Source organism: Mustela putorius, unplaced genomic scaffold (genome assembly GCF_011764305.1).
Source record: "Mustela putorius furo isolate JIRA1106 unplaced genomic scaffold, ASM1176430v1.1 tig00003834_pilon_pilon_pilon, whole genome shotgun sequence".
Classification (NCBI taxonomy): Eukaryota; Metazoa; Chordata; class Mammalia; order Carnivora; family Mustelidae; genus Mustela; species Mustela putorius.
In genome coordinates this window covers 82,163,362-82,307,540 of record NW_025421987.1, presented here as the reverse complement: position 1 = coordinate 82,307,540, position 144,179 = coordinate 82,163,362, and the positions used below count along the sequence as shown (strand labels likewise).

Sequence of the window (144,179 nt, the reverse complement as noted above, 5' to 3'; positions counted from 1 at the left end):
TCGTGGTGGGTAAGCTAAGGAAGTTGACTATGCAGTAATCAAGGACATCACACTCCATATATCATGGCATTTTTGCAATGGCCTCTCTTCAAGGACTCTAAAGATAAGAGTAAAGATGATTTTCCACAGTAGAGCACTATAGTAATGATATTTTTATAACAATTAGCCAGAAACAAATCTCATGCTTCATTCTGGTCAAAAAATAACTTACGATGGCAACATGTATTCTCCTAACTTTACCCTGGGTCAAACTGAAACTCCCAAATGGGTGCCTAAAGACACCTTGCTTTATTACATCTTGTCTCCTCCATCATCTACCTCCCTGAAAATGTGATTTACAATGGGACTTCAGACAGACTCTCCAGTGTAGCTTTGTTTCACATGACACTATGTTATTAATGCATGACACTATGTTATTAATAATATTCACCAACAAGTCTAGACCCACTATTTCACCCTCATTTAGTGGCAATCTCCTGCAATCAAATAATTGTGCTTGTCTGTCTGGACCCAGCACAAGATGCACTTACACAGACTGTTCTGTTGGTCAGTTCCATTTTCTGACAGCTCAGCAGGGAGGGCTTGATTTATTCAATGCATAAAGCTGCTACATACAAGGGGAACCCTAGCTAGGGAAGGAGGGAAAAGAACTGAGAAATACAACAGAAAAAGACATGCAAAGATGGAATGAAATGGAGGATTGACTGGAAAATCTCCATTTGCAAAAAGGCACTGAGGCTACCCCAATTTCCAGGTCCGCTGAAATCCTGAGTGACTCAATTTTCCTTCCTCACAGACTGAAAGCAGAACTTTTATTCACAAGTACATGCCTCCTAAACGCTGTCACTCTGGCCAAACATATTTCAGGTCTTTGACTGGCCCTCTATTCCTACTGCAGACTAAATAAGGACAATAATTCTTGTAATTAAAAAGCAAAGAAGGAGGGGGAGGAATCAAGATGGTGGAGGAGTAGCAGGGTAAGATGACATCAGGTCGCAGGAGTTCAGTTAGTTATCAAACCAGTCTAAACACCTACAGATCGAACAGGAGATTGAAGAGAAGAAGAACAGAAATTCTAAAAACAGAAAATTGAATTCTTTCTGAAAGGTAGGATGTGCAGGGAAGTAAATCTGAAGCAACGGGAAGATAGACTGTGGAGGGAGGAGCCAGCTCCGATCAAGTAGCAGAGCAACGGAGCACAAAATCAGAACTTTTAAAAGTCTGCTCCACTGAGGGACATTGCTCCAGAGGCTAAGCGAGGCCAGAGTCCCTGCGGGGATAGTGTGGTCTCAGGTCCCAAGGGGTCACATAAAGATCAGGGGTGTATGAGTGTAGCAGAGCTCACAGGTATCAAAGCAGGGAAGCCAGCTACAGAGATGGAGCCAAGGAATGAGCTCTCAGCTCCAGGTTACCTTAAACAATGATTCGAGCCACAGTCAGGCCACTGCTCTTTGAGCAGGGACCCCACAAGTGGCAGATCTGGGGAGACTGACCTTCATCTGCCAGAAGAGCAGAGTGGCAGATCTGCTGGGTTTGGAGACTCCAAATGGCGCTGTGTGCCAGAGACAGAAATGCTCAGCCACAGGCCAGGTGAGCTCAGAGCAGCCAGAAACCAGGGAGACGGAAGTGACTGAGCATTTTTCTCCAAGGGCGCACTAAGGAGTGGAGCCCCGAGCTCTCGGATCCTCCAGGCCAGAGATTGGGAGGCCACCATTTTCATTCCTGTTCTCCAGAGCTCTACGGTAAGCATTCAGGGAACAAAAACTCCTGAGAGTGAACCGGAGCAGATTACTTAGCCTAGACCCTGGCAGTGGCACAGCACAATTCTACCTCCAGTGAAGACACTTGAGAATCACTACAACAGGCCCCTCCCCCAGAAGATCAGCAAGAACATTCAGACTAGACCAAACTCACTGATCAAGGAGAACAGAGGATTTCCAGCAGAGGGGAAAGCAAAGCATGGAATGCATGGCTTTCTCCCCATGATTCCTCAGTCTTGCAAAGTTAATTAAATTTTCTTAATTTTTTTTCTTATTCTAATTTTTTAAACTTTTACTCTTTCCTCTTTTAACATGTTTTTAACTAGTTCATCTTAATAATACCGTTCTTAAAGATTTTTTTTAAGAACATGTTTTTAACTAGTTCATCTTAATAATACCATTCTTAAAAAAAATCTTATTTTAGTCATTATTATAGTCATATTTTATCCTTCATTGTATCTAACTTTATTTTTTGTACACATATGGGGTTTTTTCTTTTAAAAATTTTTGGAATACAACTTCTTTTATTAAATCAAAATATACCCTAAATCTAGCAGAGAGCTTTGCTCTAGTCTCCAGCCTGAGCAAATTCTCTCCACTTTCTTCTCCTTTCTTTTCCCAACTGACTTATCTTATCAAATCCTTTTTTATTTTTTTTTAAGATTTTATTTATTTATTTGACAGAAAGAGATCACAAGTAGGCAAAGAGACAGGCAGAGAGAGAGGAAGAAGCAGGCTCCCTGCTGAGCAGAGAGCCCGATGTGGGGCTCAATCCCAGGACTCTGGGATCATGACCTAAGCCTAAGGCAGAGGCTTTAACCAACTGAGCCACCCAGGTACCCCTCAACTCCTTTTTTAGAATTTTTTTTTTAATTATCATCTTTACACTCATATTCCATCCCTTCATTGTGTTTACCCTTATTTTTGTGTATATACATAAGTATTTCTTTCTTTAAAATTTTGGGAGGTAGTTTCTTCTTCTTCTTTTTTTTTTTTAAGATTTTATTTATTTATTTGACAGACAGAGATCACAAGTAGGCAGAGAGAGGGGGGAAGCAGACTGCCTGCTGAGCAGAGGGACTGATGCAGGGCTGGATCCCAGGACCCTGAGATCATGACCTGAGCCAAAGGCAGAGGCCTAACCCACTGAGCCACCCAGGTGCCCCATGGGAGGTAGTTTCTTCTAAGAGACCAAAATACAACCAAAATCAAGTGGGTGGCTCTGTTTTATTCACCAGTCTAATATATATAAATATATATATATATATATATATTTTTTTTTTTTAACTTCTTTTTATCCCCTATCTTCCCCCGTTTTGGGGTATCTTCTGATTTGGTTAACACATATTTTTCTGGGGTCTTTGCCATGCTTTTAGTATTTTATTCTCTCATTCATATATTCTTATCTGGATAAAATGACAAGGCAGAAAAACTCACCACAAAAAAAAGAACAAGAGGCAGTACCAAAGGCTAGGGACCTAATCAAAACAGACATTGGTAATATGTCAGATCTAGAGTTCAGAATGATGATTCTCAAGGTGCTAGCTGGGCTTGAAGAAAGCATAGGAGATGCTAGAGAAACTCTGTCTGGAGAAATAAAAGCCCTTTCTGGAGAAATAAAGGAACTAAAATCTAACAAAGCTGAAGTCAAAAAAGCTATAATGAGGTGCAATAAAAAATGGAGGTTCTTACTGCCAGGATAAATGAGGCAGAAGAGAGAATAAATGATATAGAAGACCAAATGATGGAAAATTAAAAAAGCTAAGCAAAAGACAGCTAAACAACTACTGGATCACAAGGGAAGAATTCAAGAGATAAGTGATACCACAAGATGAAACAATATTAGAATAATTGGGATTCCAGAAGAAGAAGAAAGGTGGGGGGCAGAAGGTATATTGGAGAGAATTACTGTAGAGAATCTCCCTAAAATGGCAAAGGGAACAAGCATCAAAATCCAGGAGACACAGAGAATCCCCCTCAAAATCAGTAAGATTTGGTCTATACTCTATTATCTAATAGTAAAACTTACAGGGCTTAGTGACAAAGAGAAAATCCTGAAAGCAGCCCAGGACAAGAAGTCTGTAACATATAATGGTAAAAATACTACACTGGCAGCAGTCTTATCCACAGAGACCTGGCAGGCCAGAAAGAACTGGCATGATATAGTCAGAGCACTAAATAAGAAAAATATGCAGCCAAGAATACTATATCCAGCGAGGCTATCATTGAAAATAGAAGGAGAGAGTTACCGGAGGCGGCGAGGCAGCAACAGGGGTAAGCGGGTCCAAGAAAAGTGGCCTAGAAAAATCCTGCAAAAATGTCTCTGTACCCATCTCTTGAAAACGTGAAGGTAGACAAAGTTATTCAGGCTCAAAATGCCTTTTCTGCAAACCCTGGCAACCCAGCAATTTTGTCTGAAGCTTCTGCTCCCATCTCTCAAGATGGAAATCTATACCCTAAATTGTATCCGGAGCTCTCCCAGTACATGGACTTGAGTTTAAATGAAGAAGAAATCCATGCAAATATGGCTGTGGTCCCTGGAGCACCAGTTCAGGGACACTTCAATATGAACTATATGGTGGCTCCTGTAACTGGTAATGATGTTGGAATTCGTAGAGCAGAAATTAAGCGAAGGATTCGTGAAGTCACTTTTTGAAAGGATCAAGATGGAAAAATTGGGCTCAGGCTTAAATCAATAGATAATGATATATTTGCTCAGCTGGTCCAGGAAAATTCTCTAGCCTCATTGGTTGGTCTGAGATTTGGGGACCAAGTACTCCAGATCAATGGGGAAAACTGTGCAGGCTGGAGCTCTGATAAAGCACAAAAGGTGCTCAAACAGGCTTTTGGAGAGAAGATTACTATGACTGTTTGTGACAGCCCTTTGAACAGACAGTTACCATGCACAAGGACAGTACTGGACATGTTGGCTTTATCTTTAAAAATGGAAAGATAACATCCATACGGAAAGATAGTCCTGCAGCCAGAAATGGTCTTCTCACAGAACATAACATCTGTGAAGTAAATGGGCAGTATGTCATTGGGCTGAAGGATTCTCCAACTGCAGACATACTGTCAATATCTGAGACTGCAGTTACTATTACAATCATGCCTGCTTTTATCTTTGAACATATTATTAAATGGATGGCACCAAGCATTATGAAAAGCCTCATGGACCATATCATTCCTGAGGTTTAGAAGTCATGGCACAATGGAAACTTCACTGAACTCCAGTTTACTTCTTGGGGAACTTAACTTTATATTACGCTTTCCAGAAGCCAGAAAGCATATGCTGCATGAAGACCTTTCTATCTTACATATGGCTGGGAGTCTTACATTTTTGATTGGATATATTGTTCACACTTCAAGATTGTTATAGCCTTAAACTGGTTTTACAGATGTGAAACTTTGGACAAATTTACTGATTTTCACAGGGTAGTTTCTCTACTGGATAAACCTGATGCTTTTACAAGCCATTATGATTACGACTGATACAGGCTTAGCTCTGTGTTAGAACCAATCACCTTTATCTTACATATCTAATAGTGCTGTTCATATTACTTTAGTTCTATGGTATAATTGTATTTTTAATGTGTAACCATAGTACATGTAGAATGATTGCTTTTGATGGTTTTTTTAAGGGCTCTGTGTGTGTGCATGCGCACGTGTGCATGTAAAACACCAATTAAGTATACTGGTTTCATTCCGTGTAAGCATTATACGTGTATGTAGGTTGCTAGAGATTGTGTTGATCATCATTTAATTATAACTAACTTTATTTAATATGCTTCAACTGTCACCTTAACTGTGTCAAGCATCTAGAATAAAAGCTAAAATATAACTATTACTGCCTTTCTAAAACTCAAAATGCAGTTCTGTGTTAAACTGAAATAAATGTACACTATCCCAGAAAAATGTAATGATACATACTGAACTATAGCATAGCTGCTTAGTTGCATTTGAGATTTTCTAGTCAATTGTGTAATGGAAATTTCTTTCTTCTAAAAGAAATTTCTGGTATTGCTTTCTGAGAAATGCTTCACTACATATTAAATGTAAAAATTCTTATACCAAATAGGATAAACTTTTGACTCCCTTTATTCATTTACAGATTAAGTGGAATAATACCTAATTTTGTCTTTAACATTCTGTAACCTCACTACTTTGGGATGGTCTTAGGATGTTTCCCAGATAATTTGTTCCATTTCCTAACCCCTCCCTACAAAATGGAAGTGACACTTTATCCTGATTTTTTTCTTTATGGTTTATGCCTATTTCATCTTAATTAAATGTGTATAAATAAAGTAGAAAAAAAAGAAAATAGAAGGAAAGATAAAAAGCTTCTAGGACAAACAAAAACTAAAAGAATTTGCAAACACCAAACCAGCCCTACAGGAAATACTGAAAGAGAGAGCAAAGAGAGCAAAGAGAGAGCCTAAAAGTAGTAGACCAGAAAGGAGCAGACACAATATACAGTAACAATCGCCTTATAGGCAATACAATGGCACTAAATTCATATCTCTCAATTGTTACCCTGAATGTAAATGGGCTAAATGCCCCAATCAAAAGACACAGGTAACAGAATGGATAAAAAAACAAAACCCATCAATATGCTGTCTACAAGAAACTCATTTTAGACCCAAAGACACCTCCGGATTTAAAGTAAGGGGGTGGAAAACAATTTACCATGCTAATGGACATCAAAAGAAAGCTGGGGTGGCAATCCTTATTTCAGATAAATTATATTTTAAGCCAAAGACGATAATAAGAGATGAGGAAGGACACTATATCATACTCAAAGGGTCTGTCCAACAAGATTAAATATTCATAGGTATTTAATTATCTATGCCCCTAACATGGGAGCAGCCAACTATATAAACCAATTAATAACAAAATCAAAGTAACACATCAACAATAATATAATAATAGTAGCAGACTTTAATACCCCCCCTCACTGAAATGGACAGATCACCAAGCAAATGATCAACAAGGAAATAAAGGCCTTAAATGACACACTGGACCAGATAGACATCACAGATATATTCAGAACTTTTCACTCCAAAGCAACAGAATATACATCCTTCTCTAGTGTACATGGAACATTCTCCAGAATAGAACACATCCTGGGTCACAAATCAGGTCTCAACTGGTACCAAAAGATTGGGATCATTCCCTGCATATTTTCCGACTACAAAGCTCTGAAGCTAGAACACAATCACATGAGGAAATTTGGAAAGAACCCAAATACATGGAGGCTAAAGAGCATCCTTCTAAGGAATGAATGGGTCAACCAGTAAATTAAAGAAGAACTGAAAAAAATTCATGGAAACAAATGATAATGAAAACACAACTGTTCAAAATCTGTGAGACACTGCAAAGGCAGTCCTGAGAGAAAAACATATAGCAATACAATCCTTTCTCAAGAGACAAGAAATGTCTCAAGTCCACAACCTAGCCCTACACCTAAAGGAGCTGGAAAAAGAACAGCAAAAAAAGACTAAACCCAGCATAAGAAGAGAAATCATAAAGACCAGAGCAGAAATCAATGATATAGAAACCAAAAAAACCAGTAGAACAAATCAACGAAACTAGGAGCTGGTTCTTGGAAAGAATTAATAAGATTGATAAACTCCTGGCCAGACTATCAAAAAGAAAAGAGAAAGGACCCAAATTAACAAAATCAGGAATGAAAGAGGAGACATCACAACCAACACCAAAAAAATACAAACAATTATAAGAACATAATATAAGCAACTATACACCAGCAAATTTGACAATCTGGAAGAAATGGTGCATTTCTAGAGATGGATAAACTACCAAAACTGAACCACAAAGAAATAGAAAACTTAAAGAGACCAATAACTAATAAGGAAATTTAAGCAGTCATCAAAAATCTCCCAACAAACAAGAGCTCAAGGCCAGATGGTTTCCCAGGGGAATTCTACCAAGAATTTAAAAAAAAAATAATTCCTATTCTCCTGAAACTGTTCCAAAAAATAGAAATGGGAGGAAAACTTCCAAACTCATTTCATGAGGCCAGCATTACCTTGATCCCAAAACCAGACAAAGACCCTACTGAAAAGGAGAATTACAGACCAATATCCTTGCTGAACACAGGTGCAAAAATTTTCACCAAAAAACTAGCCAATAGGATCCAACAGTACATTAAAAGGATTATTCACCATGACTAAGTCAGATTTACTCCTGGGCTGAAAGGCTGGTTCAACATCTGCAAATCAATTAATGTGATACAATACTTTAATAAAAGAAAGAACAAGAACTATATGATACTCTCAATAGATGCTGAAAAAGCATTTGACAAGATACAGCATCCTTTCTTGATCAAAACTCTTCAAAGTGTAGGGATAGAGGGCACATACCTCAATATCATCAAAGCCATCTGTGAAAAAACCCACCGCAAATATCATTCTCAATGGAGAAAAACTGAAAGCTTTTCCACTAAGTTCAGGAACACGGCAAGGATGTCCACTATCACCACTGCTATTCAACATAGTACTAGACGTCCTAGCCTCAGCAATCAGACAACAAAAATAAATTAAAGGCATCCAAATCGGCAAAGAAGAAGTCAAACTCTCACTCTTTGCAGATGATATGATACTATATGTGGAAAACCCAAAAGACTCCACTCCAAAACTGTTAAAACTCATACAGGAATTCAGTAAAGTGTTAGGATATAAAATCAAGGCATGGAAATGAGTTGCATTTCTATACACCAACAGCAACACAGAAGAAAAGAAATTAAGGAGTCAATCCCATTTACAAGTACACCAAAAACTGTAAGATACCTAGGAATAAACCTAACCAAGGAGGCAAAGAATCTGTACTCAGAAAACTATAAAGTACTCATGAAAGAAATTGAGGAAGACACAAAGAAATGGAAAAACGTTCCATGCTCATGGATTGGAAGAAAGAAACATTATGAAAATGGCTATGCTACCTAAAGCAATCTACACATTTAATGCAATCCCTATCAAAATACCATCCTTTTTTTATTTTCAAAGAAATGGAACAAATACTCCTAAAATTTACATGGAACCAGAAAAGACCTCAAATAGTGAGAGGAATGTTGAAAATGAAAGCCAAAGTAAGTGGCATCACAATTCCAGACTTCAAGCTCTATTACATATCTATAATCATCATGACAGTATGGTACTAGCACAAAAACAGATACATAGATCAATGAACAGGAGAGTGAGTCCAGAAATCGACCCTCAACTCTATGGTCAACTAATCTTAGACCAAGCAAGAAAGAATGTCCAATGGAAAAAGACAGTCTCTTCAACAAATGGTGATGGGAAAATTGGATAGCCACATGCAAAAGAACTAAATGAACCATTACCTTACACCATACATAAAAATGGACTCAAAATGGATGAAGGACCTCAATGTGAGACAAGGATCCATCAAAATCTTTGAGCAGACCACAGGTAGCAACCTCTTCAACCTCAGCCACAGCAACTTCTTCCTCAAAACACCACCAAAGGCAAGGGAAGCAAGGGCAAAAATGAACTATTAGGGCTTCATCAAGATCAAAATATTTTGCACAGCAAAGGAAACAGTCAACAAAACCAAAAGACAACTGACAGAATGGGAGATATCAGATAAAGGGCTAGTATCCAAAATCTATAAAGAACTTATCAAACTGAACACCTAAAGAACAAATGATCCAGTCAAGAAATAGGCAGAAGACATGAACAGACATTTCAGCAAAGAAGACATCTAAATGGCCAACAGACATATGAAAAAGTGTTCCACATCACACAGCATCAGGGAAATACAAATCAAAACCACAATGAGATACCACCTCACACCAGTCAGAAAGGCTAAAATTAATAAGTCAGGAAATGACAGGTGCTGGCGAGGATGCGGAGAAAGGGGAACCCTCCTACACTATTGGTAGGAATGCAAGCTGGTGCAACTACTCTGGAAAACAGCATGGAGGTTCCTCAAAAAGTTGAAAATAGAGCTACCCTATGACCCAGGAATCACACTACTGGGTATCTACCCTAGGATACAAATGTAGTGATCCAAAGGAGTATGTGCACCTGAATGTTTATAGCAGCAAAGTCCACAAAGGTCAAACTATGGAACGAACCTACAAGTCCATCAACAGATGAATGGATAAAGAAGATGTGGTACACACACACACACACACACACACACACACACACACACACACAAAATGGAATACTATGCAGCCATCAAAAGAAACGAAATCTTGTTATTTGTGACATGGATAGAACTAGAGGGTATTGTGCTGAGCGAAATAAGTCAATCAGAGAAAGATAATTATCATATGATCTCTCTTATATGAGGAATCTGAGAGGCAGGGCAGGAGTTGTGGGGGTAGGGAATGAAAAAAATGAAACAAGATGTGATCAGGAGGAAGACAAACCATAAGAGACTCTTAATCTCAGGAAACAAAACTAAGGGTTGCTGGGGATGGAGGGGTAGGGAAAGGATGGCTGGGTTATGGACATTAGGGAGGATATGTGCTATGGTGAGTGCTGTGAAATGTGTAAGACTGATGATTCACAGACCTGTACCCCTGGGACAAATAATACATTATATGCCAATTAAGAAAAAAAAAAGAAAATGGTAAGAAATTTCTACTTTATATCCTAAGAGAAATTATGGTGGAAAATCAAATTGAGAAAAGGAAGAAACATATTAAAAGCTAAAAGGACCCCAACTTAAGATTCAGTGGTGGGGGAAAAAAAAAGAATGGAACTATACAAGAGTAAACCTGATGATGACTATGAAGATCCCAAAGATGCTGAAGCCATCAAAGAGACCCAGTGTATATGAAAGACTTCAATCTGAAGACAGCCTGAGACTATAAGATACCTCACCATATGAGAATAAATGTCACTAAGAAGAAAGAGAAACGGGGACAGCTAGATCCCCTGGTCCTCAAAGGGAATGCACATGAACAGGTGAATCCTCTCTCTCCAAGACCTCACAGTGGCTGTCATCAAGGAAACACAGTGCCTGGTACAAGAACTGAAGAGCACTCAGTCGATTCTTCTCCTATCCAAGCATATCTCTATTCCCCAAATCCCCCAGATATACCCAGGAAAAAGTCTAGAAAAGAGATTTCAGTATGATGATGAAATTCTCCTAGTTTTAAGGAATAGCAGATGAAGTGTCAGGATGAAAAGGCAGTGTCTTGCAGGCTCAAATGGAGGATTCCTCAGACTCTCTTCTGGAAAGGACAGTGCTCTGATGACATGAGATTCATTGCCTAGATCCTCAAAGGCATCAACACTCAGCCTAGATACTACAAAGTTAATGGAATTTGAAAAAGCAAATCCAACTGATATGAAGCTGGAGACTGTGAAAAGGGATGCGATTCAACACTTGTACATGCAATAGTATTTGACCAACAGGATCAAGGAACTGTTGCTTTTGATGCAGAACTCTATCTACCAAGACATCAGAAACTAAAACTAGATATTCAGATGAAATGGTCTGACCTGTACCATATCACATTATTTCAAGAAATGTTTCTCCTCAAGAATTTTGAGAAAAAAAAATGTACTTCAAGAGCACATTAATTCATTAGACAGAGAGGAACCAGATATGCAATGGAAAATAAATGAAATTCTTAACAAGATGGAAGAGAAAAAGAATGAAATTTCCAAGCTCCAGGACCAAGAAAAGGTACTCTATACCGGTGTCCAAGCTCCCATTGGAGAAAACAATAAATTTTCTAATTTCCTCATTAAGGTCTTAAAGAGTACTAAGTGGATGAAGAAAAAGAAGGTTGAAGGAGATGCTGATGATGTTGATGACAGTAATGAATCAAGTGAATAAGAATCCACCTGGGAAAGTGATGAGGATGAATATGAATCTCATGATGACGTTTTTAATGATTCTATTTTCCCAACAAATTGTGATATGGGTCTTTTTGACCTGGCCCTTCAACTCTAAGAGAAAGGCTGGACATTAAGGAGGTCTTAGCTGAAGAAAAGAAAATTATCAATAACATCAAAAAGGAATATGACATAATCCAAAAAAGTAAAAATTGTGGCAAGTAACCTGAATGTAGTGAAGAAGGCCCTAGAGGTTTACCAATGAGAGATGCAGAAGTACCTGAATGAACTGCCAGTTGTGATTCCACTCAAGCTCTACTGGATTGAGCATGCGGTATTTGGAGAAATACCTAATGATCCTTCTGGAACCTTGGTCTTTTCTAACCATTCCTTGGGATGGTCATAAGAACAAATTGTACAACTCCATGAGGAAAATTCCAAGCAACGAAAACTTAACAAAGAATGTTGGAAGAGGTGTAAACAGCTTATCTAAGAAGAGAGAGAGACAATGAAAAGGATAAGCAAAATGGAAGAAACAGTTCATCAAATAATGACCAACAAGTTTGGCTGTGGGATACACCCAGAAACCCCTCAGACAGTTTCTGTGAATATAACACTTGAAAAGCTAAAGATCAAGAAACTCTGAAAGGAATTATTGAATGCAAGGGAAGACATGGTAGGAAAAACTTGCTCATGTACAATGGGCATTGATGACAAAGACAAAGGAATATACCAAAAGCATCATCAGATGAATGATCAATATATCAAAAAGAGAAACATAATTCTTGGTTGAATAAACTCCAAAACCAGAAGAGTAATGGCTTCCAGGCCCAAGGAAAGCAGATATTGTGGCAAGGGAGAAGGTCACAGAACGGCTCCAAGTCTAGACAGAAAAGAGGAAGAGGTTGTTCTTTTGCATCAGATAGGTGGTCTTACCCTCTCACCCATACAGCCTCTACAAGAGAATAAGAAGAAGCCATGCATGGGCCTTTAAGTTTGCCTTTTTTCTCAAATCCATCCAAGATTTCTGACACATAGCTTATCAGAAGTTTTGTTTCATTGCCAGATGCAACAATCCTATTATTTTAAGCGAACTTACCAAAAAGTCTAAGACCAGATCTAGTCATAAAATTTTAATAATTTTTCTCCAGTTTGGTTATCTTAGAAAAGACTATAGGGGTACCTGGGTTGCTCAGTCATTAAGTGTCTGCCTTCGGCTCAGGTCATAATCCCAGGGTCCTGGGAGTGAGGCCCATACCAGGCTCCCAGCTCAGCAGGAAGCCTGCTTCTCCCTCTCCCAATCTCACTGCTGTGTTCCCTCTCTGGCTGTTTCTCTCTGTGTCAAATAAATAAAATATTAAAAAAAAAGAAGAAGAACTGACTATTGTACCCAACATCTACTTCCAACTGAACTGAACCATTTTAGATCATTTTGGAACCCACTGGATTGAATATGGAGTCTTGGAAGGCTGTATTTCAAAACTGCAAGAAAGCATCTGTAACATATCATGTTTTAAGAAATTTGTCTCTTGGTTAGCTCAAGGCTTAGCCATTGGCAAGACAAACTATCACTTAACAATCTGTGAGAAAACTTGGCTTTTTTAACCTTGAAAAATAAACTCTGATGTTAAGTATTTTTTGAGAGGACAAAAAAGAAAAGCACAATTCCAAGGGAGAAGAAGTGAATGAAAACTTGGACAAAGTAGCCAACAAAAGAAAAAGGGTCAAATCAGGCATGCAGGCCAAGCAGCCCTAATTCCTTAGAGTTGGTAATTTGTGACTGAAGATAGATTCAGGGCCATCAGAAAAACAAAACAATGCAGCAGAACTCATGTTTGTGAGAAATACGACACAGAGGAATATATTTCCTTTTTTTTTTAAATTTAAGGATTTTATTTGTTTATTTGACAGAGGCAGAGAGCACAAGCAAGGGGAGCGGCAGGCAGAGGGAGAGGAGGAAGCTGGCTCCCCATCAGGCCCCTGGGATCATGACTTGAGCCAAAGGCAGATGCTTAACTGACTGAGCCACCCAGGTGCCTAGAGGAATATATTTCCCTGGTATCCATTGGGTTAAGAGAATAACCTCATCTCATTGGAGCCTAAAACTGAAAGAATAATGAGACTCTCTAGAATTGTGGCACCAAGTTAGAGAACTTTGACCCAAGCTGGGAAGAGCTAAATTAGAGAATACAGGTTGAGGAGAAAAGCTGAAGTAAAAATAGTATGCTCTCTGGGTGCCTGGGTGGCTCAGTGGGTTAAGGCCTCTGCTTTTGGCTCAGGTCATGATCCCAGGGTCCTGGGATCAAGCCCCACATCGGGCTCTCTGCTCAGCAGGGAGCCTGCTTCCCCCTCTCTCTCTGCCTGCCTCTCTGCCTACTTGTCATCTCTCTCTGTCAAAAAAATAAATAAAATCTTTTTTTTTAAAAAAAGTATGCTCTCCGAGCAGTTATGTTATTTAGATACTATATTCTTTACACATATTATCTAACTTCATTCTTAAAACAATACAATGAAGTACTAGTATTACTTTGACTTTACAGAGGGGGAAACAAATTATGTAACTATTCTTCTATTGAACATTTATTCCATTTTTTCTATGTTGAATTAAACATTCATTTCATATTCTTAAAAAGAAAGGAAAATTACAAACTATTTGCCAACAATATCTTAGAACAAGAAACGCAAATCAGAATTCTGACATTGTTAACTTCACAGAGCAGTTATTTGAGGGCTCAGAATGCAAGACATGCAGACAGAGCAGTTTGCTTTGGACTTGCAGAAAGCAGGAGACTACCTAGTTTCCTGAATCACCTCTGGTTTCAGCAAACTCATCAGCTCTGAATGGATCAGAGCAGTATGTTTTAACAAAATGGAGGAAGCTTTTATCTAGAGGAGGCTTTTCTCTAAAGACATTTGCAGCTCTACTAATATTCTAAGTAGTCCCATAAATGACTTATGTCATTTTCTTCCATGTTCTATTCAAGTCATTCACTGTTTATTTTTTTACTTATTTATTAAAGAATCTTTATTTATTTGACAGCAAGTGAGCACAAGTACGGGGCGTGGCAGAGGGCAAAGGAGAAGCAGGGACTCCCTGCTGGGAATCTGCCGAGGGGCTGGATCCCAGGATCCCAGGACTCTGGGATCATGACCTGAGTCCAAGGCAGGCCCTTAACTGACTGAGCCACCCAGGTGCCCCTCATTTGCTTTTTTAAATACAGGTCTAAAAGTAATGATAGGTTAGGGACACCTGGGTGGCTCAGTGGGTTAAACGGCTGCCTTTAGCTGAGGTCATGATCCCAGAGTCCTCAGATGGGAGTCCCGCACGGGGCTCCTTGCTCAGCCAAGAGTCTGCTTCTCCCTCTTCCTCTGACTGCCACTCTGCCTGCCTGTGTGCACGCTCGCTCTCTCTCGCTCATTCTCTCTGATAAATAAATAAATAAAATACTTTTAAAAATAAATAAAAGTAGTGATAGGTTAAATCACTCTGAGAGATCATCTCTAACAATCACTTTTGATTGTGCATAACAATTTAAACTAATTTGAGAGTGTCGTTTTCATTTCAGGCTAAGTGGTCGTGGGAATTCATGGCTATACCCACCTAAGAATGATCTCACTGATATTTGGATTCCTATTAGTGATAGAACATAGCACTTAAGATTCAGAGCTCTATGGATACATATTAATGAGCTACTCCACTGAGCTGTCCCAGAATATAAATTGATTACCAAGAAAGAAAGGTGAAGAAGGCAATATAGCATCAATGCAGAAAGTGACTTAGCAATGTCAAGTCCTCCTAACCTGACAAGGCTGCTGTTCTGTCCCCGAAATTATATAGGATTTGTTTCCTTTCGAAGATTCTTTCATATTCCTATTTAAGAGGTCTGAATAGATTGTACCTATTACTATAAATATTTGGTGTAGTTGCTTCTCTATTGAAGAATCTTTGTCCCTTTCTCACTGTACACCCTAAACTATGTTTGCCTTTCAAGCACATTAAAAAAATGTGCTAGTCATAAAAAAGTAACAATAAACAAATAAATACACATTAAATTCAATGTGTATTTGTGTGTTTCTGTGTGTATATGTGAGTGTGTGTGTATGTCCAAGTATGTATTTGTCCTCTGGGTCACAATATAAAATATATTTCTTACTAAGAGTCATGGTCAAAAAGTATTTGAAGGGCACAATCAAGAATACTTCTCTGTACTCTCACCTCTCATTTATTCCTCCCCAAGAAGTTATTTACCTGACTGGCAAATTTGGGAGAAGAAATTGAGCCAAGTCCTTTCTCATTCTCTTATCCCACAAGTTCTCTCTTTTGTCTTTTCCTACTCTCTGTAGTAGGCTAAATAAAAGCCACCCAAAAGATCAGGTCCTAAAATCAGGAATCTGTAAATTATATCTCTCTTTTTTTAAAAAAGATTTTATTTATTTGACAGAGATCACAAGTAGGCAGAGAGGCAGGCAGAGAGAGGAGGAAGCAGGCTCCCCGCTGAGGAGAGCACCCGATGTGGGGCTCGATCCCAGGACCCTGGGATCATGACCTGAGCCGAAGGCAGAGGCTTTAACCCACTGAGCCACCCAGGTACCCCTATAAATGATATCTTATATGGCAAAGTCTTTGCAGCTATGATTAAGTTAAGGATTTTGAGTTGTGGAGATTATCCAGGATTATAGTCTTGTACCTTAAATCTAATTATATGTATCCTTTAAAAGGAGGAAGGGGAGAATCTACACACAAGAAAGCCAATATGAAGACAGAGTAGAGAGTGATTTCACGATACTGACCTTCCTTGAAGATTGAAGTGATGCGTCACAAGTCAAGGAATGCTGGCAGTCATCAGAAGCTAGAAGAAGCAAGGAATGATTATCCATTCATCAGTTTGTGGAAATTTCAAAAGATTACTTTTATAGCTTCTTTCCAAGTCCTTAGTGGGAAGGGAGAAGATTATCAGACTTACAACCATGAGTGAGGTATGAGAATTGGAAGGGCCTCTGCACACCAATTTGTACTTCAACATGCCTCATAATAATAATGGCCAACACACTAAGCAATAATGACATGCAGAGTACATAATTCTCTATCCTCACAAAAATTTGGTGAGGTAGTTATCATTACTCTTGTTTTACACATGAGAAAACTCAGAGTCAGAAATAACTTATCCAAAGTCATACAACACTAGTGAAAGAACTAGGTTGTACATCTATTTTGACTTGCCCCCACAAACAGCCCTGTCCATTTCAAGTGTCTCCCTACATTGCCTATCCTTGGTTTCCTAAGACTGGGCTTCTGTATGTTAACCTGTTCCTCAGGCAAGCTATGTGCTGTAGTTTGTACATACCAAAAATATACATAATAAAAATTCTTTACATAAGAAATTTTGGTTGACAAAATAAATTACATTAACAAATTGCAGGGCTAGAATTCTTAAAGACCCAAATGCAGAATCTTTTTACAGATGAGTACAACAAAGCCAGCAAATTTGCATATGTGTCTAATATGCAGTCAGCTCATCAAAGCAGAATTTCATTGCAGTGTAAACCGATTGCTAATACTTTGTAAGTTCTAAGTGGAAAGCAACTCCAAACTTATTTGATCATCCAAACATTGTTAAACTTCCATTAATGTCTCCATAACTTTCCTCTTCTCAAGCATTTATGCAGGGATATATGAAACTGATGCCCTGTAATGGCAACACCAAACCCTAGTTTTTGAGGAGAGGAAGAGAAATTTTAAACAGCATTTTTCAGTTGTGGGGGATTTGGGAATCCCATGATCATGATATTAACTGACTTTGAAGTGATAATTCCATTCTACAAAACCCTAAATATTTAAACAAAGTTCTGACAAGTCACAAATTAAAATAAAATTCTTTCAAGAGAATGCTACCGAGCACCGCTGAAACACATTTTGGTTTGTCGTTTTGGTTTTCTGGGACATATTTTCGTCTGCCATACTGGCCTGCCACATATTTATTTCGCTTCACGGTGTAACTGTTACGGTATTTTTAAGGATATCCATTACCCCTGTCAGTTATAAACAAAATAAAAGGCGAATGCAAGTGTTGAAAAGTGAGGGGGGGGATGGGGATTCGGAACGCGTTCTGAGTAAGGCTACACAGTATTTGTTTTCGCCCTTCTGCACCAGTACCTTTCCCCACAGGAATTCCCGAACACCTTCGTGCCGGTAGCAAAGGGCAAAACTTACAGAAGCCCCAGCTGGGAGCCCAAATAAGGAGGCGATCCGCCCACCCACCAACCAATCCGAAGTTGTTTTCTGCACCTGCCCACTGCTTGAACGCCCTTTCCCCTCTGGCCCGCGGCGGCCCCGTTTTACGACAGTTTTCCGACCTTTTTGCGGCCTCTACCGCCGTAATTGCCGGGGCTCCTGTGTCTGGGTGGTTTGTATCTGTTCGGGGTGGCCGCGTTGCTGTCTGTTGGAGGAGTGGGAATTGGTGGCCGCGGCCTTGGGGCTGGGATGAACCGCACTCTCGGTGGAGGCCGGGGAGCCAAGCCAGAGCCATGGTGAGTCGCCCTTCTGGTCTCCTTAGCAATCCCAGGCCCAGGACTCAATCTCAAGTCGCGACCTCGGAGGAAGGGAGCCGAGGTTGTGTCCCCACTGCGACTGTGGGCTGCAGATGTAGGGCCCCAGAGAGCCGCACCCCTCCAGGACACAATCCTTGAGGGCCTTTATGGTCTTAACATGGCTCCAGTCCCTGGTTCGTCGTCCACGCGGTTTAGTGATTAGTGGAAACGCATTGGATTATACTTGCCCTTCCCCTGACACAGCTCACAGTACCTTCTCTGCTTCGCTCTTTCTCCTTGGCCCTTGCCGACACATCTTTTCTCTATTCCTGAATACATTTGGGCCTCCGTACAGTGAGGGTGAGACGACACAGTGCCAAAGGCGCTGTGAAAAGCTAGTCTTCTAGGTAAGCCCACGTGTAACGTTGAAACATGTCAAAATTCTGCAGTGTCTAAATAGTTCTCTAGCGGAAACTTTATTTCCGTTGTTCTTGATCGAACATTAATGTAGCTTCATCTGCCCTGAGGTGCAAGAGGTTTTCAAAGGGATGGTAATCGTCATCTTCGCTGTTGTAAATTAAACAAATCCTCTCGCTGTTATCTTTCACAGTGAAAATCCCATACTTTACAATGAGTTGGAGATAAAAGTTGCAGTCCTTTTAAAGGATGATGGGCAGACTATTTTCTCCCTATAGGTTGTTTCTCCCTTTGAAATAAAACTTAAAAGAGTTTGGGATGGGACAACGGGTATGATAGGGAGGGGTGAGAATTCCAGAAGTCAATTACTTACTCTGCTTCCCCTTACCAGGCAAGTACAGTGGTAGCAGTTGGACTGACCATTGCTGCTGCAGGATTTGCAGGTTTGTTTATGATTTGGGAGTGGAAATGAAGTAGGGGAGGTTGGAGATTTTTTAATTATTTTGCTTTTGTTTTTAGGCCGTTACGTTTTGCAAGCCATGAAACATATGGAGCCTCAAGTAAAACAAGTTTTTCAGAGTTTACCAAAATCTGTAAGACTTACTAAACATTTTTGCTAATTCTTTGCTACCTGTGTTTGAAGCCTAGAGTCACACTTGAAGAGGGTAAATTTCCAAACATCCATGAAGTTTTAAGAGATTGCTTTGGGTCCCTTCTCTTGCTTCCCACAAAGAAGGTTTAGACGTTCTGAGCTTTGCAATGTAATCCTCAAAAATCAAATGTTTTATATGACAGACTTGGGGCTGAGGTATTAACAATTCCAGTATCATGAAAGTTACTATTAGTTTATTTAGATACTATTAACCTCATCATTTGTCCAAATACTTGCCTTATCTGCTCTGCATGACAAACATGGAGTGATCTAGGGATCTGAAGTGATCCATCTTAACTGTGTGGCCCTGGCACTACCTAATTCTTGGGTAGCTGGAGTTAAGTAGGCTATAAAGTACCTACTGCTGGAGTTAAGTAGGCTATAGAGTATGAGTGGATGTAATGTTTGGCTCTAACAGCTTGTTCAGTACTTTTTATTTTTGTGACTGAATGTGACAGAATAGGGTGATGGTAGATTTTACCAATATGATTTCTGATGTAACAAGGTCAGCAGAGCTGGTAGCCTGATTTTCTCAATACATATCTTAAAAGTCTTGTTTTAGTAGTTAACCTTTACCCTCAAAATACCCTTGAACCACTCACCTGAAAAGATCTCCAAATCCAAAGCACTTGTTTTTCTAACATATAGTCATATTCTTAGGTTTTTTTTTTTAAAAAACACAGAAAGATTGAGCACAAGCAGGTGGAATAGCAGGCAGAAGGAGAAGCAGGCTCCCCACTGAGCAGGAGCCCAATGTGGGACTTGATCCCAGGATCCTGGGATCACAACCTGAGCCAAAGGCCATCCTTAACCAACTGAGCCACTCAGGCGCCCCTCAGATCAAATGTTTTAAATGATATTTTAAAGACTTTATTTAAGAGAGAGAGCACAAAAGAAGGGAGGGTCAGAGGGAGAAGCGGACTCCTCGCTAAGTAGAGAGCCTGATGCTGACCTCCATCCTGGTACTCTGGGCTCATGACCTCAGCTGAAGGCAGATGCTTAACCAACTAAGCCTCCAGGTGCCCCTCTTAAATATTTTTTTTTTTTTTTAAGATTTTTGTTCATTTATTTATTTGACAGAGGGAGAGAGAGAGAGAGGAAGGGAAGCAGGCTCCCTGCTGAGCAGAGAGCCCGATGCGGGCCTCGATCCCAGGATCCTGAGATCATGACCTGAGCCGAAGGCAGAGGCTTAACCCACTGAGCCAGCCAGGCGCCCCCAGATGCCCCACTTAGCTGTGTTATCTAATAACACAGCTAACTTTATTCCCAGAAGAACTGGCTTTGAAGCACACAGTTCTTTTGTCTTAAATTTTTAAGATCGTTTCTGGGGGAAGAAAAATGGATGTTCATTAAAATACTTGTTGCTATTTATAAAACTAAAATGCTGCTGCAAGAGTTGTAGTTAAGGTTCTCTGAAATGTCTAAATTTTTCTGCTAAGAACATTTTCAACACTTAGCAATTTTATTCTAATCTATTTTTATGAATGCATTTCCTCTTTCAGGCCTTCAGTGGTGGCTATTATAGAGGTGGGTTTGAACCCAAAATGACAAAACGGGAAGCAGCATTAATACTAGGCATAAGGTAATTTCTAATATTTGTAACATTTTTCTACAACTCTAGAACTATGAGCAAATATAAAAAGACCTTTTATTAAGTCATAAAAGTGTTACACACATTTTAAGATCTAAACACTCCCTACAAAAGTCCAATGAGCAGGCACACTGGCACATAAGCACTTTTTAATTCACTGAAAGATAGGCTTTTAAACCAATAATAGCAGTGCACAATGTTGTTATAACTTTTTTTTATAGTGAAAATCTCCATTTCCAGATACTTAAACAAGCTTTCCTTTTAAAAAATCCCAACTAAATTTTTAGTATTTTATTTGAGAGAGAGAACGCACGAGAGCGCTCGCGCCATGAGGGTGGGGAGGAGCAGAGGGAGAAGTAGCAGACTCCGTGCTAAGCTCAGAGATCAGGGCGGTGCTCTACCCCAGAACACCAAGATCATGACCTGAACCAAAGTCGTTAAGCCAGAAACTTAACCGACTGAGCCTCCCAGGTGCCCCTTAACTAATTTTTTAAGAATGCCCTATTTGGGGCACCTGGGTGGCTTAGTCAAGATTAACTGTCTGCCTTGGCTCAGGTCATGATCAAGCCCCAGGTCCTAGGATTAAGCTCCAGGTCCTAGGATTAAGCCCCAGTTAGGGCTCCCTGCCCCCTTCAGGAGTCTGCTTCTCCCTCTTCTTTGCTCCTTCCCTTTATCCCTCTTATGCGCTTTTGCTCTCAAATAAAATCTATTAAAAAAAAAAAAAAAAGAAAGAAAAGCCTTTTTCCTAAGAAACTATTTAGTGCCCTCATTCAGAAGATTCATCATCCTTATAGGTTAGGAAGAGGCTCCTAAACCACTTTTCATAGTGTTGTGTCGACGTTGACTCGTTTCACAGTCACTTTAATTAGCCTTTGTGTATAATTTTTTGATAGGATTCAGAAGTAAACTCTATCCTTTTCTTTTTAAATTAGTCCTACTGCCAATAAAGGAAAAATAAGAGATGCTCATCGACGAATTATGCTTTTAAATCACCCAGACAAGGGTAAGTAGTCATTAAATTCCTGTACATGTTTTTAAGTCACTGTTAACTAGTGGAAGAACTTAATTCTTGGCTATTCCAAAGGAAATGCCTAAGTCTCTGTGAGCGCTGTTGCCTAGGCTGGATCCATCCATTTTCCAGTGTCTTAAAAAGAATAAATCCTGAGTGAGAAATTCATGAATAATAAGCTTACCTAGTAACCACTGTAATTTTAAAGTAGTGATAAGCATTACTATTTTCAGATCTGCAACAGTGATAAAATATGACTACTAGTTTAAATACTATCAATACTGCAGTTTTTGGTTGGGGGGGGTCTATATTAAAGGAAATGCTAAGTTTCAGTTAAGGAAACTAAAAACTTAGTTTTCTGTCCATTTAGAACTTTGAACTAGAGGTTACCTGTTTAGAAACCTGTAAGATTTGTTTCTGATACATTTCTAAGCAGACTTGGCTGTGTTGAAAGCAAAATATTACTAGGAATACAAAACTACAGACCTAAAATCCATGTTCCATTGCTCAAAAAAGGATAGGCCCTTCATTAAGAATGTTTGGCATTTAAACATGGCTGTGATTGTTTGGTATCAGACTGCATTAGCCTTTACAAAATTTAGCTTCTGTTGGAGGGCTTCTGATTTACATTTAGTGTGGAGCCTATAAAGGTCTATTTTCTTATTGGGATGTTGACGCTTGCTGCTCTGAGAACTACATCTTGAGAATCAGTGCTCCAGCAGAGTAGTAGGAAAGCACCCATAGGTATCATGAAGGCACAACAGGAACAGAGAAAATCTGTGAAGGACAGAAATAGAGTGGGGTCTTTCCAACAAAGCTCAGAAACCTCTGAGAACCATGTTTTCAAAGTAACGTGGTACAATAAACTCATGTTCATTTATGACTTCTAATCCTCATAAATAGTAACTTCTATTTCAAGGTCACATATGTGGGTTCTTTTTAAAATTGTTTCTATCAGTTAAGTTTTTAAAAGTGCCGTTTATGTGGAAATCTTCATGTGAATTCATTTCCCATTTGCCAAATATATTACAGTTTGGTCCGTGGTTGCTGTGTCATGGTTATTTTAAAAAGTCAAAATACCATGTCTGCTAATTCCACCTTGAAAGGTGGGATAAGCAGTAGGGATCCTTGAAACAATAGGTTTTCACCAAGCAGAAATTGAGAAGCCATATTAAAACTATTCCTTTTTCTCTTTCTTCCTATAGGAGGATCTCCTTATATAGCAGCCAAAATCAATGAAGCTAAAGATTTACTAGAAGGTCAAGCTAAAAAATGAAGTAAATGTGTGATGAATTTTAAGTTCTTGTTAGTTTATGTATATGAGTGTTAGCTTTTTATAATAAAATGCCTCAAAGCTACAAATTTTAAAAATGATTTAGTACAAACTAAACCAAAGGACTGGTAGAAGTTTTTTCTCTGAATGTGAGAATTTTAAATCACATATAAAATATCTGGATTTAACATTCAGTTATTATAAAAACCATTTGAATAGAAATAGACCTTCTCTGGCTTTGAAGGAGCCCCCAATCTAATGATACACTGAAAAATTGGTAATTAAAATACAGTGATCCTATGAAGGAATGTACAGAGGTTGTTATAGGAGGGATTCATCTTATTGGGAGAAACGGCTGCTCAAAGTTCAGAAAATCAACCCCACTGCTCTGGAACCTTAAATTTAAGAGTGAGTTTAGCCACAGCTTTGACGTTAAGAAATATAACTATATCCCTAATATAATTGACAGAACTTAGATTTAATACAGTAAAAACTGTTAACAGTGTAAGATTAGACAGCAGAGGCCTTGTTTCTAATCAATAAGTATTTACATTGAACTAGCCACTTAAACTGAAAGTTTATAAATTATTGAGGGTTTTTTAATGTAAGTTGTTGCATTTGTTATCAAGCTTAAACATAATTAGCAAAACTAAAAACTGATATGCTCTCATTTATGGTAAACATTCAGCATGGACTATTGAATTTATTAAGTCATAAATGTTACTTAAATAACATTATGGTAAGTGGCTGAGACTATTGGTCTAACATAAAATATAGAAGGATCTGAACCAGAGGACATGTGAAGACATCTGAAGTAGAAGTCTGTGGCCTGTAGCAGGAATATTATCATTAGCTCTAAGATGGTAAATCATACTACCTATCATCTGAACTTTAGCATCTTAAGAGTTCTTAGTAATGGAAAATCCAGGACTCTCAAGGTCAGTTTAGATTAGTTTGGTGTTGGAATGTGTTTACTGGCACTTCAGATTTGGGCACTTCAGATCTGTTCTTTAGTTTTCCACCATTTCCTTAAAATCTGACTAAGTCTACTTGTTATGATTTAGAGCAGGAGAAAGCACCAGCTTAACACAGCCATGGCTTTTATGTAGAATAGATCTTTCTAGTTATTTCTAGGGATAAGGGATATGAAGGTACACTATTATTCAAAATAGTAATGTCTTATGAAGTTAACTGAGAACACTGAAATGAGCAAATACTGAACCATGTGTTCATAGGGGAAATAAAGGTTACTCTGAATCTCTGGGTCATGTTTTTATCAGCCAGTCAATATTTAACCTTGTCTGTCTTTACTTAGAAAGACACCTCATGTTGATTCATTAACATTAAACTTAGAGCCAGCACTAACTCCTGTCATTACATCACAGCCTTCTTGTGTTTAGGAAGATTAGGCAACATTTCACTAAGCTTGAAGGCCATCTTAAATAGGAAAATCACTAATAAGCACAAAAATGTGAAAAAAACAGCGTTAACTGGACCACAGAAGGGATGTTTATCTACAGTATGGTAAAATAAGGCAAGCATAACTATGGGCATTGGGGGATTTAAAATTTTCACCACTCTGCATGTCCACAAATGAGCAGGAAAGTACCTTGAGTACTGATTTTGGGATTACAAATTTTAGCAAACAGATGAATTTGCAAGTAAGATTATCTGCTAATGATGAGGCTCTATTTTGTCTTACTAACTTTTGTTTCAGTCTTTTGGACTAAACAAATTTCTTTAAGAAGAGATATTAAAAGTTAAAAGCAAATTTCTTAAGGACAATAGAACTATGGGCTAATATACCCAGAGGCAATGAAGCATTAACCCTAAAAGGGAAAACATCATGTAGTGGGTATATTTTCAGGTGTTTAGTGCAAATAGCACACCTGTTTTAAAGCAACTATTAAAACAATGAAAAATATTTCAAAATAACACTAATAACACAAAATAACACAATAGAGCACATTTTTCTGTCATAGTAAAGTTTTATTTCTTCGAGGCTTACCTTTAAGTAGAAGAATCCACAGTTCATTGTAGATTATGAGCCAGACCTACCATTTTTCTTGGGAAAAAAGTCACCTGTGTGAAGGGTCTAGAACATAGTGGGTAACTGGTTCAAGTATGACCTGTGTGAAAGAGCCTTCATCTTTTAATGTTTTTTTTTTTTTAAACAAAATACTTGATTTGTAATGTTATTGACTACTTACAGTATACTAGCATTGTGCTATAAGCAAACATTTAATTATGTTTTACAAGTAAGGAAACAATATTGTGAAGTTAAGTAATGCTGATCTTTCTCAAACCTAAAGTCCACGTGTTGTTAACCTGCACTGTGATACCTGTCACAAACTTGGTAACCAGGAATGTATCCCTTGGTGGTAATGAAATTTGAGTCTGAGAGCTGTCATTACACCTTTGGCTTGTGGCCTTTTTATCAGTATATTTTTTCTTCTTCAAGGGGGAGGTAGGTATGCACACAGCACTAACAGATAAGAGGTGCAGTTTCAAGTCAAACTTAGTAGTAGCCAGGCTTTGAGTATACTACCTACATGCTTAGGCCTCTGCCCTCCCATCGGTTAATGGCCACCTTAAAAAGTGAGGGTTCCTCCACATTTTATGGGCAGGGAACCAAAAATAACAAATTATTTCAGAGGTTACTCTGAAATAATGAAACTATAAGCAAGCCCAGGGGTCTTCTCCAATTTACTGTGTTCATTTGTAACACGGTTCTCCCTATATTAGTCTCGAATATGTAGGTTTTAAGAAATTCCTACCCACAGCCTTAATGTTAGATCTCACAGAGATTTAGTTCCCCTTCTTTGTCCATTCCATTTTACCTTCCCTGCTTCCGCGTTGACATTACTATAGGAGTGGTCCTGGAAGTTAAATCTTTTCCCACTCTTAGAATTTTAGGAAAATTACCTTGCCTTCAAGATTTCCAAATGATGGGAATACCTACTGAAGCATTAAAAAAAAAAAAGTATAGTTATATAAATCAGTATCCCAGAACACCCAAACCATTTAAGAAACAGTTGAGAACTTGTATGAAAACAGGTGGAGAGGTGCCTAGTGGCTCAGTTGTTAAACCTCTGCCTTTAGCTCAGGTCATGATCCCAGGGGTCCTGGGATTAGGCCCCATATTGGGCTCCCTGCTCAGCAAGAAGCCTGCTTCTCCCTTTCCCACTCGCCCTGCTTGTGTTCCCTCTCTCACTGTCAAATACATAAATAAAAAATCTTTAAAAAGGGCAGGTGGAATACTCATATATTCTAATTTTAGAAGCTTGATTAAAGGTTTTCTCCACAAACCTTAATTTATAACGAAAGCAAAAAGGGTAGCAAGAAAAAGGCAGCTAGAAAACCACTAATGGAAAGGTATTAGATTAACATCTTACTAACACAAGAGCAAAACCCTAAGCATGTTGAACTATGCCACACTAAGAAGCTGTACTCAGTATATTGAAAATGTACGCCCTACCTTAAAACCCTGCATCAGAAATAATTCTTTAAAAAATTCAGTCAGGCATAATGGATTTAGAATTAGAAAGTTAGGTTTTAAGTTTCCACGGTTCTGGCTAGAATACAGAATTCTGTTCAAATGGGAGAAGAGTAGGATAGAAAAAAATTAAATTTGAGGTAAAGTACAAAAACACTATTTAAAATGTTAGAGTGGGTTTTGGTTATAGATGGAATCCTGAACTGAGAATAACACTGAGTACCAGGAAACTTCAATGACCTAAGCTCTGCTTTTTTTATTTTGGCACTGTTGTTCAGGGTCACTGTGTCTGCTTACAGCTAACTGTTGTGTTAGAAACAGGGTATAGGAAGAGCTTCTATACAGGGGCACCTGAGTGGCTCAAGACATCCAACCCTTGGTTTCAGCTCAAGTCATGATCTCATGGGTTAAGGGATCAAAGCAGAGTCTGCTTTAAAATTCTCTCCTTCTGTCTCTCCCCACACTCTTTCATTACCAAATAAATCTTAGACCAAAAAAAAGAGGAGCTTCTTATCCAATGTTATCAGTTAGTCCAATTACTATGGACAAAGCCCATAGTATTTAGTGTTTAGGTATAATCTGGATTATGTTAACTTGCTGTTACTTCATTCAGTACAGTTACAGTTAATGGAATTTCAAACGTAACATTCAGATTCTTTCTTTACAATCTGATAATGACAGGTCAAAAAATGAAATTCAACCAGGCTGAGGCAAAAGCTCCAGACAACAAGAGAAATTCGTTTATCTACAAAAAAAACTATTCTCTGTAATACTTTTAAAAAAAAAAATACTTTTGACAGTCCAAGTAAAAGAGGTACAAGGTATTTGGAAAATCTCTCTGTAATTTCACTCCAAGAAAAACATACCAATCACGGAAACACAAATTTAAGAAGCTATTCACTAGTATACTTAATAGTGAAGGCTTTAAGACTGGTAATGTCAGTGAAAAATATTCTTGCCCTTGCTTTTTTTCTGTCTTTAAGATTGCCTACAACATTGGGAATGTCTGGGGTTAGGTACACAGAAGCTCCCAATTCTGTACACCTATATCTACAATCTTCAGATTATCAAAGGAAGAAAGAGGCAAGCCAAATGGACTGGTAGACATTCTCTAACAAAGATTATAGCTTATACCTTATTTGAGTACTTGAAGTAGTAATATGGAAGGTACAGATGATTCTTAATCTAAAGCAATCCACTGATAAACCCTTCTTACAAAATATATTTCCTTAAAGAATGTACATCCCTCATCAAGAAATAAGGGATTTATTTTCTGGATGATTAGGCTCTTGCTTGGATTTCTAGAGTAAATGATCATACTTAAAAATGTATTTAGGTTGAGCCATAGGAAATTGCCACTTTTTGTGGGTCAAAAATGGTCCATTACTGGCAATTTCCTATGGCTTAACATAACTGACTTATTTTCAGTCAACAGTTGAGTGCAACTTCAAATTACTACCACTTGGCAAAGTTTAACTATTATAGACTGTGATTATTACTTTATTGCAAATCCTGAAATAAAACCCCAATATTATCAAAGGTTGTAACTACTATCCATTCAAGAATACTTCCTAATAACTAAAAATTGTGAAAAGGAATCACCAAATTCACTATACCAGATATCCTTTTAAAAGGTATTGGGGATCCAAACCGTTAAATAGCAGATAAAGGAAACTAAGTGAGGCTTCACACCAAATATCTTTTGCCTTTTGGAATTTTGTCAAACACACAAATCTGGTTCAAATTCAAGTTCCTTGAGGCCTTCTAGAAAATCCAAGTGTAAAAGTCTGCTTTACCCTCATCCCAACAGTCATCCAACACAGGACTTACTTCATTATAGCTAGTTGTCCATTCATCTGTCCTTATAAACTAAGCTCACTGTAGGCATAGCCTATGAGAAAACTAGGTTGGTTTCAACCTCAAAAAAGGGCGTATCTGTGGGAAGACAAGTGGTACAATTTCCCAATCTAACTGCAACATTTAGTTTAGATGCCAACTCTGCAGAGATCTTTCTCAAGTTACACATTCAACTCACAGAAAACAATACCTACAAACACTTGTGACTTAGCATGAAGATGATGGATCCCAGCAACAAAAGAATGGCTGACATGGAGACCTGGAATACAAAAAAATACCAGCTACTTTGCCTCTTCCTCACTAGCTTATTGTCATCTGTTCTTAGATTACTTACATATACCTGTATTTTTTTTTTTTTTTTTTTTGGGCGCAAAATCATTCAAGTGACCTCCCTCAGCCTGGTTCTAAGTAATGCCTGTTGGGTTTTCATGAACTCACCAGTTTGATGTGCTGCTTCTCAACTCCACATTAAAATACACAACTACTTAAAAACTGGTGTACTCCTACTATAATTTTACCAACAGTGACTGAGCTATCAACAAAACCCATTTACACCATTTTGCAAAAGTCTTAAGCCCACTTGAAGCTTTAAAAAGGTGATTCCAGGGCACCTGGCTATCTCAGTTGGGAGGGTATGTGACTCACTCTCAGGGTTGAGAGTCACACACTGGGTAATGCCAAACAAAAATACTAGCCTTCCCAAGGTTTCAGGAAAAGATTTTTGCCCCCATGTAATCTTAATAAACTTGTGTGACTTCACATAAGTATAATGAACGTGAGGGCTGCACAAGACCTTTACTTTTGATTTTTTGGGGGTATCTTTTAGCATGTCCTAACTTACCAGTAAGTTTTCCAATAGCAACATCTTACCTACTGGTGTAGTAGTAGCCAAAAAAGATACACCCCTCAAAATAATTGGAAGACTACCTGATTCAAAAATGGTTCCTACCTTCAGGGAGTGGGCCTTTTCACTTCTAAATCAAAGTATTTACCCCATGAAAAGCCTATTATGGGGAGTGTCTGGTGCTCACAGTCAGTTAAGCATCCATCTCAACTTCGGCTCAAGATATGACCTCAAAGTTATGAGCTCAAAGCATCAGGCTCTGTGCTGGCCCTGTGAAGCCTGCTTAAGATTCTCATCCTCTCTGCTCCCCGCTCTTAGGTAAAAAAGGCAAGCCTATTATGGTTCTACAGTACACAAGCCATGAGGTTTAGTCACTTGTAAATAATGAAATCTTGATACTTCTTTCCTAGAATATGGTTACTCTTCTGAAGAACTGCTTGCAACTATGCCCATTTTCTGAGATGGTTTTACATTACTTTCTCAATGAAATAATCTTTATGAAAGGATATTAGTAAAATCTATTCTACATGAAAGAAAACGAGAAATCATTTTTTATTTATACCGTATTTACCAATTTGGAAATTAATTCTCATACCTTATAATTTATCTATAACCCTGTTACTGAAGAGAAGAAAAAAAGGCTAACAACTGTACTTCTAACCTTTAATGATTTAAAAAAGGTGTCTGTGGGTTAAGTTTTTAAAAATCAGGGTATGAATTATTTGATACTGTTACTCAAAATTCAAGAACTGCCCTATTCATACCACATCTTACTTATAAATTCTGTTACTAGGGTTTAGGAAAAAGCATGTTAATACCATCACATCTTAACTTCAGTGATAATAAATTTGAGGTCAGAGTTATATGGACACTGCCCTGGCAAATACATTTTTAGCAGTACCTTGAAATGTCTTTCAGTCATTATAAATTAACTAAAATCACTCAACAGTTTTATGTATATAACAAAGATTATGCACATAAAAAACACTTTTCAAATACCAAATGAGAGAAAGGACTGTCTTTCTTGCTCAGTGGTCTATGTATTTCTATTGCGGGGGGGACCCTCCACTGTAAATCCAAATGTAGATTTACTTTACCCTCCAGTAAATCCACATTTGATATGACCTCACATACATCTGCATAATTATTTTATCATTGTTACTCTGAACACACTTTATGTGAAGTCTTTATCGTCCTAAAATTAAGCCATGTGGCTAAAATACATACAAAAAATACAATCATTAACAATGACACCCTTCAAAATTACTTGAGAATCAGAAACCAAGTTAATGGTCTACTATTTAAAAACTGCTCACCATAATTATTTTATAAAAATAACTTTTAATAAATTATCAAAGGCCAAAACAAAATTCTGGATTTACCCCACTGCCTTCCAAAAGTTGCCTTTGATAAGATTATAAAGACTTTACTAGTATCAAATGTATGATCAATTCCCTAAGCCAATCTAGTCTCACAAAGTTTTAAGTGCTAAGATTTCAAAGGATGCATTACAAACTGATTAACCAATTAATATGTTACTACTATTTATGAGCAAGTGTAAATGCTTTTTAAAAAGCAATCTACTATTCTAGACTATTACTAGCTCCAACTACTTTGCTACATTTGGTATAAAAAGTAGAAAGTTAAAAATCAGCAAATGGAAGATCAAAGTTTATTTACTACCTGCATACAAAAACATATTGCACATCAAACAACCAAAATCAAAAAAAAAAAAAGAGAGAGAGAGAGAGAGTAAAGAAAAAGAGAAAAAAGGAAAAGATACTCTACTGAAGACTAACATGTACTTCTATACAGAATAAACCTCCTGGAAATTGATCTTTTCAGTAGTTCAGGTTATGTCTGAAATGGACATGACTAATTCAGCTTAGTGTTTTAACTAAAGCTATGTTTGATTTTTAAATACTGTACACTTTAATAAATAAACCAAACAAAGCCTCAATGTAGAACAGTCACTGCCAATATCACCCAGTGTCCCTGCAGATGAGAATTTAACAAATGTATTCCAGTGGTCTGCAGATTTTCCTCCACATACAGCATTTAAAAAACACATTAAAACAGACCAGTTTCCAGACTAAACTAATGGAGAAATTACAATTCAGTGCAAAATATTTTAGACTGCATTTCATTCTAGTTTTCCTCAGGTGAAGAAGTGGTTGCATATTATTAAAAATGTAACAAAAGCAGCTAATGCTTTCATAAAGAATATTACGTTAGGGATCCCATCCCTCCCACCTCCCCCCATCTCTGCCATATTTGGAAAACAAAATAACATTTCCTATAGCCAGCAACTTTTTTTTAATGTTACATATACTATTCTCAAGGCACATCTGATGATATATTTTATAACACAGTAGGTGTCAAAGTATGTTTAACATATGATATCTTCAGGATCCCTCCCCTTTCTGAATTCCAAATGGAGGAACTGAAAGTGCGATGTAAAGACTGGCGATCCATATTCTATCTTTGGCAAGCTTGTACAAGCACTATTGTAAAATGTAATGTAAAAGAACTGTAAACTAGGAACTTCTTCAGTTTATGAAACACCATTCAGGACTGCTGCTTCTTGAGTGTTTTCTTCTTTTAAGGTATTAATCTTTTCTTCTCCTGGAGTACGCTGTAGCTTAGAAATTTCATCGCCAGAAGCACTAGTTGGGCCATTTATTGCCTTTTCTGAAGGACCATGCTCTTCAATCACATCTTTTGCCTGCCAAAGGGAGACAACTTTTTCAACTTCTTTATAAATGAAATCTACAGCTGAGGAGGAAAACAGCTATATAAACATTAATTAGCTAATAAATTATTTTAGTTTCATAACCACATTGGATCAAAGAATTAAAATGTTAAATTTTCAAAACATATACCAATGTATTCCACCTCTTTGGTCTTTCAACTTCTCTCTAGTACCCGGCAGTGCTAAATTACAGAATAATCTATTTGTTTACTGAAAATTGAACCTAATTTTAACCACTGGAAAGCTCACCATGTAAAAGACATAAAGTTAATACACCCCAAGCAAATAAACACCTATTTTACTCACCTTTTTTTTTTGAAACTCATTTACATTTCAAATCCCTTAAAGCATTTAAAGAATTGAAACTTAAAAGGTCTACATCCATCACTGAGAAGAGGTATATATAGCCTACTGCTCCCCAAATTAAGCCAACAGTCTCCATGCCCAATATCTTTGGGTAAACTGAATTTTACAAAAGCTATTTGGAATTTTAAATGAAAAGTATTCCAGGCTCAAGCATGCATATCTTCAGTTACCTGGCGCCAAGAACAAAATCAAGAGTAGTCTTTAAAGTATTATTTGTCCAAAAAAAATAAATAAATAAATAAATAAAATATTATTTGTCTAGTTGGGGAAACAAGTGATCGATCACACAATCAGTTAAAAAGTAAAAATAAAGCTAAACCATACCAAAACAAAACAAAACAAAAAAACCCAAAAAGCAAAAACCTACAGGTTAAATTCTCCTTACCATTTCTTTCTTGTTTTTAGCCAAAGTTTCCCTTGGGAGGTTTCTTTGTCTGCTCTGAGACTCAGCTCTAGAAATATAATCTGCAACTGTGACTGTTGAAGATGAGAAAAAAATTACAGGTGTTGAAAAATATTTCTAAAGTTTATTTATGGATAAAGAGTAATTTTACTTTTAAGATAAACTGATGGTGGGTAACCCAATTTCAAAATTTTAAGCTGGGTACCACCTCCAACCAAAAACAAAACTTGAAAAATATGTGTGATTTAGTGCTGACAACAGAAAATTCCAAGCTGGAGATCCAAAGCAGCCTAGATTTAAGTCTACTTTCACAGAAATCCAGCCATTGCTTCTGACTGACTCTACAGTTGTGGGATAAAGTTTGATACAGAAATCCACAACCAGGAATAGGAAATGCAGCATTCTAAGCCCAGTGTTTGCAATTCTCAGTGGGGGAAAAAAAAAGGGACATATCTGGTGCAAATCATGGTGTGCTATATATATATACTTCGATTTGAAATTTTCATCAGATCTGATTTACTCAAATATATTGTTTTTGTTTTTTGTTTTAAAGCCTAAGTAAGCTATCCAAGTGTGGGATTTCATGGTTCCTTTTTCACATTCCACAGTAGAAACCCTTCTGAATGATCCAAAACAAAAAGCTACAAGCCAACTGAAGATGGCAGACCACCACCCTAAAAATGTGGACAATGATCCTGGTGGGAAAAGTGCCACCATTAATTCAGTAACCACCTCTTCCCTGCTTTGACAATCTTTCAGGGGACTGACTGAAGTGTTATGTGTGTTTGCAAGGACATAGATGGCAATAGTGAGACTAAGCAAGCTAACACTCTTCTGTCAACCCAAGTGCAACATCTCTGTTCTACAGTACTCTGGCCTCACTTTACACCTCAATCTTTTCCCTTTAGGACTTAAAATTTAGAATTCATAATTTGGAGAAAAATCAAAATAATCGCTCTCTTTCAAAGAATTCTACCAGAGACTGGAGGAAAATCTCTCATTATATGAAATATCATTTATTTTAATTTATGGGATGAGAGCAAGTTAATGTAAAGAATGAAAACTCAAGTAAATTTTAAAGTATTTATTAAAAGTCACTAGGGGAGAAATGGTCCATCAGGTTCAAATTATATGAAAATAAATAATTTTGATAAAGAAGCAGGATGGTATTTACAATTCATTTTTTGTGACCACGAATTAACATACTGCTTTTATAAGATCCAAAATTTTCTGAGACTAAATGAATCTTAAATTTCAAAGAAACCACTTAATTCAGAATACAAATCATTTATAAGAAATAGCACCAAATAAAGATGTATCCTGTCTAAAACTGCCTCTTTTCTTCCAAATTGTAATTTAGAGCTTTAAAATAAAAATCTTCACATAAATCCAGTTAATTCACAAATACATTTAGTAATAGTTTCCAAAACTGGGAAGAGGAATACTATCAAATCCATTTCATTATTATGTCTACATACATGGTAGCAAAATCATCCTAGAAATGATTTCTAGTTTGGGGAGCACCTTAATGAATTAATTGTTTCTATACTTCAGCCCTCAGTGACACCTGAAGAACTCAGCTACTTGGAAACCATGCTGCACAAATTTATTGCTAAATTTGAGTATGTGACAATTCTTAGAACCCTTCATCCACTATGTACATGCACAGCATAATATACTTTGACATGGTTATCAACTAAATTAAGAGGCACTTAGCTGGCAAGGTAAAAAATTACAGCACCCCTCTGCCATGAAGGGAGGTACAACCAGAAACAAACTAAGGTGACTCAAAGCCTGTTTACAGCCAGTCCTTATAATAACAAGCCACTTGAAAGGGCATTAAAGATTAATATAATACAATTCCTAGGAAAAAAATACAGTAATCTGTGCAGCAAAATTTGGACTACTGAATTTCCTAAGGGGCCCAACTAAATTAACTGGACACAAGTGTATATAGTCACTTTCTAAGTATAATAAAGAATATTCACTGCTTAATTTACACTAAAGTCAACAAAAAATTTTGAGCAAATGAGAACAAATGAAATGATTGTGTATATAAGGGAATGTTCATATTTTTAGATGAGGCTACTTTTCTAGAAGTACTGACAGCAGCAAGGAGAAAATAATGCACCTGTTCCATCAATGCTATCTTAGGGGGCTTTTAGGGGAAGGACAGGGAAGGCAGGCAAGAAGACAAGGATTTCTGAACAGGAGAAGCAACAATTCCAAAAACAGAGTAGAACAGGAATAAATTTAAGTATGGAACAAATCATCAAATTATTGGATACTCCAAATTACTCAAGTTTCACTTAATATCACACAGAAATCTCTCTGCCTCTTCTTTAACACCACTATGTTTTTTATGTCCATTGACTTGGTAATAAACCACCATCCACCTAGTTAACAAAATTATGTTGTTCTTTACCCTATGTTAAGCCCCAAACGATAGTCTGAACTTTCTTATTTATAAAGTTCAGCAGTATTCACTGCCATGCCAACTTTAAACAGTGTAAATATGACCTCTTGATCCAAAGATATTTCTAACACTATAGAGAGAGGGAAGAGAAGGGAAAACAGTAAGAAACATTTTCTGGAAACTTGCTATTTTTGACAGTATTTAATTCCTTTTAAATTTACAACTATCTTTAAAACATGAAGTTTTCTTCAAGAATGGGAACACCTTTAAACCCATTTCCCAAATGTCTCTACAACCACTAAACTTAAAATATTAAAGATACTTGAATTTACATTCTTTATTTGGGGAAAACACATTCAAGAATTTGCTTTGGAAAGAATGCAGAAATTGATTAGTTTAAAAGGGGTTTATTTTTGGTGCACACAATTTCTTCATTGTGAATATACACGTGATTCTCTGTATACAGGAAATGGAATAATGTTCAAAATAATATAGACACAGCAAACAAAGTTTCTTTGAAGTTACGAAAAATTATGACTACTTAAACATTCTAAAACTAATAAATAAGTACTATTAATTTGAATAGTTAGTAGGTGTAAGGGAAAAGGCATCACACTACAATAAACAAACAAAACATAACATGCATTCCTCTTATTAGAAAAAAGACACTTTCAAGTATTTTTCTCATTTATACTTTTTTTCAAACTGTGGGTATTACAATGCCCACAAAAATGAGGTGCTGAATTCAGATATACTAAGCGGCACCATGCAAAAGTTGCCCCGTTTTGCCAATCAACCTCAATCACAATCTACAAGAAAGTCCCTGGGATGGCAGCCCCAAACTCAAGTATGCAGAATCTGCCAAGTGGACAAAATAATGGTCTTCGCAACAGTATTTCCATGTAAAAAAAAAATTAAGACACAACATTAGTTCAATTAGGTTACTAAAACATTTACGGAGTGAAGGAAGAATGCATTTTCTTAAGAGAAGTAGTCTTATTAGTTGAGTAAAACAATTTATGCAATGCACATCTTGAATGTATATGCACACATGTGTACATGTTAAGTGTAATATATTTAGAAAGCAGACACATGACATTTTTTTCATGCTTGTGACCTGGTGTTGTCAACAGGTCCACTCAAGTTACCTGGCTGTCTATCTTCTGCCTGACCCCTGAAACGACGCCTGCGGCTACGATTGCGTCGCTGGGGTTTTTTTTCACTATCATCTGTAATTGCAAAGTTTACCATGAACTATTCTGACAAAAACAAAAGCAAAACAAACAAACAAAAAAAAACTTCTTCCCTTCAAACATTTAAGAATGGGGAAAGAGAACTTTCTAATTAAACAGGGAAGATAAAACATGCATTACTGACAGGAAGATAATTTTGTAGTTTTAAGCATTTCAAATAGATTAAAAATGGAACTATCATCTGGAAATTAAGAGGGTTTTAAACTCTTAATTGAACAAAGTCAACAATTACCATCATTCAGGAATAAAGTCTTCCTTTCCAATACAATTCAGGTTTTTTTGGTTTTTTTTTTTTTTTTTTTTAGCAAAATTAACATTTTAGCCCTTTGGAAGTTAATGTCTACTCATTATACATACCTTCACTAGTGTCATTTATAATAAATTTTAAAGAGGCAAGCTGAAAGCCCAATTTTGGTTTAGGAATAATAAGAGTATTAAGTGCCTTGCAGTTTGAATATCCATACTTAGTTAATAGCATCAAAGGGCACTTTAATAAACCCTTCTGATTTCCAATTTAGCTATACAAATCTAAGAACTAGACACTTCAGACAGACACAAAGCTATCTATCTTTGTTGAAGTAAATACTAAGAAAAATTCAATATGCGAATTGCATTACGTTTTTTTTTTTTTTGAAAAAAGCATCATACATTGATATTATACAATAATGTATCTTTTCCCTAAGTGCTTACATACCTAGCCCATTTTCATTAACTGAAGCTGTATCAGATTCAGTCATCCCATCCATGAGAACAGCATCTTCATCAGTCCTTCGTCTACGAGACCGCCTACGACGGTTAGTACTGTGATGAGATTCGCTGGCATCAGTGTCTGCAGTCTGATCAGATTCTGTATTATCAAGTAAGCTGTATGGATTGCTGTCTGGATCTTTGAGCACTATATGCATGTCAGAGGCAAGAAATATTTGTTTAAGAGAGCTGCAGTCATTAGCAATGTTTTGATCTATATTGAACAATATCTATTAATGATAAAGAAACTTTAATTCTCCCCCTATATTCTGTATTCAAATAAATGTTTTCTGTATCACTATTTTCCCTGGAAAATAACAAATATGAAGAACTTTAATGGCAATGAAAATTAAAGCAGAAGATGAACAAATACCCTCAGCTTCCTACCATTTCTTGGACTTGTTTTGAAAATGTATTAGGAAATACGTGTATTATTATATGCTACTTTTGATATTCGCATTCTTAGGTAATCCTGCCCAGAGGCTAGAGAAATGAAAGTGAAGAGAAATATTGAACTTTGTCTCCTTTATGGAGTTCAACGTGTCGCTGCTTGTTATGTTATGTTCAATGTTAATGAACCGAAGCAATCAAAACAAGTCTACACAAAAAAGCAAACTTTAAAAAAAAAAAAAAAAAAAAGGTTCAAATTCTAACTGATAAGAAAATAGAGAAATGAATGTCGACCAGTACTCCCATCTCCAGAAACAAAAGAGTGAAGGTGGGGTAAGGTGGGGTGAGGGTGGAAAAGGGGAAGTTTTAAGATATAATTCATAAGAAAAAAAATACCCATCTTACCTATGTGCATTTATTGCCTCCACCAATCAAATTACAGAAGAAATTCACCTAATCACGATTTTTCCTTTCTAAGTTTCCTTTGGTAACAGCTAGCAAGCTAGCATCTTTGCAAAAGACACTAAGTTTATCCATTAATCATAAGCACTAGGTAAAGTACATTTATTGTGAAATTCAGCATACTACAATTTTATAAACCCCGGAAATAGCAATGTAATGTAGTAAAATATAGAAAGTATTTCCCTAAATGCCTACCAACTAAACTTAGGGCTTAAAGAATATCACTGGAACTAGAGTACCTTTTTAAAAGCCCCTAAGTTTTTGTGATTTGTTCCAAGTTTTTTGTAGTTTGTACACAAGTCTGGTGTACATTTAATTATATATATGTATGTTCTACAACATTTAAAATACTATATAAACTTTAATAGGGCATACGTGATAACATTAAGAGTGGTTTCCCTTAAAGTGGTATATAAAAAAAATATGTAAAGGTTGTATCTGATATAATCTATTGCACATATTGCTGACAATTCTTCCCTCTAAACCATTATACTAAGAAAAACATTCTCTCAACTCCTGTAAAAGTTGCTTATGCACCTCAGTTTTCAGTCTTCTAAACAGCCTTCTAGACAGCTCAATTCCTCAAATAGTTAAAAAAAATTTTTAATTTCACAATTTTTCCTGTTCCCAAAATAGTACATAGTAAAGCAAAAATTCCTCTAAGTTAATTTTCAATATTAAGTATGTAAAGTTACTTAGATCTTTCTGTGCATTAGAATTTTCTGGGTTGGTCTGGCAAACAAATATATAACCCAAATACTCTAGGGAAGAAACACACTCTAATTACATAAGCCCCCCAAAATTAGAGAAAGAAATCTTAGACTATTCAAAAGAGAGAATCAACCAAAATTTCTCTGACCTGAATATTCTAGCTAAACCTTCACTAAGAAACACCCTAGTTTCTCCTTTCTTGCCATATGCTCCATGACTTTCCTCAACGAGAAGACACTTCCCAAAATGGGTGGCCTTGGGAAATGAATTAGCTTGCATAAAGTTATACTGTTTACAAAGTAAGGATGCTGACATAGTATATAAAAAACTACCAGAACTGATGGAGGATTTGCCACCACGTGGTCCACCACGACCTCGACCCCCTGAAACACTTCTCCCTCTTCCTCCTGGGCGTCTCCTGCTGTCACGCTGATGTCGGCTCTCCCGATCATCTTCTCCTGCCAATGACCAATCACTCAGCTCATCTTTACGCTCAGATTCTGTTTCAGAGGGGTTAGACAGCTCAGAGTTTGTACCTTGGGAAAGAGAACATAGGCCAATTAGATTCCAATTTTTTTTAAAGGGAAAAAGAGGAGTGACATTTTCTAAAATTATTTCCTACAAATCATTATTTTAATAACCATAATTGGCTGATTCAAAGAAAGCTAAATAAAAATTGAGTCTGAAATTTACTAAGAAACAATTACATGTTAATACTGCATTAGTAATACAGAATCTACTAGTGGAAAATTAAAAATTGGTTTGGATGTGCAGAAACAGAGCCAATACAGTATTACAGAAAACACACAAAACTTTACATATATAATATGCAAATGCAGTTAGTATGGGAAAACAGTAAAACAAATTTGGCCAATTTACTGTTTTAAAAACAAATTAGTATAACAATACTGCTACCCAATATTTAAAAGCAGATTTAATCGTATTTAGAAAAAACAACAGTTTAATTGTACTATGCTCCCCCATTATTTCAGTGATTCTAGGAAGCACATTTTTCACACTCTTAACATCTCTCAAATCACAATGTTTCTTATAACTGATGGTCTCTTATAAACTTAGAGTGTATTTTTAGTGGCTGTACATAAAATAATTGTTTTACGAGCAACTGTGGCTTAAATTAGAATACACTATGTGAAATTACAAATTTTAAGAATGCTGAGAACACAACTTTAACCTGACAAAAGAAAAATTCATCATGACTCTAAAGGTTGACAGAGTATTTCTAAGGTTTCAATAACCGATTTTAATACTGACCTTTTAAAAATTTAAACAACGCAAATATTCTGTAAAAGCCTGCAACATCATTACTAGTATATCACAATTAAAGTGCCAGATTTAGATAACTCAATCACTGCAATACTCACTCCTACATCTAATATTTAATTCTGGGATGCCACTTCCACCCCTTCTTATCGTGTATGTCCAAATCCTTCTCCTTCACAGCCCAGTTCAATTCCTAGTTTAAGACCAATTTAACTGAAAACAGACCTCTTCCCTCCTTTTCTTAAAAGCAATATGTGTCTATCATGCAATGTTGTCATGTGTTGTCTTCCATTTTTTTCCCCCTTTGGATTTACAACCCACTTGGATTTACAAGCCACTTGGTCTGTATTTAAAACAACAGTGGACCTCTAAGTGCCTCCAGACACCTAACAATGTGCATAACATTTCTCTCTTGAGAGAAATGAATCTGCTGCATGATTTTGAAGTTCCTTTGTTTATCTCCCAAATAAAAGTAATTCCATGTTAAACTATAAGTTCCCTACATTTAAACTCCTACCACTTGATGATGAAAGTAAAACGTAAGAACTCTTCCAATGTACTTAAGTAGTATTAAGGTACCCAAAATAAAATTTAAATTTAACAAATGAAGGAGCCTAACAACTTCCTTTCTCCTTTACAGGTAATTCTTTTTTAAAAAATATGGGTGCAACCACTCAACTATATAAAAATGATTAATACACTGGAACTATATTTTAGGGAAAAAATATAGCAAGTTTCTAGTATTCCCAAGTGTCTGGGGCTGAGGATCTCACAAAAGAAAATGAATCTCCCAAACATTTCTCTCTCCAAATGACAAAAAATTTACTAAATGACGTCATGATTTGTTAGAATAATGGCAATTTATCATTTCAAGAGTCATGAAAACACCTTTTGGAATGTGTAAGAAATTTCTCAATTTACTGACAAGTAAATGATAACATTACCAAAATGTGAAGATATTTCATTTTTAAGATTTTTACAAATGTCCCTATTTTATTTTCTCCAGAAATAGAGCATAATATTTAACTCATTATCACAAGCAAGGAAATTTTTGCTAAACTTTAACCTTAATCTATTATTCTAAATACTTAGGGGGGGTGGTCTAAAACATATAGATTTCGACAGATAAGACAGATACTAGGGGCGCCTGGGTGGCTCAGTGGGTTGGGCCTCTGACTTCAGCTCGGGTCATGATCCCAGGGGCCTGGGATCGAGTCCTGCATTGGGCTCTCTGCTCAGCAGGGAGCCTGCTTCTCCTCATCTCTCTCTCTGTCTCTCTGCCTATTTGTGATCTCTCTCTCTGTCAAATAAATAAATAAAATCTTAAAAAAAAAAAAAAAGACAGATACTAAAGTCAAAAACAAAAAGGGCTAATCAACTGGCTAATGTTCTTGTTTTAGCCGTATTTTAAAAAGCTTAAATGTTTCTGGAATGGCAAAACGACTTGGCATATGTGATAAGGTTAAGGATACTGAAGTAGGGGAATTATGGATTATTCAGGTGAGGCCAAACTAACCATATGAATCTCAGATGCAGAGAACCAAAGAAAGAGCAGAACTCTGCAGACACTGGCTTTACAAGACAAGAGGGAGGGCATCACATGCAAAAGGAATGAAGGTTGTCTCTAGGATCAAATTCTATCCTAGAACCTCAAAGAAAGACACACAGCCCTGCTGACCATTTTAGACGACTGAGGGTGCCTGGGTGGCTCTCAACTGGTTAAGTGATTGCCTTCTCTCCGATGATGATCCCATAGTCACAGGATCAAATTCCACATCCTGCTCCCTGCTCAGCAAAGAGTCTGGTTCCCCCCTGACCCTCTCCCACTCTCTCTCAAATAAATAAAATCTTTAAAAATCAAAAATTTAGCCCACTGAGACTTATGTTTGACTTCTGACCTAGAAAACTGTAAGACAAAAAAATTTATGTTAAGCTTTTAAGTTTGAGATTTGTTAAAGCATCAAAACACTGATGAAATCACTACAACCATCTCTTAATTTTATAAAATATTAAGTCCATGAACCCCAAATTTTTTTAAAATAGAGCTCTAAAATGAAAAAAGAAAACAGCTCTAAAATGATTCACGAACCTAATCCAATTTTTAATGACTCTAACAAATAAAAGCTGTTTTTAACAGAATTGTATATCAGATTTTCCCCTCTCTGAAACTTCTAAAATCACTTCTTAAGACATCCTTTTTCAACGTTCACATACATTAAACTTAATAGCTAAGTACTATATTTTATCAACTTCAACATGTCATCCATTTATTTTAAGACTTATTTTGTGTCTTAAAATGTTGCCCATTAGCTTTAAAGCATCACCCACTCTAAGGGAAAATACCAACTTCAGAGCACTATGAACAAATTTTTTTTTTAAAGATTTTATTTATTTATTTGACAGAGAGAGATCACAAGTAGGCAGAGACGCAGGTAGAGAGAGAGAGAGGAGGAAGCAGGCTCCCTGCTGAGCAGAGAGCCCGATGCGGGACTCGATCCCAGGACCCTGAGATCATGACCTGAGCCGAAGGCAGCGGCTTAACCCACTGAGCCACCCAGGCGCCCAATTTCGTTTATTTGATAGACAATCATCACAAGTAGGCAGAGAGGAGGAAGCAGGCTCCCTGCTGAGCAGAAAGCCCAACCCTGGGCTGGATCGCAGGACCCTGGGATCATGACCTGAGCCAAAGGCAGAGGCTTTAACCCACCTGAGCCACCCAGGCACCCCTGAACAAATGTTTCTTACACAATTTACATATTATCACCTAAATATCCTGATATTAAGTAGGTAAGAGATGATTTATAACCAAGTTCAAATCGTTTTTCTCTCAAGCTCACTTAAATTCAATAGCCATTTCAAGAAATATAACACTATGACCAGTCTGCAAAGTTTCAGAGGTAAGAGTGCCATCTACTGAACAACTTGCATAACCTTCTTCAATCCAGAGGTTATTCCTCTACCACTCATTACAACGTACTAACTCATAAAAATTTTATCTACTGTCAACAAAGGCATTTTGCAAAAAGACTGGCCTCATCAGTAAGCTGACTTCCCACAGAGACTTATAGAAGTCTTCAATGAATTCATCATCCTATCATCGAAAAAGCCAAGTATGATTATCTGTACTAGTAATTTGTACTTCCAGAATCATTCACTATAATTTCTCTTTAATTACCAATTAATTGTCAGGGCGCCTGGGTGGTTCAGTCATTAAGCATCTGTCTTAGGCTCAGGTCATGATGATCCCAGGGTTCTGGGATCGAGCCCTGTGTCAGACACCCTGCTCAGTGGGAAGCCTGCTTCTCCCTTTCCCACTCCCCCTGCTTGTATTCCCTCTCTCACTTGTGTCTGACAAGAAATAAATAAAATCCTTAAAAGAAATTACTGGTTAATTGTCTTTTATAGTAAACGTATTTTCAGGAAATACAGTAGTACTTCACAATTTTCTGCCCTTCAAATGCTAATAAGCACTTACTTTACTAGAATGTTGTTTTCAAGTTTCAATAGTTAACTTTAAATAATAAAAACTATCAAGAAATGAGAACACGGCAATATATGAAAGGGAAGGTATAATTAACCCTTCAGCTACACAACAATGAAAGGCAAATTTAATATAGTTCTGGAATCACTAGATGATCCTTAAAACATGAAATCTGGGTGTGCAATCTGCATACTGTAAGCTTTGTTTATCCATTTTTCCCTAAATGCCTTCTATTTTGGAAAACACTTATGAATTATTTTTTTCTAAAGCAGTTATCATGAGCACAGAGGAACGGAGAAAAGAGAAGGAAAGAGAAAGGGAAGGTAACAAGGGAAGACAAAAATCAGGTCACTGCTAAGATCCAACTCCAAATGCAGAAAAATGGAACAACTCCAAAGCTGAAGAAGAATAAGTGAAAATTCAGGATTAGAGAATTGTTGACCACCACCATCCACTGGCCCCTTCCTACACAGGCTAGGGCCCCATCCTCATACTGAAATACATTTTAAAAAAATATTCATTTATAAAATGCTAATTTGGTTCTGGCTTTTTAAAAAGCCATTTTAATGAAGTGTTATTTCATAAAATAATTCCAGATGTGAGATATTTATATTCAAAACTGCTAAGTGAGCCAATAAAGTGTATTTTATAAAGCTAGTACAGATGTACTAATAACATTGGCCCACTGATTAGCATTATTTTTCATTATTACTTTCCTAGAGAGTAGGCAAAAGATGATTCCTAGCAGCATCATCACAATTACTAGGTTTTGATATGTATACATTTTTGTATACAGAAATGCCACCTAGATTTACTCTAAATACTCAGAATAAAAATGATCACGAACTGCCAACTTAACAAAATGTCAATGTTTGATCTCATTACAAAGTGGCTTGGAACATCATATACCTTTTACTATCATTAACATAAACTATGCCTTCACTACCATAGATGTATCTCAAAACTATCTCCTGCCCCCAAAGCCAAGACAGAACAACAAACTAAGTAACACTGAGCAAAAAGTTTTGAAGTGTCTAAACTAAAACAACTAACAAAAAAAAAACTTTTTTTTACCATAACCGGATGTGTAATTAGGGCCCCGACGACCTCTGCCTCTTCCACTATAAGACCTAGAACCTTGTACAGAAGAGACGGTACTTTCATCAGTGGCATATCCTTTTTCTTTTTCAGGCCCTCTGGTGGAAGAAGGTCTGAAACCCATACCAATCTGTCGTAGCTGTTCATCAATCTGTAGGCGTTCCATTCTTAGCTGTTCTACTTCCTATAATAAGCAAAACAAAAAAGGGTAAATATTCTTTGTCATACCATTTTCACCTTCTTAAAATCTACAGTTAAAACTACACCCCCTACCAATGAAAGAAGCTGTGATCTGGGTCAATTATTTGGTAAAATACAACTGTGTACCTAATAAATACAATTCACAAGGTGATCTGCTGACTCAATTCACTGAATATTTACTGAATACCTTAATAAGCACCGAATATGCTAAGTGCTACAAAGCATACAATATAGAGAAAAATGACTCTCCACCTTCAAGGGTTATGTTTAACAGACAAACCTAAAAGAAACTATCTTTTGGTGCTTACAGAGAAGAATAAATGTTTTTTATGCTAGAGCAATATTCACAGTTCGAGTTTTAGTTCTGGCACAATGAATGAACAGACGAATGTTTTATTAATTAGCAAATAATTACATGATATTACCAGACTCAGCCCTCAAGAAATTAAAACTCTGATAAGTGAAATACAGGTGCCATGTATGAGAGGGACTATTAACCTACTTTTCCATCAAAACGGAGACACCTGAGTTGTGGCCTAGATGAATTAGGAGACTTGGTCATTCAGAAACCGAGGTCACACAGAATATGAAGGTAAGATGATGAGACCAAAGCTCCTGGCTAAGAAGTAGTAGAGTACTGGAAGATAAAGCATGGGCTTTAAAATGCCAAACTGAATGGAGATTATAAACATGAGTTTTAAAAGAATGACATCATCATGTGTGCTTTTAAAATATTAACATAGCAGCAATGACAGAGTGACTAAAAGGAAAACCTACTAGAGACAGAGGTGCTGAGGGTATCAGGAAAGAAACCTAGTAATAAAAGTAGAAAATGACAATTCCAACTTTTATTAATTTATGGGCCATTTTTTTTTATTATAATCTTTGCTCTTTAGCAACTCAAACAGATTATCTTAAAAACAATGGTTACGAATTATCAAATGATGGCTATGGGGTACCACCTCTGATCAAATACCAGTTATAAAGAAAGCCCATCTTACTCCCTGACCTATTTGCATTTAAAACATCAAGCTAAAAACAAAATGGGTTTCAGTATAACACACATATTTACGTAAGGTGATGACAGTCAAACTACAGGAACACAAGTGAGACCATTTCTTAAACAGTAAGGAAAGAATGTAAAAGTTCAGAGAAAAAGAGAAACAATGTGCAAAAGACCAGTAATTTTATTATGGCAACAGACCTTTTATTCCTAAATTCTCATATAAGAGAACAGGGTAAATCTGAAGCTGAACTAAAAAAATATTTGATGATCTGAAATTTAATACAAAATTTAATACAAAATACAAAAAATTGATGTAATTTAAACATATAAAGCAACAGTGATATGTGAACAGTATACAAACCTTCAAATAAGCAATATGATACTCTAAAAGAACTTGCACATTTCCGATGCTTTCTTTAGTGCCAACAAATACAAATGGAACCATACCCTGTAAGAAAACACAACATCCTCAGTATTTCATACTTTAACGAAGTTCTAGCCTGAATTTCACATATGAATAAATAATTTGGAAAACTTTTCTAATACAAGGGATTTATAATTAAATACTAAAATTCAAGATGTAAAAATAAACTAAGGGAAAAAAATCAATAGAATTTAAAATAGGTTTTCAATAACATATTGTATTTGCCCTACAACTTAAGCATGCTGAAAATTTAAATTACTTTTAAAATACCAGTTAACATCAGATTTTCTAATTTCTAATTCAGTCCTTCTCCATATATAAAACCACCTTTTAAAGAAATTTTCCTTAAACTGGTATAAATGTATAGACCAGACAGATCACCTGGTAGTGATGGTTTTAAAAAGGTAAAGCACGTTAGACAGGTTATCCTTAATATGTGCTCACATAACAAAACTGTCAATTATTATGTGCTGGAAGTAGTGCTTCCTGACCATTAACAGAAGTGCCACAAACAAACATTTACACAGTGTAAAATAAAGGAATTACTGATATGGGCCAATATTTAGTCACCAATATTAAAGCAAATCAAAGGATTAACTTCGCTCAATTTACAAAAAAATACACTTCTAGCTTCCTAATGGCTAAGGAAAAATGAGTAAAGCCTAAATAAACTCCCCTAGTTCCAGTGTTTCTCGTTTTCTTAATTCTACATAGGAGTTCCTAACAGCTATTTTAACAGATTGGCTTAAGAGGGCATGAAAAAAAAACTCTAAGTTAAGCTTAGGAAGAAGTCTTGACCCTGTCTTCAGTAAGTCATAGGCAGATAAGAAAGAATGCAAACTGAATAAAAAATGAAGGAGGGGTTTAAAAAAATAAAAAGATCTAAAAAATGTTTTAAGCAGATACCATATTAATAGGAGTATATTATTATTCTACACCTGTATCTAATTTAATAGTCATCAAAAAGTAACTTTAAGAAACACTCCAATTTAAAAAAATACTGAATTATGCATAGCATTAGTGGTATCAATGAAAAACACAGGAATATTAAATAGAATTTGGACTATGCCACCCCAGATGTGGAAACTTAAGGGGAACTCCTAAGAATATCATTAAAGTAAATGTTAAATAGAATTTTACCAAGTAGGAAAATCATTCCAGACAGATTATCTGCAAGGAATAAGAGAAATACAATGCACCTTGACCCCGAATTTGAGATGCTATCACCAACAGTTCCCTCCAGAGAAAAGCACAGGTAAGAACATAACCTTAAAGACACAGTTTACAAAATATTTTAATGGTTACTATTGAGCCATAATAAAAAAATTTAAAGAGTGATTAATACTGAATATACAAATTTGTGTCTAAAAGTTATTTCAGTGAAATTTCTAGATTTTTAAAAAGATACTAATAACTGATTACTTATATTTAATAGATTGCACTGACATTACCAACTAGCACTTCAGAAAAATAAAGCAGGATCCCTGGTTTCTAATATCTTACACCCCCCCCCCAAATTCCCATCGGGAGTTAATAATTGACACACTTTTAAAAAACCCGGAGAATGAAATATAAATGGATCTCTAAATGATCTATATGTAGGAAATATCTTGCCAAGCAGGACAAAATGCAGAAAATCTTAAGTCATACAGCAAAAATCTAAAAACAACCAACAAACCAAACAAAAAAATTTTTAAAAATTTATATTGGGGGAAATAAAGAAGTAGTATTTGTTACAAATAAAAAAAGACTAGCTTCCTTAAAATGCAAAACTTCTAACAACTTAGTAATAAAGACAAAAAATATGCAAGAGAAGCTGCTTAACAAAACAATTCAAATGTCTTAAGCACACAGAGAGATAACATATACACCTTTCTGGAATGGTACTAATTAAAACTCTCTATTGGCAAGTATGTGGAAAATAGACCCATTTCTGACACTGGTAGAAAGAATGTGTGGGAAAACTAAGGTCTAAAAATTTAAATGCCTTTTACCCTTTGATCTTTTAAAAAACCCACTTCTAGGAATTTACTCTCCAGTGAAGGGATATTTGCTGCAGCCCTATTTTTAGCAGCAAAATAAAGACATGAAAAGGCAACCAACAACAGTCTAAATTCTATCAGACACAATGGAAACAGGAGAGATACATATACAGGACATAGATACATATTTACATTTGTATCAATACAAATTTACATTTACATAGATACACATATACTATACCCTAACTTTTACATAAGCATATTTCTTTTAATGAAAAACTCAAATCCAATCTTAAAAACAGATTGAAAATATTGAGCAACTGTACATACACGTCATTGGGCCAGAGAAAAAGAGAGTATGGGAATTCAGACTTTATTTCTTGGTCTCAGAATTCATAATGTGGTTTGCTAAGATAACAAAAAATTTAAGGTTGAGAGAAAATCATTAAATACGTAATAATATAGACAATAACTGCTATAATACCTAGGTGGGCAAGGTCATCTCAGGCTAAAGGTGGTCACCAAAAACTTCAGTGTAAACAAGCTATCAACAGTCTGTCGGGGGACTTTAACAGCTTAAATTATGAAATGGTGGCCCCAAATAAGTGAATAACAACCTTCAAATTTGTTTTAATATGCAATGTTGTGGAAATTTTTAAATTTTGTATATTAAGTTTCCAGCTTCTCTTAATATCGAAAGATACAGCAACCAGATTAAAGCTAAGCAGCATCTGCTTCTTTTATAGAAAGAGACCATGTATCTTCTTATCCCTGTATCTTGCTTTGTATAGTCCAACCTGCTTCATCATTTAATAATCAGCTTGGTTTCTGTAAGCATTTAAGTTTCTTAACCCTAGCACAGAAATGTGGGTAACAATAACCAAAACTAAAAATATTAAAGTACACGAAAGTTCCTATTTATGAAAAAAGACTTCAAAGAATTAGCTCTGCAACAAGTGTTAAATACTGGAAAGCAACTAGGGATACATCAATCTAAGAAAAGAGCAGTTACTCGTATTAAACTAAGAAATTTTTAGTTGACTCATATAAGGCCCTGACCAATAAACATTTGATATCCAAGCCAATTTTATGGAGTAGTTGTATGCCAAATGGATCACCATTCTTTTATACATTAAAATTAGGGGGTATTAGAAGGGAAAAGTCTGAATTTTAATGACACCTCAATTTTTTTTTTTAAAGATTTTATTTATTTATTTGACAGAGAAATCACAAGTAGACAGAGAGGCAGGCGTTGGGAGGTGGGGGGGGGGGGAGATGCTCTCTGCAGAGCAGAGAGCCTGATGCGGAACTCAATCCCAGGACCCTGGGATCATAACCCAAGCTGAAGGCAGCGGCTTAACCCACTGAGACACCCAGGCGTCCCTATACCTCAATTTTAATACTCCACTCAAAGGCAAGAGGAGGGAGGGTTGCTTTAAGAGTAAAGGTTACTTGCGATTTATGGCAATTTTGGAAGCAGTATAGGATGAAACCAACCTCAGCTGCAAGTACTCACTTCTGTAATACTAAGTCATGTGTTTCTCTTCATTTGTTTTTTTTTCCTCTACATTCCAATTAAAAGGAATAAAGGAAGTGGCTCCTTAATAGGCATCTTTACAACATCCAATGCTTGATATGAGTTTATCTGGGCTAGATTTCTGAACAGTTTTCATTCTCCTAGGGAAGATGCATTCTTTCCAACAGGCTAACGAGCTCTCCAAGCAATAATCCATTGTGCAAAACTGAAGCTACTTCCTGAGAGATCATTTGGGAGAAAATCCTTGCCTTATATTCATTCACAGGCATACAAAGTTTAAGCTACTGGAGATACCGAAGTTAAGATATCCTTAAAGTTATGTTTGAGGAGTAAAGAACAGCATTGGAACATGTGAAAAGAGACAGGAAAGGAAATTTCAGAAAGTTGCTGTCACAATTAATAGCAACATAAAAGGTTACAGATTTCAATTAAGAAATGATCGGTGTTTTCAGATTCTAAAAAAGGTTTAAGTACATGGTTATTTACTAAGAATTCCTTTATAACAAACTGTTTTGTTAAGTACAAAACTTAAAATTCTCAAACTGAAACCACTTTATCAAAAACTGGCTTTTTACTGAAGTACTGAGAAACCAACCAAGATCTCACAGCTCACAACTGAAAGAAGACTTGTTTTCTTGAGCATGGAAAGCAGTATTATAAGGAACAAAATTTTTTAAAAAAGAAAAAAAACAACAACACTGCATCAGAGACTAGATATAACTCCCCAAAATATAAAATAACATTATTAGGTCAGCCAGGAATAGAACAGTTTACCAAAAAAAAATGAAAGAAAAAAAAAAGCAAGCAATACAAATTAAATTAGACATAATACTTACATCTTCTCTAGGTAGTTTATTTTCATTGTCTCCTTCAATTCTCACCCGAACCACACCAGATTTGTCCACTATTTCCTGAATAACTTTGCCATTTTTTCCAATTACTTTTCCTTTAATAAGAGAAAAAAACATAACAAGAAGTTAAAACCAGTACTGGTAATCCTTCCAATACCAGCCCCAATAATTTGACTTGCTATCAAATTTAAAAAACAAAACAAAGCTTCATCTTTTTACTCTCAATATATTCACGGTTTATCCTTGATCTGAAACTTCCTTCTCTTCAGAATGCTTAAGGCTATTATTAACGAGGACTAACAATGCTGCTCACACAAGTCATTTTCCAAGTCTAAAACATTTTTTTTAATGTGCTCTACATCATTTCTGTATTTTTAAAATATCAATGCAACCCATTCCAAAACTTGGACATTATTTAAAGGCAAACGAAACACTTATTTTGGCATTAATCATACCAATTTGTTTATGTATTTTTATGTTAACAAATTCAATCTTGCTTTCATATTCAAGTTGCTACTCATCCACAACACATCTATAACGTAAAGACACTTTTAAAATGAATACTCCTCAACAAAATAAAATGTCTGCATTTAACATTCTTCACAGTTTTTAAGTACTTCACAGCTATACAAATACATATAGTATATATATGGTATGCGGTCTTCCTAAATATGAAATATGATAGTGACATAAAATCCAAATTATTTACCTTCTCCACACTTAACATTTAAGTGTGTCAAAGAGCAGTTATTAAGTATCTTCTAACTAAAAGAGAAACTAAAAGGAGGGTAGAAAATTCTCTTCCCCTTAGGAACTTAATTCTTACAAAGGTAGCAAACTTGTAAAAATAGCAAAGCAGTACTAGACAGTGTTACCAGGTAACAGAAGTAAATATTCAGGTAACCTTCCCTGTATGAAATAGATGTATCCCTTATAAAGGTTATTAAGTTCAAGTCCCTCATTCTTCTTTAACTAAATCAGCAGTCTATTTCCGGAGTAAATTAATTTTGGTTGAAAGAGGTTAAAATGGAAGTTACTCCTATCACATTCTTGAGAACATAGTTTCCATTAAAGAATAAGGGAACAACAATAGTAAGAGCAAATGGGTCAATACAGCAAAGACACCATTACAGGGTTTTCTATCCCTATTCTCAAAACTCCTTCCCCATTAATAACCCTAAGTTTAAAAGCAGCAGCAATTGAAGAGGTACAAAGAAAAAATAGAGTAGGACAGGGAATTCACATGATGTAGGTCTTCTCTGAGCAGCCCTAGCAGCAGTATATAAAAGCAACCTTCATTGTTAACACAGTGAAGCTCAAGCAGCAACTCCATCCTTGACCCTGCTAAAAATAAGCAAATGTCTTTTCGGAAAAAACAGTAATCAGACTGATGTATCATAATCCCTCCCCCAGAATCTTTGCCCCTTCCTTCTATGAACTATACCAGTGGTGAGTGCACATCCATCACCCTTCTGGGGTCTGTGGCAGGGACCTACCTGCAAGTTTTATTTAGTCCCACCAGAGACCGTCAATATTTTAACTGATCATTTCCATTAAATTCCAAAGCATATTGACAAACTGAAGCACACCTGTAGTATAAATTGAGCACTGAGCATAAATGCTGAAGGGACAGAGTAAAGAAGTGATTAAGGAAGGCTTCCAGGAGGTGAAAAGTTTCAATTTATTTTTAAATTAATGTTCACATAATATTTTTTATCTGACTTAGGAGGGGTGGGAATGGTCAGGGTCTAAAACTCGTAGAACCTGAATGTGTAAGAGAATTCTCTTGAACTTACCCACCAAGCAGTCCTCATTCCCTTTTACTCCTCAGTCCACTTTTTCTTTTTCACTTGGACTAAAAATGTACTATTTTTCAAAAGAGTGCTTCACCCATAAAACATTTTGGAGGGAAATGTAGTATTATTATATACAACAACCAAGAAATTGTTAGGCTACCTTTGAGTTTTTCACCAACATATACTAGTTGCTGCTAATATCTATTTTCTGAAGAGTCCCAAACAACCCAACTCACCAAAGCAAACCAAGACAGAGTAGAGGAAAAAAAGAGATATGACAAGTACTCACATCATTGCACAGATAAATGAATAAAGAGAAAAATCAGAGAACTACAAAAATAACCAATTTCCTTATATCTGAAATATCGGGAATTTTTACTCAAAATTAGCACTACCAAAAACTCTTTTAAGACCAAGGCTATCTTCTATAGAACTGCTGCACTGGAAAGAACCCCAATTTCCTTTCACACCCTCATCGCCAAAACAGTTTTACAGGCGAAAAAACCTAAGTTAAATTATGCTCTGTAAAGCAGAAACCACAATGTTAGTACCAACAGGTGTCAATAATTGTGACTTAAAGAAAATAGGGGACTCGTTTTCAAAAGCAGCCTGTCAAAAGTGATTTCATTTGACAATGATAAACATTTGATAATACTCTGTATCTATAATCATTTGTTAGAATTATACAGAAATACTTCAAGCTTACACTCAATTTTAACATCTCATCTCCCCAGCAGTTCAATCTACAGTGAACAAGAACCAATAACATGGAGCTTACTTATCTGGCAGTATGTCACACCTATACAAATGCTTGGGAAAAGTAAGAGGTAAACAGCTGAATACCAAGAAACTGTCCAAATTCTTGTCCCACAGTATTGTTATTGTCCCAGAGTATACTAAGTTGTTAACTGGGCAAAACAAACATCTTTTTAAAGTGGAAGTTCTGGGGGGTATTCTGTAATTTTTTTTTAAATAGGGTTAGACCAATAGAACACATATAGCAAAAAATCATTTCCAAAAGGCAAAACAGGCCGAATTATATATAAATGGAGTCCAAAAGGCCCTCTTTCACTGAGGTCAAGAAACTCATGAGACACAGCAGTGGGCAAAAACTCAAGCCCCTCCTAGTAAATGTCTCTGCTTTATGTTAATGCTTACTTTTTTATTAAAGGTTTAGGATAATCACTGAGTATTTACTTAATATATGACCAAAATTTTTCCATTTGTCTCAAACAGCATTTAAATGGACAGATAACACTGATATAGAGAATATTAATAACAAAGCAATTAAACAACTCATCCCAAGCGGTAACGGTCCTTTAACTACAGCTTCACACTCAAAATACTGTCATTTAACTTATAGCCCATGGGTAAATAATATCCATTAATGGTGTCAGAAACTTAAAAGTGAAACCTCCCCTCCTATCATCATCACCATTCTTCTCTCCTACCCATGACTTCTTACCTTATTCTATGCCTTTGCAACAACCAATTATTATTTATTCAGGGCCTACTGTGTAGAAGTTTATTACCCTATTGTTACTCCACTCTTACTTTTTCTTCTGCACTAAACAAAAGAAAAAAAATATCACAAACACCTTCTCAGAAATACTATGACAATTCTGATGGACATATGAGTGATAAAAACACATTAAGTGAAAAAGAAGAGCAAGCCCAAGGGGTGAAATGGCTTTTAAAAAACATAATGATGAACTGTTACAAAAATCATGGGTCTTATTAGCGAGTCACCCTGTACAGAAAGAAATATCTTTACTTTATCATATGATAATAATGAGAAACAAGTCACATACTACTTTACTAAAAATAGAAAACAAGTAAGGCTATCAAATGCTCCATGTAACCATAAATAAAATACAGTATCAGACAAGATTAAATTTCAATTAAATTGCTATATTAGTAATAACATTTAACTTATTTAACATTAAGTAGAAATACCTACCAACAAGATTCCTAGGAACCTGAATAAAATCCTCAACAAATTCCAAGAAACCTCTAGCCTTTTTTACAGCATCAGCACTCTGCAGGAGAAAATAAACATAAAATATAACCCTGAAGAAAACCCCAATTCAAACACACACACACACACGAAATGAGAAACTGTGAATTACTATGTTCTAGTACAAGATTCTGTTCAGCCCACTAAAGTGACATTCCAGCTCAAATAACTCATGAAGTACTTTAAAAAGAAAAAAAAATTATTAAGAGGCTAGGAAAAAAAGCATACTATTAGAACATCTTTAAGGGAAGGGGAAAAAAAAACCTAAGTTGAGAAAACAGAATTTAACTTACTTGTGTTAGCCAAATTTTAACCCAATCCTAAATATATTAGGTCCATACTCCCATGTTAAGTTTCTCTAGGTGAATGTTAAATACAAATTAATTATATTGTCACTGTCTACACTGCCACACTTTTTCTTTTCATTTTCAACATAAATTATTTTAAAAGCTATTTTTGTGGAGATACTTTTTAAAAAGTACCTACAAATAAGATTAAAATTCCTTACTTCTAACTGGTATAATTTTAAAAGACTGGAAGACTGGAAAAGGGACCCTCTATACAATCTATAGTTCTTGGGAAGTTACCTTCCACTTTTACTGTGTTCTTTAAAAGCCCATAGATGAAGTATATCATGCACCCATCATGTCATATAACACACAAAAATTTTAAAGCATTTTTAATCCTCACAAGCTGCAATGTAAGCACAACTATTTTCATTTTGAAATTAGGAAAATTATGCAGAGAAGTTAAGTAACTTTCTCCAAGTTCACTCACTTGGTAGAGACAATTCCAATCAGGTAGTTAGTATGGCTCCAAAGGTTTCAGAAATAAAATTTAAAAATCAGGCCTCTACTAATTCACTTTATGACCCAACTTTTCATGAGAAGAACTATGCATGAAAAGTCAAGATGTGAAGGACGCCTCAGAGACTCAAATGGTTAAGTGTCTACCTTAGGCTCAGATCATGATCCCAAGTTGCTAGGATGGACTGGGCTCTCTGCACAGTAAGGAGTTGGCTGGTCTCTGTCTGCCCCTCCCCCTTCACTTGTGCTCTTTAACTCAGATGCACACACTCTCATAAATACCTTTTTTTTTTTTTTAAGATTTTAAAAAATTTATTTAATAGAGATAGGGGGAGACAGAGGGATAAGTGAGGTAGAAGACTCACCACGGAGCAGAGAGCCCAACATAGGCCTTGATCCCAGGACCCCGAGACCATGACCCAAGCCAAAGGCAAATGCCCAACAACTGAGCCACCCAAGCACCCCTCTAATAAATATCTTAATTAAAAAAAAAAAAAAGTTAAGACTTGAAATCATCACCCTAAAAACCTCATCCACTTTTTTTAATGTGAGACATGGTCTTAAAGAAAGTCTGAATTATTTCTCAGGTTTGTTATTTTCCAATTCACACAAATGTCATAATTAACCAGAGACAAAAAATATTATCCAAACTCAAGTTCTTCAAAAGCTCCTCTATTATATGCTATTCACAGCTGCCAGTGTCTGGCACAGTAAGCACTCAAAAAAAGCAAATTATTTGTAATGCACATAAAACTGAGTTAAAATCAGAAGCAATTGCTTAAACTTCTGAGAACAGTATGTATAAATACTCTATAAATCTTTTATTGACCCATATAATACAACAGTTCTTCAATCTACCTGCATACACATAATGGTTACTGGGGCTGACTGATTTTTAAAACTATTTCACTGGGAAACTGAAATTCCAAATATATAATCAAGCAAGTTATAATAAAGTTACTAACAAAAAAATTCTTTAAATAAAGTTACTGAGATGGGGGACAGACATTAGCTTACCTCTCCATAGATTCTAAATGTTCCAGTATCTTCATCTAGCTCAATAGCTGTAACTCCAGGAACCTTCCTAGCTTGCTGTATGTTACTACCATGTGTTCCTATTGCCAGGCCCATCAAATCTTCTCTCACAACAAATTCCTCATGAAAAGCTGCTGCAAGTTGTTTTGTGCACTATAAAAGAGGTATATTAAAATTTTTATTACAAAAGTTCAAAAACAAATGGCTTTTCATATGCCCACGTTTGTAGTAGTCATAATCATCAAGAAGCAGAAGCAAACCAAATGTGCACTAAACAGATAAACAAAATGAGATACATGCATACAAAATTATTTAGCCTTCAAAAGGAAATTTTGACACATGCTACAATGTGGACTGAGGACACTGTACTTAGTGAAGTAACAACAAAAAAAAAAGAATACTCTTACGATTCCATCTACATGACATTTCTAAAGTAGTCAAATTTATAGAAACAAAAAGTAGAATGGTGGTTGCCTGAGGGGATGGAGGGGTGAATATGGGAAGTTGCTGTCTAGTGGCTTTAGTTTCAGTTTTACAAAATGAAAAGTTCTGGAAACTGGTTAATTAACAACATGAACAGACCTAACACAACTGAACTCTACACTTTAAAATGGTTAGGTGGTAAATCTTATATTGTAATTTACCATAATGTTTAAAAAAACAAAAAGAACTAAGAAAAAATTAAAGAATACTCCTTTGGGATCATATAACAGAAGGGGAAAAAACAGTTTGGTAAGTCTGTTTAATCATGATTACAAAAAATAGTTCATTCTAAAACAATTTTCTAGAATTACTGATATAAGAAGTTCTCCAATAGTGTGGCAATGAAGAATAGGAGAAAACAAAGTAGTACCTTAGGATGGGATAGAAAAGCAGTAATAGGCTCTTTTTTAAAACCTACATGCTATGTGTCCTCCTCTCGTCTTATCTAACAGTTATTATAGTGCACTAGTTAACTAATGGAAGTGTGTTATGAATAACAGCTGACAGAGTAGTAAAAAAAAAAGTTAAGGACAGAGTAAAGAAAAACTAGTAATATAGTTCTACTGGATATCCCTAATGAGTTTCTAAGTTCTTTGGCACCTGTTATCTATAGCCTAACAAAAAACTCAATAGTATTTAGCAAACAAAAGCTATTTGGGGAAAGTAACAAAAAAATAATTGCTCTAAGGGCACAATGATGCCTGGAATCAACCACAAAACAGGTCCCAAGGTACCTTTTAATAGTCAAGTAGTTTAAGCCAAGAAACTTGATTAATATACTTATGAAACTAAATGGGACACACAAAAAAACTCTGATAAACCCACTTACTTCTAAATGCTTAGTGGCCTCTTCATTTCTGGACATAAGCATCAACTTCGTACGAATACTTCGCAAATGCATGTCACTTAAAATATTTACTCTCTTCACAGTTGCTTCGCTGGCAGACTATAAACAAACAAGTTAATCATTCAAAATAATCTTATTTTTCAAGACAATACAAACAAGAACCTTCCACATAAAACCTTCCTTGATCCTCATCTACTATACTTCTCTCCCCACCATTTCCCCCTCCCAAAGGTAATCCTATTCCCCAATTCCCTTTCTGAATTCCATTATTTAGTTCTGCTATTCAAATTATGATTGGGGTTAGGAGGGCAGGGGAGGATCCAGGATCCCACACATTCATAATATCATGTTGTTCAGAATGCCTTATTAAGATTTTTTTCTTCCACAAAAGATAGAAATTAACATTTTATAGCTGTGAAAAAATTTTCTTCCGTATGTATTAACAAACTTACTGCACACCAAGTTCATTTTATCTTTTCAAATATTTAATTATAAAACCTGTGCAACATCCACTGGCTACCTTAAAACATGTAGTTATCTTACCAATATCATTAGCTGTGTGGTTTCTGGGTGGTAAAAAATTCTGCATGCTCCTACTGCTTTCTTAAAATCTTTATGTGCATTTTCATTAGCACACCTAGGGAGAAATTGATTCATATTTAAGACCTAAATAACAGATTAAACCAGAAGGCAATTATAATGCAAACTAAGTATTTTATTTTGACACTACCCATTAAAACTTTGTTTACTAAAAAGATTTTCTATCATAAGTTTTTGGGTGTTTGGGAAAAAGATTTTTGTAGCACTCTTCTTAATTCACAAAGCAATTCAACAGTAAACAAAATTACTCACGCCTCTCTCAAATCCTCAGGAACATCCACTGTGCATTTAAAGAAGGTATTTTTTTTGACAGTTTTATTTTGATTGACAGGCCGAAGTCGTTCAAATGTGACTATTTCATTGTAAGTGGCATCACAAGCAGCATATTCAATGACATAAAACTAAAAGACATCAAAATACTTTAAAAATCCCATCTGAACAAAAATAATGAGCTTTAAATGAAGTTCTAATTGCCTTGCTCAGCTTACCAGCAGACCCTCCCCCTTGTGGCACAAATACTAAGCACAGCTTAGTTACGTCAATCTGATTTGCCTAAACTAGATTATAGGCTCTTACAAGCATGAACCTTGGTGGTCCTCACATGCCTGAAGTGTATCCCTGAAGAGAAGCTTTGAGGTTTGTAAACTCAGAAAACAAATAAAAATAAACGGTCTAATGAATTTTTAAAATTTATGATCAACTATTTCCAAATTAGGAGTTCAGAAACAAAACTAAGAACTTAAGTAACGTTTACAGAAACCAGGAGTTGAGGTATTTCTTTGGAAACTAGTCACAAAGCAAGTGTAAACATCACTTACTTCTCCTTTCATCATTCGAACTTTAGCCAACCACCATCCACAGGGTTCTTGGTCATTTGCTCTTGAATATACCTGAGGAGAGGGGAAAAAAAGGCCCTTATCCATTCATCCTGGAAGATTTCAACATCACAATGACTTTTATGATAAATGCCAAATCCCATCAAATTCTAGAATCAAAAATGTCACTGCCCTAAAATTAGTTAACCATAACTTAATAAAAGAGTTATGTCTGTTTAAACTTTACTACTGAAAAACAAACTGAACCCTTTTGAGGCAATTTGGCTCTTTGGAAATCTAATTCCAAATTCAGGAGATTTTCCAAACATAAATATTATTTTAAAGAATGCTCTTCACAAGGCAGTTTAACATAGTGTAAAACAGAGTTCTTTCACAGTTTATGTCAATCCTGTTCACTCTTAAGCACTGCACTCTGATGATTCAAGTATCAGACACAAGGATAAGCTAGAAATTACTAAAGACATTTTAAATATCACAACAATATTTCTAAGATGCTGAAATCAACGGTTTTCTTAAAGAAACCCAATTTTAAAACCTTCAAGGATATGATATTTAGAATTTAGATTCCTTCCTGAAGAGCCTAAATCAAAAGCACTAAAATTGTTTAGCTGACCAATAAAAATTTAAATTATACACATTTAGTACGTGTAGCACGGTTCATAAGAATCTTACAAACCTCTTCTGTAAAAAAAAAATTATCTTATATCCTCTGTATTTGTCATTACCAGGTATTTTGTAACATAACACATTAGAGAAGTTTCCCTTAGGGATTAGAGATATTTCTAATGGTACAGCATCTTGATATATCTTCAGTATGTGGAAAACTGGGGGGGAGGGGTATTGGAAGAGACAACCAAGAAGAACCACATTAAAATCTTTATTATATTAAGAGTACAGAGAAATCTATCAATATATGTTAACACCTATCTTTGGGTTAAATGTAAACAACCTGATAATAAGCAAAGAGTTTGGAGAGAAAGCGAAAGACTCAGTGAGGTGATCTGAGAGTAATCATGAAAGTGGGGGAATACTGGAAATGTAACTGAATAAGCCAAAATCTCACATCAACTTCACTGTGCATGATGATCAGAAAAAAAACCTACATACCAATCAGGCTCCAGTGGACTCAATTTTAGCTTTACAATTCTTTATGAGCAAATCTATCTTGTAACTTTTATCTTTTTGGTCTCCAAAAAACAATAAATTTTACTTTTCTTAAGAATAAAACAAAATTCATTCTATCTTGCAAATTATTTTACGTATCCATGGAACCTCTTATAAATCTAGAGGGAAATCTAATGATCTTAGTTTTTTTTCTATATCTTGAAACACTTCACTATTTCATCATCATTCATCAATTATTCCCAACTGTGCTTTAAAAAAGGCTATAAAAAGAAAAACAAGAGAGAGAAGAATGATGGTATCACCTGGAAGAACACAACAGTGAAATATAGCATTACTATTGCATCATCCTGGTTTCTTTACTGCACAGTCTTTCAAGAAAGTATAAAAAGACTGGAGACACCATTCTTGCAGTCTACTTCTGGTTTTCACTGAACAGTTAAGAATTCAGAATTTTTAATTTTCCACCCATAACTGCAAAGACAAAATTTACAGAGGAAGGGCTTGCACAATTATTAGAGGAATCTGGACTGATGCAGAGACAGACAACAGCACTCTAGATTCTAATGATGAATGTGAAATTACAAGCAGAATCTCCCACCATGAAGCCTTTAGATGATGAATAGTCCCAAACATTATACTTCTAAGAAGAAAAAGGAAATTTAATATCCTCACCCAGTTAATCATTCAAACTGTGACTTCATCATACAAAATCATGCAACAAGACTCGGGACCATTCTGTTTTTCTAAAAGGACATGTGATCATATTCTTTCATCTTTTATGACTGTACACCAAAATGTACCCCCATATAGCTCACAAGTGGGCAAATGCAAAAGGTAGCTGTGTATACAAAGATGACTAGAAAGAAACAAATGATCAAGACATGCAAAAAATGCAATGAGTTAGTCAGTGCAACTGGTTAAGTATGAAAATGATAAATCATAGCACAAAGGTAAAATTAGAAGCCACTAAGAGTTCCAAAATATTCTTAAAGAACTGCATTTCTGTTAACCCAAGTGTAAGATGAACCAGAATGAAATGATAAACTAGAACTTACTAGATGTGTTTTAAATTTGATTATAAGTATTTGTGAGAATTTAATCTGCGTTTATGCATGACAGCTGATGAGCAGTAAGTAGTATTTAGAGACCTGTATTCATATATATATATATATATATGTATATATATATATATAAAACCAAAACCAGGAAAATATGGCATAAAAAGTTGTATTTGCTATTTTTTTTTTTTAAAGATTTATTCAGGGTTGGGGAGGCATTAGAAGGAGAAACTCAAGCAGACTCTGCTCTGAGCATGGAGCCCAACACAGGACTCTACCTCACCACTGTGAGACCACAACCTAAGCAAAAACCAAGAGTCAGATGCTTAACTGACTAAGCCACCGAGGCACCCTCGTATTTACTATGTTTAAATGCTCATTAAGATACTTAATGTTGACCTTCAGCATCCTTTTATTCTTAACTTCAGTGAAATTATCTGTAAACAGACTTAATTTTTTTCAGAAATGGCCCACCAGGACCAAATGATAAGTGCTGATGACCTTCTCCCTCAGTATGCCTCAGATTAAAAGAAACCCTTAAGAACAGGAGGGAATTGCCCATTCCAAGTACTATCTCAGAAAGGCAAGTTCAGCTAAACAGACTGGAATATCTGTTGGTACCTAGTGAATGGGTGTCTTAAAAGTTTCGGGGGAGGAGGGAGAATGGGTCTTTAAACTACCTAAATCCCTTTGCTCTAATTCTACTTTCACCAAAATAAAATTTTCTAGGAATGTGACTTCCTTTGTGAGCTTACCACCAAATAAAGAGAATAAATCATTCTGGACTGCCTTGAAGCTTTATCTCTCACTGAACATTAAAATTCTGGATTTCATTTTATACTTACATCTATCTCTGTAAGCTTCATTAAAAATTTTACCACTGAAAGACAAAGTCATTCTCATAAAGCCAACTAAATCCAAGTTCATGAGCTTAAATCAAACACTATGAACTTGGCTCCACTTGAGTGCAGTGGGTCAAATCACTTTCTTTCCAAAATGAACAGTTTATCTTACACGATAAAAAAATCACTTTAATGACTCATTAAAACTGTGCCATAGTATACTGTGTCCCTGATGTTGCTCACTGTATTTATGACTCCATCACTGGAGTAGGAGCACCTCAAAGAAATTACCTTTATTCAGACTTTAAATTTCAAAACTATTCCCAAGGAGCAAATTACACTCTAAAGCAACAGCCCTCACTCATTGTTTTAACATTCTAAGTTTCTACAAATCCAAGGAAGAGCTTGAAGAAAACCAAAGAGGACCCGTGAGAGACCTAAAAGCACAACAGTACTCAGGCTGAAGAAGTCCAATTTCATGGAGTGGATAATGGAACATGAAAAATCAAATTCCAGAATTCTATTTCTGGGTTCTTTCCACCAAATAACTCCAAGTCAAGCTCTACTACAAAACGGGCTCTAAATTCTAACACACAAAGTACAGTTACTTAAATGAATTATAGTCATGTTATTAACCTTTCAATCAAGTTAATAATGTTTTTAACTATGCTTTTCAAAGTCACAACCAAATATGAACACCAAAAATAGACGGTTTTTAACCAGTTTTCACCAAATTAACTGAAAAGAGTATTTCTAAATAATGTTAACCATTAAACTGAATAATCTTAACAGCCAGTTTTATAATTGTTCCTTTATATTCACTATATCCTCTCATTACAATTATAACCTATCATAAAGAAATGGAAAGTGTACATTAGGAAAGCAACTTTAACACCTAGAACACACTGAGGCGTTTTATCTACCTATACATAGTATTTTCTCATTCAACTATGTCGCTGATACTTTTAACAAATGGGTTTAAAGTCTTGGAAAATAGCCATTTCCCATGTAACAACAATCAAGAATGTTTACCTCTTCTTTAAACATATGCAAATTTCCCATGCCCTAAGACTAACTGTAAACTTGGCATTATAAGAAAGACTAATTACAGATAGATAAAATTTTCAGACTGGTTGCAAGAATCAAATTGAGACATTTTTTAAAGGTAGAACAGAGGAGCACCTGGATGGCCCAGTAGGTTAAGCATCCTTCAGCTCAGGTTATGATCCCAACTCCTGGGATCAATCCCCGACCCGCATAGGTGCTCTCTGCTCAGGGGGGAGCCTGCTTCTCCTTCTCCCTGCCATTCCACCTTCTTATGCTGTCAAATAAATAAAGTCTTTTAAAAAATAATTAACAAAGGCAAAATGGAAACTACATGTATCTTCATGTTTTGTATAAAAAAATACTGAATTTTAAAAATTTTAAGGTAAGGGTGGGCACCTGGGTGGTTTAGCTGGTTAAGCATCCAACACTTTTTTTTTTAAGATTTTTTTTTTATTATTATTAGACAGAGCGTGCTCAAGTGTGCATGCCAGCATAAGCAAGGGAAACAGCAGGGAGAGGGAGAAACAGCTTCCCCACTAAGGAGGGAGCCCAATGAGGGGCTTGATCCAAGGACCTTGGGATCATGACCTGAACAGAAGGCAGATGCTTAACTGACTGAGCCACCCAGGCACCCCTAAACATCCAACTCTTGATTTCAGCTCAGGTCATGATCTCAAGATCCTGAGAATAAGCCCGCCATTGGGACCCTCGGCATGGAATCTGAGAATCTCTCTCTCCATCTGCCTATGTCCCTCTCCCATCTCACATAGGCTTACAGGTCCTACCCCCGCCCCTCCCTCTCTCAGTAAATAAAAAAAAGTTTTTCTTAAATTTTCAGATATGGGAGTCTCTTATCTCAAATTGTTCTTATTACTCGTTTCTCTCAAGGCATCTATCCCAACATTATAATTGAAATATAAAGACATAGGAACATAACATCTGACAAGTCACCATTTAAAAAAAAAAAAAAGTTTATGCCACAAGAACAGAAACTTGACAATTCTTATCTCAACCAGAAAGCACCACAATTTAAAAAAAAAAAAAGTTTTTTTAATCAAATATGTTAAACCCAAGAGAAAAACCTTGTAGAATTATATACTGGCTTCAGTGTTAGCCTTCCTACGGAATGTGTTTGTGTGAGCTCATGTACTAACCTCCTGAACAAAGCAGGTATCTATAATTAAAAAACAAAACAATTCACATGTGAAATCACTCAGGAAAAAAAATTCTCGATTGCACTTCCAGTATCCCAGAATACTATATTATATATCCAGCTTAAGAAAATTTAAAGAAATCATTTTCCCATGATTTCCAATTTCATAAGGTGAGCATTTTCTTAGCAATCTTTTTTTTTTTAAAGATTTTATTTATTTGACACAGAGAGAAAGAGAAAGAGAACACAAGCAGAGGGAGTGGGATAGAGAGAAGCAGGCTTCCCACTGAGCACAGAGCCTGATGCGGGGTTCGATCCCAGGATCATGACCTAAGCAGAGGGCAACACTTAACAACTGAGCCACTCAGGCACCCCTTTCTTAGCAATCTTAAGTTAGCAAAGTCAGCAAAGCAAGCACTTACTGAAAAATTTTTCTTCTATCAAATGTTAAAGATCTTAAAACACATGCCACTTTTTAAAAAAGTCAAAGAAAAAGCCACTAAGAGGTTTAAAAATAAGGCTTTGGATTTTAAACCTTTGTTTCAAAACCTTCTTTCTCTTATAAATCATATAGTGCTTCCTTAAGGACATTAGACCATGACACTAATTTATGTTCTATAATTCCATGTAAGCCCTCATATATTGACTGGAAAGATGAACCTCAAGTAGCCAAACATTTTTACAGTAGTAAAATTTTAGGATAAACCATATGAAATTGTCAAAATTCAACCATTCCTGACTTACAAGAAAGAAACTGTCATACTGAACTTTAAATGACTGAAGAGACTCAATAAAAATCTCCCTCCTGTATCTTTTTGTTCTAAATCCATTAGTGATGACCAAATCAAAGTCGCCTTTCCCTTCTTAAAAGAAGAAGGGTTCTTAGAGGTACAAAAGAACAAGAGTTGTGAGTCTGGCACAAAACTAACAACACTCTATGAATATAGTGTAACGAACGTATCAGAGAATAACATTCAAGTCAAAAACTGGAACTGGTCTCGGTTTCCCAACCTTCAGCCTTTGTGACCTTGGAAAGCTTAGTAAGTATTGCTTAGAAGACGCCCTCAAGAAACTGTTATGTCAAACTCAGATAATCTTTTTAAAAAGCCAGTTGGGGGTGCTAGGTGGCTCATTCAGTTAAGCATCTGCCTTCAGCTCAGGTCATGATCCAGGAGTCCTCTGACTGAGCACTGGGTAGGGCTCCCTGCTTGGCAGGGGTGGGGGGGTGGGGGGTGATGGTGGTGGTGTCTGTCCCTTCCCCTCTGCCTCTACCCACCTCAACCCACTTGATCACCCCCACCTCTGGCTCCTGCACATGTAAGTGCCCACTCTCTCTCTCAAATAAATAAAATCTTAAAATTTTAAAAAGCCAGTTATAGCTTATACATGTTAGTGCTATACAAGCGTCAACTGTTACTTAATGCTATATGGTATGTGACTGACAGAAACAGTGGCTGATGACTTAAGTTAATATACTAAAACATACTGTGCAATGAATTCGTCTAGAGAAAAGTATCAAGTTAGATTAAAAACCTAAATACTCCTGGGGAGCCTGAGTGGCTCAGTTGGTTAAGTGGTTCTTGATTTCAGCTCAGGTCATGATCTCAGTGTGGTGGGATGGAGCCCCATACATGGGGCCACATGCTCAGCAGGGAGTTGGGTTGGGATTCTCTGTCCCACTCTTCATCTGCCCCTCCCTAACATGCACACCACTCACCATCTCTAAAATAAATAAAGCTTAAAAAAGCAAAACAACAACAAAAAAATACTCCTTAAAACAACAAAGACCATACCTGTAGAAATACTGAAAAAAGTATCCTGAATGCCACACCAAAAACTTAGCACACTAGAATAAAATAAACTTCATGGGAAAAGCCATTAAATATACTTTTTAACTGTCCAGGAGAAAGCACCACAGATAAAAAATTACCCATAAAATACAAAGATTTCCTACATCAAAATCCACATAAACAAAAACACACAAAATTCATATTGGCTTACAGCCAATAAACTAAAAGATGCTCCATATCACTAGTGATAAATATTAACACTGAACACATCAGCTTTCCTGTTACCAGTTTTATAAAACTTTACAACTTAATAATAACCCAGCCAGTCAATCTATGAGGAAACAAACACCTTCGTGTATTAGCACTTTTGGAGGACAAAATTGTATGTTCTGGTACCATCAATATTTTAAATATATACGCCTCCAATTTAGCAAGTGAACCACTTAAGATTCCATACAATCAGAAGAGCGGTTTACTTAAGGACATTACTCTGTGTTTATTTTTTGGCAATAGCAAAAAAATCTGTCAGTAATTTTAATTTCTAATTATGATACGTCTGTACTAAAAAATATTATGGGGTGGTCATAAAGAATCAAGTAAATCTGTTATGTGCAGCATGAAAATGTCCATTATATCCCAACTGACTGAATACAGAAATCACAAATATATAACATATTCCCAATTTAACTTTAAACTCTTTTAAAATGCCAAGAAAAATACAATTCTCGTAAATGAGATTTAAGCGAGAGTGTACAAACAAGCATATCTACACTAAGAGGAAGTTTGTTTTTTTATTTTATATAGTACTGTATCATTTCATTTTTTACATTAAACTTTAGTACAATTTAAAGGCGGAGGAGATTAAAAAGAGAACTACCCTAAATACTCAGTAATCACACCACTGGGTATTTACGCAAAGAATACAAAAACACTAATTCAAAAGGATATATGCACCTCAATGTTACTGCAGGATTATTTACAATAGCCAAACTATAGAAGCAGCCCTAGTGCGGATCAACTGATGAATGGACAAAGATAGGGAGGGGGTGTATACACAAAGATACACACACAACAGAATATTACCTGAGCCATTAAAAAGAATAGATGGAGCTAGAGAGAACAATGTTCAGCAAAATAAGCAAAGTTAAAGAAAGGCAAATGCTGTATGAGTTCACTCATATGTGGAATTTAAGAAATAAAGCAAAGGGGAAAGAAAAAAAAAGACAAACCAAAGCACAAACTTGTAAGTATAGAGAACAGAAGGTTACCAGAGGGGAAATGGGTAGGGGAATGGGTGAAAGAGGTGAAGGAGATTTTGAGTACACTTACCTTGATAAGCCCTGAGTTAACACATATAAACCTACACAATCACGATATTGTATACCTAAAACTAATCAAACACTGTATATTAACTACACTAGAATTACAATTTTTAAAAATTTTTAAAAAGAGTAAGTAGTTTCAAAAATTTGGAATCTATGGGTGGCAAGATTGATTTTAAAATTCTTTATGCAAATTTTCAAATTTTTCAAAAGTGGAAAAAAATGACATCTTAATTTCAGATAATGATTCTCGTAATTTAAGGAGCAAACTTCACCAAAATGGAACCATAAAAGACAATGTGAAAGAAAACACTCTGCAATCATCAATTTCCAAATCGTTCCATCTCTTACACCAATATTTTGTATACAGCTGGGGAGGCAGGCTAAAAAGATGGTCCAGGAACAACTTAGTCTGAGACAGGGGAAAGCACAATATAACACCACCACAAGCACACCACCAAGTTTTTCCTTTAATCTGAGCCTTGACGCGATCATTATCTGAAAAATTTAAAAACTATGAAAAGCACTAGTCTCACAACTAACCACCACACATTTCTAATTCCAGAACATTTCCAAAACGAAGTCATTCCTTGCCTGCCCCGACTCATCACAAGAATTCCAGAGGAAAAAACTTCTGAAACAGATATAAATTTTTACCCCTCCCTACAAAAAGATGTTGATTAGAAAAGGATTCATTGCTGAGAAAAACATTTTCACTGGAGTCTAAAGTCCAAGTGAACAAGTACAGTAGTAATCAGCAGCATCGCCGCTACAATTCACAGTACCCACCAGTAGCCTATTTCATATTTCACACTCCTTAATTTACTGCAAACACTTCACCACTTTGTTTCCCTGTGTCTTCCCATACCATCTATGATACTTCCCTAAAAGACACAAATACATATCACACCCAGACTACAGTTACAAGACTCCTTAGAAAGAAGTCCTTAGTTTCCCCTTTTGGTGGATATGAACTATAAAAGAGAAAGTACAATTAAGCCGTAACAAAATTGATTTAGCAAAAGCAAAAGGGTTCCTAGTGAATTTAGAGCAAGTAATTAAAATCTAGGCCAAATTTCAGAATGGAAAGGAATTTAGGCTACCAGGAATTAAAAGTGCCACCATTCTTTGGGTTCCTAGCGCATTAACATCTACGATTAATAGGAACTCGAAATTTACCAATAGAATTTACAAAAAGTAAAAAACATACCTAAATGAGTTCATATGCCAAGACTCAGAACACTGTCTGGCACAGAATACATACTGCTAAGTGCTTATAAAAACATTTAAGACAGATTATTTCATCTGTTTAAGTGTTCCTATACCTCCAGATACCCCCAACCCGACCCTACATAAACTAGAAAAACATATTTAGCATACTAGAGCACCTCAAAGGAATTACATCAATTTCTTGAAAATCACAAGTTTCCTATTTCCAACAGACTCACAACACCTCCATTTGACAACTACTTCCATGTTTCATTTCACATAACATCAGGCATATTTAACAACATTAACATACTGAAAATAGACATCCAAACTCCAGTAGTGTGAAAAAAGCAACGTACAAAGAAGTAGCACTATATGATCCCACTTTCATTTTTAAAAATAGGGGACAGCCTGTGACTGACAAATACAGTGAATGGTGGTTTTTTTCTTCTCATGTAATTCCTATTTAGTCCTTTTTGGTTTTCTGTACTTTTAAAATCTTCTGGACATTTCTAAAGTATTCAACAAGACAGTATGTGTATACAATATTTCACATTTTTATGTATCAACTATATTAATGATCACAATAAAGGACTATTAATATATTATAAAGATACTAAGAGAAAAAGTAAAAGAAAAGTTTTAAAGTAATTAGCAAAAAGGAAAACAGCAACCAACACCACACAGCTCTCTGTGCCATATTCTATACAAACCAATTCAAATACACTATCATTCTTAACTCCAAAATTATTATTTTCATGGTAAGGAAACTTGAGCAAGGACACAAAGCTAAAAATGTTAAAGCTAAGACATGAATCCCAACTGACTCCAAAACTCAAGCCCTGCTATATATATTACACAGCCAATTAACAACAGAAAGACCAGCGAAACTATCAGCTAAACAGATTTTCCTAAAAGTGTATTTATTTAAAACAAAGTCACACACACAAAAAACCTTAAAATACATACCTCTACTTCATCTCCTTCACTGATTTCTTTTTTTATGTCAGGTGGTGGTGGTAATCTAACTTCATTAAATGGAACCTGGCGTTCTGGCTGCCAGCTGAAACATCAGGAAAGGAATTAATAATTTTGAAACAGATTATTCGAAAAGCCCCTAATATTTAAGCGCAGTCTACGCTTACTGTTGTATATCTGAATTAATCATTTAGCTTTCCCTAATGAAAAGCAAGCTTCATTCATATTATTCTTTTTTTTTCATTCATATTACATTCTTCCAAGTAATTAGTCTGTTAAAATTTTTGCATGACTCTTGATGAAGTTCATAAATTAACATCATAAATACTAATTATGTGTAACTGTCCAAATTACTCATCCTAAAGTAACAGTACATACAGTTTTCTAAAAATGAAATAGGCTAAGTTTATAGTAATAAATCAGACTTGAAATAATGTCACATCTACATTGTCAATAAACAGTGCAACCAACTTATTTCAAATAATCTTACAAGTATATGACTTCTCAAAGGAACAGAATTTCAGAGCTTACAGAATATTAACTTCATAATTCATGTGCACATGTACACAGAAATGCAGAAAATTACTGCTATTTTACATAACTGAATTTCAAGATTTAATTTTCTTACACAGAATTTACATTTTCTGCAATAAATATACATGTTAATATCAAAACTTGGGAAAAGCGGACTTCTATCTTTATAGCAAATATGACCAAATTAAAACAAACTTCACTACTGCTTAACTAACATTTTTCGTGTCATACTGTATAAACTGGATTGATAAAATTAAAAATTCCTCCCTATTCTAATAATATTCATATGCTTGGGAGGTACACTAGCACATAAAATATCAAATAAATTCCTATGGCTTCCAACTGAAGATGCTATGCAAAACATCAGGAAACAAGACTTTTGAGTGCTTTCTTTTCACCATTACTATTTAAATGGCAGCTGCGCAAAGACAGGAATCACCCCAACACATGTTTCTACACGCAAAGCTGCTGGGCAGATCTCTCTTCAGGCCATTCCAGAATCAGTTTGAAAGTTAAAGTTGAAGACATCTTTTGACCTTCAATTATACAGTGCTCCTTTACAACTCTTCCAAACCAAGCCCAACATACTTTCACATTTACTTGGGAAGAGAGGATTAGGAGCAGGGGAATGGGCAGGATCCCCGCTGAGTAGGGACACCCCCCCCCCCAAAGTGGACTCAAACCTAGGATTCCAGGGTCATGATCTGAGCCAAAAGCAGCCGCTTATCCGAAAGAGCTTAAGCGAATGAGCCACCAGGGTGCCCATCTTTCACATTTTTTATACAAGGCCTAGGCCCTACAACTATAAAACTGATTCTCCTAATTAATACCAAGTTTAAATTAAAGGCAGCCCAATGCAAACCAGCAGCCATTTGGAAAGCCTTCGACAACATCATTTCAACATTCTGGGATTTTAAGAATTATGCATAGTATAATCCCATTTGTGCCATCTGATTTTTGCAAAAAAATACTAATTCATGTTCATATTATGTTTTTACAAAAAAAAGTCATGCAAAAAGTAACAAGTATACTGTGGAAAGAAAAAGAGATGAAAAGTCATCAAAACTAGAACTACCTGAACTTTTAAGATCATCAAACAACCGAAGACTCCCACCCAAAAGCAAAAATCATTTTCCACTGGCAATCAGAACACCCAGAAGCAAACACGAATTTAGCACAACCAATCTTTAAGATCTCTATTGATCAAAAAATGACTTACTTGTTCTCAAAAACAACTGTGAGGGAGTCTTCATGAACATCTTTGATAAATCCCTGCAAAAAACAAAAACATTATCAAAAGCATGTCAATATCCAGTTAAACATTACATTAGGGGTACCTCATTGGCCTGGTCAGTAGAACATGCAACTTTTGATCCCAAGGTTGTAAGTTCAAGCCCCACTTTAGAGAGAGCACTTAAAAAAAGTTACATTAATTGCAAAAGCCTATATTACACATACAAACATGGAACACTGAAAAGAACCCAAAGCTTGGAATTAGGCATAATGAGCTACACATCCTCAGAAGTTACTTAGCCTCTTTAAATCTGTTTCTACATAGTGTCACCTACCCTGGAATTGGGAAAAAAAATCAATGTACATCCCTGAAACATCATAGGTATTAGTCTATACTCAAAGTGAGCAAGGCTGTCTTTAGTACTGTGACTAGGAGTTCATGCTCTTAATCAGGCTGCCAAGGTTCATATCCCAAGTTCTAGCATTTACACATTTTCCGGCATAATTTTAACTTAATGGTTCATTACAGCATCATACCTTATGGAATTACGAAAATTGTGAGATTTAATGTTCACCATACTACTTGGTGAAATTACAAATATAAATACTACACTCCGCCATTAGTAAAAAGCATTATTACATTTTGAATACTAAACTTCCATTAATTTAATTTTTCCTACCAAGTTCCCTTCCACCTTCACTTAAAAACAAAAAACAAAACAAAACAAAAAAACTACAATAAGTACATTGCCTCAAAGCCATTTTGGAATGAATGTAAAGATTTGTAATAAAAATCAGTGATGATTTTATATTCTTAAAATTAATTTTGAAACCAGTATTTTTAATCTATCTTCATTTGATACAGCTGAAACAAGCTGTTAAGATCTGACATTCAAGAAAAGAGCAAAGGACCTGAGTGTAGAGTAACTTCAAATACCTGCTCTGCCACTGTGTAACCTTGGGAGTGCAGTCCATGTAGTACTTGTATGATTACAGCTGACATTAAGTGACCCTTTATATACTGTCAAGAAGACAACCTTAGTCAAATCCTACATACTTTGAGCCACAAGGTATTCACAATAAATAATCTTCCAAGACATCTTTATCACACGAGACTCCATAATATCACTAAGAACTAGCTAAATAAACACACTTGCAGTACCTGGTTAAAACGAGGCAGAGATGAACACTTCCAGTTTACCTCATCTTCCTGTCCAAAAGTCACTTTAGTAATACTAAAGGAACTTTGATAAACCAACAATAATGACAATAAAGAGAAAAGAAAAAACTGCAACAAAACTTCAGAAATTCAGGAAACAGAAATATCAGTAATTTAAAAAACAAAGCAACAATTATTAATATTGAAATACTTACTCTATGTCAGACATTATTCTAAGCAAACAGCAAACCAAAAACTGAAACAAACACGCAGCGAAAAGAGCTGAAAAGTAAACAGATCACTACTACTACCCCAGAAAATTTAAACATAGAAACTCTTGAAAAGGAGAGGGTAATAGATGTGGCTAAATATAAAATCATTTTCCTTCATAATATAGATTCACCAATCACAAAACGTAGGTAACTAATAAAACTAAAGTCATTGCATTCTTCTCACATTTGCTACTCAATTGCATGATTTTGTATTTGGCCCTGATCTCACTTCAGCTTCAAACGTCTATCACCTGCTTTAGTTGTATGCTATGGGACATTTCAATGCAAATATCCTCATGTGAGGCTAAACACGGGATACAATCCTTCCAATAGTGCTATAGCAGTTCCTGCATGCAATTTCAGAGACAATTTTTATTCCTCTTTCTTCCCCAAAGGTAAAAATTAAGAGCTGCTATTCCAGTTCTGATTATCTGACCATGTTATAATAATGAGAGCCTGACGAATTTCTCTATTCCTAGTAGGTTCAACCACAACCACTTTCTGCAATGATTTTGATCAGCACTTTAACAGTTATGCTACCAGCAAATCTATCTCTATTAATACCCTTAACATTTGTAAGGAATATTTCAGAAACAGAATTTCCAAGTTCATGAATATGAAGTAAAACATACCTTACCATCAGAGGTTAGTCCTCTTCAGCTTTCATTAAAATTTTCTACTCCTTCACAAACAACTTTCAGAGTCTAGAATGTTTCACCAAGAAATCTTTGCCATTTCTGTATAATTTACAAAATGAGTTCCTTCAAATCAGAGCTCTAAGCCACTGGGAAATTCTACATTCTTCATTATAACAGAAACCTGTTTTTCTACCTAAATGTCAACATTTATTCAACTCTTTCCAACCCATCCCCACTTTACTTCCACCAGCAGCATCAGCTTTGTTTGGGTGCACATTTTCCAAAAACTTTAAGAAAAAATACAACTCCAGACACATACTCAAATTACTAATATCCTTCAAGCGTAAGATTAAATAGATTAGGAATGAACTCTTAGCAAAAATGCTCTAATCCCCAAACCCTAGATTCTAGGGATAATGTGCTTCTAATGGCCAGATCTCTATGAAATTGTGTCCATCTGACGCAAGACTCAGATATCACTTCTCACGGTTCTTTCTGTATGCTCGAAGTCACCAAAATGATGATACTAGGTCCCTATACACTCAAGCCCAAAAAGAGCAGGGTAAGGCACTTCCAAAATCTTTTGAATCAGGGGACAGTAAATAACAATGGTCATATTTATCTGCACAAGACAATAGCAGGGCCTTATGATTTTATGTCCCCACAACTTCTGTACCTCCTTGTGTTTTAATCCAACCTTTGGGGATTCTGTCTCTTCACAGTCACCATTCATCTTGCCCAGGACCTGTATTTCTCAGAACAAAATCTTTTACATTTCTTTTTCCTCTTCCCACATATATGCAAACATGCAAATTCCAAAACATCATTATAAGATGGTCCTTTGTATGTTTATGTGTGAAACTCTTAACTACAAAGTATCATCAATAAGAAACAGGCAATATAACACATCAAAAATGTGATCAAAATATCTTTAGAATGTTGTCCATAACAAAGCAACAAACAGAACATTACATACTAAAAACCTAGAAATGTCACAAACTGTGTGAAATGAAGGTAAGGGATGAAATAAAGAGAACAGCGAAAATCCCTAAGCTGAGTAAGTACTATTTGAAGAACTGATTTTTTTCAAAATACAGCCTTAAAAACAGTTTACTTTAACTTAATAACTCAAGGTAGCAAGTTGTGTTCTTTTGTTGTTGGTGGTGGTTTTTTGATGACAGAGAACACTACAGCTGAGAAACAGGTTTTCAGCTTGATGAGGGCAGTTTTAGAAGGAAAAAATCCTATTGGTTAAGCAGAAAGAAACATGGTATGAATTATTTCAGGAATTGAAAGACCAAGATTATAAATACAGCAATAAATAAGGACAATAACCAGGGACCCGGTCTACAGGAAAGTTACCAGATTCTAAAAATAAAATTTCTATGGGGCACATGGCTGGTTCAATCAGTAGAGCATGGGATTCTTGAACCTCAGGACTGTGAGTTCAAGCCCCACACGGGGCATAAAGCTTACTTTAAAAAATAAAAAAATTTTTTTTTAAATTCATTTACAGACCTTCCAGAGCCCTCATTTTAGTGAAAGGAAAGCTAAAACCACATGTATCTACATAACCCCCAAATTCACCACCTAGGAGGCTATAAATGCGGATTTAAACACTCATCTCTCTGGAGCTCTTCTCAGTAACTCTTTTTCAATCAGATGATAAAGTGCTTTTCCTGATTTGTACTTTTAAATTCCAAAAGGCTAATTTTAGTAGCAATACTAATTTGAAGAAATAAAAGCATCTTTCCTAAAAACCCTTTTTAAAACAAAGTTCTTGGTGGGGGGGGGGGTGCTCAATATACACTTCACGACTGGAAAGGCAAGATATTACCCAAAAGACGCTCAAAATAAAACAAAATTTTAGTGTTTAAAACCAATTTATCAAAAGCCCTTGCTTTGAACTGTGATTTACAAATCCAAGAAGATGCATGAATCCTTTCTTTAAGAGAACTTTCCCACTAAATCACTAAGAACACACCTTAATCCAGAAAAATTCCTTTGACTGCAAGGTAACTGTCCTTTCAAATAAATCCAGCCATTTCTTTAAATTTCTCAAAAACCCACTAGTAATGGCAACTCATTACATCACAAAATTTACATTCCTTATCAAAAGGAAAACAAACTCAAACACCTTAATACTCAGCACACCACCCAGAACCAGACAACTTGAATCCTTGATTTAAACTAAGGTTTTAGACTGGAAACCCAGATCCAAAACCTAAGATTTAGGCCCTGAAAATTCTTTTTTTTCCCCAAAGATTTTATTTCTTTGGAGAGGGAGAGAGGGAAGGGGACAGGAAGAAGGAAACTCCCTGCGGAGCAGGGAGCCTGAGGCGGGACTCCAACCTAGGTCGGTGGGATCATGACCTGAGTCCAAAGCAGATGCTTAACCTACTGAGCCACCTCAAAATTCTTCTCAGAAGAGTTTACTGAGACGCCAGACTCAAGTAGTAAAAGCAAAAGGATCCATCAAAAGTCTCTAGTTCACACTTATTCTCATAAGCAAAAGGTAAAAAGTTCTCACACAGCACTCCTCTTTCAAAATATTCTTATATAAGATTCACTCTACCTTTAATATTTCTATCAAAGTTTTTCTCTCTGAAGTCTTTCTAAAACTTTCATGAAATTTTAAAATTTCATTTGATGACTTAATTACTGAGGCAAACTTGACAAAAATACTGTAGTTCTAAAAATATGCGGACTAAATAAATTCTCCATAAAGACACTGGGCTCAGTTTGTTAAACTCTGTTTCCTCTAAATGGGCTACCTCTCCGTTTTCCCCAGCTGTATCAGTTACCGTTGTGAATAAAAATTATTATGAAAACCCAAAGGGCACCTGGGTGGCACAGTTGGTTAAGCAACTGCTTCGGCTCAGGTCATGATCCTGAAGTCCTGGGATCAAATGCCACAATGGGCTCCCAGCTCCGTGGGGAGTCTGCTTCTCCCTCTGACCACCTTCTTTCTCTCATGAGCTCTCTTACTCTCAAATAAATAAATAAATAAATCTATCTTTAAAAAGAAAGACAGGAAGGAAGGAAGGGAGCGAGGAAGGAAAACAACCCAAGAGAAAAGAAAAGTTACTAGCATAATTTATGCAAAATTCACCTCAGGTCCTTCCATGCACCCCTCCTTCCTCCTCCCAAGAACTGCCACTGGAGATCTCATTATCACTTGTTATCCTTTGATCAAGTATCCATTTTATTTACTGATTTCATCCGTTGGCCCCAGCCTACCTTCCCAGCCCAATTTGTTAGATACTAAATTTAGTAATTTAGCATTCCTGAAATCAAGATACTTCTTACAAACTGATAGCAAATCTTAGAGAACACCAGATAACCACATAGCAATCAGGGTATAAATGTCACTGTTCAAGCCTGTTCAAACTTGGTTTGCTTGCAATTTTCTGTAGCACTTGACTGCAACCTCCTGACACTTCATTCAGCAAACCAATGAAGGCCAATTTTAGGAAGGATTAAGGTTTCTTACCAGAAGGTTGTTCTGTTGACACCTTCTGATAAAACCAAGAAAGCACCAGCACCAAAACTTGCAGAGTGGATGAAAATTCTTGCAAGAAAATCCTGGAGATAATAGAGAGCTCTTTTAAAGTATGCTTACAATATCAATGCTCTCCATGACACTGAGGAATATACTGTAAGAAGAAACACTATCACCTGAATGTGAAGATGTTTTCTCCAATTTATTTTGTTTATATCTTCTATTTTATTCATGCAAGCATTTATAAGACATCTTTCAGGGAATCCTGGAAGGATGGCTCAGTTGGTGGAGCATGCGGCTCTTATCTCAGGGTCCTATTTCTGAGCCCAGCTGACTGTAGAGATTACTTAGAAGATCTTAAAAATAACGGTATCTTTTGATAAGTATGAAATACCACTCAGATTAACTGACAACACTTCTTAGTGTCTCTCAGAACTAATACCACTTTAGATGAAACTATACAAGATCTTCCACTAACTTCCCAAATCTGTATAGAAAACTAACCTATTCCTTAGACTCTAAACCGCAATTTAAACTGTAGAGACACCTCTGTCATTGGCTCACTTTCATACCTCAAATCAAACATGTCAAAAATCAGAATCGTCTTTTGTCCTGCTTTGCACTCTACAGGTTACGATCCACTTGACAAGAGTAAAAATAAAATAAAATTGAATACAGCACAGTATATTTTAACCAGGCTTCTAAGAGAATACAGCCCAATCACTAAGGCATTCACAATGGGTAACGAACTAACTTCTCTTCCATGGATCTAGAATGGTACTAGCTAAATGAACTATTGAGGAAATAATGCTTCTGTGTAATAATTTGAATGAGACACCCTATTATGCTAAGAAATTTAGAGGTTCCTAGCACAGATGATTGTCATTGTCCAAGTAATTTTGTACATGTCTCAATTTGCAAAAGGAATCAAAGCTTCTTAAACTAATGTATACCAAGACACTCAAGTGCCAAAAGTACTTAAAGCTACTCCTCTCCCCAAAAATACCATGAGAAATCTTCTTCCTGGTGCTCTTATATCAAGCAATGTAAATAATTTACAATTAAACATTTTATGTTATGTTCCTGGACTGTGTATTCAAGTAACAGATACATTAAGAACTCATTAGGGAAGGGGAAAAAAAAATCTCACTAAGGTACAATAGTTTCACTGTTAAGATTGGGTCTCAGATCCACTACTTAGTATGTGATAGGTAAAACAAGAGGGCTAAAGGCAGTTAAGGTAAGGATAATAAAACTCCTAACTGGCTGTATTCTTGCCACAAAGCAAGTCACAATGTCCTCCTTCAAGGAATCTCTACATTCTTTCCGGAGCACTCCAGAGACTTTCTGGAGCAATTCTCAGGAGGCTCTATCAACCCTGAATGAGACTGAGCTTTCCTGGATGCTGGGCATCCTCCTCCTAATTCCCTCACGTGCAAAAACAAAACAAACCCGAAAACAATTTTTTTTAAATACACATTAGTAGCACATTTGCCTAAATATTAAAAAATAATTCGTATAGTGAAGATAAAATAAATAAAAACACAAGAAAATTTAAGAAATTCTATGTATAAAGATGACACATGCTGCATTTAACCAGGACTGGAAACCCTGGAGCCCTGATAGGAAAAAAGAACAGTTCACTATGTAAAAAATAAAACTTCTCTATGACCAGAGATACCAAAAAGTCGACAGGTATTAAATGAGAAAGGGCACTCAAATGAGTCCTAAGAGGTCTCAAAAAGTGACAAAAGACATTCAATAGGAAAACAGGCAAACAATTTATGGAAAAGCAAATCAAAATGCCCAACATACATTAAAATTCACAAGAGGGAATCTAAAATCTGCAAATGAAAGTTCCACTGAGAAAATCATTTATATCCAACCGAACAGCCAAAATTAAAGATTACAGAACCCATTTTCTGGCAAAGATGTACAGAACAGCTTTTATATTTATTGACAGAGAAAACAGGAAGGGTTAAGCCTTTTGGGAAGTAATGTGCACGCTCTCAAATAAGTAAATTAGAATCTTAAAAAGTTTAATTTAAAAAATATAAATAAATTACACTTCAAGGGGAAACAGCCAAAACACAATCCTATTTTATAGGGCAGTGATGGAAAAAAACCTTCATGTGTATATGAATATGTACCTATGTACCATACAATTGAATGCAGAGAAAAATCTAGTAGGGTGTATACCTGGCTATAAACCCTATCTGAAATGGAGTGGGAATGAGAGAAGAGTACGTGGCAAAGGGGAACAAGGAAAAAAAGGGGAAAACTTTACAACAAAGCAACTTCATGAACACTTAATGCCTACATGTTAAAATTACACAAGTGCCTACGTATGCATATTCTTTAAAAGAACTGAGATATATCCTAAAGCATTCTATCAACCAGCACCACACATATACAGCACCACTTTGTTATCTTTTTTAATTTTTCCATCTCTAGGGATCTCAAATCTACATTCTAATTAACAAACTGGTTTGTTTGATGCCTACACCACCTACAAGATTTGAATTGAAATTTGATTCCAATAACAAGCACAAATATTTAAGACTAATACTACAATCAAATTTCTTAACTTCAAGCAGTACTTTTTTTGAAGACCTACACAAATCAATCTACAAGTGGAAGTCATTGCAAATCAATGGACAAATGTTCTCCAAGTAAAGTCCAGAAATTTACTGATTACGTTAGAAAAGTTACTGCATTATGGAGTAAGTTCTAACATGGGAAAAAATTCCAAGTCCACCTTCAGCATTCACTAATATTGAACATTTAACTATTCTGAGCTTTAAAAAATGACAATGAAGATATGAAGATTTCATAAGAATGCGTAAGTAGCTACTAACACTTGTACATCAATGTTCTTGGCTTGTTAATTTCACATATCCAGCAGTTCTTGAAATGGAATTACGTAATGGTTCCACATAGCCACCTGAAACTATTATGACTTTCCAGTTGCAAAGGGCTGAAGTTACCCATAGTTCTATGTATCTGTAAAGTTCTGTGACAACACCAAAACTCGACAGGGTCCATATATTAATAGCTAAAAAGAATTTTTCAACTGCGTAAATTAGAATCAAAAATGAAGTTAATTTTGAATGTATGCCATTATATTACCTAAAATTAAAAACAAATCAGTGTGTCCCAAAGCCAAGAATGAGATATTCAGCTGTTCATTCAACGAACATGTACAGAAGCCCTACTATACACTAAAGACACATAACAAGCCACTGGAAAATTTAAGACTTGAAAAACATCCTATAATCTGAAAACTTTCATATAAAAGCAAAAAGTTACAAAATGGAAAGAAAGGTTTTACTATTGATTAATAAGCCCTGTAAGAAATGCAGAGATACAGAAAGCCTGAGTCTTGATCCTGAAGAAATCAACAGCGCATGCATGCCATGTTCATCTGCCAAAAATAACTATAAACTTCATCAATTAATACTGGAAGGGACCTCTACTCATTCTCCCAAAAAAGCTTGGCAAAAAATGCTGAGGCTAAAGTAAAGGAAACAAGTTAAAACAACTGATATTTAACTAAGATTCAATGCTGTCTCAGTTTTGCCACTGCTATCAGCATCTTTTAATGTAAGACAAACTATAAAGTTGTATGTATAAATAATATATATTTGAATCAACAAAGCAATCCTTTGTATTCATTTTGTTCTGCTTTATGAAGACTTGATATTAGAAAATTTAACAGATCAAAGTCTCTTACTACTAATAAACATCTGCCAGATAATATTCTAAAGCCTTTAAATACGCAATACTATGTGGCAAGATTACCCAGAGGTGCCTCATCATAAGAATATTTGAAAAAGGGGCGCTTGGGTGCCTCAGTGGGTTAAACCCTCTGCCTTCGGCTCTGGTCATGATCTCAGGGGCCTGGGATTGAGCCCCGCATCGCATCAGGCTCTCTGCTCAGCGGGGAGCCTGCTTCCCTTCTTCTCTGCCTGCTTCTCTGCCTACTTGTGATCTGTCAAATAAATAAATAAAATCTTAAAAAAAAAAGTATTTGAAAGTTCCATATACAATGACCCTGGAACAACACAGGAGATAGGGGTACCCACCCCAACACAACTAAAAATCCACATTTAACATCTGGGCCCCCCAAAACGTAATACTAATAGCCTACTGATGACCAGAAGCATTACCAATTACATAAACAACCTATCAACACATATATATAGTATTCTTCCAGTAAAGCCAGGAAAAAATGGTAAAATCATTGACAAAAATACATTTATACATATAAGCAGATTCATGTAGTTTAAACCTACATGTTGTTAAATGGTCAAAATGCATATGCATACACAAGAGCATTTCAAGTATTTCCCAAAATACTTTCCAGAGCAAGCAATATGAGGCTAGCAACTGAGAATAGCATTTTTTAAAAACTGTCTAGGGGCACCTGGGGGACTCAATCTTAAGCGTCTGCCTTTGGCTCAGGTCATGATCCCAGAATCCTGGGACTGAGCCCAAAGTCAGGCTCCTTGCTCAGCCTGCTTCTCCCTCTCCCACTCCCCCTGCTGGTGTCCCCTCTCTCACTCTGTCAAAAAAAATAAATAAATCATTTAAAAGAAGGCAAAATCATTACATTGTTAATAAATAAATGCCTAGCATAAATTATAATTTGAAGGGGCGCCTGGGTGGCTCAGTGGGTTAAGCCTCTGCCTTCAGCTCAGGTCATAATCCCAGGGTCTTGGGCTAGAGCCCCGCATCAGGCTCCCTGCTCAGCCTGCTTCTCTCTCTCTCTCTCTCTCTCTGCCTGCCTCTCTGCCTACTTGTGATCTGTCAAATAAATAAATAAAATCTTTAAAAAAAAAATTAATCTGAAGCATATACCTAGTTTTAAGCATATACCATATTCAAATAAGAAAAAAAAAGATTAAATTCAATAATAATTTTGTTTAATCCAACATATTCAAAATACTTTAACAGGTAATCCCATTTTAAAATTGTTTTACGTTCTTTTTTTCCATACTAACTCTTTGAAATCCAGTATAGGTTTTACAATTAAAGCACATCTCAATTCACACTAGCACATTTCACTCGCGGCTAGTGGCTACCACATTGAAAAGAACAGATTTTTATCAAGTGAAGACACAGATCAAATCACTTCTCCAAGAATCCTCCCAATCAGTTCTCTTTATTCCAACTGTATTAACACCTTATTAGGAATAGTATGTAATTAATAACTTCAGAAGCCATACATTTAAACTTAAAAAAGAAAATCACTTGGAAGGAGGAAAAAAGGGCCCTGGCAGGCCGAAAGGCTCAAAGGATGAGGAAGATAATAATGATAAGGAAGATGAACAGCTATCTTGTAATGTGAGGAATGTGTACGTATATTTAGAAAATTGTTCTGCTAAGAATGTGTATTGAAGTGCAGCTCAGTATTAGCTTCAGTATACAACTGTTCAGATTTTTGTACGGCTGACAGGACTCTTTTTAGAGAAAATATATATATTTTTTAAACCCAGGTTGTTGGGGCACCTGGATGGTACAGTCATCATGCATCTGACTCTTGGTTTCAGCTTAGGTCATGATCTCAGGATCCTGGGATCTAGCCCCCCCATCCGGCTCAGCAAGGAATCCACTTGAGATTCTCTCTTCTCCCTCTGCCCCTCCCACTCATGCATAGCTTGCTCCCTCTTAAAATAAGTAAATCTTCAAAAAATAAAAAATAAAAATGGAGATTGCAAATTTAGAAGGGCTCCTATAGTTAAGATTTTAAAGCTTCTGATGTTGAATGTTTCTAAATATTTAGCAGTTTTCTTAATTTCTTGACTTGTGTACTGCAGCACAGCAAACTTGTAGGATTACCATCAATAGTAAATTTTCAGTTTTTTAGAATGTTGCATTTGGGGTTTTTTTTTAACATATGTATTTTAAAAAGTCATATTTTACTGAAGTCTGAAAAACCAATCTGAACCTTGAATCAGTCTATTAATTTTATGGATCTAGATTCACTTGGCCTCAGTTTCCTCAATTGCTGTTAACATCACCTCTCCTTCACTGTGATTCTGAAAACTAAATGAGATAAATTCATATAAAGTACTTGCACAGTCTAATACGTACCTGAGTGCTCAATAAGTAATAGCTTTCTTAGAACTAGACAGGACCTTAAGCAACAGAACCTAGCAGATACTACCACTAGATAAATTGTTAAAAGCAATCAAACTGCCTAATACTGCAGATGAAAGAAAAAAAGGGTCTTATGACCCCCTAGTTCAAGAATTAGGATCACTCATGGAACACGTATCACCCTTTTGACTATTAAAAAAAAAAAAAAAATGGGTGGCTCAATCGGTTAAGCCTATTAAATGACTTCATGACTTTGGCTCAACTCATGACCCCAGGGTCCTGGGATGGGGATCCTACTTCTCCCTCTCCCCATCTCTGCTTGTGTTCTCTCACATTACCTCTCTCTTTAAAAAATGAATAAAATCCTAAAACAAAACAAAAGGCACGCTAGTTTGGGGTACCAGGCTGGCTCAGTCAGAAGAACCCGCAAGTCTTGATCTCAGGGTCAAGAGTCTGAGTCCCATGATGGGTGCAGAGATAACTAAAAATAAATGAATAAAACTTACGAAAATAAAAATAAAAACCTAGTGTGTTACATCCTTAACATTGTGGTAGAGAACATGCTTCTTGAATTATCAAGTGTTTGCTTTATCTTTTTTTTTTTTTAAGATTTTATTTATTTGAGAGAGAGAACAAGCAGCAAGGAGGAACAGAGAGGGAGGAGGAGAAGCAGGCTCCCTGCTGAGAAGGGAGCCCAAAAAAGGGGCTGGATCCCAAGACTCTGATATCATGAACTGAGCCAAAAGCACTTAACAGACTTAGCCACCCATGCACCCTGCCCTGTCTTTGTGAAAAAGTACTTATGTATATGCCCACTACTCTGAGATTTCCTTTGAAGAACCTTAATGCTATACTAAATTAGGCACTGGAAATGAGAAGTCCTCGAGTTAAATCTCATTTCAGCTCCACTGTATGTATGGATAAGTTACTTGTTACTGTCAGTTTCCTAGTATATGAAATGGGAATAAAAACACCTATATCATGGAGTTTTTGAAAGAACAAAATCAGAAAATACTAGTATAAGCTTCATAGACTAACAAGGAACAGACACAGTAAACTATTATCTTACAAAATGCACACAGACATATGATGTTACAAGAAACATACAAGTGCATGAAAATATGGAAGAAAGCATGTTTTAAGTACATAAAGCCAAGGCCTTGACAATATATATCTCTAGGTAGATAAAAAATATTTTTCATTTTTGTTTTCAGATTTTTCTTACATATTGCCTTTATAATATAAAAATAAGATTACAAAAAAGTATAATTTCTAAAAATTGACTTCTTCAGTTAAATCTTAGTTCTTTTATGTTTTTATAAAAGCACATTTTAAAACATGAATGATTAGGGCGATCTTTGGAATTCCCATTGTGGACTCCCCATACATACAGTATTAAATCTTTTGCCCAAAAACAATTTTCAATTAAAAAATGTACAGCTGGGGGCGCCTGGGTGGCTCAGTGGGTTAAGACTCTGCCTTTGGCTCAGGTCATAATCCCAGGGTCCTGGGATGGAGCCCCATGTTGGGCTCTCTGCTCAGCAGGGAGCCTGCTTCCCTCTCCCCGTCTGCCTGCTTCCCTCTCCCCGTCTGCCTGCTTCCCTCTCCCCGTCTGCCTGCTTCCCTCTCCCCGTCTGCCTGCTTCCCTCTCCCCGTCTGCCTGCTTCCCTCTCCCCGTCTGCCTGCTTCTCTGCCTACTTGTGGTCTCTCTTTCTGTCAGATAGATAGATAAAATCTTTAAAAAAAAAAAAAATGTACAACTGGGAATTATCTTTAAAATACGTGGAAATGTGTTTTTAACTTAACAGTGTCCCTAATATTAAAGCAACCACCATCTATCTTTTCCTCAATTAATCTGCACAAAGAAATCAATATTCAGCACGAACTTTGAAAACTCAGTACTCTCAAGAAATTCCTCTACTAAAATTCTATCGGTCATCATTAATACTAATAAACCTACTGCATAATTGAATTATTCTCAAATTTCATTTTAATATCAAAGTAACAGGAAATTTTGGAAATACTGTAGCACTCTGAAATTTGTAATCAGTCAAAGAAATTGCAGAGCTCTGAAAATAATCCTGTCTTTTTTTTTTTTAACTTTTTTATTTATTTGACAGAGATCACAAGTAGGCAGAGAGGCAGGCAGAGAGAGAGGAGGACTCGCTGGCTCCCCGCTGAGCAGAGAGCCCGCACGATGCGGGGCTGGATCCCTGGGTCCTGAGATCATGACCTGAGCCAAAGGCAGAGGCTTTAACCCACTGAGCCACCCAGGTGCCCCTGAAAGTAATCCTGTCTTCTACAGAAGGCCTGAAATTTCACTCAGCCAACTCAGAGATTACACATTTCCTTGGAACACCATGGAAACTTTCCTCTGTATCAGCCAGAAATTGAGGGACTTACTTTCAACCTCTACTTAAATTATATTCTGCCCATGGCTATGCAAGTTGGAATGCTATTACAAAGTCAGTATCATACATATCAGTTGCTAAGCATTTTAATGACTCCAAATGGGCAGAGGGTTTTGGGGGGATAACTGAAATGTTCTACAGTAAGGTTATGGTAATGGTCACCCAACTCTATAAATACACTAACAACCATAAAATGTAAATTCTTTCTTAAATAAAAGCACTTTCAATGGCCAATAGAATAAACCCTAAGATGCCTCACTCTAGGTAGAAAAGGCTATAAACAAATTTTTATATAAAATTATATCCCCTATCAAGTACTTAACATCGCTTCCCAATTCCCAAAGATTTAGAAGCTGAGGAGCGAAGAGAAGCACATCAAGCTTTTACCTCCTTAACAAACTATAGATTCACTGTTTAAAAAAAAAAAAAAGAAAAGAAAACATAGTATTTTTTTTGAACCATCCTAATTTTAGGTCACATCTTCTTTTAGCTTTTCACTGGTTCCAATTAATTTGTAAGAAGTTTCAGTTCCACCAGAGTATCTTTAATAAATGTCTACAGAGTACTGCCTCAAGGCATAATGATACAGGCTACTAAACCCATGATTTTGAAATTCTATTGCGATTAGCATTTACAGCTGTGTCTGTATATGGGGGAAGGGAAGAAAAGAAGGAAAATCAGAATCACCTGCACACTGAAGAACACCACCGAAAGAATAAACCAAAATGTTAACAGCTGTTATTCAAAGACAACTTTTCTTTCCAAAATGCCCTCACTGACCACTATTATTGTTTAAATTAGAGGATTTTACTTAAAATTAAATTGCTGCTATGCTAAATGAAAGAAGCCAGACTCAAAACACTCAGCACACTCTATGAATGGGGACAGGAAAACGCTCTAGGATCTGAGGGTGAGTACGTACAAAGGTACGTAAGAGAAATTTGGGGAACAGTGGAACTCTTTGATCTCCATCGTGTTGGGGGTTGTTACACATGTACCAAGGCTCATGTAATTATGTACCAGAAAAGGTAAATTTTACCACATGCAAATTAATCTAAAAAATCCATGTAGTTAAAAATAATTGTGCAGTAAATCAATTTTTTTCCAAGTGAGCAAGCAGTTCCACAGGATTAAAAAATTGGGGATATGAACGAACTCAAACCCTTCATTTTACAGAAAATATATGTTCAGGCACGCACAGATAAATACATGGGGATTCAGTTTACCATTACCTAACTTCAAATCCAGGGCTCCTCCCACCTCACCATTCTCCCTCTTCCAGAGTTCTGAAGACCCCAGTTTCCACAATGTGCAAGTGGATTATGGTAGGACATAAAATTCCTAACGTTCAAGTGCAATTATTTTAGTACAATGTGGCTAGGATCCCTCCCAACCTTTGCCAAAGTATACCTTTCTTTGTGAAGTAAAAATTAGTCCACTCAAAGTCTAGGTAGACTCAAACAGATCTGCAGAGTAAGGATAAGGATCAACAATACTTCAGAGTTCCAAAACAAGGACATTCACTGTGAATTTGATTAAAAAACGAAACATAACAAAAAAGGGAAAACAAACAAACAAACAAACACCCACACCAGAGCACCTGGGTGACTCAAGTCAGTTAAGGGTCTCCCTTCAGCTCAGATCCCTGGGTCCTAGGATGGAGCCCCCTGCCGTCCTCCCTGTCTCCTTCTCCCTCTCCCTCTCTCCCCACTCATGCTCTCTCACTCTCAAAGTAAAATTAAAAAAAAAAAAAAAATGCTGTAAACAATCTTAAGACTTTCAAGCTGATAACCTTAAATAATCTTACAAAATAAAAATAAGAAATAAGTATTTTCTATAGCGATCAACACCAATACTTGACTAAAAAAGGAATCTTCTACCATCCACATGCTACGAAATAGCTAAAGGCAAAAAAATTTTATTTTTCAATTTCCTAGAGGAGGGGGAAAAAAAGCATACATCCATTACACAACTGTATCACCATACAGTGGGAATATGAAACTTTTCCACGGGGGGCAGTGTGCAAAAATGATGAACCTTACCTACCCTGGACAGCAAAAGTATGGCAAGCCCATTTTTTGTGCATCGTGCCACAACTGTATCTGGGCTCAGAGAAGTCAACTACTAGGTTTCAATAAGAAGTCAATGAAGTATCTACTCAAATTTCACTTAGATCTTTTGACACCAAATATTAAATCTATATCCAGTCAAGCAAAAAGCCTCCTTTCCACCAGGCAGTCACTGTTTTTACTTTGCTGACCACCTAAGGCAACTGGTAAAAAGCTTAGGGAGATCCTTTTAGACGCCAAATGTGACTCCCCACCATGCTATCACCACGTGACAGCATGTATGACCAAATCCATACAGCTTATCAGTAACCTACAAAACGAAAACAACACTAACAAGAGGAAATTACGACCACCAAATAAAATAAATCCCGTGGGACAAAAGGTAGGCTGAAATGAAACCCAGAGAGAATATATTCTGAGTACACACAATACTCTTGTATTAAGAGAGGCCCTTCATAAAAATAGCCAGGACTCTCAAACATTTGAGATCCTGGCTTACTTAGTAAGATTGACTGACAGACACAGCTGGGGAGATTTTGTATTGATCTTGTAACATACTTTTGGAGAAAAAAATCAGGACAAGGAACAGTTACAATGGCAAAACTAAACTGAAAGGATTTCATTTTCAGTAATGTGACACCCCCCTCCCTTACATTGGAAGCCCCGACTGAATTCCTCTACTCTCGAATTCCTCTTCTGTTTTCCAATCCCCATCCCATAATAATGCATCTCCCGGTGCAAACAAACAAAAAACCTCGTGGGGAAGAAACAAAAAGCAACAATTCCCTCCAAAAACACTGAATAACTAATATAAAAAAATTAGTCACCTCCCCAGCAGTCTCCCTGATCGATTTCATTTTTTCAATCTTACTTTAAAGCCTTTAACTCTAGCCTTTTCTTCCGTAATAAAGGGGCTAAGGCGCCGCCCAATTTCCCAGGCCGCAAAAATATTTCAACCCGCCACCTTGGGTTTTCTAGTTTTCTCTTCGATTCAACCCTCAATTCGGAACCCGCTTCGCAGTCAGACACTAAAGTTTATTAGCCCCAGACCCTAATACAAAGGTGAATTCTTAAGATTCCGCGACACACCCCCCCCCCCCGCAAAGGGGTGGGGAGGGGTCGGAGCAGCGGGCCGAGGCGCTCCCGCTCGGCCCAGTCCGAGGGGCGGGGGAGCGGCTGTGACCACACAATCCCACCACCTCCTTTCACGACTCCCCAACCTCCCGGCGCTCAGGCCTGCTCCCAGGGAGCTCCTCGCCGCCCCGCAGCGACTCGGCTTCTTCTCACCGGCCCACCAAGGGCCGCACTAGCATCCAAAAATAAGGTTCATAAGTAGGAAAACGCAAGAGGTGTCCGACGTGTTGTTTCAAAACATAACGGAGCCCTGGCCCCCGAGACCGTTAAACCGCGCGGGTGGAAGGGGGAGAAGCGAGGAAGCCAGCAGCCCCGGCTTCGGCCTGGCCGCCCTTTTCGACTCCAAACCTCATTCTTTGGGACCACCAGCCCTCCCCCAAACCTGCCTTAGCCCCCAGAACACCCGACAAAGCGGCAACAGGGTCAATACCTTGTAGAAAGCCCCGTTGGAGCCGCGAACCTCCACCGTCAGCTCCGCCATGTTGGAACCGCAAAGGCCGCTGGGAAGAGATTCTAGAAACTTTCCAACCAGAGGGGAGGAGGGGGGAGGGGCGTAAAGGAGGCGGGGGAGGGGCGGGGAAAACAGGGCGGGGACTGGGATCCCCCGCCCCACACCCCTGGAGTCTCACAGTGCAACCCCGACTCACCCACTGGGGTCCCTCCACTCCTTACATCACTGGTCGTGGGCTCCGCCCGCCGCTGCCAACGCCCCGTTCGCCTCCCGACACAATCGCCAGACCTTTGCTTACCCGCCCCTACGTCCCCGCCCTCCAGTACCCACAGCTTCCTGGCCCCAGCCGGTGGGTACCTCCAGCCGCCCCGGCGTGAACTGCCCGCAGGCCGTCTGCCCCACGCGTCGGCTCTCCGCGGCGCTCGGGCATTCTGCCCCTAAACTTCTGGCAAGCGCTGGCAGCCCCGGACTAGCTTCGTTATCTAGGGAAGAGCAAGTTTGGGGGCTCCAGTTGCCCACTGGGACAGCCTTTGGGCGGGAGAGGGAGCTTAAAAATGTACACACTGTGTCCCCCAAATTCTTTCACCTCGCTGTTTTTTATTTGAATCGGTGGCCTTCTCTTCACTCAAATTCACAGTCCCACGCCTCCTCACACAGTTCGCTGGAGCCCTCTCCCCACCTGTTAACATTTCAACTGATTAAAGTCAGGCTTAAGTATTGAAGCTAGTTTTTTCACACGGTTTACAACTTGCATGAGAGTTTGCGTTAATACCCATTGTTAGAAGTAGTCAGGGAAACTTGGTACTGAGCTGGACACCACGTTTTCCCCTTCGGCAACGCCTGTAAACTTCCACGAAAAGGATCAAAGCAGAATCATCTTGTATGGCTTTCTACCAAGCATTATGTCGGAGATAGTTTGAATATCTATTCTAACAATACCAAAATCTTTTCCCAAAGTAAGGCCTTTGGAAAAAATGTTAAGTCTCTTTGATGTTGATGTTTTATCACCATTTTGACAGAAAAATTCTTTTAAAAAATCTTTGCTGGCGCCGTATACTCAGAGAATTGTCCATGGGTCCAGCCCTTCTGAGGACACGGGGTCCTAAAAATAACGTACATAACGTCTCATCAACACATCTACATCTCCAAAGGTTCAGAAGGAAAACAGTCCGCAACAGTGTTCAGTATTGTTTTGCTATGTATATAAAATGATCTTTTTAAAATGTTGATTATGGTGAGGAAAATGTAAACAAACAATTCCTTCAATGAGTTAAGGCCACCATTTGTTAAGAACTTTATCTGTCCAACACTTTAGATACCATCTTATTATGATCCTTCAGAATTACAATGCCCTAGTTTGCTTTTTATTCCAACAGCTTTATTGAGATATAATTCACATACCAGCATTTCATCCACTTAAAGTGTCCAACAGGTTTTAGTACATTTACAGAGCTGTGCGACTACCACCACTAACAATTTTAGAACATTTTCCTCAGTCCGAAAAGAATTCCTGTACCTGTGGGCAGTCCCTCCATTTCACTCACGCCCAGGCTCTATACAATCACTAACCTACTTTCTGTCTATAGATTTGCTTAGTCCAGACATTTCAAATACATGAATAAGTCATACAGTATGTGGTCTTTTATAACAGTTTTTTCAGTTAGCATAGTCTTTTCAAGATTCATCCATGTTGTAGCATGTTACTACTTATTCCTTTTTATTGTCAAATATACCATTGCATGGATATGTAACATCATTCTATTAATTCATTCATCTTTTGATAGACATTGAGTTGTCTACATTTTTTGGCTATTAGGAATAATACGGCAATGAAGATTCCTGTACAAGTTATTGTAAACAGATGTATGTTTTCATTCTCTTAGGTATATACTTAGAATTGAAATTGCTGGTTCATATTGATGCAGCAGGCTGGGACCAGCCAAGAGGGTCCTTGGCTTCACACTGGATGGAAATCAAACATGAGCCAGCAGGAAGTAAAAGCAGAGTTTATTGAAGATAAAGAGAAAGCAATTAACAGAGTGAGTGTCTAGGAGACTCAGACAGGAAAGGAGGGAGTCTCATTTTTGTTTGGAGCTTGGGGGAAGGGGGTGGTTTGCTGAGGGCAGAGTCGGGTGTATCTGCCTCTCAGGCATCCAGGAACCTGTTAGAACAAAGACAAGGCCCAGGTGTCATTCCTTGGAGTTAGGGGGTCTTGCATTCAGATGTCTAGCTCCAGTGGTCTAGAATGCTCATTAGGATAGCTTCCCTGGTCCTTCTTTAGATGCCGTTTATTCTAGAGAACAATTAACTCCTTGTCCTTTACAAAGAGGATAGATGCTGTTTATAAGACATGTGTAACATGGGGCGGAGGTGCAGGTCCTAGCAAGAAAGGAAGCAGGAAAAAGGAGCAAAAAGCATATTTTTATGGAGTCTTTCACTTTCCCTGACTCAGTGTGGTCATAACTCCATTTTCCCTTTTGAGGAATTGCTAGACTCTTTTCCAAGGTGACTGCACCATTTGCATTTCCATCAGCAATGGATGAAGGATCTGGTTTGCTTCATGAGTTCTTCTTTCTCTCTTTCTTCCTTTGTCTTTCTCTCTCTCTCTCTCTCTTTCTTCTTCTTCTTTGCTTCTTTCTTCCCTTCTTTCTTTCTTGTTCTTTTCGCCTTCAGTGTATTGTTTTCTTCTGCTTCCCAGTGTGAGTGACTTTGGGTAGGGCTGCAAAAATTCCATTTGGACACAAACTAAAGCATTCCATATTATCTGAAATTTGAAGAGTTAAAGTTGGTCCTCTTCAGGACATGGATGCTAAAAACATTTGAGTTTACCCCCACCCCAACCTGTTCCTGCTAACACTTTACTACTACTGCTAGGTAGACCTCATGATTTCCATTAAGCAATTGAGATTCACAGCAACCAGTCATTTATCTAAAATCACACAAGTTTTAAGTAGCAGACTAGGATTTAAGTCTTCCTCTTCACTTTTCTTTTCTTTTCTAAAATTTATTTATTTGGGAAAGAGAGAAAGAGCATGCACCAGCATGAGGAGGGGCAGAGGGAGCAGGAGAGAGAGGATCTCCAGCAGACTCCCTGCTGAGCACAGACCACCCCCCACCCCACCGATGCAGCTTTATCTCACAATCTGGAGATCATGACCTGAGCCAAAATTAGGAGTTGGACACTTAACCAACTGAGCCACCCAGGAACACTCTCTCTTTTCCATTTCTAAAACCCCCATCAATGACCCTGTTATATTCACAGTGAAATATTACACAAAGTTTAAATTTTGATGTAGATCTATTTTCATCATCTTGAAAAGACTTTTGTTATTAAAAGAAAAGAATGTCAATTATATCTCAAAAAAACTGGAAAAAAAGGAAAAGTAAAAATAGTTTTCTAAAGGAAAAGAAAGGCACAAAACAGCTTGCATAATCACATTTAAAACAGTGTGTGTTTTAATAGTATATATTTTCAGAAAGCAGACTTACGGTTGACATAAATTTTATAATTGTTATTTTTTGCACTGTTTGGAATTTTTGGAATCAGCAAATCACTTGATTCTCACATGAAAAAGTATTACCATGTTTTAAATACTATGCCACGGATTATTCTGCAGTCATTAGAGATGAAGTTTTAGAGTAATATTTATTATATGAGAAATGAGATTATTATATGAGATTTGAGAAAATGTTTATAATATACCTATAAAAAGAAGATGGTTAAATACTGTATGTGGAACCAATTTCGTACAGAAAATATATACATATATTGCATGAAAACCCATTGTAAAGACTTCTACCAAAATATTAACAATGGTTATCTTAAGGCAATAGCATGATGAATCAGTTTCCTCCATGTTTTCTGTTTTACAAATTTTCTGTCTTGGTAAGTAGTAACATTTCTAATTTTAAAAAATTATAAATTAAATAAGGAAGTGTTTTTTGGATGCCTAGGTGGCTTAGTTGGTTAAGTGTCCAACTCTTGATTTGATTTCAGCTGGGGTCATGATTCAGGGTCATGAGATCAAGCCCCTACATTGGGCTTGGTGCTCAGGGGGGAGTTGGCATGAGATTCTCTTTCTGCCTCTCTCTCTGCCCCTCCCTCCTTCTAAAATAATTAAATAAATCTTTAGGGGGGGAGAAAGTGTTCTTTAGAGACAGAATTAAACATGAGCGTAATGAAACTTTGTATCACAGATACCAAAACACTAAGAATTCAAGATTTTTATCAACTTTGTGGCACTAAGAATTGTAATAATAAAATGTGATATGGAAACATGCTATCATCGTTTTAAATCTTCTCAAAGTACTGCCTTGGAAAATAATTTTAACTTGACTAAACTGAGACTATGAGTTTTCCTTCATGAAGAAACAAAGATTTAAAAAGTGTGGAATATGGGTGCCTGTTTGGCTCAGTCAGAAGAGCTTGTAACTCTTGATCTTGAGGTTGTGAGTGTGAGCTCCATGTTGGATGTAGAATTACTGAAAAGAATAAACAAACTCAAAAAAAAGTGTGAACTAACTTTTAATATTTCAACCAACAGCTTCCAAAACAAATTGCACCCTGTTTTATAAATAGCTAATGAAAAACTCAGGAGTCATAGTTTAAAATATTTCAGCTTTTGTTCCACAGTTATCTTTGATTTTCTTAACTAGATATTATCAAACATAGAGTATAAGAATTAATATTAAAGAAAACTACATTAAACCTAACTATTGAGTTCATCGTCTTCATATTATAATAAATCCTTCAATCTATTCTTAGGATGTCAGAAAATCAAGGTGAAATAAGAAAGAAACCATATTGGTTTTATTTTGCAAGTCAGGAATTGAATTTCCTTCCTCCCCAAGGCCCTAACCTAATGCAAAGTTGAACTTAAAGCAAAAAGGATTAGATCACATGTCCACTGAAGAATAATTAATAGAATTAAGAGCATGGGCTCTGAACGTGGATTGCCCTTTTGAAGTCTACCTCTGTCATTTTCTAGCTTGAATTATGTGTATATGAGAAAGAACATTTTATTAATGTAAAGACAATGATTTTAGGCTACTAAAATTTTTACTCTACTACTTGCTTCAAAATAATTGAAACAAAACCAGCTGTAAAAATAACCAGGAAAATACTACAGGAATTATAGGTCCCTTTAACTGATTCCACCAAAGCAAAATACCTACAAACCAATAGGGAGAGACTTGTAAATTTGAACACGTGAAAATTTAAAACTTCTCAAAGGAAATAAATTATCATAAAGTTAAAAGGTAGCCTGGGAAAGGGGAGATGATTATATTCCTTACCAAAGATCTCTTGCAAATCATAAGGAAACACAAATAGTCCCAAAGAAAATGAATAAAGGACATGAACAGTTGACATAATATTAAATATAAATGGTAATAAACATATTAAAAACACAACTAAAACTCTCAACAAAAGAAATACATCTAGATACCACTTTCTCCCTCTCTGAAATATATTTATAAATAATATACATATATAAATAATAAATATATAGTATATAAAGTTTGATGAAACAAGTAGAAAAAATTTGGAAAAGGGTCATATTAGTACACAAATATGTAAATTGGTTCAATCTCTGAGGAGACATTTTTAAATGATATCAATGTTTAAATTAATCATACTGTTTCAGCCAGCAATTTAAACTGTAGGACTTTATTTTACAAATCTACTCAATTAGGTTGCAAAGTTCTTCATAAGGATTTTTCATTGGGGGAAGGAACTCCCAGTCACAACTAAGAACAAAAAATAAAAGAGGAAAGAAAATAAAAATCAGAGCCTAACTTAACTCTTCATATAGCAGTACTTAGAGCAAACTTATCCATAAAACTGAATAATACACACCATTGAAAGGAATGGGGTAAGGCCTTTAGACTCAAGACTACAATAACTATTGCAGAATGTCCATCATGTTAAGAGGTTTAGAATTATTATATTTCTGAAAGGCAGCTGTAATATAATACAAAAGTAACAACACTACAGTCAAACTGTTGGCTCTGCCACTTGCTAGCTAAAACCTTGAGGGAGGAGTAAATGAAATAATATGTATAAAGAACTTAGAAGAATGCCTGGCATATATTAGGCATTCAATAAATGATGGTAATGAAAGAAGTAGGGAGATCATTTAACCACATTTGGGTCTTAAGGAAGAAAGTTTTTATCAGTAGAGAGGAAGATAGATTTTAAAATCACAGTAGTGAAGACAGAAACCAGTTAAAAGTCTATTGTAAGCTAGGTAAGAGAGAAATAGAAACCAAATAAAAGCAATAAGAATGAAGAAAAAGAGATAAAACTGAGAGATTTAAAATGTTAAAGCAATGGGATCTAATAGCTAAAGATATAATGAGAAATGAAAGACTCAAGGATAAATGTTAGCTTTTATTTGGGCAATTGGGTGCATAATGATATAATTAGTTTAAAACATTAAGGAAAGAGTTGTGGAGGCAGATAAGAAGTTCTGTCGGAAACATTGCATTTGAGATGTTTTCAAAACATTCTGTGAAGTTTTAATAGAGATGCAGGGTAGAGATTAACTTTTGGGAGTCTATGGTGAATATTTAGCATTAGAACAGGAAAGTAGGAGCACCTGGGTGGCTCAATTGATTAAGCTTTGGATTCATGGTTTTGGCTCTGGTCATGATCTCAGGGTTATGAGATTTAGCCCCACGTCGGGCTCTGTGCTCAGCATGGAGTCTGCTTGAGATTCTTTTTTCCTCTCCCTGCCCTTCCCACTTGTTCTCTCACTCTCTCTCAAATAAATGAATAAATCTTAAAAAAAAAAAATATTAGAAAAGCAGATGAGGGCGCCTGGGTGGCTCAGTGGGTTAGGCTGCTGCCTTCGGCTCGGGTCATGATCTCAGGGTCCTGGGATCGAGTCCCGCATTGGGCTCTCTGCTCAGCAGGGAGCCTGCTTCCTCCTCTCTCTCTCTGCCTGCCTCTCTGCCTACTTGTCATCTCTCTCTGTCAAATAAATAAATAAATAAATAATCTTAAAAAAAAAAAAAAGCAGATAAGATTTTCTAGGGAAAGCTTATGAGGAGAAGTAAAATAAGAGTAAGTGTAATTTATAGATGGAACAATCTGGAAAAAGAAGATACATAGTATAGTATAGTATCTTGTGTTGGGTAAAAACAAGATGATATTATCTTATATTATATTATATATATCTTACATTATCTTCTTAATATAGACAATAGTATTTAAAATAATAATATTAATAAAAGATAGAAAGCAAAGTGTCTGACTAATGTAAACTAGATATAAACTCCTCTAGAGCCACAATTTTATTTCTGCTTTTGTACAACATTATCTTGCCTAGAACTCCAAATATTGTAGATTCTAAATATGAATGAATGTATGAGATAGTAATAATAAAAATAAACACCTAATCTATGTAACAGTATGGGAAATGCTTAACAATATGTGAATAAAAAATAAAGCAGAATATAAAAGTCAATCTGCATAGTGATTATAACTATGTAAAATTTATAAGTGCAAATAGGTAAGAATAAGTGCTTAGACAAGTGAAAAAAGTTTAATTTGTTAGTATGATTGGAATGCTGCTCTTTTTCTGCATTTATTTGGAGTTCCATTCATAATGTAATTTAATGAGGAAGAAAACTATTCAAGCATATTTGACCAGATGGTGAAAGAACTGTTTTCTTTGGCAGGCCCCATTCTGTTGTGGTTACCTTAGGGTAGTCAGTTCACCTCTCTGAATAAGTGCCATTATGCAGAAACCTGAGAAAGATGATTCCTGATTTAGCCATGTAGAATGGGGACAGTAGTAAAGTACACAATATTCTAGTCAGGAAAAAGATCTCATGAAGGCTCCCAAAGTGTGGAATGGCTAGAGCATAGAGAATAGGGAATAGAGAACAAGAGATGAACCTGGGTAGAGCTCCTTGGCAAAAAATTAAGAGGTTTAAATTTTTAAGTATTTTTTTGACCTGGAGAGAGAGCGAGCAAGCAAGCAGAAGCTGGGAGAAAGGCAGAGGGAGAGGCAGACTCCGCACTGAGCAGGGAGCCTAATGCAGGGAAATCTTAGGACCCTGGGATCATGAACTCAGCCCAAGGCAGATGCGTAACCTACTGAGCCACCCAGGTCCCCAGGGGTTTCCATTTTATCCTGAAAACAATAGGAACCCACTAACGGTAAAATAAAGCAAAGGTGTGGCTTTATGAGGCCAGAAAGCTCATGCAAGAAAGTGTATGGTTTCATCAAAATGTGGAGCCTAGACCAGAGACTATCACAAAATAGCTATTCATATGACTTGTCTGGCCAAGTGTGACCTTAAGAAAATTCTCAAAGTCTCTAAATATGAAAGACTGAAAATAGGTGATCCCAATTCTTCTTCTTCTTCTTCTTTTTTTTTTTTTTTTTTTTTAAGATTTTATGTATTTTTTCGACATAGAGAAAGAGGTAGCGAAAAGAGAAACACAGGCAAGGAGAGTGGGAGAGGGAGAATCAGTCTTCCCGCTAAGCAGGCAGCCCTACTCAGGGCTGGATCTTAGGACTCTGAGATTATGACCTGAGCCGAAGGCAGACAAATTAAGGACTGAGCCACACAGGTGCCCTGGTGATCTCTAATTCTTATTATCTGGGGGCTGTGATCATTTCTAGAAACTTGCTGGCCTCCACATATCTCTGAGTATTTTCCAGAACTTGCATGAAAGATTATGGGCTTCCTTATACTAGAGGTCTTTGCTTTCAGTTCTTTGTTAACATTTCCTATTAAGTTATATTTGCTTCTTTTTAAAAAAAAATTTATTTTGGAATGATTTTTATGTTTGTCTCACAGTAGGCTCCACACCCAGTGTGGGGCTGGAACTTAACAACTCTGAGATCAAGAGTTGCATGCTCTACCGATAGCCAGGTGCCCCTGGAATAAATTTAAATTTACAGATAAATTACAAAGTTAGTACAGAGTTCCCATATATCCTTCACCTAGTACCCCCTAATGTTAACATATTACATTATCATCATAGATTTGCTAAAACCAAAAAACTGACATTGGTATAGTGGTATTAACTAAACTCCAGACTTTACTTATATTTCAACTGTTTTTCCACTAATACTCTTTCACTGTTCTAGGATCCAGTTCTGAATACCAGACTGCATGTAGTTGTCAAGTCTCCTTGTCTCTTCTGGTCTGTCCCAGTTTCTTAGTCTTTCTTTTTTTTTCATGACCTTGGCCATTTTTGAGACATAGTGGTCAGACATTTCTTACAACGTCCCTAAGTTTGGTTTTATCTGATTGTTTTCTCATGATTAGACTGGAGTTATGAATTTGGAGTAATATCATTGAGGTGAAGTGTCTTCATCACATCATACCACAGAGGTAAAATGTCATCAACATGACTTATTACTAATGATATTAACCTAGATCACTTGGGTAAGCTTATGTCTTCTGGATTTTTCCATTGCAATTCTTCCTTATCTATACTATATTTTTTGGAAGCCAATGAATCCAAACCAGGGTGCCTGGGTGGCTGTGGCTCAGTTAGTTAAGCGTCCAACTTTTGATTTTGGCTCAGGTCATGATCTCAGGGTTGTGAAATGATGCCCCACATGGGGCTCCATGTCCAGCTTAAGATTCTCTCTCCCCTCTCCCTTTGCCTACTTGTCCACCACCCCACCGCCACCACCACCGCCGTGTGTGCATGTGTATTCTCTCTCTCACTCTCTCTTAAAAAAGAAAAAAAAAATCCAAACCATACTCAAGGCAAAGGGTAATGGAGAATAGAGAGGGAGAAGTGTGATTAAGCTTCATTCTAAAAAGAAAGAGTATCTACGTATATTTTTTAAAATCCTTCCATAAGGGAAATTTGTCCCTTCACTCTCATTTATTTATTTAGTCAATCATTTAATTATGTAAATATAGAATCAAGGTTATTTATTTTATACTTTGGATATAACCCAATACTGCTTTATTTATTTTGTTCAAATTGTTCCAGTTTTGGCCATTGAAAGCTCTTTAGGTTGGCTCCTTTGTCTTTTGATAAACTCCCATTGTTTCATTTTTTTATGTGTATTTACTTGTTTTCTATTACTATATGATGACCCAGTTTCATTTTGTATTTTCCCTACCTCAGCCGAATAGTTTTCTAAATATTCCTCTTGATTCACAATTTGTTGAAGATTTGGCCAGCAGGAATCTCTTCAAACTAGCTAGCAAGTTCTTTTAACATGGCTCATCACTATTTAAACAATATCTACTTTCTTGCACAACAACATGTTCCAAGTTCATTTTATAATTTTCCACCCTCTGGTATGGAAATTTCTCTAGAGAGCCCAATTCTTTTTATTGTAGAATTAGATCTAGAAACCACAGTCTGGATGATAAATATATAGCTTTAAAAATATGAAATTTTATCAGACACTTGTATAAACTAAATTTATTTATAAGATCTCCAAATTTTATTCTTAGGCATGCAAGATGAACTAGGATGCAATGGATTCCAAAAAGCACCTTTTTAGACTTCAGTAGTTTTGAAAACTAGGAGTTATCTTATTGGACTTGACTTTAGATTTTATTATAATGTACTATTGCTGTAAAAACTTTTAAAAACACAATTATTTATAACATCTTCAGCCTATTTTTCTGTGACTATGTTTTTACTTAAAAGGAGAGAACCGCGACTACCTTCAAATAGCATGCTTCATTCCCATCAAGGCTTAGGCCAATGTTTCTCAAACATTTAAATAAACACCTATTAGTACAAAACACCCTGGTTTATTAATTATTACTTTTTTTAATGTTGATAAAGATCCATTGAATTGATTCCATAATCCAATGATGAATCAGTCTTAAAAAGCACAAAGACCCATAGTGATTTCACATAAATTAGTCTCATGCTTAAATTAAAATACTGGTTCTAGCGGTGCCAAGTTGACATGGTTGGTTGAGTGACCAACTCTTGGTTTTTGGCTCAGGTCATGATCTTGGGGTCTTTAAAAAAAAAAAAAAATTATTTATTTATTTGAGAGAGTGAGAGAGCATGAGCGGGGCGAGTGGGGCGGCGGTGGATGGATGCAGAGGGAGAGGGAGAAACAGATTGCCGGGCTGAGCAGGAAGCCAGACACAGGACTTGATCCCAGGAACCCTGGATCATGACCTCAACCCAAGTCAGATGCTTAACCAACTGAGCCACCCAGGTGTTCCTTGAAATAATGTTTATTTATTTATTTATTTATTTAAAGATTTTATTTATTTTTTTTGACAGACAGAGATCACAAGCAGGCAGAGAGGCAGGCAGAGAGAGAGGGGAGGAAGCAGGCTCCCTGCGGAGCAGAGAGCCCGATGCGGGGCTCGATCCCAGGACCCTGGGATCATGACCTGAGCCTAAGGCAGAGGCTTTAACCCACTGAGCTACCCAGGCGCCCGGAAATAATGTTTAGACAACTAGTGAAGAGTTTGGGATTTAATTGTTGATTAGTAATTAAAACATTAAGCAAAATTTTAAAAATACTAAAACTCTAGGAAAAATATATAGTCATTCCAGAAGGGGCGCCTGGGTGGCTCAGTGGGTTAAAGCCTCTGCCTTCGGCTCAGGTCATGATCCCAGGGTCCTCGGATCGAGTCCCGCATCGGGCTCTCTGCTTGCTTCCTCCTCTCTCTCTGCCTGCTTCTCTGCCTACTTGTGTTCTCTGTCTGTCAAATAAATAAAATCTTTTTTTAAAAAAGTCATTCCAGGGGCGCCTGGGTGGCTCAGTGGGTTAAAGCCTCTGCCTTCGGCTGGGGTCATGATCCCAGAGTCCTCGGATCGAGTCCCGAATCGGCCTCTCTGCTCAGCAGGGAGCTTGCTTCCTCCTCTCTCTCTGCCTGCCTCTCTGCCTACTTGTGATCTCTGTCTGTCAAATAAATAAATAAAATCTTAAAAAAAAAAAAAAAGTCATTCCAGGAAAATAACTCTTATTTATTTTAAGGGTCAGCTCTGAATATATGAATATATATTATATACATATATAATATGACTATAATATATAATATATTGATCCAACCTAAATTCCAATCACACTAAGTAAGAGGAATAATAACAGAACAATAGAAAGTGTGCATGTAAAGTAGAGGCAGTAAAAAGAAGAGGGCTGAGGCCTATTCTTCCACAGTGGAAAGTTAGTAGATAATGCCCACATATTATTTAGAAATACAGAAAATACAAAATAATAAGCTAAAAAATTAAAAGTGGTTGTCGCTGGGAAAGGGGAAATGATTATATTGGGCATGGGGCACTGAAGTTTCTAAATTCCTTGAGAATCAATTGATTCTTTAAATTAAGTATAATTTTTGACAAGAAGAAAAACTCAAGAGGAGCTATATAATTTTTCAAAAGAAAGAAAGAGTCTCCTATGTGCTCTGCAGAGAATCCAGGACTGAGCAGTTTGAGGTCTGGTAACACGAGTGGTGACTGAAAAAAGTAGAAGCACGTTCAGAAGGTCAATAGATAAGATTTGGTTCTCAAATTCAGATTCCTATTTTTGGTTCACTTTATGACATTATTTGTCCATTTTTTTAAAAGATTTTCTTTTTAAGTAACCTCTACACCCAACAGGAGCCTCAAACCCACAGCCCTGAGGTCAAGGGCCACACACTCTACTAACTGAGCCAGGTGGGCACCCCATTTATCCACTCTTTTTTTTTTTTTAAGATTTTATTTATTTATTTATTTGTTTGACACAGAAAGAGAGAGATCACAAGTAGGCAGAGAGGCAGGCAGAGAGAGAGGAGGAAGCAGGCTCCCCGCTGAGCAGAGAGCCTGATGCGGAGCTCGATCCCAATACCGTGAGATCATGACCTGAGCCGAAGGCAGAGGCTTAACCCACTGAGCCACCCAGGCACCCCCCATTTAGCCACTCTTAAGCTGACTTCCTCCACCATCTTTTGAGGAAACTCTTATCATCTAACCCTTGTGCCCATTCCAGTTAATTAGCTTAGTAATGGTACAAATGTTATAATGTAGCAGTTCAGTGGATGAACTTTTAAAAAGACTGAATTTGAATCCTGACCTGAATTTCTATTTGTTATATGATCTTTGGCAAGTTAGTTGATACCGCCATTAAAAAATGGTTAACATTTTTTAAACATTAAAAATGCTAAACACTTAAAAACTGTTTTAAAGATGATTTACAAACTAAAAAAATGATCGACATTTCCAATTTTACTATTCAATTCCTTGTCTTTTGGACTTCTTTGGCTAACTTTGACTATGCCATTTATATGAGACATAACTGTAGATAACACATACTTCGTAACACTTTCAAAATACATTTGGGGGGTGTTTGACTGGCTCAGTCAGTAGAGCATATGACTCTTGATCTCAGGGTCATAGATTCAAGCCCTATACTGGGCCTAGAGTTTACTTAAAGATAAACAAATAAATACACACACACATATGTATATACATACAAATATATCTATTAAAATATATCTATATATATTTGGAATAAGTAAAACTATTTTGAAACAGCTGAAATTTAATAGTGTTTACTCCAATTTCCAATATAATGGAAATTTCAAAACCAAAAAGATGGAAATAAATAACTTCCAAATTTTTTACTGTTCAGTATTCTCAAGAATTAGTAAGACAGGAGAGGGAAACAATTTTATAAGACATATTTTTAAACAGGCCGTATCATTCATAATGATATGAAATGTGCATCAAAGAAAATTATTCTAAAACTCGATAAAGTACGGCAGTACCACAGTTCTGGTCAATTATGATAAGAGGAATTGGCTGGAGCCCATATAATTTGCATGTGAATTTGATTAAAATTGTTTTGCTTTAAATCTATACTTGATGATGTTGAGAGGCATATACTTCTACATAAAGAACATTAAATCAGGTAGATTCATTTAGGCGAAATGGGAAAGAAGACTTCTGCTCTAACTGAGGGTAGACAAAAAATTTTGGTTGTCTTAGATTTGATGCATCTTTTGACCTGGTTTAACTATTTTGTTTGTTTGTTTTTCTTTTGTGAGTTTTCCATTCTGCTTCCCATGAATAGGCTAATGATTTAAGAAAAAGGAGTTGCGGTAATTGTTCTAATGACACACTGCTTTTAAGAAACCATAAAAGCAGGATGCAGAAGTTGTATTGGATTCAGCCCACTAAATAAAGCTAGGTTCTTGTCCCTAAGTAAGTTTTTTATCTCTGCCAAGTATTATTAGATGTATTGGTTAATGTAAACAATATAAGCAAATCCACATTTGTATGAAGATTAAAATAGCACTTTCGAAAATTCTACTGGGATCTTAAGAATAACAAATTCTTATAAAAACTTTTTCTTTCAACCATCAACTAAACACTTCTGGGATATATTTAATGTGTTAAGCATTTGCTAAGTGCCAAGTACATAAAGAACAAAAATGCATATATATGATTAATTTCTTTGACTCTTGTATTCTTTTGATGGGTATATGTTAAGTAAAGTCTTTTATATTATGTGAATTATCCCTCCTCTCCCCAGGGAGTAAACAGTGAGAGAAAAGAAGAAAAAAAGGAGATCATTCTTGGATCTGCAATTTCCTTTGAATTCTCCAATTTACAAATTACATTGTGTATAAGCTTAAATATCAAAATAGAAACTATCATGCTTTTATTCATAAGTCACATTGTATTTTTAAACTAAGATAGAGTTGATATTCATCATAAGAAAGACCAAAATTTATACAATTCAGCTAAGAAATGGCTTGAAAACTTAAAAAAAATGTTAAAGAAGCAATGCAGTCTTAATATTTTATTACAATTCTGTTTTCTGAAAGTTGCTTACAGATCTATTTCTTTTTTTAAAAGATACATATATATATATTAAAGATTTTATTTATTTATTTGACGCACACAGAGAGATCACAAGCAGGCAGAGAGAGAGAGAGGAGGAAGCAGGCTCCCTGCTGAGCAGAGAGCTCTATTGTGGGGCTTGATGCCAGGACCCTCAGATCGTGACCTAAGCCGAAGGCAGAGGCTTAACCCACTGAGCCACCCAGGCACCCCATAGATTTATTTCTTTTTGTGATTTTGCTTTGTAAATTCTTTTTCCACCATGGCTAAAAAATAGAAACATTTTTTCTTCTCTACTAAGTATTATCTTCTTAGGGAAAAGGATGTCCTTGCTAAGATGACATTTTTAGAGAATAATATGTAATTAACTCATAGCAACTCAACAAGTGTGATAACTCTGAATTCCATCTTAATGACTCCTCATTCAAAGACACCAGCTTTCTAGGCAAATATGTTGTGAAGGCATTTTAATATTATTTTGTTATTATGATTACATTTTTCATGCAAAAATGTTCATATTAATGGGTTAGAAGAAGAGTAAAGTGATCAAAATCTTAGGGGATTGCATTACTAACAAAATTATTTTTTAAATAATAATCTTTAATAATGAAAATAAAGTTTTATGAAAAAGAGAAAGAGCTTCAACTTTGATTTTTCACTCACCTTGCAAGTATTTTTTAGGCTTTTATTCTGTTGTATGTTATGCTGGATAGAGTCCTTTTTCCCTAAGAGCTTTTTGTTTATCAGGCAAGAAAGTGAATGAACAGGGAATTACAATAAAATGAGGCGGGTTCCAGATGGGGAAAGGACTGGGTTCTATTTGACCCCAGGGCAGTGTATCATAATATAATCATGAGAAGATGCAATGCATTATTTCCCAGAGGAAGTAAGGTTTAAGCTGAGATCTTAAAATAAGAAATTACACAATACATCTATAATTGGAATATATGGAAATTACAATTGACCTTTCAGCAAAGAAGGGAGTTGGAGGTGCAAACTTCCTTGTACATTAGAAAATCCTCATAATGTTTGACTCTCCAAAACTTAACTACAAACATCCTGCTGTTGACCAGAAGCCTACTGATAACATAGTCAGCTAACATATATTTTGTATATGTATTATATCCTATATTCTTACAACAAAGAAAGCTAGAGAAAATAAAATTTTATTTAGAAATCATTAGAAAGAGGGACGCCTAGGTGGCTCAGTCATTAGGTGTCTGCCTTTGGCTCAGGTCATGATCCCAGAGTCCTGGGATTGAACCCCACATTGGGCTCCCTGTTCAGTGGGAAGCCTGCTTCTTCCTCTTCCATTTCCCCTGCTTCTGTTCCCTCTCTTAATGTGTTTCTCTCGTCAAATAAATGAATAATTTTTTTTTTTAAAAAGAAATCATTAGAAAGAGAAAATACACTTATTGTGCCATGCTATATTTATTGAAAAAAATCTGCATGTAAATGGACCTGTGCAATTCAAACCCATGTCATTCAAGGCTAGGCTGCATAAATAAAAATACTCAAAGACACATCCATAAGCCTTCGCAACTTGACATTTGACAGGTAATTAATTTTTTTAAAGATTTTATTTATTTATCTGACAGAGAGAGATCACAAGTAGGCAGAGAGGCAGGCAGAGAGAGAGAGGGGGAAGCAGGCTCCCTGCTGAGCAGAAAGCCCAATGCGGGACTCGATCCCAGGACCCTGAGATCATGACCTGAGCCGAAGGCAGCGGCTTAATCCACTGAGCCACCCAAGTGCCCAACAGGTAATTAATTTTTACAAATATATTATCCTTAGGTGAGCAAATTTATCCCCGCTTTAAAGAACGGGAAACATGTTAAGGTGTAATTGGGATTCTAATCCCTTGAAGAATCAGTGTATATGGAACTTAGGTATTTTCAAAAAAGGTATGAATATATAAAGCTGACGTAAAAACGTTTAAGTCTTTCTTGCTTGGCAATTTAAAATCAAGAGAACCGGGGCACCTGGGTGGCTCAGTGGGATAAGCCGCTGCCTTCGGCTCAGGTCATGATCCCGGGGTCATGGGATCGAGTCCCGCATCGGGCTCTCTACTCAGCAGGGAGCCTGCTTCCTCCTCTCTCTCTCTGCCTTCCTCTCTGCTTACTTGTGATCTCTCTCTGTCAAATAAATAAAATATTTAAAAAAAAAAATAAATAAAATCAAGAGAACCAAAAATGTAAAATGTTCGATTATTCAGGAAGCCTCAAAGCACACTGAATAAGACAATGAAAAAGTTTAGACTTATTTAACCATCACTAATCATCAATACATAATTATTCTGAGATAAAATGCAAAGGATTTCGGTATTACCAAGGAATCCTGTATTTCAAAATATTTTCTTGATTTCAGCATTATTTTAAGAACATATTTATAAAGCCACTTGTGTAAATACCCCTGAAGGAAAAACCAATTTAAAAAGAAAATCACATTACTCACCAAATTAACTAAAATCTCTGCCAGAACGTATCGTACAGGATTGTTTGAGAAAATGAAATGTAGTAATGTGTTTTATAAACTTTTAAAGGCTGTTTAAATTTATGCTCCTCCAGCTTCCTCTTGTCCCCTGAAGGTTGGCACCAATGCCAGTAAGTAATAAAGTAAACAAGATTGAAGCCCTATTGAATTGTTTCTAATAGTATAACAATCAGACACTGTTTGGTAGGGAACGGTATTGCTCTATGTGACCATTTGTTGCTACGTAATTAGCTTTGGTTTTATCTTTTCTCCATTTCAGACTTCATTGCAAGTTTGCCACAGAGGAAACTGTGAGTTTTGTAAAATTATGAAAAACCACTACAGGAAACCATAATTACTTGATGCTGGTATTCTCAGCCATTTTGGTCCAGATTTACACATTTTAGAGTGAATGGGTTGGGGGGAGGCACACAAGCAGTGCTTCCTAGGGCTATTCCAATTTTGTGAGATGGGAGCTATGACTTCTTTGAAATGTTTTACAATGCTGTATGTAACCAGACCTAACTGTAATTATTTGAATTCGATAGCAGTTTTCTACAATTTGACTTTTGTAGCAGTTCTCTTAAAGTCTGCCAAAATTGATTGGCAATCAATTTTGTCTATTTTGTGGGATTCCTTAAATTCGGTAGTTAATTTCTATCCTAAGTTTTCACATGTTTATATTCTTTCTAGAACATGCGCATATAGTGGGCACTAAAAAAAATATTATTGATTAGTTAATAAATGTGAACGTCACAGTTCTACAGCTCTCCATGTTCTGGAATTTGGCAAAGTAAGTCGCATAAAAATTTTAGAACTAATATATGGACAAAATAGAAAGTCATGAGTTTTGAATTTAGAGGGATTAAAATCCTAATAATACCTTAAGATCTCTAAACATGTTTCCACTTCTTTAAAATGGGAATATGATAGCTATTTTACTAGAAAGGTGTGAGAGGAAACACTGAATACTTAATACTTACAATTCAGTTCTCTTTCATCAGAACACACATCTCTTCTAGATCATGAACTCTTTTGGAGCAGGGACATCTCTCCCTTAAACACCCAGCAAAATGCCTGGCTTGGCATATAGTATTGAGAGAATTTTTCATTTAATTTAATGATATTGAGCAAATAAGATAAACTGTAGACCTATTAAAATTGGATATTTCATTTATAGATGTATTTTCAGCTAGCACTGCCTTCATTTTCTTTAGCTATATAAATGTCAAAATGGCCAATGTTTATTAGATACTTAGTAGTGTATTGTATGTGTTAAGATTTTCAGTAATGTTGGTCAATTGAATGGTGGAGCTGTTATACAAAAGGTAAATGAAATGAGTCCTTTCCTGCAAATAGCTTACAACTAATTGAAAACATAAAAGTGTTCTTATAGAAAGGACTAAGAGCATTTCTAAAGCAACAAACAACTAAATGAGATATATTAGAGTGGCTTTCAAAGTTTTTATATATTGAGCTAGAGTAAGAAATACATTTTACATGGTGACCAAGCATACATACACATAAATAACCAAAACAAAATTTCATGAAACAATACATAACATTATTTTATGGCTGCATTCTACTTTTTTTTTAATCCCATCCTATCTCATTGTGTTTTGTTTAACACACTTCTAGAGTCTGCCAACTAAATATAGCTTATGACATATAATAGGTCATGGCCTACAATTTAGAAAACACTGAGCTTGCTAGATTACTAATAATACTTTTTCATTTATCTATGATAACATGCTTTCTGTGCTTTCACTTTTTAGAGCTACAATCGTTAAGGATGAATACATAAATGACTACTCAAAAGCAATCACTTTATACGAGGTAGAAATTTTTTGACAGGAATAAAGTCAATAAAGCTATAGGTTTCTGGAGAGAATAATCCGGGGCCCTAAATGTGAACTAGACAAAGTTAAGAAGAGAAACATGGAAACAGAAATGGTGAAAAAAAAAATTGTCCCCAAGAGCAAGGAAAATAAAATAGCATTAAATGAAACCAGACTAGAACTGGAGACATAGAGAGGGAAAGTGGTTTGTTCAAGACATTTGAGATATGGGATCAGCTAGGAGGAGCTGGGGGAAAATGATTTGACCTGCTGTCACTTGGATGACTAAAAAATACTTGGTAAAGTATTGGGTGATAAGGAAAGTATGATACTCAACTTAAATATAAAGCAGATTTGATGTGAGACCCCACACTGCAAAACTCGTTTCTGGGATCATGTTTTTGTGGCAAATTGGCCATTTAGATAGGATTTCTGCTCTGATGTTTCTTTATGTGGTCTCAAAGTCACTGAGTTGCTTTTATAACTGTAATGTATACTAATCTATCTTTACTGTTATGCATAGTCTCCTTTTAGTCAGCCAATTTGTGTCAAACCAGAAACATTAGTTTTTGAGATAATAAAGCTACCATTTGTTCAGTGCTTACAATGTGTCAGGCATTGTTGTAATCGCTTTGCTCATGTTAGTTCCTCAAACTTTGGAATTACCTTTTGAAGTTGATGGTGCCATTACTCCAGATTTTATGACTAGGTAGCACAGGCAGAAATAATTTGCCCAATAGCACAAAGGTGGCAGGTAGCAGAACCTGGCTTCAGAGCCCTTATATGTTTGAGAGAGAGTGTGGTCGAGCATGGGGCAGGGGCCGAGGGGGAGGGAGAAAGAATCTCAAACAGACCCTGCACTGAGCAAGTTGCCCACTGCCAGGACTGATCTTATGAGCCTGAAATCGCAACCTGAGCTGAAACCAGGAGTTGGACACCTGATTGTGCCACCCAGGCAACCCCAGAGCCCTTAATCTTTTTTTTTTTAAGACTTTATTTATTTATTTTGAGAGAGAGAGAGAGACAGAAAGAAAGGGGGGATGGGTAGAAGTAGAAGGAGAAAGAGATTTATTTTAGAGAAAGAAAGAGAGAGAGAGAAAGCTGGGGGAAGGGCAGAGAGAGAATCTCAAACAGGCTCCACACTCAGCACAGAGCCTGATGCGGGGCTCCATCTAGCAACCCTGAGATCATGACCTGAACCAAAACCAAGAGCCGGCTGCTTAACTGACTGAGCCAACTGGGCGCCCCTCAGAGCCGTTATTCTTAAGCATTGTGCAATACAGTCTACCTGCGGCTAGTATCTAGGGACCATAGCAGTTTTGAGCATTGTCCAGGGCCTAACCATCTGATGTAGAGGTCATAGGCCTGCTCCTTTGTACGACTAGGCAGTAGCTCACATGAAATACATACATTGCAAAAACTTAGAAACAATGATATTCATGAAAGAAATTATAAATTAATCAGGTAGAGATAAAATATTTAATGTTATTGCAATTTGTATGAAGAAGTTACATGAATTTTGGTGGGATTAATCAGGAAAAGCTATTTCTGGTATTAGCAAAAATGAAAGCTTCTGATAGATAAGGAATTATCCCTAGCTGGAGAAGCTGTCCTGCTTCTTCTTACCACAATTTAGACCTTGTGCTGGATTATCTTCGGTTTGCCTCCCTAGGCCCTGTCTTCATTCTCTTTCAGCCTGCTCTGTGAGCTGGGAGGCCGATCTGTAGAGACTGCCTCCGCAGGCTTTTTTGCTTTCTAGCTTTGAGTGGTTGCCACCAAGAGAGAGCCCCTGCGGGAAATGGTAGGAAGGCAGTAGCCATGGGGAACTGGTTCCACTATCTCACATGTTTGCATCTACTGGCTGAAGGTCAGAGTACCTGTCAGCCCTCTCCACAGAACTTCCAGTCTCCTAGTTCTGGAAGCCACAAACCCCCTCGCTCTGTAGGCCTACCAGTGGCAAGACAGCCCAATTCCTACTGCACTATCTCATATGGTAGTTGCCCTACATCCAGAAGGCATTTTTAAAATAGTCTTTTTAAAAAATTGTCTTTGAATGGTCTAGTTTGAGTATGTCTTAAATTTCCTATCAGTCCCTCACTGATAAAATCCTTTAGGACTCTGCTGCTTTTGACCTTTATGCTAAATAATTTGAAAATAACAAAAGTAAAATGTCTAGGACACTCATAATGTATTTTTCCCAATATAATGAAGCTATACTTGTTCTCTTGTGTTTTTCCATTCATATTGGGAAGGGGAAGGAAAGGAAGAAGGGGTGGGGGAAGAAAAAGAAGTAGGATGAAAATAAGGAAGTTAACATAAACCAGGAAACAAGAGGAAATTAAGACCAATCAGATGGGCATCAGGATATAGTCATGAAGGGCTGAGTTTCTGAAGTCACCAATCCTGGTTTAACCACTCAGCGACTTAGTAATTGTGTGACATTGAGAAAGTTACTTTCCTTCAAATTTAAACTGGTGAAAATAACATTTTTGACTTCATAATATTATTGTAGGGACTGAAGAAAAAACATTTGTGTTCATTTCCTGGCAAATTAGGTCTTTAACAATTGTGATTGATTGATTTCCCCTATCCTTTACTGAAGACTACTAAAACAATATGGGAATATTTTGTGCCTATTTTCACTGACATTAAATAATCAAAATTTGAAAGAAACCCCAAACCTACTCTTTCTGATTCCTAATATCATGGCAAAATTAATTAATCATTCTAACCTGCTCCAATTAACTTGTATTTCTTAAGTTCAGAGTTTTAGGCATGAATTCAAGACTTTCAGTTTAGTTTAGTTTATATTCAGTTTATATTTAGTTTATATTTATATTCAGTTTATATTTAGTTTAGTTTATATTCAGTTTATATTTAGTTTAGTTTATATTCAGATCAGTTTAGTTCATATTCCATAAAACAGAACTTCTGGCTCAAGAAGATAAAACCAAAAGTAGAACTTAACAATAAAATGTCATAGAGAATTCCAAAAAACATGCCTATCAGTTCTTGGATGACTATTTGATTTTACCAAGAAACTTTTAAAAGAATCATGTGTACAAGAATCAAGAGTATTTTGATTTACTTCATAATATATAATTCACCTCACTCCCAGGAAAATGTGATCTTAAAAATGTGGAATGCTTAACTGATAAGTATTAACATTTGAAAAATAATATTAAGTACACCAAGAATATTCTTTCTTTCTTCTAATATTAAGAAATCATTGTCCACTGGTATTATTTTGCCTCTTTTCTTATTTGCTAGTTAAATAAAGTAGAAAAAAATACATACATACAAAACAAAAAGAACATATGTGATATATGGTTATATATGATATATTTTAACATATTATAAATATATAAATATTAACAGTTTCAAATGTATACTATATATAATAAAATATATTTTTTACAATCTAAGACTATCAAAACGAATGTTTAATGAATATATGATACAAAACTCACCATCATATGTGGAATAGTTTCTATAGCATAATTTATTGTATTTAATAAGAATATAACTATGATTATTATGGATGAGTACTTGGAAACTAGTGTTTTCTTCATTAGGACTTATAAAGTACAGGATATATATAGCATTTTGAGAACTTTCTTGTAGCATTTAAAACAAATTCAGATAACATGTATCATGCAGCAGAGAAAATCTTCAAATATACACTTAAGAACATTTAAAAATCAAACCTAATTGCATCCACCCCATGGATGGTATGGTGTTCACATACATATCTGAACACATATGAATACATATCATGTATATGTCTGAAAGTCATTTGAGAAATATGTATATGATCACAAATAAAAATTAGAGCCTTTTAAGTGTGAAACAGTATAAGCCACTATTTGATAATGGAAAATATTAAATAAGAAATAGGAACTGGCTCTTGTAAGAAGGGAGTCAATTTTTAATTAAAGGGAGATTTTGAAGCCATCTGTTGGCCCCTCAGTTTATTCAGCTGCAACACAGTACACGCTCTTGCTCTGGAATATGTACAATTACCTTGTTCAGCAAATTAGCTAAAAACAAGTTGGACTAAGATTCAAAGCTTCAAACAAAGTCCAAACAAGTTGGACTAAGATTCAAATCTTCACATTACACTATTTTATACTTTCATTTCCTTCATAGGTTTCCTTTTCCCATGTTACCTGACGCCCAAGTTACAAAAACATACAAGTTTCTTAAGTGTGTTCCAAAAACTGTCTTCTTTTACAAATATAAACTCTAACTCCAGTTCTTGGTCTACTTTTAAGTTTTGTGATTCATCCTTTAGATAACATTTTGAAATCATGGAACATAGTGTTGGAGATAAAGACAGTTTACCTATTATGATATTATCACTAACTCCCTTTCTTAATTTGTTTGTTTTGTCCCTTTTCCACCTTTGCATGGGCTTTTTCCCCCTCGTCACTGAAAACAAACAAACAAATCTATGTTGCTTGAGAATGCAGTTCTCTCGGTTAATTTTTTCTGCTGCAGTTTACATTAAACTTGTATTAAAGGTGTTTCAGCTGTATTTGGAACTCCAATATAATAGAAGCTGAATAGAAGCGGAAGAGCAACAGGAAGTTTTGTTCACTGATGTAGTCCAAATACAGAGCTGGTACCATAGAAGCTCAGTAAGTATTTGTTGACCATCATAACTTTTGGATTAGAACAAATGTAAACAATAGAGAAATGTTTTAAATTTAAAAATAAAAGATTCGTCTTCCACAATTCTGGTTCCTCAGCGTAATTACTATTAAAAGTAGTATGTATTCTTCCAGCCTTTGTTCTATGTAAACCTAATTTTTAAAAAGGGTTTGTTTATTTTAGAGAGAGAAAAAGAGCAGGGGGAGAGGGAGAGAGAGAATCCCAAGCAGACTTGCCCACTAAGCAGGGAGCCTGATGTGGGGCTGGATCCCAGGACTTTGGGATCACAACTGGAACCAAAGTCAAAAGCCAGAAGCCCCACCGGCTGAGCATCCCAGGCACCCCTGTGTATACCTACTTTTTTTTTTTTTTAGTTCTTAGTGAGAGAACATATATATTTTAAAATTTCATTTACTTCTTTGACAGAGAGGGAGAGTACAAGCAGAGGGAGCACCAGGCAAAGGGAGAGGGAGAAACAGGCTTCCCCCAAAGCAGAGAGCCTTATGTGGGACTCAATTCGAGGACCAACCAGGTGCCCCGAGAGTACAAATTTTTATATGCTAATTGGTTATCTATTATATTTTTTATTCTTTTTATATATTTTTCCCTTTTTTTTCTCTTAGGAAAACTTAAATATAATAAGTTTCTGCTCTATGACATCAGCTACAACTCATTGCTATGTTCAATCAATGCATTAGTATTTTAAGATCATTTGGGATGTTAAGTCACATCCTTAAGTCACATCCTTTGAAATTTCCAAAAAGACTATTCTGATTTGTCACTAACATGTTACGTGGGATTGAAAAATATGTTCAAAAATATTATTCAACATCTCCATGCCCTTTTGTGATTCTTTATCTATTAAAAAAACAAAACACAACACAAGGGGTTATTGGTGAATATTTGGCAAACTTTGGTCACAGAAAATGAATAATGAGTGGAACTTTCCCCTCTCGTGATCTAAACCATACACCACTGAGCAGGAATCAAATAAATTGCGCATGCTGATGGGGCATCTGAGTGGCTCAGTCGGTTAAGCGTCTGCCTTGGGCTCAGGTCATGCTCAAGCCCCATGTAGGGGCTCGACTTCTGAGAACCTGCTTCTTCCCCACCCTCTGCTTGCTGTTCCCCCTGCTTTTGATCTCTCTGTCAAATGAATAACTAATATCTTTAAAAATAAATAAATTAATAAATAGCACATGCTGCAAAATTAAGAGCTGATAGTAGTCACTTTTTGCCCTTATGTTATTAAAATACAAGCTTCAAAAATCTGAATCATTTTGGAACACTATGTCATCATACAATCAAAACTTGAGAAAGCACTCATGATTTATAAATCACAAGTGATATGAAATTGTGACAGCTACCTAATATTATTTAGAGTGAATCAAAATTAGAATGAAAATCTCTTGTGGATTTACCAGTGCTTTTTAAAAATTCTCCCTAATATAGTATAGGTGCCTTTGGAAATGCAAATGAAAACCCAATTCTATTTCATTACATTTTAAAACAATCTTTGGTCAAAATACAAAGAGAAGGCTCTGGATGTCAGTTTGAAAATGCTGAGAGAGTATAATTGAGATTTTTAAAAAGTCTTAACTGAGAGCCAAACCAGTTTTATAGCCTTCTAAGAAACTATTTACAAAGTCTCTGGGAGTTTTCTTTATTTAAGTTAAATCAACCTGGCAGGGAGTCTTGTTTAACAAAAATTCCTTACACGTGCAAGGAATGTTATCTGTCACCGCACTTGACTGGTATCTAACCTGGCATTTGTGCTCATTGGAAATAGCTCAGTGTCCATTTCTTTATGGGCTCTTATACTGCCAAATCATAGAAGCCTTTTAAAACTGGCTGCCTAGGAAGATCTAGGGCATAACAGTAAACAAGTTGAATAACTACTGAAAACAGATTTGGAAATAAAATTAAAATCTATCCCTTGTTACTGTTTGGGACCCCACAGAATTTTTCGTTATGCATTTTGCCTTAAGGGCTTTATGAAGTTGGGAAAACTAGTCACTGAATTTTAATATATGAAATCCACACCTAAAAGGAACAGATCATGACCCCACTGAAGTCTAAAAATATCCTCTGATGCCTTCAGCCCTTGATTCTGTTACAATATTCTTCTTAGGTTGCTAAACTAAGAGTTACTGCTAATGCAGTCAGTAGTTTATGAGGGAGATTTGGTGTAGTTGTTCAGTTTGTTGACCTATGAACCATAGGAATATTGGATAGCTTATGTAAAACCTATCGAATTTCTGCTTCCTTTCTGCTGAAAGAGAAAATCTATTTACAGATTACATGATAACATGAAAAGCATGGCCGTTTTTTTTTTTTTTTTTCCCCAGGGAATAAAAACACAATTCAAGTCTTCCCTTATAATGAAAAAAAAAAAGCTTGACAAGTGTCATTCTGTAATTGCTTAAAAGAGGACCGCTTTTTAAAAATTGATCTTCTGGTCTTCTCAAAATTGTGAAAATTCGAAACACCTCTTAGCAGTTTTCCTTACATCGTAACTGTTTCACAAATATGTCTCAGTGGTTAATGGAAGTACCAAGACTTGAAAAGTGTATTCTAACATTTAATAAATGGTTACAAATACAGGAGGGTGAGGAGAAGGAAGGAAGGAGGGAAGTAGGAAAAAAGGGAAGAAGGAAGTAAGGGGGGAAGGGAGGTAGGGAGGGGAGAAGGAAGGAAAGAAATTTGGTCTAGTAAACCATGCCTAAAGTCAGCCTGCATTCCCAATTAGATTAGTCAGCTCATGAACTTGTCTGTTACAGTTCCATTTTGAGACATGAGACTTTTCTTATGCATACTATTTAAGGTAACATCCACACAGGCAGTGATCCATTTGTTCAATTAATACGTTATTATAACCTGTTAGATAAATCTCTATATGTAATGAAGCAAGAACTTTAAGCAAGCATATATGAGTGATTCACAGGATATTTTGTTGTTCTAGGTATATATTTTGTATATATATATATATAAAAATAAATATATGTATTTTTGATTTTTCAAAATCCTGCAGAAAAATATGAAGAAAGAAATGTTTATGGTTTGTTGTAGCATTGTTTGTAATAACTAAAAATTGGAAGGAATTAGATTAAATATCTATTAATAGATATGGCTGAATAAATTATATGCACTTCACTATTGAATATCATGTAGTCGTTAAAATGAGCTCTGTACAACTACAAAATTTTCAAAACAAATTATAAACTAAATATGTAAGCCACAGTACAATACATTTACAATGACTCCATTTATGTAAAATATTTAAAGTTATATGTGTGTATGTGTGCAAATACTTAAAAAAGGAAAGGAACTTTGAGATTGTTTGAATCTTTCATAATAGAACATATTCATGGGTTACTTAAGAAATTAAACAGACATCTGAAAATAGCAGTTATATTTGGGTTCAAATTGGTTCCTTGTGTGTTTAGCATGCAGCTGGGTACAAAATTAGTGCTCTTTGTTCTAGCTCTTTTAGTTTCTTGTCAGTTTTTAAGGCAAATATATTACAGTTACTGCATACAACATATGGGCATTCCATCTGATTTCCAAAATACAGTGAAAATAAAATCTGTCAATCGTAGAAAAAACTCGCTTAGGGAGGTTTAAAGAGAAAAGTCTGGGAACACTGCCCTTAGTTTGTTTTGGGATGAGCTTCTCAGGATTTTGAAATATAATTCCTTTTTATAATGTTTATTTATAATCATGATCAATTCACTAGACTTCTCAACAATTAGCAACTCCCCTCCAATAAAATAAGCAGGATACCAGGAAGAAAAAAAAATAAAATTTGATGTATTACTATTATCAGTAAAAGTGCCTTGGTTTCAGATAACCTAAGACCATGACTTAGTTGACTTAGCCAAGAAAAATCTATAATTTCACACAGCAAAAAGTTTTTCCAAGAAGATTGCTAGGAAAGGTAATCGGTCACCAATGGAGAATCTGAGAAGTGGGCTATTGTTTTCACCAAGAGCTAAGGTGCATCAGTACAGAAGTACTGTGCTATAAGTACAGAAAGAATGACTCATGTCATGAGAGTTACAGTTGGAAGGGTTTAGCAAATAGTCTCCAAAGAATCCATAAAACCACATTTAAGGATGACTCAGCTTTAAACACCTGCCAAACCAGAGAGTGCAAAGACATTTTAAAATAGTACCAATGATGGAAGACTTTTTCTGCCTTCTTTTTCTCTCCTCCCTCCCAGTGCTCCAACTTAGAGAGGTCAGCAAAGCGAGCCGGGAATGTGGGAGGAGGTAAACAACAAGAAAGAAATGGAACATGTCCTCTTTTGCAAAGGCCTGACTACTATCATATTCTTGCTAAATGAGAAGATGAATAGAGAAAATCCTATTATTTTTTTTAAAGATTTTATTTATTTATTTGACAGAGAGAGATCACAAGTAGGCAGAGAGGCAGGCAGAGAGAGAGGAGGAAGCAGGCTCCCTGCCGAGCAGAGAGCCCGATGTGGGACTGGATCCCAGGACCTGAGATCATGACCTGAGCCGAAGGCAGCGGCTTAACCCACTGAGCCACCCAGGCGCCCCGAGAAAATCCTATTATTAATGGAGATTGAAGTGCTAGTTAACATAATGATTTTTGATTCCAGGGACTGCTATGCTGAAAATATGATTTAAACTGGTGGTTCCACCTTGTATGACCCAAGCACAAAGAGGAAAGTTAAGGGAGAATCTGGGTTATCTCCCAAGTACCCAGGCAGAAATTCCTTTGTTGAATATATTTTCCGAGAGAGATTTGTAGATAATTATCTCTTTAAGTTCATTGGCTATCTTACTAGATAGATAGATAGATAGATAGATAGATAAATAGATATAGATATAATCTCCCTCCCTAGGATCATGACCTGAGTTGAAGGCAGACACTTAACCCACTGAGCCACCCAGGTGCCCCAAATAAAATCTTTTTAAAAAAATAATGTTTTAGGGGCACCTGGGTGGCTCAGTGGGTTGAGACTCTGCCTTCAGCTCAGGTCATGATCTCGGGGTCCTGGGATAGAGCCCCGCATCGGGCTCTGTGCTCAGTGGGGAGCCTGCTTTCCCCCCTCTCTCTCTATCTGCCTCTCTGCCTACTTGTGATCTCTGTCTGTCAAACAAATAAATAAAATCTTTTTAAAAAATAATGTTTTGTAATTTTCAGTGTACAAGTCCTAGAGTTTTTTGGTATTTTCTTCTTTTATATGCTATTATAAATAGGATTGCTTTATTCATTTTCCTTCAGATTGTTCATTGCCAGTGTGTATAATTGATTTTGTATATTGATCTTGTATGTTCCAAACCTGCTAAGCTTGCTTATTAGTTCTTACAGTTTTTTAAGTGGAGTCCTTAGGATTTTCTATATACGAGGGATGTCTGGATGGCTCAGTCTAATAAATGGCTTCCTTTGGCTCAGGTCATGATCCCAGGCTCTGGGATCAAGCGTTGCATCATGCTTCTTGCTTAGTGGGGAGCCTGCTTCTCCCACTCCCTCTGCCTGCTGCTCCTTCTGCTTATGCTCTCTCTCTCTCTGTCAAATAAATGGATATAATCTTAAAAAGAAGAGAAAAGAATTTTTTACATACAGGATTTTATCATCCTCAAGCAGACATAGTTTTGCTTCTTCCTTTCTCATTTGGTTGTCTTTTATTCCTTTTTCTTACCTAATTGCTCTGTCTAGAACTTCTAGTACAATATTGAGTAGAAGGGATGAGAGCAGACATACTGTTTATTTCTGATCTTAGGAAAAATCATAATTTTTCACCATTAAGTTGATGTTAGCCATAGGGTTTTCTTTCTTTCTTTTCTTTTTTTTTTTTTTAATATGTCCTTTATCTGGTTGAGGAAGTTTCCTTCTGTTTCTAGTTTGTTTAGTGTTTTCATTATAATAGTGTATTTTATTCTAATTATTTTTTTTCATCTGTTGAGGTAATCATGTAGGTTTTATCCATTCTTCATCGTATGTGTATTTTTTAGTTGGGGAGGGGTAAAGGAAGAGGGATAGAATCTTAAGAAGGCTCCACACCCATCATGGAGCCCAGTGAGGGGCTTAATCTCATAACCCTGAGATCCTGACCTGAGCCAAAATCAAGAGGTGGATACTTAACCGACTGAGCAGGCTGGTGCTCCCATATGTACATTTTTAAAAGTAAATTAATTAATTAATAACTAAATTAACTAATCTATCTATTTATTTAAATTAAGCTCTATGCTTACTATGGGGGTCAAACTCAGGATCCTGAGATTAAGAGTTGCATGTTCTACCCACTGAACTAGCCAGGAATCTGCATATGTACATTTTAAACTTTAGTAGATAATGCTAAATTGCTCTTCTTAAGCTACAGCAATTTATATACTTGAAAGAAATTTCCCACTTCCCTCATTGTCAGCAATGATCGCTACTAAGGTCTTTTACTTGTGGTCAATCTAATAGGTGAAAAATACTATCTTATAGTTCTACTTTGCATGTTTCAGTTAACTAGTGAGGTTGAAGAGGTTTTAATTTTTTTTTGCTTATGAACATTTGTAATTTCTTCTTGTGAATTATCACAAAATCAATATTCTTTGTTCATTTTTCTACAGCCTCATTGATCTTGTTAATTTGTTGAAGCTCCTTATATATTACAGATATTCATTTCATGTCATTTATGAACAATATAGATATTTCATCCAAGTTCAACAAAGATAATTTTGAAGAATACAAAAAATCATTCACTTTGCCTTAATCATTGCATTAAAATTACTTTTTAGTTAACATCTTATGTTAAATATATATAAAAATCAGTGACTCCTTTTTTTGGGTCTTAAAAAAGTCAAATACTTTCTGTGGCATCTTTGACACATTTAAGATTTTATTCTACTGATGTCGTTTTGCAAAGAGCTGATCATAAAGGAGCTAAAAATTTCTGGGTGTTAAAAACTATGATTATGACTATGCCCTATAATTTTTCATGTTTCTGTGCTCTTTCAATTATATCCTAATCTACTCTTGCTTACTGAACAGAATTGCCATTTCCAAAGGAAATGCTTTGGTTGTTCATGTCTTTCAAGGAATTTTAATATTTTATCTAAGTTGTTTAATTTTATGCCAAAAAGTTTTTCATAATATTTCCTCATTACATTTTTAATATCCTTAGAATCTGAAGTCAATTCTCTTCTCTCATTCCTCTTGGTCATGTTTCCTGATCTGTCTGACCATAAGTTTGTCAGTTTTGTTGATCTTTTCATATTATCAGTTTTTGTCTTTATTAATTTCCAATGTTATTGTACTTCTTATTTTATTGATTTCTGTTATGGTTTTATTATTTCCTTTATTCTGCTTATATTTGGTTTCATTTGATCTTATGCTCCTAGTTTCTTTTTTTTTCTTTTTCTTTTTTTTAATTATTTGAAATAGAGTACAAGAAAGAGAGAACACAAGCAGGGCGGTAGGGCAAAGGGAGAGGGAGAAAAGAGAGTCCAATGCGGGGCTTGAACCCAGGACCACAGTATCATGAACTGAGCTGAAGGCAGACGCTTTACTGACTGAGCCACCAGAATCCCTATTTTCCTAGTTTCTTATGACTGGAGCTAAGGTAGTTGGTTTGAGAACTTCTGTTCTAAGATAGGTATTTAATTGCTATAAATTACCCTCTGAATACTGTTTAAGGCGTATTTTATACATTTTGATATATTATTTCAGTCACAAACACTTTCTAGTTTCCTTATTAATTTAATTGACCCATTGGTTATTTAGAAATGTGTTTTTAGCTTCCACATTTTAGAGGATTTCTCAGATTGTGTTTCTATTATTAATATCTAAAACAATTATATATTATTTAGATAATATCTTTTTGCAAGATTTTAATTTATTTAAATTTTTAAGTTTTGTTTTATGATCAGGGCATAAGTCTAGTTTTGTTAATGTTTCAGATGCATTGAAAGAGAACATGTATTCTGTTGTTGTTGGCTGGCTTGTTCTGTAAAAATCAATTAGGTCAAGTTGGTTGATAATGTTTTTCAAGTCTTCTATATCCCTACTGATAGTCTGGCTTTTTGTCAATTATTCACAGAGGGGAATTGAAATCTCTGACTCTCATGGTGAGTTTGTTTTTTTCACCTTCCAATTCATAAATTTTTGCTTCATGTATTGTAAAGCTCTGTTTTTAGGTGTATAAAGGCTTAAGATTATTATCTTTTTTTTTTTTTTTAAAGTAAGCTCCATGGAAATACAAATCAAAACCACAATGGGATACCACCCACACCAGTCAGAATGGCTAAAATTAACAAGTCAGGGAATGACAGGTGTTGTCAAGGACGTGGAGAAAGGGGAACCTTACTACACTGTTGGTGGGAATGAAAGCTGGAGCCGCCACTCTGGAAAATGGTATGGAGGTTCCTCAAAGAGTTGAAGATAGAACTACCCTATGACCGAGAAATTGCACTATGGAGTATTTACCCCAAAGATAAAATGTAATGACCCAAAGGGGCACCTGCACCCCAATGTTTATAGCAGCAATGTCCACAATAACCAAAATATGGAAAAAGCCCAGATGTCCATTAACAGATGAATGGATAAAGAAGATGTGAGATTACACACACACACACACACACACACACACAGGAATATTACATAGCCATCAAAATTTGAAATCTTGCCATTTGCATTGACATGGATGGAGCCCAGGACCACCTTATAACAGTGAAATAAGTCAAATAGAGAAAGGCAATTATCATATAATCTCACTGATATGTGAAATTTAAGAAACAAAGCAAGAGGATCATAGGGGAAGAGAAGAAAACAATGAAATAAGACAAAACCAGAGAGGGAGACAAATCTTAAGAGACTCCTAATCATAGGAAAGAGGAAGGGCTATAGGGTAACTGGGTGATGGACATTGGGGAGAGTACATTTTCTAATGAGCACTAAGTATTCTGTAAGACTGATGAATCACACAGACCTGTACCCCTGAAGCAAATAATACATTATATTTAATTAATTTAATTTGAATAAAAAATAAATAAAATAAAGTAGGCTTCATGCCCAGCATAGAGCCCAACATGAGGCTTGAAATCAAGACCCTGAGATCAAGACCTGAAGTGGGACTAAGAGTCAGATACTCAACTGACTAGGTCACTGAGACACCCCAGGATTATTATGTCTTTTTGATGAATTGACCCCTTTATTATTATAAATAATAAATACTTTATTATTATAAAATGGCCTTCTCTATTTCTGGAAAACAGTTTTTAATTTGAAATGTATTTTGTCTGATATTAATATGGCTGCTATAGCTTTATTTTTATTATTATTAGCCTGGTATTTTTTTCCATTTCATTTCATTCTTTAATATTTAACCTATTTATAACAGTATTTGAAATGAGTTTTGGATGTTGTTGAGTCTTGCTATTTTATCCTATCTGAAAAATCTCTGCCTTTTAGTTGGGATGTTTAAATCACCTACATTTAATGTTAGTATTGAAATGTTGGTATTTAGGAGTCCCTGGATGGCTCAGTCAGTTAAGTCTGCTTCTCTCTCTCCCTCTGCCCCTCTCCCCTGCTCATGCTCTCTCTTTTTCTCTCTCTAAAATAAATAAATAAAATTTAAAATTTTTATTTTAAATCTATCCTCTTGCTATTCATTTTCTATTTGCGCTAATTGTTCTTCATTTACTTTTCATGCTTTTTCTGCCTTATTTTGGACTAATTAAACATTTTTATTTTTCCATTTTATCTCTATTGTTGGCTTATTAGCAATAACTCTTTGATAGTTATTTTACCAATTGCTTTAGAGTTAAAACATACATCTTTAAGTCAGTAGTGACTTAAGATATCTTCAAGTGATATCAGTGATGTAAGTGATAAAACAACCTTATAACAGTATATTGTCATTTTTTCTTCCCAGTCTTTGTATTATTGTTGTCATACATTTTACTTCTACATATTTTATAAACCCCAAGGCATTATTATTTTACTTTAAAAAAGTCAATAATATTTTTAAAAGATTTAAATAATAAGAGAAAATATTTTTATGATTACCTGTGTAGTTACGATTTCTGGTGCTCTTCATTCCTTTGCATAGATCTAGATTTCCATTTGTTATCATTTCCTTCTATTAAAGGATTTCCTTTAACTTTTTTATAGTGCAGTTATGCATGCTAAAGATGAATTCTTTGAGCTTTTGTATATCTGAATGAGTTTCCTTTTTGCCTTAATTTTTGGCAGGTATTTTTGCTGAATCTGGAATTTTAGGTTAGTAGTTTATTCCTTTAGTATTTTAAAGATGTTACTCCACAATCTTTCAGACTCCGTTGTTGCTAGTGAGAAATCTGTAGTCTTTGTTCCTTTGGTACATAATGTGTCTTTTTTCCTCTGGCTGCTTTTAAGATTTTCTCTTTCTCAGGGTGACCCTGAGAATATGAGCATCTCTGCTATGACATTTGGGTTGTATCTGTTGCCTGGACCCTGTCATATAAGCAGATAGAATGATCACAGTTTAACAGTCACTAAGAAAAGCTTCTTTAGCTTACAGATAAAGTCTTTTTTTCTTTTTCAGTCTTCCCCCTACTTTTTTCTCTTTTTTTAATATATTAAATTTATATATATTTATATATATATATATTTTTAAAATTTCTTTTCAGCGTAACAAAATTCATTGTTTTTGCACCACACCCAGTGTTCCATGCAATACGTGCCCTCCTTAATACCCACCACCTGGCACCCCCAATCTCCCACCTCCCGCCCTTTCAAAACCCTCAGATTGTTTTTCAGAGTCCATAGTCTCTCTCCTCGCCTTCCAATTTCCCTCAACTCCCTTCTCTCCATCTTCCTATGTCCTCCATGTTATTTATTATGCTCCACGAATAAGTGAAACCATATGATAATTGACTCTCTCTGCTTGACTTATTTCACTCAGCATAATCTCTTTCAGTCCTGTCCATGTTGCTTCAAAAAGTTGCTTCCCCCTACTTTTGCATTTTTCATTTGATAGTTTTTATTTTCACATTCCTTTTTCACTAATTTTTTCTTCTGCACTGTTTTGCTCTAGTTAATTTTAGACATGTATTTTTCATCTCAGATATTGTAGTTTCCATCGCTGGATGTTCAATTTATATCTTTTTATTAATTTTTTAAACGATTTTATTTTTAAGTAATCTCTACAATGAATGTGGGGCTCAAACTCACAACCCCAAGGTCAAGAGTCATGTGCTCTACCAACTGAGCCAGCCAGGAACCCCAGATTTGTGTCTTTTTAAAAATATCTTTTATGTTTTAAATTTACATTTTCAGTCATTTTCTTTTACATTTTCAATCATTCCTCTAACTTACTGAACATATGTTATACAGTTATAATGTGTGGAATGCATGTTTTAAATGTCCTTATCTACTAATTCTATCATCTTTGTCATTTCTGGTTCAGTTCCTATTGATATTTTTTCTTTCCTTGCTTATCTGCATACCCAGTAATTTTTTACTGTATTCTGACATTGTAACTTTACCTTATGGGGTAAAATGGACATTTTTTCCATCCCTAAGAAGACTCTTGAACTTTATTCTGGGTTATAGTTAAGTTGTGTAGGCACCGTTGGATCCTTTTGGATCAAATTTTGATAGGCAATACCAGCAAACCATTTAATCTTGGGATAATTTTGCCCCATTTCTGAGGTAAAATTCTTCTGTATAGTTGACCTTATATTGCATAAATCATGAAGCTTTCCAATCTGAGTGTTAGGAACTGGAACTATTTCTGGTCCTGTATGGGGTCTAAGAATTATACTTCTAAGCCTTTGAATGCTTTTCCTCCTGGGCTACAGTGGTTTCCTTACATGTAACCACTGATCAGTGAGTGATTTTTAGTTGAGAGGACCCTCTAACATTCCTCAAATATCTCTGGTAGATCTTTTAAGCAGGTAAAATGATCAACTTATCAGCCACTAATGAAAAATAAAACAACAATAACCTTTGTACTCTGACGGGGAATGAAAATTTTCTACTTTGATTGATTGTGTAATAGTAGGTGAGGTACATTTATGAAAGTAGATAATCTAGAAAAAGCATAGTCCCATTATAGCTTTCTACCTATTGTTGCATTTTGTGGTAAGACCACCTAGAGGAGAGTGATTGCTCACACCTCTCACAAAATATTGTGGTCAAATCAATTTTAGTAGAGAGCTGTGGGAGAAAGTACTATGAGCAACATAATCACACCGTAGTAAAATGATTCATTTAGTGTCCTGTTAACTTTTTTCAATGATAGCCACAGTGGATTATTAATCATTAATTAAATTAGTGATGACCAAAGTTACTCATTATAAAGAATTTACCTATCTGTAATCTCTATTAAATCTTGGTTCTGGGGGCACCTGGGTGGCTCAGTGGGTTAAAGCCTCTGCCTTCGGCTCAGGTCATGATCTCAGGGTCCTGGGTTCAAGCCCCGCATTGGGCTCTCTGCTCAGCGGGGAGCCTGCTTCTTCCTCTCTCTCTGCCTGCCTCTCTGACTACTTGTGATCTCTCTGTCTCTGTCAAGTAAATAAATAAAATCTTTAAAAAAAAAAAAAAGAATCTGGTTAAAAAAAAAAAAATCTTGGTTCTGGCACTTGCTCAATGCAAGACACCACTCAGGGGGGAGCAAGGTCCAGAGTAGAATATCATGATCTTTCATTTGTTATTTGTCTTTCATTAGTTCCATTCTACCTAGTGGTGTGATTCAAGAGGTCAGTTGCTTCTACTTAAACACTATATTCATTGATATTTGACCCTTGGAAAAGAGGTTATCCATAGAAGCTTTCCCACATCTAACAAGCTCTGGTTATAAATATCCTCTCTGTTCTCCAGGCAATAATAATGCCCACATTTGGGGACTCCAATTGATTCTGCAGTAATCATTTTGTGAAAGGTGGAAATCACTGAAATTTCACCTGTTGGTAGAAAGGTAAATATAAAAAAGGTACTGGTTATAGTTACGAAAAAAAAGTATAGTTATTCTGTATGCTTTAATTAATTTAAGATGTTTGTAAATGTCTTTATTTCTGGTTTCAGACTGCTCATGAATGTTATGTTTTAGATAAATATGTAAATCAAAAATCCAGTCAACATTATGTGTTGATCCCTGGGGGGAAAAGAGAACTTAGATGTGATATAAATTCAGCATTTTAAAAAAACATGTATTGTATGACTTGATGTAAGATTGATTTACATAAGAATTTGGAGCTTCCAGTTTCAAGTACGTGCAAGTTACCTTGATGCACAATACTTTTAAAAGATGTTTGTCTTCTGGCCATCATTTAGGTAGGGCTTTCAACTTCATTGATTTGTATTCTAGATGATTTCTTTATAAAATTGGGCAAAATTTGGGAATACAAGAAAGGGATTAGTCTTATCACTCAGCTATATCTTGATAATATTTCTGACATGTTAGGATTATTATTCATTGACATTAGAAATATCTGGGGTTTTCCTTTAATATTTAGTTTCAAGAGTAAGAAAGAGGCTGTGATGAAGTTCAGGAATGGCTTCTGCCTAAAGGACAAATGTCATGATTGCTCTTATGCATGACCTGCAATCAGGAACAATATGAAATATAAGGATATAAGAATTTGAATCGTAAGTACAGAAGGGTGGCATCCTGATATGCCTGAAACACATTCCATACTCCCTTGGCTTTAAATCTGTCTAATTTTTCTTTTAGATTAGAAGTTATTCATTTTGGGAGCAATAAAGAAATTCCAACTTGAACTGCCTCACATCTTTTAATCGGAATTTTCCCAAAGCACAAAAGTAAAAAATGTAAAAGTTGCTGTATTTCATTAGTTTTATTCTTTTGAATGTTGCTACACTGAAAGCGCTGTGTGAAATTATTAGAAGACAAGTTTTCAAATGGTTGTAAAAGAAGATGCATATATGGGGACTCACTCAAAGGGCATTATTTAAAAAAGAAATTTTCCAGCCACCCAGATCTCAGGGTGGCGAGGCCCATTCAAGGATAGAGAATCCACCATCTGTATGATTATTTTTACATCTGAACTTTTTTTATACACCAGAGAGACTCAAAACTTTCAGGGTCATTTGCCCAGCATGGAGTGGAATGTCCTGTGCAATAGATTCCAATTAATATGAGCACGTTCAATGGCCCCGTACCACCAATGATGTCTAACTGCTTTCCACTTGGCTTTATATGGCACTTCTTTGTTGCAGCTGCAGCCAGGTCTATCGCCCCTTTGATAAAAATTTCAGTTACCCCAGGGAGAAGCTTTTAACTTTATTAAGCATTGAAGTCTGCACTTGTGTTCTTCTTTGGAAGAGCAGATCAAAAGCACACTTTCTAAGGAAGTAATCTGAAAAATTAGGATAGCACTTGCGGACTTTGGCAGTAATGTTTTTCTGTAATTGAAACCGAAGAACCTGTGTTAACTGACTAGACTATTATGAACTTCTTAGCATTTAACAAACCTTTCTCTTTTTTTGAAAGTAAATAGGGTTCCTTGATTCTATTTAACCAGTTCTTTAGCATGCTGTGTCTTTTTTGTTGTGGTTAAGAAAACCTCCATCTAGATTTAAAGATAGGGAACAGACAATCAAGGAAAAAAGCAATTAAATGATCAAGTTGTGGTACAGAGAAAAGCCTGTGGCTTTCAGTTCCATCTCCAGCATTAACTCACCATAAAAACAAGACACTTAATTTTTCTGGGCCACAGTTTTTTTCATCTCTGAAAACCGAGGATAGGTTAGATGATATGTAAGATTTCTGCTGAATCTGAAATCTTTGAATCTAAATGTTGGACAGAATGGGACCAGATACTAGCAACACCTCTGATTTGCTTTACATCTCCTGTCTACTTCCATTCCAGATCCAGTTTGGCAATGGAATAATATGGTGCTGGTATATCTTTGCATTGAAATGAGATCTATCTGGAACATTGGTTAAAGCTAGAGTAATAGTACCTAACAAGGAAGATTTGAATGAGTCCTATTTCCCCCACAATCCCAAGCTGCTAGAATTTTAGAAAAAGCACTAGACAGACTTCTCTTGAGAAAATTGCTTCTTACACACACACACACGCTCTAAGGTACGTCCGCACTCTGGAATATCTCCACAGCTGATGGAAAGAGTTGCTTGTCTTCTATGTCAGTTTGAATCTGACGGCTACCTCTGTTTTTTGCTGTTTTAAAGGCTTAAAGACCTTTGAGTTCGTTCTGATTTGTGGGATTTGGGTCCTTGGGGTCCTCTGAATCAAAATGTATACCAGATACTGCCTATAGACTGAATATAAGCCCTTGTTATATTTTGTCAATGGATGTTTCTTACATAAGCCGTAAATGTAGAAGTACTCAAAATGTTTTAGCATTAAAAAGTTACAAAATTGTAGATTGTACAAAATTGTAGTCCAATTCTTTCTAAATTTTAAGTTCCAATGCTTAGGAATCAAGTTGGGGCCATGTCTTTCTTCAGGATCTTAATGAGAATGACTACTACTAGGACAGGATTAATATTATTAGAAACCTATTCTTGGGGGGCACCTGCATGACTCAGTGGGTTAAAGTCTCTGCCTTCGGCTCAGGTCATAATCTCAGGGTCCTGGAATCAAGTCTGCCATTGGGCTCTCTCTGCTCAGCAGGGAACCTGCTTCCCCATCTCTCTCTGCCTGCCTCTCTGCCTGCTTGTGAATTTTCTCTGTCAAATAAATAAATAAAATCTTTAAAAAAAAAAGAAAGAAAGGAAGGAAGGAAGGAAGAAAGGGAGAAAGAAAGAAAGAAAGAAAGAAACAAACAAACAAACCTATTCTTGGAAGGAGGATTTTGGAGCCAAGTTTCTAGGCTCAGAACTTCAACAATTTATGTTGGATATTGGGCAGTTCAGTTGTTCTACCTGTCCCTGTTTTTGTATCTTTTATATTATATCGAACCACTACAAGTGGTAGTTTTTAAGGTTAATTGCAATGTGGAATCTGAAAACGTATAAATAAACTCTGTGTTTAGTAGTTGTGTTAAAATCTATTGATCTATCGTGAACACTGAATGGATCTTTCACTAAAACATGATTTTGTAATGTTTTTCATCGGTCATTGGGAAAATATTGGTTCACTGACTTATTCAAATCTTCTGAATGTCGGCTTATTTCATTATATGATATCCAAAACATTTATGTTAAATCACTACCATTTTCACTAGAAAAGCCTTTTAGGTATTGAGAAATTATAAATTTCAATGGAAAACTTAAGTTTTCCAAAATTTAATTTTTCTCTAGAAGAAAATACCATCTGCTGTTTTCCTTGGAGTAGTCTATTTGTTCATTTAAAAAAATGTGAAAGTCTACCAAATATCCAATCTGGTAATCCATTAATTGTCTGTCACCCTTATTTTTTCCAAGTAAAAATGATGTTCTATGAAAACACCATGTGGTTCCGCTTGTAGCTCAGTGTCATAAATTTTTTTTTCTTAGAGACAACATCATATTTCCATATGGAACAGAAATGCTTTCTGTGTACTTCCCATTTCTCATGCATTAATAAAATGTATAGATTTAAGAAAGTTAATCTTTTTAAATTGCCTTACAAAGGACATTCTTATGTGAACCTGAAATTTTATTTATTTTGTGAGCACATCATGGTGAAGAATATAACTACCAGTGTGGTTTGGCATCACTGCCTTGATTCTTCTTAAGGGACAAACAGTTTTACTGTTTTTGTACTACTAGTAAACATTAAAATAGTAAAGAATCAAAGTGCTGTCTTAGTTTTATTGTAAAAGTAACTTTGGCCTAGAAGACTCCCTGTAAGTGTCTTGGAGACCTTAAGAAGGTGCAGATTGCATTTTGAAAACTGCTGGACTAGAGTTCATTACTATTATGGTCTTGAATTTTTCTCTTCTCCTGATATCAGAAGAATGGGCCAGCTTTTCACTACTCCATTTCTCATTAAATTACTTCATTAGAAGTTAGGAATCATTGACTTACAATAAGTTCACTTTCATAAACAGGGGCCCACTCCTTAATGACTAGATTGCCCTGTTTTGCTGACTGAGACAGAGTTATTAAAAGCAAGAACTTACGGGATGCCTGAGCGGTTCAGTCCACTTAGTGTCTGACTCTTGGTTTCAGATCAGGTCATGATCTCATGGGTGATGAGGTCGGTCTCCTTGCTCATTGGGGAGTCTGCTTAAAGATTCTCTCCCTCTGCCCATCCCCCTTTGCATGTGCAGGAGCTCTCCCCTAACCCCCCTAAAATAAAAAAATCATTAAAAAATATAAAAGTAGGAACTTGAACTATTACAGTCAATAGCTGGTAAGCAGCACACAACTACTTTCTTCTCACTCTATTTGCCTCTTTTTCCAAGGTGGGCTAATAATAAACGGAACTTTAAGAAATTCTTGGCATGGGACAAGGCCAAGATTTGCATTTAGCTGGAGATCAAAACCCATGTACTTGGCTACTACTTTATACTGACTCCTATCAGATACTCAATTCTGAAAGTCAGTGACTCTGGAAAACAAATATAGTCCACGAATGGCCAGTGAAGCTGCTGGTAGTAGACGGGCCCTATAGTCAGCCTTGAAAGTGTTTAAAACTAGCACATACTGAAAGGATTGGGGTAAACTGGAAGGATTTTAGCAAATGCAACAAATACAGAGTTTTTAACTACACAGAATGTAGGCAACATAGACTGGTGGTTTAAAGATCAGGCTTTGAATGAAAACTGTTCAAAGCTCGGAACTACCATTAATCATCTTTGTGATTTGGGGCAAGTTACTTAAGCTCTCTGTGCTTCAGTGTACTCATTTGTAAAGTGAAATGATTAGATATGATGGTAATGTGACTTTAGATATGATGATAATACTACCTGTTGAGGCTTCAGTTAATAATGGTCTGGTAAGCAATAATAAATCTTGGCCATTAAAATTGTTTGTAGGGCTAGGCACATGATAACCCTGTAATATAGATGGGTTATTATTACTTAACATGCTGCCCCCTGATTCTCAGTACTGGTGCAAACACAAGCTTCATCTGTTATTTATTTATTCATTTGTTCCACACTGTTTAACTGAATACCTATTATGTAACTGTCCCTGTGATAGGTGATGAGCTTGCTTTGGTCCTACATGTAGTTGGCAGCTCCAGTATATCTATTATTTCTTTTCCTCTCATCATAGAGAAATAGTACATTCACTTTTGATAGGCGTGCTCATTTTCCTCAGTTCTTTTTTTTTTGTGTACAGATGAGAGCCAGCTTGTTAATAATTGCATTTTGATCTTTGACCAACATTTAAAATGAAACACACATAGATGTAAAAGTAAGGACCTTCTACTTTCTAGTATTGTTATTAAGGTTTTAAAAATTCAAACCAAAAAACAATTTGGTTTGGTTTCTTTTATCCAAGTAAAAACATAAGCTAATATGACACTGATGATTACAAATAGATTATTGAGAGGAAAATCTCTAATATTTTCTACCATGTGCAACATACTTAGTTTTTGAAAATTCCTTAACTGCGTATACACAAATAAAAGTGGAATTTTTCACTATTATCCTCATCACAAATAAATTTTCTAAGAATGTGAAGATTCTAAGAACACAAGAACATAAATGCTAACAATTTAATCACTGAAACTGAAAATAAAATTTAAAAATTTAAAGAAAATAATCTTTGAGCAGCAGGAAAAGCTAATCATTTTAATTTTTCAGCTTTTAAAAGCATTCTTCCTTAAAATTTAAATTCTTCTTAATCTTGGTAAACAATAAAATATATAAAAATCATTAGTATATAGTAGGTTTACAGCAAATGTGTCTTTAAAATTTTGTGTCTGACAGACTTGAAAAATGAATCATATTTTAAATGTATTAGGAAAAATCCCCATATAAAAGAGTCAGTAACGTGAATACTTTCAGTAAGAAATTCTGTTGTTAATCACAGAAAAATCCTCTCTAAATTATATTTTGAGTGTCTGGATTTGTGTAATCCATGTATTTTGAGGTAAAATACATCATAGCAGAGGCTATTGTGCTTATATGTGTAATAATAGAAGCTATGATTTATTATTTATCAAGTTAGAATAACACCATGTCTCAGTCATTCTGCTGAAAAGTATCCTGATGGAAATAAACTGTGATGTCAGTCATGAGCTGAGCATGCTATCTGTGATGGAATTAATTTCTTTTTTTTTTAAAGATTTTATTTATTTATTTGACAGACAGAGATCACAAGTAGGCAGAGAGGCAGGCAGAAAGAGAGGAAGGGAAGCAGGCTCCCTGCTGAGCAGAGAGCCCGACATGGGACTCGATCCCAGAACCCTGGGGTCATGACCTGAGCCGAAGGCAGAGGCTTTAACCCGCTGAGCCACCCAGGCGCCCTAATGGAATTAATTTCAGCATGCATTTTTCCTTAACCGCTGAGCACCATTCAGTACTATTGGCCACTCCCTTTTTTGAATGTGCTCTTCTTTTATATTCACACATCTTTCAAATATTTTTCTCTCTTACCTCATTGGCTGCTTTTTCGCAGACTCCTTTTCTTTTTTTCCTCCACTTCTAGATACCTAAGTACGGGGGTGTTATGTTTTTCACACAGAATCTAGACTTCAAGGATCCAAATCCTGGTTACAAAGCTTAAACTTGCTATAGACAAGAATTTTGTGCCTATGTTTCTAAATATATGGAAAGGAGATAAGAGTAATATCAATCAACTTCATGGGGTTATTGTGAGTGTTAATTATATTTTCAAAACATTTAAAGAATTTAGAGTAGTGCCTGGTATGCAGTATGCACTCAGTATACTTTGTTTTTATTCTGCAATATATTCTCTCCCTACTTAATTGAATTATTTTCTACCGAGATGCTGATAAATCCTAAATTTAGATCTCTAGTCTGGATATCTCTTCTGATGTTCAAACTTATATATCTGCCTACTCAGTATCTTCCCTTGCTTGTCTTTCAAACACTTCAAACCATGTTCAGAACTGAAAATTAAATGATTAATTTCCCTTTTTCTAGATCTCTTTCTCACCCCCAATTATTTTGGGGTGAAGTGAATTGTAGTATTTTAATACTACAATTTCAGCAAATGGTGTCTTAATCCATCCTCCTTCCTGGCCAGTTCAAACAAAAACTGGATAGTCATACTTCTAAAAATTTTTAACTTTTTTTTTTTTTTTTTTTTTAAAAGTAGGCTCCAGGGGTGCCTGGGTGGCTCAGTGGGTTAAGCCGCTGCCTTTGGCTCAGGTCATGATCTCGGGGTCCTGGGATCAAGTCCCGCATCAGGCTCTCTGCTCAGCAGGGAGCCTGCTTCCCCCGCCCCCCTCTGCCTGCCTCTCTGTTTACTTGTGGTTTCTCTCTGTCAAATAAATAAATAAAATCTAAAAAAAAAAAAAAAAAAGTAGGCTCCATACCCAATGTAGGACTTGAACTCACAATCCTGAGTTTGAGAGTCACATGCTCTACCAACTGAACCAGCCAAGTGTTGCCCAAATTTTTAGTTTTTAATAGAAAACATACATCTACAAAAATAGAGAATATCCAGCTTTAACATTTAGCATGGTCAATTTTGTTTCATTGATATTCCTACTCAGTCTACCACACCCCAAACTAGATTATTTTGGAATGTATCCCAAATGCCATGCAATTTTACACACAAATATTTTTATATCTATCTCTGAGAAGATAAGGACTGTCTTTAAAAACTTTATCATAATATCACATATTGTCTTATGATTTTTTAATGTTGATTTAAATCAAAATCCAAATAAAGCCCACATATAGCAATTACTGATGTGTCTCTTAAATTTCTTTTAGTCCTTCTTATTCTTCCCCATCACTCTGCCTCCCCCTGGCACTAAAAATATATTTGAGGAAGAAACAGTCATCACTTTGTCATTTCTCTTTGTTCTCTGTATTTCTTGTTATGCTCATCATGATGAGTGCACTCTTAATTCCCTTCACCTGTTTTACCCATCCTACACCTACCTCCCCTCTGGTAACTATCTATTTATTCTCTTTAGTTAAGAGTTTGTATTTTGGTTTGTCTCTCTTTTTTTGTTTCTTTTGTTCATTTGTTTCATTTCTTAAATTCCACAAATGTGTAAAATCATATAGTATTTGTCTTTCTCTGATTAATATTTTGTTTAGTGTTGTACTCTCTATCTCCATCCATGTTGCTTGCAAATGGCAAGATTTCATTTTTTTATGACTGAATAATATTCCATAATGTATATATCTAACATTTTCTTTATATATTAATGTATGGATGGACACTTGGGCTGCTTCCATAGTTTGGCTATTGTAATTAATGCTGTAATAGACATAAGGGTACATGTGTCCCTCTGAATTAATTTTTTTTTTAATTCTTTGGGTAAATATCCAGTAGAGTCAATACTGGATTATAGGGCAGTTTCATTTTTAACTTCTTGAGGAACCTCCATACTATCCAGGTTTGTTTTTCTATAGGAATACTCCATGGAGGAGTGCCTGCGTGTCTCAGTCATTAGGCGTCTGCCTTTGGCTCAGGTCATGATCACGGGGTCCTGGGATCGAGCCCCATATCGGGCTCCCTGCTCAGCAGAAAGCCTGCTTCTCCCTCTCCCCACTCCCCCTGCTTATGTTCCCTCTTGCTGTCTCTCTCTGTCAAATAAATAAATAAAAACCTTAAAAAAATACTTCATTGGAAGTACTGGGCACTTCCATCATGAGGCATGTAAAGTATGTCTTTCTTTTTTGCCATCTTGATAACTTTTGATGGTCACTGTATAGAATAGATCCATTATGCTGGCAGTGGTTATAAAGTATTAATGTTCTATCATTTCTTCTTCATTTATTGGCTGAAAAACTTCTTCTTTTCTTTTTTTTTTTTTTAGACTTTATGTATTTATTTTAGAGAGAGAGAATGACCCTAAGTGGGGGAAGAGACAGAGATAGAGGGAGAAAGAGAATCTCAATCAGACCCCACCCTGAGCAGGGAGACCAAGGAGGGGCTTGGGGGATCATGACCTGAGCCAAAATCAGGAGTCAGCGGCTCAACTAACTGAGCCACCCAGGCACCACTTGGCTGAAATACTTCTATAAAAAGAAACTTCCTCTCACAACTTTTGGTTACAGCAGTACATTTTAAATGGGAAAGACAAAATACTCCATTCTTTCACTTACCACCTTTTAGCATAATGGGTTATTCTGTGTCATACTACGTGGGTGGCCAATGAACTTTTAAAAATATTTTTATGTGTTTTAATCCATTGCAGCAATTATTTTTTATTGATGCCCAAATTATGTCATCTCTGACTAGTAGGAACTTCCTATTTGGCTCCTGATTCCTTTTGATGAACTTCAATAGTCTGGTAACCTTGCTGTTTTCTGTCATGATTCTTTTTTTTTAAGATTTTATTTATTTATTTGACAGACAGAGATCACAAGCAGGCAGAGAGGCAGGCAGAGAGAGAGGGAGGGAAGCAGGCTCCCCACCGAGCAGAGAGCCGGACTTGGGGCTGGATCCCAGGACCCTGGGATCACGACCCGAGCCAAAGGCAGAGGCTTTAACCCACTGAGCCACCCAGGCGCCCCTTCTGACATGATTCTTTTTTTTTTTTTAAAGGTTTTATTTGTTTATTTGACAGAGATCACAAGTAGGCAGAGAGGCAGGCAGAGAGAGAGAGAGAGAGAGAGGAGGAGGAAGCAGGCTTCTTGCTGAGCAGAGAGCCCGATGCAGGACTTGATCCCAGGACCCTGGGATCATGACCTGAGCTGAAGGCAGAGGCTTTAACCCACTGAGCCACCCAGGCACCCCTCTGTCATGATTCTAAGATGACCTTAGACATCTCTTGTTTCAGGATTGCAATCATCTATTTCTGCAGGAATCCAGGATTGGAAAGTGGTATTAAGAGATCACAATCTAGGGGCCCCTGAAGCTCAGTCGGTTAAGTGTCAGCCATCTGCTCAGGTCATGATCCCAGGGTCTTGGGACTGAGTCTCCACTGGAGTCTGCTTCTCCCTCTACCCCTCCATCCCCTACTCGTGTTCTCAGTCTCAAAAAATAAATTCATAAAATCTTTAAAAAAAAGAGAGAGATCACAATCTGTATTTTAGGCATGCTCAGTCCTGCTGCATTGGTCCTTTTTTCTAGTCTTATTCAGAGCACAGAGCTAGGAAATACCTAAATATTTTTAGAGAGAAAATACATGTTCACAATATTTTAAATTTAAGATTACAACATTTTTGCTTAACCTATTTGATTTTATATTTACGATGTTTTCTACTACTGTAAAAAATATTGGTTCTTAATGGCATAAGCATCATCACTTATTTTCTTTATTGTAGGTTGTATGTAATAGTTTCAGAATAACATAACCAATTTTATCACTAGCAATATGATTACTGAAACTTTTTAAAGATTTTTTTTATATTTCATGTATTTATGTTGGTCCTCAGCACATATCTAACTATCCAAATAAAATTATTATATTTTCATTTGAAAAAACTCTTCTCTATGTGATTATGCCATCAACTGATTGCATAAACTAATTTGTTTCATTTTTCCTCAGATGTTTAGAGATTTCTTTTTTTAATGAGATCTTAATTTTTAATTATGTAAAACATTTGTATGGCTTCAAAAAACATCTACCAAACAAGGTATATCCAATGAAGTCAATTATCTATTTCCATCTTTCTTATAGTTTCTTCTCTCCCTAGTATGTCATCATTTAAAAACTTTTCTGTCTTAGACTTCTGTTTAAAAAAGCAAAAACATACATGCCTTTATATCCTCCCTGCTTTTAAAAGCATATTATACATACTTTTCTTCAACTTGTTTTTTTTTTTTTTCACTTATCTGTGTACTCTGGAAGTCACTTTTATAGGAGTATATAAAAATAGCCCTTTTTCTTTTATAGTTGTATGGTACTTCATTGAATAGATATATCATGGTTTATTCGAACAGAATGCTTTTGATGGATGTTTGGATTATTTCCAGTTGTGTACAAATGTTTAACAATTAGCTCTCCTTAGGGGAAAAGGTTTTGATTTGGAGTGTTTGCAAGTTTTTGTGTGGTGTAAATATTGCCACCATGACTGATTTCAAGCTACTAATATTGTGTCACTGAATTTGAAGTTGGGAAGTGATATATAGTAGCACACCATTATGTAAAATTTCCACCATTCAGATATAATACATGTAAAACTCTCAAGAGACAGATAATAATATAGTAAAATACCCAAAAGTGCTGAATTTGGGGGCACCTGGGTGGTTCAGTGGGTTAAGCCTATGCCTCTAGCTCAGGTAATGATCTCAGGGCCCTATGATCAAGCCCCGTGTCAGGCTCTCTGCTCAGCAGGGAACCTGCTTACCCCCTCTCTCTGCCTGACTTTCTGCCTACTTGTGATCTCTCTCTGTCGAATAAATAAATAAAATCTTTTTTTTTAAGTGCTGAATTTTGAGTACTTATTACCTCTGTTCTTAAATATAATTTATTTAATTGCAAGTTTTATATAATTTAATTTTTAATAATCATTATGTTTAATAACCAGCTTACAAAATCCCTGAAAATTTAACAACTAATTCTTGTAAACAACACAAGCCAGCTCAAGTATACTCACGGGGTTGTTATTACAAATGTTGCTGTGATGAATAGCTTCCCACATATATCAATTCTGTATATTTGCCAGTGTATCCTTGATATCAATTTTTACAGAGTCAAAGGATAAATGCTTATGTTGCTAACTTCTTTTCCAAAGAGTCTATGCCATTTGGCATTCCCACCAGCATCAAATGAGATTCCCCAAGTCCTGCCAACAGAGTGTGTTACCAAAATTTTGGATTTTTCCCTGAACAAGTGATCTCGCTATAGATCTTGTTTGCATTTATCTTATGGATAAGATTGACCATCTTTTTTTTTTTTTTTTTTAATATCTGTTAGTCATTACCGAAAGTTCCTTCCTGCCTCATTCCCCACATATAGCCCATTATCAAATGTTTTTTTCTTTCTCAGTCTCATTGTACATCCTAGTAAAAGATGGAATCTCATCTGGATTAATGTTTGGACTTCCTGTCTTGTCTTCCCATTCCATTTCTGTCTTTTTTGATTCATTCTTTACAGATCAGCCAGGATAATCCTCCTAGTAAAAACAGAATCATATCACTCACTTATAATATTTCAGTGGCTTCCTGTTATAATTTAGATTCCAAATTTCTTAGATTGACCTATAGGCCATTCGAGAGAATTTTTTCACAAAAGTACACTTACGTGAGGGGCACCTTGGTGGCTCAGTTAAGAGACTGACTCTTGGTTTGGGTTCAGGATCCAATCTCATGGCCGTGGGTTCAAGCCTCCCATTGGGCTCGCTGGAATCTGCTTCAGATTCTCTCTCCTTCTCCCTCCCACTCATGTGTGCTGTCTAAATAAATAAATAAATATATATATATATTTTTTTTAAAAAAGCACACTTATGTGGAAAGGAGGCTGGAAAACATGATGTGGAAAATGGAAAGAGAATTTATCTTACATAAGAATTTCATTTATAGTAGCACGAATTAAGTGTGGAATTAATTAGAGAGAGATTAGGTGAGCCTAGGTGGCTCAGTTGCTCCGTGACTGACTCTTGATTTCAGTTCAGGTCTGATCTTGGGTGGTAGGGTCGGGCCCCACATGGGAATCTGTGCTAAGCGAGGAGTCTGCTAGAGATTCTCTTCCTCTCCCTTTGCCCTTCCTGACCACGCTGTCTCTAAATAAATACGTAAAAGAAAAAAAAAATTCGAGCATGATTAAATAAGGCTGGAGGTTATTCAAGAAAATTTTTAAAATTTATTATTTTTTAAAGATTTTATTTACTTATTTGACAGAGAGAGACCCACAGCAAGAGAGGGAGCACAAGCAGGGGGAGTGGGAGAGGGAGAAGCAGGCTTCCTGTTGAGCAGGGAGTCCGATGCGGGCCTTCATCCCAGGACCCAGGGATCATGACCTGAGCCAAAGCAGATGCTTAATGACTGAGCCACCCAGGTGCACCTTAACTTATTTTTTAAATTTTAAATTATTTTTAAATTTTTAAAAATGATTTTTTTTTATTTGAGAAAGAAAGAGCAAATGGAGGGGTGGGAAAGGAATGGAGGGAGAGGGACAGACAGATTCTTGGTTGAGTGTGGAGCCCAACAAGGGGCCTGATCTCATGACCTTGAGATCATGACCTGAGCCAAAATCAAGAGTTGGATGGTTAACTGACTGAGCCACCCAGGAACCACAATTTATTTTTTTATTAGGTGGTTCCATGCCCAGCATGGAGCCCAACACAGGGCTTGAACTCACAGTCCTGAGATCAAGACCTGCCCAGAGGTCAAGAGTTAGACACCTAACCAAATGAGCCACCCAGGTGCTCCTATTTAAGAAGACTTTAAAAGCAGGTGATGAATGTGACCTCATGAAAAGAATAATGTGTGCAAAGGCCAGTAGGCAAGAAATAGCAAGGCTTTCCTAACAATAAGAAGCAAGTGGGAGAGGTAGTAAGTAGAGAAGGAGCAGCTACAGCTAGAGGTTGAGAAAAACTTAAGCTCCAGTTTTTGAGGCTTTCAGAGTATTAAAATAGAAATAAATTCCAAAATGTATAGTATGCAAAATTTATGGTATGTTTCAAAGACATCTGTTTGATACTTTAAACACCAAAATATAATGTAATATAATTGCATTATCCACAAAAATGATTACAGAATTTATGCAAAAATATTAATTCATGAAATGCCACAAGTGGTATAGTATGATAATAGGGTATGCATTTTGCAGTCCTGTAATGCATGTCTCTTTTTAACTCACTAGAGTGTCCCTAGCAAGGACTGTGCCAATGGTGGTGTTTTAGTCCAAAGTCTAGCAGATTGGAGACCAAGGAGAGGCAAGAGTGCAGATAAAGTTGAAAGGTGGTCCACTGGAAAATTTTCCCTTGCTTGGAGAGGTTGGTGTTTTGGGTGTATTCATGCCTTCAACTGATTTGGCGGGGCCCACCCACATTGTGGAGAGCAAACTCTTACACAGAGTTCACCAATTTAAATGTTAGTTTCATCCAAAAATGTCCTCCTAGTTGATGTATAAAATTAACCATCACAACACGAATAAAGATATACTGAATTCCTAACCCCCACTACTTCAGAATGTGACCTTATTTGCAACTAGGATCTCTACAGAGTTAAATCAAGTTAACATGAGGTCCTTAGGGTGGGCCTTAATCCAATATGACAGATGTCCTTATCAAAAGGAGAAATTTGGACACAGACATGCACAGAGAGAAGATACAGAGAGAATCCTGCTTACAAACCAAAGAATGCCTGCACTTCCAGAAGTTAGTAGAGGCATGAGACTGATTCTCCCTCACAGCCTTTTAAAGGAACCAACTCTGCTGACACCTCTGATTTCAGACTTCTAGCATCCCAAACTGTGGAACAATAAATTTCTGTTGTTATGCCACCTAGTTTGTGGTACTTTGTTATGGCAGCCCCAGTCTACATTCAGAGTATATATATGACCTCAGTTGGACATAAAATCCTAAATTTGAGACCCTTCACCATAAAGTTGAACTTGAACTAAAATTTCTAGGTCAATTCACTAAAAAGTCAGTTTTCCAAAATCTGTCAAGAACGGTTTAATGAAAACCATTTTACCATAGTAAGCGGCAAGACCAAGACTTTGGAAATAACCTCAATAGTTAATCAAATTGGCCTGCATTCATTCCTTCAACCTCAAACATCAATAGACTACTACTAGTAGCTGCACATAAAGTTCACATCTTACAAAATAAGTGTGGTCATTTATGGGAATGGCTGGTCCATGATAGCCCTAATCTACATTAGTGTGCAGATCTTCAAGCACTGAAGTGATTGTCAGATTCAAGGTACTTTCCAAATAGTTTAAACAGAATTTGGGGAAGGAAGATTCTACTTTATTTAGCAAATTAAATATTCTCCTCGAAATGAAAAAAAACAGTTCTGCTAACAGTGTGGTCCTATCATTGGATCTAGGTTCCACAGATGTTTTAAGCTGTAGAATTCTGTGTCTTGTGGTTCTTAACTGAGAAGCACTGTGGTATAGCGGATATGGTTGTCAGAAAGTCTGACACTGCTGGTCCTCATTAAATATTGTGGAAAGAATAAAATTCACAAGTCTTGGAGTCAGACTATATTTCAACTCCCGATCTACTCTAGCTGATAGGCCTCGAGTCAGCCATCGAACCTCTGATTCTCAAGTGTCTCTTTCTGTAAAATGACAGAAAGAAACCTGCAAACTTCTTTCTTCTGTTATCTTTCATAAGAAATGCCTTTCTTTGGTAACTAAATAACAATTGATGTGATTTTTTAAAAAAATTAATAATTCCTGTTTTTTTCACAGAAATAGTGGAAAGATCAATGTGACAGCAAATATGAAAGTGCTTGATGAAATACAAAATAATATATGGATGTAATGGGTTACTATCCTGCTAAAAGCATCAATATACTTAAAACAAATATCAGATTCCATATTGTGAATGTGTGTGTATGCTCCCTTTAAGGTTTTAGATAAGAAAATGATTCTAGGGTGCCTGGGTGGCTCAGTGGGTTGAGGCTTCTGCCTTCGGCTCAGGTCGTGATCCCAGGGTCCTGGGATGGAGCCCCATAGCGGTCTCTCTGCTCAGCAGGGATCCTGCTTCCCTTCCTCTCTCTCTGCCTGCCTCTCTGCCTACTTGGTGATCTTTCTCTGTCTGTCAAATAAATAAATTTTTTAAAAAAGGAAAACAATTCTAGTACTTGTCTGTAATTTGTGTGTGGATCTATACTAATGTATATTTTTAAGCTGAGGAGTGTAATTTACTTAAGTTTAAAGTATAACTTCAATTAAATAAAGTTCCTCTCTAGCATATTATTGCAGGTCCATAAACTGATCGGAAATCCAAAAATATTTTTAGAAAACAAAAGCTTTTTTGTAACTGATTTATGGTAAAATTTGACTTGAACTATTTACAGTCTATTTATTGCATTTAATGTGAATATTCATATATTTCATTACAGAAGAAATACTTTGTTCTTTCTCCCACAAAGAGCTTAATAAGGCCAGACCAATAAAGATAGGAAAATTAAAGAATAGTAAAAAATGAAGTATTTAAGCGGTATATATTCCAGAGCTAAAATATTTGGTACCAATGGTAAGTCTTATGTGTTATTAGACAATTAATAAAATAACCATAGACTCTAGTTTTACTACCTTCTAGAAAGGTAAAAACAGTTTTATTGAATGATTTGTGGTATGTTTAAATTCAACACAGAAAGAATGTGAGGGCCAGTCCATAAACTTCACACTCATATCTCTACTTTGTTATGGCAGCCCCAGTCTACATTCAGAGTATATATATGACCTCAGTTGGACATAAAATCCTAAATTTGAGACCCTTCACCATAAAGTTGAACTTGAACTAAATATTTCTAGGTCAATTCACTAAAAAGTCAGTTTTCCAAAATCTGTCACACTCCAAAATGAGTTTGAAGTTTATGGACTGGCCCTCAAAATTCAACACAGAAAGAATGTGAGGGCCAGTCCATAAACTTCACACCATATCTCTACTTTCTAACAGAAAAAGTAGTTTCTGAAATGAATTCTAATTTTTCCTGAGCAAAGAAAAGTATTGATGATTCTTCAGAACTTTTCTTTCATCAAAGTTAAACCATCATATAATTAAAAACTCTGCATTCTGGGTGCTTATGAAAGTTTATAATTGTTCTACATATTGGCTTTAAGAGATGTAGGATTATTGTCAGTCTTAAAAAACAGAGAATTTGAAAGAATTTCCAGATGTTGGCTTCAACTTAGACTAGACTCATGCAGAGTTCTTGACCTCAGTATTTGCTTAGCTATCTTTCAAGACTCTGGTTTATTCCATCCCATTTTTACAAGGTGCAGCTTTCCAAACTTTGCTTCTGGTGTTTCAGGGCAAGGTCAGAGTGCCCTGCCTTAATTTTAGAAGTACAGATCTTTGGACCCTTAGCAGAATGCTGTCAGTCTCCACAAAGATTTGCTATTTTCCCTTGGAAATGAAGTCATATTTAAACCTCAGACTAAAGATGTAAACTCTCAGGCTCTTATTTAAAAATCTAAAGGGCACCTGGGTGGCACAGTCTGTTAAGTGGCCAACTCTTAGTTTCAGCTCAGATGGCAATCTCAGGATCATGAGATGGAGCCCTGCCTCCAGCTCAGCACTCAGTACGGAGTCTGCTTGAGGTTCTCTCTCACTCTCCGTCCGCCCTGCCTGCTTGTGCTCTCTCTCTTAAAAAAAAAATCTAAAATACCTTGACTCTTCTATCCATCTGTCCTCCTTCACAAGGTCTTTCTGGAACATTCAACTTATAAAAGAAAGGAATGTTTTTCTTCAATAAATACTGTATTGCTATTAGAAGACCCAATAAAAAGCATTTCCACTCAGTGAAGAGCCATTGTAGGATACTGATTAGGAGCAGAAGGTTTAGATTATGAAGGACTGGAGTCAAATCCCGGTTCTGCCACACCTACCTATCTGTAACTTTGGGCAAGTGAATCAACATCCTAGCCTCAGTTCTCCCATCTGTAAAATGGAAGCAATAATAATATCTATAGTAATAGATTATTGTCAGTAATAAACGTAAAACATTTAGTAAATTTCTGGACATTATATGTAAAAACTCAAGAAATGTTAATTCCTCACCATTATCACTAGTGCATAAACCTATAGTATGTCAATAACGTTAGTTTGCAAAATACCCGATTGTTTGATCCTCTTTCTCTTCTGTTCACTTTAGTGGCTGCCGCATGCCTTGTGTTCTCTCCCCTTCCCAGTCACATATCTGCAGAAGCACATCTTTCAAAGTACATGAAAGTTGAGGGAAAGCTTCCTGCTTCATTTATTCAAATGTTACTGGCCAATGTGACTATGACCTAGAGTGTTGGTCACGAATGTGCAGCCCTCAGCCCTCAGGTTTAAAGGCCCAATAATACAATTCTGCTGAGTCATTTTACTTGAAAAATTCCTTTTTCTACCTTCAAAGTAGAAAGACCTGACAGGGCCTGCCTGACTGCTACTCTTTTTTTTTTTTTTTTTTTAAGATTTTATTTATTTATTTGACAGAGAGAGATCACAGTAGACAGAGAGGCAGGCAGAGAGAGAGAGAGAGGGAAGCAGGCTCCCTGCTGAGCAGAGAGCCTGATGCGGGACTCGATCCCAGGACCCTGGGATCACGACCTGAGCCGAAGGTAGCGGCTTAACCCACTGAGCCACCCAGGCGCCCCGCCACTCTTTTAAAACCCTATTCCCATATTTCATCAATGGGGAATGATAGAAACAAGGCTTGTGGGCATTGCAAATTTTGTTATACTGATCACATTGGCTTTTCAAGATATGAGTGTGAAGTTTAT

The 144,179-nt window shown here is 36.2% G+C and overlaps 2 protein-coding genes and 2 pseudogenes across 7 annotated transcripts; 3 read left to right on the top strand and 1 right to left on the bottom strand.

Moving 5' to 3' along the window:
- Positions 1 to 4,052: 4,052 nt before the first annotated feature.
- Positions 4,053 to 4,958, top strand: LOC101686999 (annotated as a pseudogene).
- A 6,284-nt stretch (positions 4,959 to 11,242) lies between these two features.
- Positions 11,243 to 12,565, top strand: LOC123394325 (annotated as a pseudogene).
- Positions 12,566 to 17,941: 5,376 nt separating this feature from the next.
- DNAJC19 (DnaJ heat shock protein family (Hsp40) member C19) lies at positions 17,942 to 24,323 on the top strand. Of its 2 annotated transcripts, XM_004745077.3 has the most exons (6): positions 17,942 to 18,124; positions 18,933 to 18,984; positions 19,061 to 19,134; positions 20,696 to 20,775; positions 21,717 to 21,787; positions 22,999 to 24,323. In XM_004745077.3, exons 1-6 carry the CDS (start codon positions 18,122 to 18,124, stop codon positions 23,067 to 23,069), a joined length of 351 nt encoding a protein of 116 aa, XP_004745134.1. In that variant the 5' UTR covers positions 17,942 to 18,121; the 3' UTR covers positions 23,070 to 24,323. The 2 variants fall into 2 exon arrangements, with proteins under 2 accessions (XP_004745134.1, XP_044944592.1); XM_045088657.1 differs by lacking the exon at positions 18,933 to 18,984 and having other exon boundaries at positions 18,004 to 18,124.
- A 6,598-nt stretch (positions 24,324 to 30,921) lies between these two features.
- On the bottom strand, positions 30,922 to 89,252 carry FXR1 (FMR1 autosomal homolog 1). Of its 5 annotated transcripts, XM_004745074.3 has the most exons (18): positions 89,053 to 89,250; positions 71,322 to 71,374; positions 69,560 to 69,653; positions 59,027 to 59,098; positions 58,461 to 58,609; positions 58,152 to 58,245; positions 57,591 to 57,707; positions 56,261 to 56,431; positions 54,381 to 54,459; positions 50,610 to 50,719; positions 46,192 to 46,278; positions 44,750 to 44,807; positions 44,600 to 44,662; positions 39,096 to 39,299; positions 37,148 to 37,348; positions 36,349 to 36,429; positions 32,767 to 32,858; positions 30,922 to 31,988 (listed from the first exon to the last, which is right to left on the bottom strand). In XM_004745074.3, exons 1-18 carry the CDS (start codon positions 89,101 to 89,103, stop codon positions 31,818 to 31,820), a joined length of 1,947 nt encoding a protein of 648 aa, XP_004745131.1. In that variant the 5' UTR covers positions 89,104 to 89,250; the 3' UTR covers positions 30,922 to 31,817. The 5 variants fall into 5 exon arrangements, with proteins under 5 accessions (XP_004745131.1, XP_004745129.1, XP_004745132.1 ...); XM_004745072.3 differs by having other exon boundaries at positions 44,600 to 44,807; positions 89,053 to 89,252; XM_004745075.3 differs by lacking the exon at positions 36,349 to 36,429 and having other exon boundaries at positions 89,053 to 89,248.
- Positions 89,253 to 144,179: the final 54,927 nt, after the last annotated feature.

Excerpts from the sequence above, each read along its gene's own strand:
- DNAJC19 (XM_004745077.3), top strand. Across the intron at positions 18,985-19,060 it reads TGCTGCTGCAGGATTTGCAG|GCCGTTACGTTTTGCAAGCC; the intron begins GTTTGTTTATGA and ends TTTTGTTTTTAG. Across the intron at positions 20,776-21,716 it reads GCATTAATACTAGGCATAAG|TCCTACTGCCAATAAAGGAA; the intron begins GTAATTTCTAAT and ends TTTTTAAATTAG.
- FXR1 (XM_004745072.3), bottom strand. The coding sequence starts at position 89,103 with ATGGCGGAGCTGACGGTGGAGGTTCGCGGCTCCAACGGGGCTTTCTAC. Across the intron at positions 58,246-58,460 it reads CCTGAGGATTTGAGAGAGGC|GTGTGCTAATGAAAATGCAC; the intron begins GTGAGTAATTTT and ends ATTTCTCCCTAG. Across the intron at positions 54,460-56,260 it reads CATTTAGAATCTATGGAGAG|AGTGCTGATGCTGTAAAAAA; the intron begins GTAAGCTAATGT and ends TTTCTCCTGCAG.